This window comes from Lissotriton vulgaris, chromosome 1_1 (genome assembly GCF_964263255.1).
Source record: "Lissotriton vulgaris chromosome 1_1, aLisVul1.2, whole genome shotgun sequence".
Taxonomy (NCBI): domain Eukaryota; kingdom Metazoa; phylum Chordata; class Amphibia; order Caudata; family Salamandridae; genus Lissotriton; species Lissotriton vulgaris.
In genome coordinates this window covers 1,458,657,005-1,458,801,183 of record NC_141685.1, presented here as the reverse complement: position 1 = coordinate 1,458,801,183, position 144,179 = coordinate 1,458,657,005, and the positions used below count along the sequence as shown (strand labels likewise).

The window sequence follows — 144,179 nt, the reverse complement described above, 5'->3', positions numbered from 1 at the left end:
CCTAGAAATGTAGAAGAAGTTATTGCAGAAGAGGTACGAGAAAGAGGTACAAGGAAGAGGTTGTCAGGGTACTGTAAAGAAATTGAATTGTAATAGTGTTTCTAGTATTAGACAGGAACCCATTGATATTTTCAGAAAGTTCCTACCGATCTTTCTAAGGCAAAGTTTAAAACGCAAAATAAATTATGCCAATCAACAATACAAACTTTAGGTAGGAGACTTTATTATGTGAAAACTTCTGCAGAGTATGTTTTATATGAGTTGATGCACTTTCTAGAAGATAGATTTAAACAAAGACGGTTGACATATTTAAAAAGTAAAAAAGAAAACTATGATAGCTGGCAAAAGTTAGCTTTGTAATTTATTTGTATAGGGATGATCTGACTTGTCTATTCAGCAAGATATATATATAAGCAGTGTTACAATAAAGTGGAAGATAATAAAATGAACACAGCATATATATAAGAAACCCAGAAAATGAAATGCTGCTAAAAAAGAAAAACTATGAAGGTTAAAAACAGAAAAAAACATTTATTATTATTTCCAGCATTGCGAAGGCCGAATATGGACTGCTCTCCAGCACAAAATACAACTCCACAATCCATGCAATATGAAACCATTGGGAAAACTGTGGAGGCACATCTTGAAGTTGAGATTGGACTTTTAAATGGACTCTGCTTTGGTGTAGTTGTGCTGCAATTGAACTTGAGGTTCTTTAGGTTTGTATGATTTTTGGCAGCATTGTGAATAGCTGAAGCACACTGCTCACCAGCTGTTATAACAACACTAAAGTCCATGCAATACGTGGCCATTCTTGAAAAATGTCGAGCCATATCTGTAGTAGTAGTCTTTACCTCTAAAGGAAATTTCTTGCCGAATATTGTTGCTATTGCCACTGATGTAGATGTTGCTTCAGCTTCCCTCTTGTAGATCGCCAGTTCAAGACGTTTTCTATGATATATTTTAAGATAATATGAGAAGGATTTCATCCCACATGAATATTTTTTGTTTGTCCCTTAGAGAGGGACTTGTCAGACATTGTGCATTGCACTAGTTTTGCAGCAGTTTTTGATTCCCCATAAGTTTAGATAAAAATGGATGGGTTGACGTTTGTTTGGAAGTAATATTGTGTTTCTTTGTTTAGATGTTGAAAGTTTTTTTAAACAGTTGTTTTTTACAAATATGTTGTTAAAATAAAGTTAAACCAATATGTTACTAAACAGCTAGACTCAACCTTTGTGTAAAATATGTCTATATAACAGTTTTACACTTTATTGTTTGCATTTGTATCCGCCTCCTGGTTGTTCCCCCTTTTAAACTCTGCAGAACCGGAGGCCGGAGATTCGCACATTTGGCCCCTAAATTCTGGAACTCTCTTCCTCCCTTGCTTAAATCCTCCAATTCGCTTATCCAATTCCGCAAATCTTTAAAAACATGGCTCTTCCCACAATCTGGCTAATCTCCCCTGCCTCCCTCAGCATCAGATCAGCGCCAGGAAACCCACGGTGACAGAGCGCTTTATAAGCTCACCTTAACATAACATTTGTGACTACTAATGTCATTGCACCTCCGGTGTTGATGTGAAGAAGGAAAACGCATTTTTGATGCAGTTAATTTGTCAAATAAATACAGGGAACAGTTGTATTAGGATCTTACTAAATAGCTACACTGAAACTTTATGTCAAATATGTCAATATATGTGTTTTACACTTTGTCAAAAACACCCGGTATTCGCAGTCTGAACTTTTCAATGACACTCATAGAATCATACAGGCACTACCTGTGTAATGTAATGTAATGTAAATGCAAATTACATAGAGCAACTCATGCCCGGGGGCGTCTTGACGCTGTGGAGGTCCAGCTAGTGACAGTGTCTGTGGCAGGTTGGACGAGTGCACAGGTTGCCTTCTAATCCTGTGTGAAGAACCACGTTTGTAGGGCTCTTCTAAAACTAAGTAGCCAGGGGGCTGTTTTTAGTATCAGTGGCAGGCTGCTCCAGAGTATTGCGGTAGCCCTGAAAAAACTCTTCCCCCCCCCCCCCCCCCCTCCCCACATGGCCTTCCTGAATGGGGGACCGTAATGTTCCTGGCATAGCCCGAATTCAGTGCTCTGACTGGCACATACCATTTAAGTTTTCTCTTGAAATGGTCGGGCCCTAATCCATGCAGGGATTTATATGCCAGGTAGAGGACTTTAAACTTACGTTTTCTAACTGGTAACCAATGCAGTTTCCTAATGGCATTTTGGCCGATTCATAGGTAGATAGGTAGATATATAGATAGAACATTTACCTGTGAAATACTTACAATTTCGTTCTAAAAGTATGTGTGGTAGAGGCATATTCATTGTGGAATTTTGCGTAGTTAAGACATGCGTGGCAAAGATGCATGTATTGTAAAGCCTGGTGCAGTACAGACGTCATGCAAAGACTGTTTCCCAAACAAATTGTATGTTAGCTTAACAATGAACTATGCAAAATCTAAACATCAGCTGTAATAAGATATTATTTATCACCATATCCTTTGTTATAAAATAAAGAAAGTTATGTTAAAAGGTCAACATTTCAATTCTAGCAGTACATTTCTTCTGTGATTATTTTTCATTATTCCACTCCAGGAAAAGGTTCTCCAGCAAACATTTCAAAATGTTATTTATTAATCAGAAACATTTTGCAGATTTTTGTGAAGATTTCATTAAAGGTATAGTCATGGAAAGGTCAACTTTTGTAAACATCGTATGCCTGTTTCAGCACACCTAATCAAGCTTTGTGTGAAGCAAAAGTTGCTTTAGGCATTTATGAAGCCTTGCTCAAATAAGTATGACTACTTTACTACAAATTGCACATTATTAAACATCTTTTCGATTCAATGTAAATCACAAGATAATACTGCACGTCATTTTAACTAGATTATGTTCATTTTTAATTAAATTCCCTTTCAGTGTCTTGCTGCTTTGCTTTAAATCTTGCTAAATTGGCCCCAACAGAGTTTACCAACATATCCCGGTCTCTTGAAGAGAACATTCCTTTTCAACTTTGGCGCTCATTCGTTCCCCAGTCCACAAGGCAGAAGTGTGAAGATGGAAAAATATGACTAGTTCATCGGTTGCTCTACAAGGTTGACCGTGGTGCACTTGTGAGGAAGATTGAAGCAGAGACACCGCAAATCAGTCACGTGATCACATTGTTGTTCTGCTGTAGGTAGGGCCTTGAATGTTGGACCCCGGATTACCATGTCCAGCAAAACATGCTGCCAGTCCTGCAATATCGTTCACAGGCAACAAATATTTCACCTGTGTATGTATGCAACTAGGAATGCCGTGCTCGATCATCAGTGACTCCTGGTAAAAATGTATTTGTTCGAAAATGCAAGAAGACATCGACCATGTCAGAAAACAGCAGACAAGCCACAACGAGATATAGGCATTACAAATACAAAAACATTCTTATATTTAAGCTACATAACCGAAATGATGGCCGCGTGGAATGGTGGATTTATACGAAAAATGTCCCATTGTAAAGCAAAAACTTAAAATGTCGAAATGAAAAAAGAAACTGACAAATTGTTCCAATAAAAAAGAATGAATATAAAAAAACAGGATATAACTGACAAAATACCGAATTAAGGATACATTTTGAAGAAAATAGAGGGGCATATTACCTAACGGCAGCGATACTTATCGCTGGCTGCGTGTACCGTGTGGAATCCTAACGCCGTCTATCGCCGAATTCTATCGCCCACTTAGCATACTATCAGCAACGCGTATCGCCTAGGCGATAGAAATCCAGGCAATAGCGGCAATAAGCGGTAACATCGCAGGATTACCTGCGATAAAAAACAGAGGGGCATATTACCAACAACTAGCGATAATTTTTGTCTCTAACTTGTTTAGAGACAAAAAGTATCGCCGCACATCGGCGATTTTTATCGCAGATAAACCTTGCTATAAGCAAGGTTTATCGCAAATGCGATAAAAAACGGCCGCAATGCATGAATATCGCTGAAAAGTCAGCGATATTCATGCATTATCGAGCAAATGCTCTTAGCCATGTTATCCACCTCCCATTGGATAACATGGCTAAGAACTGCTCAAGGTAGGTGTTAGCTTTTGGAGATATTCGCGCTTAGCGCGAATATCTCCAAAAGTTGGTAATAGGAGATAGCGATGTTAGGGACTGTTTCCAGTCGCTAACATCTTGGCACGCCCACTTTGCATGTCATTAGTGATAAATATCACTGACATGCAAAGCGGGGCCCAAGATGGTCGCTATCTCCTATTAGCTGTCACTAACTGGTGTTAGCGACAGCTTGGTAATAGGGAGATAATTTTATCTCCGCTTTCTTGGCTTTTAAAGCCAAAAAACCGGATATAAACCCCCTTGATGCCCCAGAGTTAGATAAAAACATTGCTGATAGGCAGATGTGGACTCAGCGTAATAATCCACCTCCCATGATAAACATTGCCAAGTCAGAAAATTAGTAGCCGTAAGAAACCTGCGACATAGCCGGTTAGCTCTAGTTTTAATATCACTAGGCCAGTTAGCGATTCCCTTGCTGATGTGGAGAACCTCTGTTAGCGATTCATTTTGCTGTATTTCACATGGGAAAGCCTACCTCGCATCTCATTAGCGATGCAAGGAGAGGCGAAAAGATAATGGGAGCTACAGCATGGATTCATGCGTGTCCATGCTGATAGAGCGTTAAAATTATTGCCGCTTTTCGCCCGAAAACGGATGCAAAAGCGGCGATAATTTTAACAACGGCCCTTGATGATATGCCCCAGTGTGAGCCAAAAAGGTGTAAGGAGGTGTAATATTAAAGTGCCTTCGAATGCGTAAAACAACCATAGTTTGAGCCGTCGAAGACTCTGATTCATTTAATGCAGCAGTTACTTTTTGAGGGTGGGGCTCCTCCAGTCAACGGCAATAATATGAGGGAAAGGAAGCTTCCAAGAGTTGGACTGAAGGATGATCTTCACACAATCACCATAGAGTTCTTCTGACAAATACCTACCAGTGCCTAATTTGAGCAGTGGTTTCTGGTGCTTGCCACTGACCCTTAATTGTCAGCACCAGCATTTTCTATAGTCTGCCCCATGGTGGATCTGTTTATCTAATGTAGAGATGAGCACAACCGTTATTTTTGGATTCAATGTACATAAAAATGACATACCTGCCACCAAAGCATTCTTATAACCTTGGAGGCCTGGAATAGTCAGAATTGTCACACCTGTAGGAGTGTGATGTTTAGTATTTTTACTGGTAGTGTCATTGGCAGCCCTGGCAGGGGCAATGGGAGGTCAAATTGCATAGGCCTCCTCACAAGGGCTCTGGCACGTATTCTTTTTTTTTTTTTACAAATTAAGCACTGCCTAAAAAAACCCGAGAAGGACAGACAAAGCAGAGATCATGTGTAAATGAAAAGTCATTCAGATATATACTTTTATGAAGGAAGGGGGAAGAAGAAAATATAATAATAGCAAAAGGATTAATCTGAGAAGCAAAAGTATGGGCGCTGATTCCTAAAGGTTCTCATATGTTAAATTCAGTAATTTTGCACACTATGTTTTATTAAATTCATATTACGATTTAGGCAGTTAGCTTTTCAGTTTCAACACTGCCAATAGAGGGCATATCCAGAAGAGCCATTTTTACGTACAACTAAATTCTGAGCTGAATCAAAATACACGAAATTTAAAAGTCATTCGCTTACACATTATTGCTACACATACATGATTTTGGTTGGGTACCCCTTCCTCTGGACAAGCCTTGTGCTGTAAATGGGCATCGGATTGCTCTCATAGCTTTGAAGAAGAGAGCATGTCTTGCTCCACTTTCATATATCATGAACTAGCAGTAGAGCTGAGGTAAGCATTGCTGCAAAATCATCATGCGAATGAATAAAAGCCTTTCCAGTTTAAGGAACAGAACACTCTGATGGGTGCAGTACACGAGGATAAGTACATCAAATACAATTTATGGGTGTGAATATTTTATGATGACCATTAAGCTTCAAAATAAATGATATCACATTGAATTTAGTAATGCTGTACGTTCTCATGTATCATATGTTTTACTTCAGGGAATGGCTGTCCTCCGGCATTGTTACGAATATACCGGAGTAGTTCATTTGGAATGGCATTCAGAATATTGGGCATTTAAATCATGTTTTCCATGTGGGATACCATGGGATAAAAACTGTGAAAATGAATTATCTCTCCTATTTGAGAGGAATATTTTCTCATATTCCAGTTCGCAAATGGTTTGTTATACATTTAGTGGTTCAGAATTGAATTTAACCGAGAGGGAATAGATCCACGTAAATAAATGTATATATTGCCTCGTAGCAAAATATATGCACCTAATAGGTCCTATCTGATATTTGTATTCTATTTTAAACAGTCATTAATGAATATAATGGTATGAAATGGGAACCATTGTATACATAGTTAAAAATCTTGCCGCACAGTGGAGTTATTTGGCAATGCATTTGAGTTGATATTTACAAAGCACAGCATAAGCCTAAAGGTGTCTTGATGTTGTGTCTAACTCAAATATTAGAGAAAGCAGGAACATTCCGCAAAGCAAATAGCTTTTGAGAGGTTCTATAACAAAAATGGTCCTCAGTGTGCGGTGCTGTGACTTGGTTTTCTGTGTTGACAATGCTTCGCACAGCAGCTGTTTTGAGGAGCCTAGAGGCTGTAATGTGAGGGCCAGTAATGAGGATGTGTTGTGCAGTGGCAGTCCCAAGGAAGAGCTGCTATACATTGCGCTGTGTCGATTCTACTAGGGACGCAGCTGGACTGGCTGAGCACCTTCAGAACAACTTCCAAGTGTCCAGGAGTGGGGTGGCACCGATTGGGGGCAGGGCTCACAGCTGACAGAGTCCAGTTGTAGGCTTCAAGGTGTTTGGAGGCCAATCACCAAGTCCTTGAAGTCACTCTGATATTCCTCGGTTCAAGTTGCAGGTCCAGTCCTTCACACTCGGCAGCAAGGCAGCAGGGCAGCAGTGCTGCAGTGTAGCAGAGTAGCAAGTCATTTTGCCACAAAGCAGCACAGCAGTACTTCTTAGTTTGGTACAGGTCCAGAGGTGTAATGAAGACTTGGATTTGAGGATCCACTATTTATTCTTGAAGCCAGCACTGAAGTAGAAGTTTCTAGAGGGTTTCAGCCCCAGAGATGTTTGGAATTTCCTTGCTCCCTACTCTGGCCCCAGCTTGTCTGGGGGTACAAAGAACTAATGTGAAACCCTTTGTGAGTGTGCCGAGGCAAAGACTTTGTGATTTGGATCACTGACTGTTCGACTTGAACCTTTTTGCAGGGTCATCCCTGAACTTTTTGCCTTCCTCCTAGCCATTTTTCTGACATGGTGTTGGTGGTTTTAGGACTCTGGGCACTTTAGCACTGCTGTCCAGTGTAAAGTGCATGTGCTCTCTGTGGTAAACATGGTCAGATTGGTCTACACCTGCTTGGCATATTTAATTTACCTTTCAGTCCCTTGGAAAGTGGTATCTCAGATATCTAGGGCCATTAAATAAATGTTACTGGTAGGCTTGCAGCGCTGACTGCGCCACCCAGCAATGTAGCCTTTCAAACCTGTCTCCGGCCTCTGCCACTGCAGGGCCTGTGCACGCAGTGTTACTGCCACTGTGACGTGACACCTAAAGTGTGTGCCACGTCTGTGACCCACCGTTTTCTGCATGTCAGTCCCCCCAAGGTAGGCCCTAGCTAGCCCTTTGGCAGGGTGCATTTTAGGTATAAGGTAGGACATGTACCTTAAGTGTGTGATATGTCCTGATAGTGACAAACAGCCATTTTGGTTTCTCACTGCTGCGAGGCTGCCCTCCCATAAGAATGCATTAGGGATTCCCTGATTAGTGTTTCAGTGGTAATTCCTGATATGAGAGGAGCAACATGGTCACATTTTGGATGTTTGGAATAGTAATAATAAATGCTGTGCAAAAGTGTGCACAGATTTATTATCACTATTTTAAAAATGCCACTTTTAGAAGTTGGCATTTCTGTGTGCTATGTGTCTGCCTGCCTGATGTGTATTGCATGTCTGGCTCCGGAGTAACAGGGGCTGGTGAGGTGTGTGTGGATCCAGGGAGCGCAGGGTGAGACAGCGCAAGGCTGAATAAGAGATCTGCATTTGGCGTAGTGGAAGGAGTAGCCCCCTGACCCTGAATAGGCCTTTGACTGCCTACGTGAATGCTGTCTCCGCCCCCTGTGGTGTGTCTGTTGACCAAGCCCCCAAATGACAAAGGGGAAGAGGAGAACGGTAAAAAGAGTGCTCCAATACTCCCCAGAACCAGTTAAGACTGGTTCTCCCAAGCCCTGTGCCTGGGCAGAAGAAATAAGAAATGCTGTGTAAATTTTGGGGGTGTGACCTAATGTAGGTGTGCTTCCTTGTGATTTGGGACTTGCTGCTGCTGGGCCCCAGGTGAAACCACCATGAGGGACTGCCTCCCTGCTGGAGGGCCCTTGGAGCTGGCCTGCCTGGGCCCAGCCTTTGCCCTGAAATTTTGACTGAATACCTCATGAGTGCTATATCTCTCTCCCAGGACAGGGACAGTGCTGGTGCCCTCCATCACGATGCTGCGACTGGGCTGGAGGGAATCCTGGTGTGGGGATTAACCCCATGCTACCAAGGAAAACGGGAGCCTACCCCACTGTGGTGTGCTCTGCAGCGCAGCGCAGCACTGCCTTCAGAGGGAACCCCCATGCACTTGTGAGCTTTGAAGAGGAGCTGGAGCCCACCCCGCATTTGCCCAGAGAAGAGAAGCACCACACCTAGAAGGTGACCTGGAAGCCAGGCGTCTGCTGCCTAACTCTGGGCAGGACCAACAGAAGGAAACAGCTGGCTGGCCAAAGAGCAGGCAACACAACGTGGCCACCAGGCAGACCGTGTCCGCCAGGGGGCGGGCCCCGTGTGCCAGTAAGAACCCTCTCGGGTTGCCAATATAGTCGGAGCCTTGCGGGCTCTACTTCTGCCCCATAGAGGGAGAGGCCATCTCGAGAGGCCCCAGGAGAGGAGCCGGCCGAGGCCTATTGTCGTTGCCTGCCCCACAGCATAGACAGAGACAGAGCCTGCGCATCTAATGCCCCGCAATATTGTTTTTAGAGTCCCGGAGTGGGACTCAGGAGGCACTGTGGTGCTAAGGCTATTTTCCAGCTGCACCCTGAGAGTGTGGGCATCTGCAACATGGGGCCATTTCTTTTAGTGATGAGGAAGGGGTGAGTTGCACCCCCTTGCACCAGTGCGCTATGCACGTTGTTCTTGCTGCCAAGGCAGCCAGATGGCCCATGGAATGTCCTGTAAGAGCCCCGACATTTTGGACAGAAGGCCATTGAGCCCAAGTGGAAGGCCAGTTGGCCTGGGGTCAGTTTGGGTACCTGTGTGTACCGGTAGGGTGCAAGGCCCTAAAGGAAGGCATAATGAAGTTATGCCAAAGGTTATGTATGCACCTGGGGAATGTTACTGCGGTACACTTCAGTAATGTGATTTATGCATAATGTGTTTATGCCTAATGTGATAATGCTGAGTTTATTATCTTATAAATATTTAACAAGGTAGGAGAGTTAAGGGATTTTATCCACTAGGGTGGATGGAAGGATACTCCCAATCCCCTGGTAAGGTAACTATATAACAAAATGAAGGAGTATCACCAAAGATAAGGCTGGACAGCCAATATTGGTGGAATGAGTACACTAGTGTAAAAGAAGAAGTCCTCCTTTGTTTTTAAGGAACCCCTCACTCACCGACCTGGTCGGTGACATGCTTCATCATCGGGGCCACCTTGACAGCCGAGTGCCGCCAAGGTGTGCTGCGACACCTGGAATACAGTGGAGCAGGTATGTGGGTGATGAATGTGAAAAAAGAAAAAAAAAGTCAGTGAGTTAAAAATTGTCCTGGTATGACTTATCCAAACATTATTTATTCTAAGACTACTGGACAATATTAAAAACAGTGTATGATACAATAAAGGCTTTAATAGGACCTAGTGTATCAGTGATATGTGTTGGGTCTACATGTTTCAAACCAAAATGGGAGTTACCGGTTTTTCTTCAGGACCAAAATGATGTAAAAGGAGTTGGGTGGTCAGGGTCCACTAACACCCTGCCATACCTGCAACCCTTTCAGGACCCAAAGATAGCAAAATCGCTATCTGGGTAAAAAGTTGTTTAATGTAACACAGATGTGGTTACAAAAAATGCAAAAACCTGTAAAAGAGAGAGGATCACAAGTCATAAAAAGGCTAATTACGTGCCTGTAACGTAGTGAAGTGACGTAGTCCGCTCTCTCTGTGATTCATTCCACATACAGTAAATGCGAATAATCCATGGTGTGGAGTTTCAGCAGTATTTATAAAGTAGAACTATTTGTTCCTATAAGAGCACACCTATCAATATGGGTGCGAGAGTAAGCACGCACTTGTAATGTTATTATTTAAACCACTTACACACAAGCTTTATTGTGCGTGACTAAACAGAGATTTCTGGTTGATTTGTGTCAAGGAATACCGACGTGAAAAATGCCAACTTGATCCAGATCTACATATAACAAGACAAACAACACACTACACATACAATAGTCAAAAGTAAAGAACACTTACTCCTCAATGGAGAAATGTTTGCTGCACGGGGATTAAAGGGAGGTTCTACAGTTCAAAACGTATTCTGTGGAAAGGAAACACGGGAACATTAGGTGGTAGGTGGAGATTATCCAATACCATGTGTTCCCCATCTCCATTGATGGACAAAAAGTTCGGAAACTGAAGCGTTTCCGTAGGGGCAGATTCCTACTTACAGTTTCCCTGATAGAAAGTCGGCCGATCACCTACTCCGCTCCCTCCGTGTACCCGTGAAGCAGAGAAATGCGGCGCCGTAGTTAAAGGCGTCCGCCATTGTGGGTGTGGAGGGCGTGGCTCGCTCGGCGTCGCGTACTGACGTCACGTGGTTGCTCGGTCGTCAGACGCGCGCCGGGTTGCCACGGGGATGAAAAAGTAAACAAAGCCTCCGTGATCGGAGACGGTTCCGTTCTCAAGGTAGTGATGGGGCTTATAGTAAAAACAGGCACAGTTAACAAATGATTGTGTATTCAGTTAGAGCTCCGCGCTTGGAGTCCGCCATTGTGGGTGCGGAGGGCGTGGCTCGCTCGGCGTCGCGTGCTGACGTCACGTGGTTGCGCGATCGTCAGACGCGCGCCGGGTTGCCACGGGGATGAAAAAGTAAACAAAGCCTCCGTGATCGGAGACGGTTCTGTACTCAAGGTAGTGATGGAGCTCAAAGTAAAAAAACGGGCACAGTTAATGAATGATTGTGCATTCAGTCAAAGCTCCGAGCTTGGAGTCTGAAGATGCCAGTGATAAGGATCGGTCATGGGAGTAGGGGACATCCACTCAATTTATCACGCTTTTTTCTGATAAAGGAGGTGTGATGGGAGTAGGGGGCATCCACTCAATTTATCACGCTTTTTTCTGATAAAGGAGGTGTGATGGGCAGATACTCATTAGGGTTCACAGGCCATCACTCCCTTTACATAAAAGGTGGCTGAAAAGGTACAACATAAAGTGGTTAGGTATCCACTATGTTGTCAGGCATTTGAACATACTTTGAAACTAAACAGGAAGGGGTATCTAAGAGAGGACGGAGGCCCAGGGGATATTGTCATTAAGGCCATTTTTGTTGGAGGACAGTCTATATACCCATCTTTGTTCTTTTTCATATAGGCGTTTTTGTAGGTTCGGTCCTGGAGTTATCTGCTCGATGACAGTCCAGAACATGTCATTCGGAGTGTGGCCTTTTTCGAGAAAATGATCTGTCAGTCTGGTCGCATTTTTCTTGCAGCGTATGGTGCTGCGATGTTCACAGATCCTCTGTTTTACCTTTCTGGTCGTCATACCAATGTATCTTTTTCCGCAAGTACATTCAATGAGATAGACTACATTTTCACTGTTACAATTGGTATGTGCAATCTGTCTCCAGGTCTTTCCAGCTTCTAGATCAAGGGTCTTTGTATTCCTTGTTAAATGACACACACTACAGTCTCCGCAGCGAAAGTGTCCAGTAACGTCAGGTAGGCCCCAGGCTCTGGTGATGGAAGGTGTGGTTGGAGTCAATTTTGCTCTTGGTCTTGTGTTCACAAGAGTATCTTTCAGGCTCTGGGACTTCTTGAAGGAAAATAGCGGTTTTTCCCAGTGTAGGTTACCAGTATTTATGATGTTCCAATGCCTGTTTATGCTCTTAGTTACTTGGTTGGAAATTGAGTTGAATGTGGTCACACAAGTCAGTGGTATTTCCGTATCAGATCTCATTTTTTCTTCTTCAAGGAGTGCTTCCCTGGGCTGTTCCTGGCCTTCTTCTGGCATTTGTTTACTATTTTCTTAGGGTACCCACGATTACCTAGTTTTTCAGATAGGTCACTCGCTTGTTTTTTATAGTCAGATATTTTGCTGCAATTTCTGCGAAGTCTTAGGAATTGCCCATAGGGCAGGTTTTCCCTGAGAGGTCTAGGGTGGAAACTCTCAAACCTGAGAAGGTTGTTTTTTGAAGTCGGTTTGTAATGGGTTTTAGTTTCCAGATGGTCGCCCTCCTTGTTGATTACTACATCTAGAAAAACAATTTCTTCTTTGTTGTAACAGCTCGTGAATCTGAGGTTCCTATCACAAGTATTGATCCAAGCAATGAATTGTTCCAGAAGTTGAGTTGGTCCTTGCCAGATGGCAAGGACATCATCAATATATCGCCTCCAGAAGGTCAGATGTTCACGATATGGGTTTGTGTTGTTCAAAATGAATTTATTCTCAAAATCATACACGTACATACCGGCTATACTGGGGGCAAAAACGCTGCCCATAGACGTTCCCCCGGTTTGTAAGAAAAGTGTTCCTTCAAACTCAAAGTAATTACGTTTGAGGGCCAGGGTGGCGCATTCCAGGATGAAGGCTTTCAGAGTGTGAAAAGGCCAGTCTGCACTCTCTAGGGTGTTCTCCAGGACTCTGATGGTGTCGTCCTGGGGTATACTTGTGTATAGGCTTTCAATATTAAAGCTCAATAACACAGTGTTCTCATCAACTTCCATGTCTTGCAGTAGATGTAATAGACTCTTTGTGTCTTGTAGGTACGTGGTTGATTCCTGTACAATAGTTTTTAGAAAGAAATCACAGAACCTTGAGAGAGGTTCTAGTAAAGAGCCAATACCAGAAACTATTGGGCGTCCTGGCGGTGGCAGTCTACCCTTATGCATCTTTGGTAAGATGTAAAAGTAAGGGATCTTCCCTTCAGTGGTGCATAGGTAGTCAGCTTCCTGTTTTGATATTGCACCGTTGGATTCTGCCATGTCAATCAGTTGACAAATCTCAGCCTTCAGATCGCTTGTTGGGTCAGTGTTCAAAACTTGGTAGTGGTTCCTGTCATTCAGAAGTCGGACACATTCCTCGCGATATGTGGTAGTGTCCATAATTACTAGTCCACCACCTTTATCAGCAGGTTTTATAATTGTCGTTTCACAGGCACGTAGTTCTTTTAGTGCTGTTCTTTCTACGTTGCTTAAGTTCTGGAAATGAGTTGTTGTTTGCATCTTCTCAACATCATTATAGACAGCTTGTTCAAAAGTCACTAGTTCCACCGGTGTTGTGTGCGGAGGTGGCATGAAAGTTGATTTTAACCTTAGTCCACTCTCATTTTCCACTTCACACTCTCGTGGTTGACCCTGCTTCTCAAAAAAAGCTTTCAGCCTTAGCTTCCTGAAAAAACCGGCCAACTCACAGTGTAACTGGAATTTATGCAACCGTGCCGTGGGGACAAACCCAAGGCCTTTGTTAAGAACATTCTCCTCAATAGCTGATAGTGGTCTTGAGGAAAGATTCGTGACTAAGGTTTCGCACTGCTTGTGCCCGCCTTGCTCTTCGTTCTGTTGCTCACTGGGTCGTCTTCCTCCCAGTGTACCTGATTGGGTTGTCTGTTTTTTCCTCTTCCCCTTCTGCCCCTGTGAAAAAAAGGAGGGCGAAACTGATTTTTCTGAAAAGGGGGAGGCTGGAAATGTGGTTGGAAAGGAGGTTGCCAACCATACATCTGAAAATTTGCCGTTTGGTTAAAAGGATCTTGGAACATGGTTTTCAGATGTATGGTTGGCAACCTCCTTTCCAACCACATTTCCAGCCTCCCCCTTTTCAGCAAAATCAGTTTCGCCCTCCTTTTTTTCACAGGGGCAGAAGGGGAAGAGGAAAAAACAGACAACCCAATCAGGTACACTGGGAGGAAGATGACCCAGTGAGCAACAGAACGAAGAGCAAGGCGGGCACAAGCAGTGCGAAACCTTAGTCACGAATCTTTCCTCAAGACCACTATCAGCTATTGAGGAGAATGTTCTTAACAAAGGACTTGGGTTTGTCCCCACGGCACGGTTGGATAAATTCCAGTTACACTGTGAGTTGGCCGTTTTTTTCAGGAAGCTAAGGCTGAAAGCTTTTTTTGAGAAGCAGGGTCAACCACGAGAGTGTGAAGTGGAAAATGAGAGTGAACTAAGGTTAAAATCAACCTTCATGCCACCTCCGCACACAACACCGGTGGAACTAGTGACTTTTGAACAAGCTGTCTATAATGATGTTGAGAAGATGCAAACAACAACTCATTTCCAGAACTTAAGCAACGTAGAAAGAACAGCACTAAAAGAACTACGTGCCTGTGAAACGACAATTATAAAACCTGCTGATAAAGGTGGTGGACTAGTAATTATGGACACTACCACATATCGCGAGGAATGTGTCCGACTTCTGAATGACAGGAACCACTACCAAGTTTTGAACACTGACCCAACAAGCGATCTGAAGGCTGAGATTTGTCAACTGATTGACATGGCAGAATCCAACGGTGCAATATCAAAACAGGAAGCTGACTACCTATGCACCACTGAAGGGAAGATCCCTTACTTTTACATCTTACCAAAGATGCATAAGGGTAGACTGCCACCGCCAGGACGCCCAATAGTTTCTGGTATTGGCTCTTTACTAGAACCTCTCTCAAGGTTCTGTGATTTCTTTCTAAAAACTATTGTACAGGAATCAACCACGTACCTACAAGACACAAAGAGTCTATTACATCTACTGCAAGACATGGAAGTTGATGAGAACACTGTGTTATTGAGCTTTGATATTGAAAGCCTATACACAAGTATACCCCAGGACGACACCATCAGAGTCCTGGAGAACACCTTAGAGAGTGCAGACTGGCCTTTTCACACTCCGAAGGCCTTCATCCTGGAATGCACCACCCTGGCCCTCAAACGTAATTACTTTGAGTTTGAAGGAACACTTTTCTTACAAACCGGGGGAACGTCTATGGGCAGCGTTTTTGCCCCCAGTATAGCCGGTATGTACGTGTATGATTTTGAGAATAAATTCATTTTGAACAACACAAACCCATATCGTGAACATCTGACCTTCTGGAGGCGATATATTGATGATGTCCTTGCCATCTGGCAAGGACCAACTCAACTTCTGGAACAATTCATTGCTTGGATCAATACTTGTGATAGGAACCTCAGATTCACGAGCTGTTACAACAAAGAAGAAATTGTTTTTCTAGATGTAGTAATCAACAAGGAGGGCGACCATCTGGAAACTAAAACCCATTACAAACCGACTTCAAAAAACAACCTTCTCAGGTTTGAGAGTTTCCACCCTAGACCTCTCAGGGAAAACCTGCCCTATGGGCAATTCCTAAGACTTCGCAGAAATTGCAGCAAAATATCTGACTATAAAAAACAAGCGAGTGACCTATCTGAAAAACTAGGTAATCGTGGGTACCCTAAGAAAATAGTAAACAAATGCCAGAAGAGGGCCAGGAACCAGCCCAGGGAAGCACTCCTTGAAGAAGAAAAAATGAGATCTGATACGGAAATACCACTGACTTGTGTGACCACATTCAACTCAATTTCCAACCAAGTAACTAAGAGCATAAACAGGCATTGGAACATCATAAATACTGGTAACCTACACTGGGAAAAACCGCTATTTTCCTTCAAGAAGTCCCAGAGCCTGAAAGATACTCTTGTGAACACAAGACCAAGAGCAAAATTGACTCCAACCACACCTTCCATCACCAGAGCCTGGGGCCTACCTGACGTTACTGGACACTTTCGCTGCGGAGACTGTAGTGTGTGTCATTTAACAAGGAATACAAAGACCCTTGATCTAGAAGCTGGAAAGACCTGGAGACAGATTGCACATACCAATTGTAACAGTGAAAATGTAGTCTATCTCATTGAATGTACTTGCGGAAAAAGATACATTGGTATGACGACCAGAAAGGTAAAACAGAGGATCTGTGAACATCGCAGCACCATACGCTGCAAGAAAAATGCGACCAGACTGACAGATCATTTTCTCGAAAAAGGCCACACTCCGAATGACATGTTCTGGACTGTCATCGAGCAGATAACTCCAGGACCGAACCTACAAAAACGCCTATATGAAAAAGAACAAAGATGGGTATATAGACTGTCCTCCAACAAAAATGGCCTTAATGACAATATCCCCTGGGCCTCCGTCCTCTTTTAGATACCCCTTCCTGTTTAGTTTCAAAGTATGTTCAAATGCCTGACAACATAGTGGATACCTAACCACTTTATGTTGTACCTTTTCAGCCACCTTTTATGTAAAGGGAGTGATGGCCTGTGAACCCTAATGAGTATCTGCCCATCACACCTCCTTTATCAGAAAAAAGCGTGATAAATTGAGTGGATGTCCCCTACTCCCATCACACCTCCTTTATCAGAAAAAAGCGTGATAAATTGAGTGGATGTCCCCTACTTCCATGACCGATCCTTATCACTGGCATCTTCAGACTCCAAGCTCGGAGCTTTGACTGAATGCACAATCATTCATTACCTGTGCCCGTTTTTTTACTTTGAGCTCCATCACTACCTTGAGTACAGAACCGTCTCCGATCACGGAGGCTTTGTTTACTTTTTCATCCCCGTGGCAACCCGGCGCGCGTCTGACGATCGCGCAACCACGTGACGTCAGCACGCGACGCCGAGCGAGCCACGCCCTCCGCACCCACAATGGCGGACTTCAAGCGCGGAGCTCTAACTGAATACACAATCATTCGTTAACTGTGCCTGTTTTTACTATAAGCCCCATCACTACCTTGAGAACGGAACCGTCTCCGATCACGGAGGCTTTGTTTACTTTTTCATCCCCGTGGCAACCCGGCGCGTGTCTGACGACCGAGCAACCACGTGACGTCAGCACGCGAGGCCGAGCGAGCCACGCCCTCCACACCCACAATGGCGGACGCCTTTAACTACGGCGCCGCATTTCTCTGCTTCACGGGTACACGGAGGGAGCGGAGTAGGTGATCGGCCGACTTTCTATCAGGGAAACTGTAAGTAGGAATCTGCCCCTACGGAAAAGCTTCAGTTTCCGAACTTTTTGTCCATCAATGGAGATGGGGAACACATGGTATTGGATAATCTCCACCTACCACCTAATGTTCCCGTGTTTCCTTTCCACAGAATACGTTTTGAACTGTAGAACCTCCCTTTAATCCCCGTGCAGCAAACATTTCTCCATTGAGGAGTAAGTGTTCTTTACTTTTGACTATTGTATGTGTAGTGTGTTGTTTGTCTTGTTATATGTAGATCTGGATCAAGTTGGCATTTTTCACGTCGGTATTCCTTGACACAAATCAACCAGAAATCTCTGTTTAGTCACGCACAATAAAGCTTGTGTGTAAGTGGTTTAAATAATAACATTACAAGTGCGTGCTTACTCTCGCACCCATATTGATAGGTGTGCTCTTATAGGAACAAATAGTTCTACTTTATAAATACTGCTGAAACTTCACACCATGGATTATTCACATTTACTGTATGTGGAATGAATCACAGAGAGAGCGGACTACGTCACTTCACTACGTTACAGGCACGTAATTAGCCTTTTTATGACTTGTGATCCTCTCTCTTTTACAGGTTTTTGCATTTTTTGTAACCACATCTGTGTTACATTAAACAACTTTTTACCCAGATAGCGATTTTGCTATCTTTGGGTCCTGAAAGGGTTGCAGGTATGGCAGGGTGTTAGTGGACCCTGACCACCCAACTCCTTTTACATCATTTTGGTCCTGAAAAAAAACCGGTAACTCCCATTTTGGTTTGAAACATGTAGACCCAACACATATCACTGATACACTAGGTCCTATTAAAGCCTTTATTGTATCATACACTGTTTTTAATATTGTCCAGTAGTCTTAGAATAAATAATGTTTGGAAAAGTCATACCAGGACAATTTTTAACTCACTGACTTTTTTTTTCTTTTTTCACATTCATCACCCACATACCCGCTCCACTGTATTCCAGGTGTCGCAGCACACCTTGGCGGCACTCGGCTGTCAAGGTGGCCCCGATGATGAAGCATGTCACCGACCAGGTCAGTGAGTGAGGGGTTCCTTAAAAACAAAGGAGGACTTCTTCTTTTACACTAGTGTACTCATTCCACCAATATTGGCTGTCCAGCCTTATCTTTGGTGATACTCCTTCAGAGTTTATTATCTTACCAGTTGTTAGTGGTTGTGTTATGTTTATCACTTGTGCTTTATGATGGTTCTGACCGTGGCCCCATTGGCCCGGTCATGTATATAATCTCCTGTGAATATCTACCTGGTGCCAGTTGGCACAGTGTATGTTGTGTGATTATGTTTCTAATGTGTTTTGGATAATACAAAGGCTATTTCATATATCCTTGTGTGGAGTTTCTTTTGTGGTGTGCCTAGTGTGTTGCTGCTGTGTGTAAGTTTTGCACAAACGCTTTACACATTGCCTCAGGGATAAGCCTGACAAGGGGGTGAGCAGGGGTTATTTTCGGTGTGTAACTCCCTTGCCCTGACTAGAGTGGTGGTTTCTGCCTGGCTTAGGCGCAAGCCCTAGCCAACGAGAAATCCCATTTCTAACACTGACACAATATTGAGGTAGACAATATCGTTTGACAAAAATATTGTGTCGAAAATATTGTTTACCAAAATATTGTGTCCCTATACCTATAATGAAAAGTAGAAAAATATCAGAGTTTTTTTTTTCATTCAAAAACGTTATTGCGTTTTTTTCATACCATAAAAGTACAGTCAATTACTTTGGTTACATTACGAGGGTAGGTTTTAGGAAGGTATGTGTCACAGTCAGAAGCAATTTGGGCAAAATCCAAACAAGATAACAGACATCATTAAAAAGTTAAAATACATAAATATTAAAACTTTTTTCTTAAAAATGAGATATATTTACAATTCTAAAATCCTAAGTGCAAAAAAGATTTAATCACCAGATCACATACGGCAGTAGGAAGGGAAAATACTATCCTTTCTCTAGTCATGGAATCATTTAGGGGTTGGTACACTATAGTCCTAAAAGGTAGCAGAACCATCTCAGCTGAAGACATTCACCATTATAGTAGATTTCTACGAATCAGCCACATTGCAAATAAGAACTTTGTTATTGCAACCACATATAAGGGAATATAATAAGTTCTTAGGATCCTGAGGAAGTCTAAGTGATTCCTGATTCCTAAGTTCCTGCACAGTTGTTTTAACCATTTCCGCCTTGGCAGATTGTAAGCCCCGCAGAAAAGGACTACGTGCGCAACTGTTTCCTCCTTTTCAAAGCATCGGGGCAAAATCATTTTGGTACTCCAGCCCACTTATTGGTAAAAGAGAAAAAAGGTAGCGTACCATGTCTGAATTGGAGGAAAAGCTTTTTAGCTAATAGTGTTTGAATAGAATCTAATACCTTTTCGAATTTGTAATGGCACTTGAAGTCGAGGAATTCAGATGTGAGACTTGATGCTGTGGATGACCTTAGGGCTTCTGTTATTCTGTACTCCCTAACCGCAGCTTTCAATGAGGATTTTGATGTCGTTAAGCATGCATCCTCCGGGTTGGACCAGAGGTTTTCCATGCCTATCGCACAAAAAGAGTTGTTAATAAAGGATAGCCAAGGAATGCTGCCAGTCCCCAACAATTTCATTACCCCTTTCAATTCCTCCCTATAGCACCCCAGCTCAGGAGTGCTGCACAACCTCCGCCAGTATAACAGCGGTCTAATTGCTGCCACATCGGATATAGGTAAAATATTAAGGTCCATCCTGAGTGGAACTAAGGGTGTTGATTTTGGGAGGTTCAAAATTTGTTGGATTAAATTATTGTCGGTTAGAGTAAAGGAATTACAGGACCTGTGTCCCCATAGTTCTGCCCTGTATAACAATGCGGCCCTTGCCTGGACCTTGTAGATTTCCAGAGGAGGGGCTATCGTTTTTACGGCGCAGTTATTTTGCACTCTAAGAATGCCTCCCATAGCCTGCGTGAATCTCAAATTGGCCTTATCCATCTGTGGACCCCAGCCCATCTTATCATTTAATGTGAGACCCAGATAATTGAACACAGACACCCATTCCAGGGGTCGATCCTCCATTAATGGATGGGGACAATTTCTGGTGTTCGCATTAAAAACCATGTACTTGGTTTTATTGATGTTAATCACGAGGTTCTTTTTCTGCAGAATTGACTAAACGCGTTTAGGACACACTGCATACCCATAGATGACTTTGAGAGCAGCAGCGTGTCACCCGCAAACATAAGGGCGGGACAGCTTCACGTCCCCAACTTAGGACAGTCTATGTCCTTTATGGCTAACAGATCGTCAATCAACCCATTTAAGAAAAGGGAGAAAAGGGTCAGTGCTAAGACGCAACCTTGCCTAACCCCCTTTTCTACGGGAAAGGGTGCAATCAGTTGCCCATGCTTGCCTTACCTTACTCTTGCAAAGGATCCCTCGTGGAGAAGCCTAAACTGGTGGCACAGATATGGTGGAACGCCCAAGCCCAAGAGAATACTCCAGAGCTGGTTACGGTCCCCCATATCGAATGCCGACTTCAGGTCCACGAAGGTTAGATATAGAGTACCACCACCTAGCGTAACATGCTTCCAGTGTAATAACTGGAGCCTGAACAGCTGGTCAATAGTGGAGGTTTTTGCCCTGAATCCTGCTTGTAAAGGAGTAATAATGTCTTGTTCACTCATCCATTCTTGTAGGCGATTTAGTAGAACCCTTGCATAGATTTTTTGGGATACATCTATAAGGCTTATTGGCCTGTAATTCTCTGGTTCCATAGGTGATCCCTTTTTATAAATGGGGATGATCTCTGCCCCCAGCCATGTGGCGGGAGCAGATGAACCCCCCAAGATGGCATTAAATAGTGCTTGTAAATATGGGGCCCACATTTATTGTTTCTCCCTATACAAGTCTCCAGGGATCCTATCCAGGCCAGGCGCTTTATTTCCTTGCAACTTAAGAAGGGCCAATTGGACCTCATCCAAGGTGCAAGGTGTAATATCCCATGAAGGGTCAAGATTTAAAAAGCATGTTGGGAGCTTGCTCGCTTCGACTGTAGAGTTGGAATAAAGTTCTTTAAAGTGTATGCGCCAATCTTCTTCACAAATTGATGGATCGAAATTAGTCTTTCTCTCTGGCTTCCCGGTGTGAACCAGGTTCCAGAAGGTCTTCGCGTCTTTTACTTCCAGTGCGAGTTTAATAGATTCCCATCTTTCCTCTTCCCATTCTTTTTTTGCATTTAAGATGATTTTTTTTAAAGCAGCCCTAGCTTCCCTAATGTGTGACTGTTCTCCCCCCCTAAGAGTGGATAGGAGGGTACATTTTGCTACCCTACATCATTTATTGAACCACAGATTCCTATCCCCATTAATTTTAGGCTTCATCATTTTAGGATTGAAGAAGAAGCCCACCAGAGCTGCAGCCATTTCCTGACGGAGTTCTCCAAAATCCTCTCCATGTACATTGTTTGTAAGGTTATCCGAGATTGTGGATGCCCTCTCCAGCAAAGGAATAATACTTTTGTAAATTCTGGCCACCGCTTCTGGGGATTGAGATCGTTTGGCCCAGCGGATGCGCCTCCCTCCATCTCTAACTCTGTAATCTCCATTTGAAGATTTAATGGGACCGTAGTCTGCATCATTACAACTGATATCTACCAGAACGACCAAGGGATGATGGTCACTTTCTGTACATTGAATGATGCTAAAATCTAAAATCTTATGCCAATTCGCAATGCTGATTAATAAGTAATCAATTACCGAGCTCTGGCCTACGCGTTCAAACGTTGGGTGAGCTGGATTATCTTTTGGGAACCTCCTGTTGCAGGCCCTTAGGGAAAAGATCAAGGTAAGGGAGGTAATTTGAAGGACTAATGGTGACCACCCTTTGGCGGGGTATGTGTTGGACAGGGGCACTGATAAGGTTTCATCCTCATCGGCAGTAAGTGGTTGAACTATGCCGTTCAATGGCTCATAATGGCAATTAAAATCCCCTCCGTTTATAGTTAACGTGTCACTCGGGAGGGAGTTTAAGAGACAAACCAATTTTTCTAGAGTTCCAGAGGTCCTACCATACTGTACTGGGTGTGAGTAGATGTTTATAAGTACAGTTTTTTCCGCTTTTTTAGATGTCAATAAGATGCAGGTTATGTCTGGACAACAGGTGTCGAGTCTTTTTGCCGTAAACCCAAGGTCGGTGCCCAACCATATACACAATCCCCCAGAAGGTCTGCCTTTGGGCCCTTGAATGCTGGCTCATGATATGTTACAAAGCCCGCTCTATGGACTGGGGTTAGGGACCAAGTCTCTTGGAGGAGACAAAATCCAGGTGCATCAACAAACTCCCCCCAATCTGGCGTATCAAATTTAGGTACATGATATGTTCCAGGACAATAATTTTAGACCTCTAGTGGTGGTTCCCAATGAGTTAGCGACAGTGGTCTCTGGGCATAGACTCACCTTAGTACAAGGATCATCAGAACTTAGGGTATGGTTTACAAAAACATCGAGAGGGCGAATAGGCATACACAAAGAAATAGTTAATACCTTAGTATGATCGGGTGTACAACCCCCCACTCTATGGTCATTGATAGTTAGTTCTGCAATATTACAGTTTCCTACTGTCTCAAACTCTTAGGTGTTCAGACTCTGTCCTCCCCATTAACCCTGCTTTGGATACAGTCGACTGGCCAACTAAGGGGGCACCCTGAGCTGCACCACCTAAAGTCAGTCAATCCACTGAGTCCAGTCGTGCAAATCTATTATACAGAGGAATAGAAAAGTGGTTACTCCCATTAGGACAGATTGACTTCCTACCAGGATTGTTCATTCTGCCTGCCACCACCCTCTCAAATTTCCCTGAAAAAGGCATTGAATCTGGGATAAGGTCGAAGTAGCTTAAGTCTTTAACCTGGATATCGGAATTTGGTTTTCCCAAGTCTTCTCAGACAACATGTTCGGCTGTCCTTATTTCCTTAAAGTTGATGATGATGCAATCCCCTAAAATATTTTTATTTTTGGGTCCCACCCAATTCACTCGTCTAACAAACAAGATCTTAGATTGAATGTCAATGGGGAGTGGTCTGTTGACATTTAACTAGTGCATCGTCTTATTCCTCAATTGGTCGTACGTTTCTAACTGGTCTTGCATAAGTGTCGGGACACCGGTCAAGACAGCCACATAGGGTGCACACTCTGGGGGGAGGTCTAAATGATTGTGTGTACCTTCAGACCTCTTTCCATTCTTGTATCCCATAGGGGCGGTGTCCTTTGACTGGGGCTGGGGCTGACCCTCACAAATATTTATAACAGTGCTTTGGTGCTTTGGCCACCATGGTGTATTGGAAATTGCTGAGTTGGAGGAGGAATTCTACCAGACTTCCCATCAGCTTGCTCAATTGAACCACTTTTGGACCTTGCCTTTGCTGCTTGATCTGCTGGTACGACAGGCACTACGGACACCCCACCCTCCCTCGACCTTACAATTGCTCTGTTGTTCCCACCAGTTGCTGCTCTAATCTTTGTAGCATTTACGACAAGGGACACTGATGTCTCAAGTTCCACAAGCTTATTTTCAATTGAGGTAAGTCTTGATAGGATGGGATCCAGTAGAGTTTTCATCAGGGTACTCAAATTATTGGGATAATCACTCTCCATTGCTGATGTAGCAGAATCACTTCCATCCAAAGTCACAAAATTTGACCCTTGTACTGGTAGTGGATTAACTTCAGTGATTGCCGGACATGTCAATGAGTTTTTGTCTGGTTTGTTTAATTTACAGACTTTGGCCTTCCTCCCTTTTTGTTGCACTCCCCCCCTCTTTCTTTCTGAAATCGCCCCTTGAGCAGGGTCCATCGTAGTGCTGTGCTGATTGTGAACCAATGCTTCACATATTACAGTGTTCTTAGGGATAGAATGTAAAGCTTTGTTACCCAGTGCCACCTTTTCCTCGGCTTGGCTGGCCTTTGTTTGGGGAGCAGTGCTCAGTATTTGTGGCAGTGCTGGGGTGGGGGATTTGTGGCCTCTTGGAGGTGTGGAGCTATTCATGATCTGACCCATCGATGACCTTTTTAAAAATACTGGGTCCATGGAAAGTCTTCGCTCAGTAATTTCAATCTCGTGGGCCAGAACAGAAGAGGCCTGTGTAATAAATTGATTGAGTGTTCCTATATCGGAGCCACCTCCAGCCGCTCTCCTACCTCGCCCCTCCCTGGTGGTCATATTGTATCCAGACAGTATAGCCTTGTTACTATAACACACAGTTGGTAGATTAGGTCCACTTACTAGGCAAGATTGTAATGTTGTTGGACGATTTCCTCGTGGGGCCAAGAGATGTGGCCCAGTCCAGCCTCTTGCAGTTTTGAACAGGCTCAAATGGGCCTGCCCTCCGCGCCGCGGTAGTATGTGGGCAGATTTAAAGCCCCGGGGGCGGGATAGATGCCTCACGCCTCTCGGGGGGCTGCGCTGCCCTCCTGGGAGTTGTAGTCCTGGGCAGCGCGCAGTACGCGAGACAGAAGGTTGGAGGAGGCGAGCTGCATGCAACAGGGACCCACAGCCAAGTCACAGGGAGCAGAGTCTCCAAAAGTTCGCCACAGGTATGAGTCCAGAAAGCGCGTCCCGCGCAGCTATAGTATGTTGGCAGATTTAAAGCCCCGGGGGCGGGATGGATGCCTCACGCTTCTCGTGGGACCGCGCTGCCCTCCTGGGAGTTGTAGTCCTGGGCAGCGCGCGGACCGCGAGACAGAAGGTCGGAGGAGGCGAGCTGCGTGCAACAGGGACCCACAGCCAGGTCACAGGGAGAAGAGTCTCCAAAAGAACGCCACAGGTATGAGTCCAGAAAGCGCGACCCGCGCTGTGGTAGTATGTGGACAGATTTAAAGCCCCAGGGGGTGGGATGGATGCCTCACGCTTCTCGCTGGACGGCGCTGCCCTCCCAGGAGTTGCAGTCGGAGGAGGCGAGCTGCGCGCAGCAGGGACCCACAGCTTTATATATATATAAATATGCATATGTATCTATATATATATGTATATATATATTCACTGAAAAAACCATAGGTTTCACACCAGTTATAGTTAGGAATTAGCATTTAAAAAACCTAGTAAATTCTCTGAAAAAAACATAGGTTTCACACCAGTTATACTTAGCTGGAAATTTTACTGACATAAAACCATTGAAATTCCACGTTATAGTTAGTTGGACTCACTATAACTTGCGCGCCTGCAATGCACTGCTGATGATGTCACAGATTACATCACTCATGAAATGGTCAGTGACATCACTCATGACATCACTGATGACACAATCCTTGTGACAGAGTGACAGACCTCCTTTCACTGTAAAGTAACCCTTGAAACACATATTCAAAAATAGAAATTAACATTTTCAAAAAAGTGGAGAAACTCATACCAGTTACAACAACCAATTCAGTAATTCCACCTTCTATATACACATCCTCTCATTCAGCAACAGTTCTACATAGTCACTCATACATATTCTCACTTCTCATATTTAGTGATACACCTGTGGGGGAGAGAGAGAGTGTAAAGTAGTAAGTTGTATATATTTTAGCATATACATAAATTCCAATATTACTTAACGCTACTTATACATATATACCTTTTTAAACACACACATGCATATAGTGTATGAGTGCTAATATACATGTACATATCTATATCTATATGTCATTTGAGATGTTATCAGTGATGTCACTGACCATGTAAGGAGTGATCTAATATGTGGGGTCATACGGAGTACATTGCGGGGCACAAGTTATAGTTAACTCAGGTAACTTTAACCGCTTAATTTCTCTGATTTTGTATGATTAAAATCTGACCCTAGCTATAAGGTCCCTGCTTATTTTTTTTGGGTGAATTTCTAAGCATTTTTATCTTGCAGTCACCTTTGCAGAGTGGTGTAGAGAGGGGGCTGGGCGTCCGATCAGTTCTCAGGAATTACATTTAGTAGGACTTACAGGAGTTACCAGCTTCTTGGCCCCCAAGGTCCCTCTGGAGCCAAAGGGACTTCATCCCCGAAAGGGAGGCACATTTGCATTGTGGTGGAGAAAGGGGACATGGACTCTGACAACTTCTCAGCAATACTGCTGTGTGGGACTTACTTGAGTTAACATGAGGCGTAGTTGGCCCCTAAGGACATCCTTGGGGGCTAACTACACCTCATATTACCTCTAGTAAGTCCCAGCAATGTCCCGGCGTGCCCACACATATGACATTGTAGTTTGCTATGGGATAGCAAACAAGTGCTCATTCTTCAATACACCTTGGCATAGATATATATGAAAAATATTTAAACTTTACAGAAACACACATTCACTGGATGATGTCATCAGTGATGTTATTTGAGATGTCATCAGTCATGCCACTGACCATGTCATGAATGATGTAATATGTGACATCATCAGCAGTGCATTGCGGGCCCGCGAGTTATAGTTAGCTCAACTAACTATAACTGGCGAGTTTCTCTGGTTTTATATGAGTCAAATATCCAACTAACTATAACGTCCCTGAAACCTATGTTTTTTCAGGGAATTTGTAAGGTTTTTTAAATTCTAATTCCTAACTATAACGTCTGTAAAACCTATGTTTTTTTCAGTGACTTTCAAAGGTTTTTTAAATGTTAATTTCATATTTTAATAGTTATAAAACCTATATTTTTTTCTAATTATTTTTAATATTTTGTAACACTATTATCCTTTTGTTTAACTTTAAAAATTATGTAATGTTTTATATCTTCCCCCAAAAATATGTATATCATTTTTTTTTTAAAAACGACAGTCCCGTAGTCTACCAAGCTTGATTAGCACGTGAATCCTATCCACCACATTTAAATGATGCATATTTCATATCCGACGAATTTGTGGCACCGCGTCCCGCGTAACAACATATACATATGAGGTCATGCCAGCTGCTACTTTGGTATGCGATGGGTACAGAATACCAAGCCGCACATTACGTCATATACGCATGGGGTCGCGCCAGCTGCGCGTTGCGTATGCGATGAGTGCACGCTGCCACGCCCTATGTTACATCATAGGTGTACGGTGTTGTGCCGCCTACACCATTCCCTCAATTTTGTCTCAAAACTATATCTAAAAAACTTTAAAATGTATATGAGAGCAACCGATGATGAAAAATATTTTAAACAATTATATATTTCTAAATTTAATAAACTTTTATTATAGTAAATATATTTTCTGAAAATCACGTCGGGTGCGGTCTCCTTGCATTACACATCCAGTGACGTCTGTGCCTGATGTGTGTGGGGTAAGTTTAAAGCAGCCCTGAGGGAATGGTTGCTGCTAGAATCAACTACAACAGTAATCATTGGATCACACACAGAGATTCAATATTAAAAGAATCAATAATTTCTGCTGAAGTAAGGTAGGGACAGTAGATGTGAAATAATACAGAAAAAATTATATCGTAAAACAACAACAACTTAGGGTATACTGAGACACAATCAAGATCTAAATAATACACAAAAAGATTACATCATAAACACTCCATCAGTTCTAGTGCACTCGCATAGCCACATCAAAAGCATTCAGCATATGCACAGCCAGCGGTGATGCGTGCTGCGGGCGGGCCATACTAGGAAGAACATCTGTTGCCATCAACACTGCATCATCTGCAATAGGGATTCGATCTGAATTGTGAACACCGCTGTCTGCAGTGTAAGCCAGACAGAGCGGTCACCGAAGGCCGGCATCCATGTGGCATTGACTTGAGCTCGACAGTTTGCAGTACGCGAAGCAACAAAAAAGCATGTGCGGACCCAGCCATTATGCGTATGAGTGGTGTAGACAAAGCGCACGGCTGCAATGTCTTTTCCTACAGGACTGCATCATCTACAATACCGACTAAATCTCAAATGTGAACACTGCTGTCTGCAGTGTAGGCCAGAGAGAGCATTCAGCAAGGGCTCACAGCCCTTGCTGAATGGGTTTTGACTTGAACTGCCCAGTTTGTCAAATGCGAAGTAAAATAAAAGCGTGTGCGGAACCTGTAATTATGTGTATGAATGGTGCAGACAGAGTGCACTTTTCCTACAGGACTGCTTCATCTACAATAGCGACTGGATCTGAATTGTGAACCTACAGCTACGTAAGGTGGACTTGAGCTACAGTTTGTCATAGAAGAAGCAACAAAAAGCATGTGCGGAACCTGCGATAATGCGTATGCGTGGTGTTGACAGAGCACACAGCAGCAATGTCTTTTCTTACAGGACTACATCATCTACAATACCAACTCAATCTGAATTGTGAACACTGCTGTCTGCAGTGTAAATTGAAGGCATTACTCACACAGACATCCATGAATACTTTTTCTCACTTCCTCTTCACAAAATAAAACAACATTAATTACAGAAAACTCTGCAATAAATAAATCAAAACAATTCAAATTCCAATTTCTGCTGTCCACAATGTAGACTATTCAGTGTTCCTTTGCACTTGCAAGATAAATGTAGTCATTGTACTAAACCTATAAGTCATCTAAAAAAATGTCTTCAAGCAAGTATACTAAAAGGATAATGTGTATATTTCAATAGACTTTGTAGTTACTTGACTACTGGATTCTGTAATTAAACAATCACCACTCGATCTGAATTGTGAAATTTTCTGTCGGCAGTGTAGGCCAGAGAGCGGTCAGCCAGGGCCCACAGCTACGTAACATGGACTTGACTTCCCCAGTTTGTCATAAGCAAAGCAACAAAAAGCATGTGCGGAGCCTGTAATGATATGTATGCTTGGTGCAGAGCGCACTGGAGCAATGTCTTTTCCTACAATTGCGACTCAATCTGAATTGTGAACACTGCTGTCTGCAGTGTTAATTGAAGGCAGTACTCACACAGACAACCATGAATACTTTTTCTCACTTCCTCTTCACAAAATACAACAACATAAATTACAGACAACTCTGCAATAAATAAATCAAAACAATTTGAATAGCGATTTCTGATATCCACAGTGTAGACTAGTCAGTGTTCCTTTGGACTTGCAAGATTAATTTGGTCATTGTAGTAAACCTATAAGTCATTTAAAACAAAAAAAATTGTTCAAGCAAGTATACTAAAAGGATATTTTGTATATTTCAATATCTGTTCTACTTACTTGACTACTGGATTCTGTAATTAAACAATCACCACTCGATCTAAATTGTGAACCCTGCTGACTGCAGTGTAGGCCAGAGGCACTATTTATTAATGCCTCACAGCCATGTACTATTGAATTCGAAAGCATGGAGTCGGTTGCAGCAGATCAGAGGGAGTACACAGAAATAATCACAGACTTGAACTTTTAACATCCTCAATCATGGAATCAAGTCCCCGTTTCACTGGTCGGACCTGCTGTACCACAGTGTACTCCACCGACTGGTGTCAACCAAGCACGATAATCATGTGCAACAGTTAGCTACGCAAGCACAGAGTCTGATGCACCTCAACGGAGGGAGTTCTATGAAAACCAAGCAACAAGTAATATCGGACCACTTCCCTTGCGGGATCAAGACACCGTTCCACTGTTGGGACATAGAGTTGGTGCACTTGGTTGAAAGGAGTACCTTCATCTCCACTCACAGATGCTGTTCTAACATCATCCATTGTGGGATCAAGACACCGTTCCACTGTTGGGACCTAGAGTAGGTTGCACCTGGTCAAAGGGAGTATCATCATCTCCACTCTCAGATGCAGTTCTAACATCGTCCATTGTGCGATCAAAACACCATTCCACTGTTGGTACTTGTTGGACTACTGTGTTAGTAGTATACAGAGCACTCCACGGTGCTGGGCCTCAGGCTGGGCGCTGTGTGCCTGTGTTGCAGTAGCCGTTGCAGTAGCCAGCGTTGATCTCAGGAACCTTCCGACCTTGCAGACTTCGGCCCAGGAGCTTCCCCTTGGCACGTGGTGGACCCTCTTTCACATAATGCAGTAACAAAAGGTGAACTGTGGGGCATATGTTTGTCGCAGCAGCCATGACGGTTTATGGATACCAGCAGTCTGAGAGCATCATTCACGCAGCCACCTTCGCTCACGGGGTCAACCTCATGACGGTGTACGCTGCACAGACCTGGCAGATACCTTCGCCATTCCTGAGCAAAACCACACAAATGTGCCTTTTATTCATATCCCTACACTAGCCTTGCTTACGCCGAGCAGCCAACTACGCTAAAGATTGGGGGGAGGAGGGGGCACATACACACTATGTTTTCATAATCTTCCCTACTGACTGTATTATCATGGTTGCGTCCACTGTCTACTTCACTCAATAGACCATAAGTGTATGTTGACATGTACATGTCTGTGCTCTGCATACTCAAGACTGTCTGGCAAATCCCCTCAACACTTTGCATTGTATACTTTTATAATAGAGAATAACTTCCCACCTTTGCACATACTTTGCTTCCATCTCTCCCCGCATTTTGCATTGTGTGGCAGAGGTGCCATGTCGTGTTTGGTTTGTATACATGGTTAGCCACGGTTCCCACAGTACATAGTGTCGGTGTATCTGCTAGGTGTACATGTTGTTTGTCATGGTGCCTGTGATTATATAAGGTAGCACATTTGTTCACGAGCAGTGGTTTCTCCCATTTACATATCGCTGTCTTAAAGAGGATACAGAACTTTTTATCAGAGGTGAAAAGTGCGACCACAATGGCACTCATTCATTACTATCCAAGAATGTCCAACTGCACAACCCTTCTAAGCCTTCAGCCCCCAATCTTGTGTGCTTTCTTAAAACCATGCCAACTCCCACAATCAGCCCAACATTCATACAGCTTTCTAACAACACTTATCTGCTTCTCAATAACATGCACTCCTACGGAATATGAGCTGGCAAACTGTCTGTCCTTACTGTTTCAAACTGAGTAACTTCCTGTGGCAATGTCTATTCCCACCCACACAAAACAACTCCCAAACTTCAACTTAACCTTCAAAACCTACTTTGAAAACAGATTCCATTAAATTAACCACAGTGAAACAGCTTTTGTTCAGAGGAGAAGTGTCCCTCACTTCTGAAAAATAAATATATCGATCAGCTCTCAACTTAAGTTGCAATCGGTGGAGCTGGCCTCCCTTGGTCCGGTCACTAAGGAGGAAGTTTTGGCGGTTCTGAGGTCTATGAAGAGCGGCTCCCCGAAAGACCCAGCACCTATTAAATATCTCAAACAGGTGGCATCTACAATTGGCGGCCCTGTGACGGACCTGATAAACCTGTCTCTCGCCCATGGGGTAGTCCCCCCCAGTTGGAAAGGGGCGGTGGTTAAGGCCCTTTTGAAAAAACCTAACCTCAATCCAGCCGATCTCGCCAACTTTCGGCCTATCTCCTTGCTACCGGGTATCAGTAAGGTGGCCGAGAAGCTGGTGAACAGCCGCCTCTCGGACTTCTTGGAAGCCAATTCCCTCCTGGGCGACTCCCAAACGGGTTTTCGCCCCGGTCAGGGGACTGACACCACCCTGCTGGCGGTCGTGGAGAATGCTAGGAGCATGCTGGATTCGGGGGGATCAGTGGCAGTGATCCTCCTGGACCTCAGCGCTGCTTTTGACACCGTGGACCATCAGGTGCTTCTCCAACGGCTGTCGGGGGTGGGGGTCACGGGTCTGGCCCTCAAATGGTTCGCTTCCTTCCTTGAAGGTCGTACATTGGAGGTGTGGGAAGGCCAGGAAAAATCATCCTCAACCCTTCTCCAGTGTGGTGTGCCACAGGGCTCTTCATTGAGCCCTACCTTATTCAACGTTTACATGGCCCCCCTGGAGAGTGTGGTACTGCCGCTGGGTATTAAAATCATCAGTTATGCTGATGATACTCAGCTGGTGGTAGGCCTCTCCCAGTCGGCGCACCATCCCGACCGGCTGCACACGTGTCTTGAGAAGATCTACACGTGGATGTGCAGCTCAGCCCTAAAGTTAAATGGCTCCAAGACGGAATTGATGCTGCTGGGGAACTCTTCTCCATCTCTGTCCCCCAGCAGCTGGCCAGACTGTCTGGGACCGGTACCCCCCCCCAAGCAGGAGATCAAGAGCCTGGGGGTTTGGCTGGAGCAGGATCTATCGTTTAAAACCCATGCCAAAAAGACTGCTGGCGTGTGCTTTGGCCTGCTCCGTTCAGCCCAGAAGATTCTGCCTCTACTCCCAGTGGCCACTCGAAGGCTTCTCATCCAGGGACTTATCATCTCGCGGCTGGATTTCAGCAATGCACTTTTCCTGGGCGCACCCGAATCCACCCTGAACAAACTGCAGCAAGTGCAGAACGCGGCTGCCAGGCTTTTGACGGGTCTCCCCAGGCGTCAATCTGCCCGCCCGGCGTTGAGGGCACTGCACTGGCTCCCTGTGAGCAACAGGGTGAAATTCAAGTCACTTTACATCGCCCACAAAGTTCTGCACGGGGTAGGTCCACCTATTCTGGAGGAGATGGTCCAGCCTTACAAGGCCCCTCGTTCTCTTCGCTCTGACCATCAACATCTCCTTCAGGTTGGCAGGGTGAAAAAGGCAAGAACCGGTGGCAGAAGGTTTTCAATAAATGTGGCCTCCTTGTGGAACTCATTGCCCCTACAACTGCGCTCGGAAGCTAGTCTTCTTCGGTTCCGTAAACTTTTAAAAACTTTTCTGTTCTCCGTTTAATCCCTGCATTCTTTGAGTAGTGTTATGCTCTGGTAAGCGCTGGGATGCCTATTTGGTAACCAGGCGCTATATAAAACTCAGAATAATAATAATAACACGAACTACAAAGTAAAATACAGTCCCTTTTAAATACCAACCTCCCATTACACTGAATTGTTACACAATTTTCAACACATTTCACACTCAAGGTCTGGCACACTCTTTTAACAGGGTCTCCTCCGGCCTTCTCACACTCTTTCAAACTGTTTTTGGTATAATACCATACTTCATTTATTCGATCATCTATGGTATAACAGGAACAGTGCCCATAATTCTCACTCTCTTTGCGGCCATCCTACTACTACTTTTGCTTGTAAAAAATGGCTGCACTCCCTGTGCTAACAACCATGTCCTACAGAATATGCCTCTACGGGAAGCTGCATCAATACTGTCAAAAAATTGAACTACTTTTCGGCTTCCTGCCTCTATCTATTATCGGAGCCAGCTACAACATTACATTTATTTACACATATGTAATTTGCGTACAACCATCTTATTATTGCAAAACTTGCCCATTCGACTGGCAAATGGATCTTTGCCTTGCCAACATCCCAACAATCGCTCCTGATATCCAGCAGGTAATGAAGTATCTTCTAAACCATGATCTTGATTGTTCAGGCAGTGGAGAAATGGTGGATGCAACGCAAAAAGGTATCATGGCGGAATGGGATTCTGAGCAGCCCCGAAAGATTTCCTGCAACGTGCGACCTTTGACAACATCCCAGATTGCCTGCCAATTCAAACTGCCGCTCCAACATTCGAGGAACATTATTGTCCCTTCGAGGATATGAATTTGATCGCTTCGCTTCTCTCACACGATGGCAACAATGACCTCTTGGAACATTACGCATCTCAAGCCGCTGAAAGCTTACGGACTGCAATCTCCAAGACTTTTAGGAAATTCACGTTATTCTTGGATTGATTTATTGTAATTTTTTTTACTTTTTCCTTACATTTTTTTTAATACACTTAAATGAAATTATTTTCATGTAATAACTTTCTAAGTTTGCTCACTCATTTGAACTCTGTTTTCATTATTGCCCCTTACGTCTCCACTCTAACCAGGGATCGGTGATGTATGGCCTATGCAAATACATTTAGAAACCATGTCTATTCTTTGTGCATACGTCTCTCTCTGCCTGCCTGTTATCCACTAAGCCCTTTCACACAAATTTACTCTTCCTCAGCCTGTGCTCACAAGCTGGCGATCAAGATAAAAAAACACGACATTGTGTAGGAACTGGTTGGCACAGTGTGGTAATCGTATCCTACCTTTATTTTCATTATACAATTTAGTCATTTATGTTTAATAGCTATTCTTCATGTCACATGTAACTGTAACATGTAATGTGGAATTCACTGATGCAGGAGCTTCGGTTTGAACACAGCAGAAGCGGTTGGAGTTTGCCTCAACTCGATGCCTTAGCTCAATGCACAAGATTATTTTTTTGAAAGAGCTGAAGACAATAATGTATGGTTTGACCGGAAGGGTACCGAAGGTGCTTCTCAGAGGCGCAATGTTTGCATGCCTCCTCAATGTTCCAATGTGGGTAGAACTATTACCAATTCTGACACGCACCAGATAGAATCTACTGTACAGCAGATTCCTGACTGTTCTACTGTTGATAATTTTGTGTTACAAAAAAGCAGTACCAGGGTACCTAAAAAATGTGATGATTACATTTTGCAAAATCTTTCTTTTTCTTTCTTTTCTTAAAGGACACATGTGGTAATCATATCCAACCTTTTTTTCCCTTATAGCATTTAGAGTCAATCAACTTAAAAAGGTATTGTTGATGTCACATGGAACTGTAACATGTCATGTGGAATTCACTGATACAGGAGCTTACATTTGAATCCAGCAGAACAGCTTTGCCTCACCTGCATGCCTTAGCTATTTCACCAGTGGGTCCATTTATGGCACTTAAATAAAGACACTTTTTATATCACTTTCAAACTCCATTGCTTTATTACACACAGCCACTTTCTTACACACACTTGATTTCACCATTTGTCTTCTGTGGTATTGCATCATTCTGCATTATATTTGTCATGATCATTTCTTTATTCCTGCTTGCTAAAACACTGCATTTGAGTTTTCAGACCAGTGGGGTGAGTAGATCGCTTCCCACTCCCTGTATAGTATAAACGCATACTAACACTACTTACACAGGTATGGTACTGCAGCCAGTATCCTACACCGCCCACAGTACATCACTTTACAGCAATCAGCTCTTGACTTAGACTCACAGTTTAATCTCCGAATCTTCAGAGCTGTACCAGTGAGTAGTTTGCTTCCCACTCCCGCTATAGTCTAAAAGCATACTATCACCACCTGCACAGCAATGCTCCAACGGCAAGTATGCTACAGCGCCCAGAGCACATCAGTTTACAGCACTCATCTCACAGTTTAGGGGAACGGTTTCATCCCAGAGTTTACCGGTACCTCACATCAGCACCATCTCGCTCTAGGCAAAATAGCACTTTCACACTGGTAAGGGTAAATATTAAGCTTTGGCAAGTATGCTACAGCGCCCACAGCACATCAGTTTACAGCACTCAGCTAACTGTTTAGTTGCACGCTTTCATCCAAGAGTTTACCGGCACCTGACCTCATCACCATCTCACTCTGGACAAAACACCACTTTCACACCCGTAAGGGTAAATACTTCACTTCACACTCCCTCTAAAGCACACCCTAACTACCCTACAGAGTTCAAAGCGCTGCTACCCTCCTCTTTCCTACTTTATTTGCCCTTTTTCCCCTTACTCACTTCAACGGAATCACAAAATGGTGGTCAACACTTCCTAGTTGCATTCTGCTTGCACCGCTCACAGCCAATAAGCAGCACGCTTGTGCTCGTAACGCCTCAGCCAATCAGATGGCAAAATTCCCAAATATCGATATCTGTAAATTTCAATACTTCCCCAAAACTACTGAATGAATATACACCAAATAAACAAAAGTGTGCTTTCTAGACTAAGACCCTTCTCTCTGGCAAATTTAGGGTAATTCTGTTCACCCATTCGCCCTGTAGCCTTGTCTAAAGATTCCAATGGAAATTAACATGGAGAAGACACATTTTGGAACCCCCCTTTTTTCTCAGCCCCCCCTTGACGAATCACCCCCAAACTTTCAACATAGGAGCTGATATGAACAAAGAATAGTTTTGAAACTTTCATTAAGATTCATCAAACAACGCCAAAGTTATGAGCAAGACAAAAAATGCTCTTCCTATGGAAACTTGGTCCTAACTCTCACTATCCACTGGCGACCCCCAGTAGGTAATATATTAGGTCGCCAGTAGGTAGTTATAGTTAGGACCTATTATCCATAGGAAAACTGCAACATTCTATTGGCAATAACTTTGGCGTCGATTGATGAATCTTCTTGAAATTTTCCAGACCTTTGGCCAGCTCAGTTCCGCTCCTTTCCTGAAAATTTGGGGGTGATTGGTCAAGCGGGGGCTGAAGAAAGAGGGGGGTCTCAAAACATGTTTTCCCCATGCAATTTCCCGTGGGACCTTTACCCACGGCTACAGCCCGAACGGCTGAACGCAATTACACCAAATTTGGCAGAGATGTAGTCTTCAGTTCCAACTTGTGCCTTTGGCTTATCTGGTGTCAATCTGTACAGTAGTTTCTGAGAAAAAAATTAGGGTAAAGTCATTTATATATCTATGGGCGTGACGGATCAGCGAATTTTACGAGTATTGTCGTCGTACCGTCCCGATCATGCGCTCAATTATAATTGGCTGTCAATCGGTTATAAACATTCAAAACCAGGAACTGTTGGCAGCCATTTTGTGCCTCGGTAGAAGCGAGGGTGAAGAAGTCTGTGAAATATCTGCTGAAAACGTGAACAGGGGTAGAATAGACACACCCTGACCCCCTAGGCCTGCCCAGGGGGTCTCATAAGGACCCATAGGGCAAAAAAAGTACACATTTTTTACAAAACTTTCGCCGCTGGAAAAAACGAAGCATGTATATTTGTGATATATATCAAGCTTATGCGTATAGATATTGGGTGGCTCTAAAAAGAGTCCTTGTGTTTATTGGGAGATTTTAGTACCGATGCAGAGTCTAAAGTTCATGAAGAAAACTCTGTTACCCTCATCTGTAAAATGTACACCATCTATTCTATAGATGCCATGCATATTGAAACGCAGATTGTTCTGGTATATGGACACCATTGTCTCGTAGAAAAGTAGAAACCGATTTATTCACATGTTTCCTAGCTTTCTCATTTTGTGGACAAAACTGATTGGACTAGTTGCATTTCTGCCTTTGGCATATGTTAGAATAGTTAAAGGGAGTTTGGGGGAAAAGTGAAATTAAAACAGATGATTAGTTGTTTGACAACATTCTACACAGAATACTACGGTGCATGTTTCTGTTTTTTAAAAACATGGGGCCCGATGTAGGTAATTAGTATTTGCCGATTCGTAAATACCGAATGTTACTGATTCGGTATTTACAAATCGGTAAATGCTATGTAGGTTTTTTTTTACCGAATCAATTACCTAATCGGGAATATTCGGTAATTACCGAATTGGTATTTACCGATTAGGTAATTGCCATTGATTCCTATGTGCCTTGAGGCCCATAGGAACCTATGGCAATTACCGAATCGGTAAATACTGATTCGGTAAAATTACCGAATTGACAAGGGGGACAGGGTGTCACTTTGACACCCTGTTGCACCCCTGATTCAGGCTTGTATGCCATGTGACACACATACATGCCCTTAGGGCATGTCTTTGTGCCACATGGCACAGGTGTCCATGCACAGATGTGCATGTACACAGGAATTCGTTATTTACCATGCAATAGTATCACATGGTAAATAACGAATTCGTAGGGGCCTGTGGCACTGTTTGCAGTAGTGCCACCACCTACATATAGATTTACCGATTCAGTAAATTTACCGATTCTGTATTTTACAGAATCGGTAAATTTACTGAATTGGTAAATTTACTGATTCTGTAAACTGTAGGCCCCCTACATCTCAATCACCAAATACCGGTCGGTAACGGCCGAAATGGGCCGTTACCGACCGGTATTTGGTGACCTACATCTGGCCTACATTCTTATTAGTAATCATAACGTGATTGAAAATAACATCACGTAGGATAAGGTCTTATATTGAGAAGTCGAGCACACTTGCTGTTTTATTTAGCAGCATTGTGTGATGAACTTTTGCGTTCTTTGGGAGCCGGCATTGCTTTTTTTGCATGAGGAGATACTAATTTGTATGTGGAAATGCAATCTGCTTTGGATTTTGAAAGTGAGAACATATTTCACTGCTCTGTCTTTCAAAATGCAAACTAAGTTTGCTAGGGGAGGGCGGGAGTCGTGAGAGTTTCGCACTGTGAAAGCAAACAGCAGTATACCGGGGTAGGTACCTCAGGACACTGCAGGAGCCGGTCGTGGTAGTTCCCAGGGCCTTTGAGGGCTCTAGGCGGAGGGTTACGCAGTCTGCCTCCCGTAATACACAAATTCCCAGGGGTGGTGTTTCCCGGAGCTTGAGGGGGGTCGTTGAGGCCCACATACTTGTAATTTTGAAGGGAGGGGTTAGACGTGAAAGTGGTGCAATGGGGTTGTAAATCTGGTACACAGTGTTTTCTTTTACTTTGCTTTCCTTTCTGTAATGTGAGGATCCTGGGCAAATATAACGGTTTTTGTACTGCCAGTAACTTTTGACCCTACCCTTAAACAGCTTTCTGCCTGTTACCATAGTAACAGTTAATGGAACACTTACATGAGCAGAGAGGTTAGACGTTCACCACACTGTGTTGCTAATGCCATTGTAGTTTAACCCCTTCGATACTCATGACGAGCTCAGCTCGTCATGAGGCACAATGGAGCTGTGCTCATGACGAGCTGAGCTCGTCATGAACAATTGGAGTTCTTCACTAACAGCACAGGAGGAGAATACCATCAGCTGTGATGGTGTTAACAAATTTTGAATTGGAACCATTAGTTGTAGGTTTAGACTCTGGTAAAGATCTGGTAAAGAGTTAGCCTTAGAATTATACTTCGAAATATAAATATCATTTCTATTGAGGACTGCTACCCCCACAAAAAAAGATGTATGTACTTTTTTAATTAACTTTTATTAAAACAATAAATAACTGGAAATATAACTAAATGATAACAATACAATAAATAACTAGAACAATAACTTTAACAAAAGAATATAATAAACAACATATAGTATGGATTCCAATAGAAGTACTGCAGTTAATCTGAAAAACAAAAAAGAAAATGAGTGTTTAAAATTAGATTGATGTGACTAAATGAGGTCAAAGATTACAAGTCAAAGTAACACTTGACGATATTTACTGTTTTTTTAATGTGTGCAGTGTGCCTGATAGATTTCACTTATTTTATAGGCTTGCATTTAAACGGTGTCTGTATAGAAGTGCCTACTGCATCATATTTATATTACAGATCTTGCAAATGATTCTGAGATGAGACAGAATTAGGTGAGAGATCAAGTCATTATGCAGGACAATATTTTGTAGGGCTTATTTGCAAAACTCTTGTGCTAATTTGTTTACTTTTCTCATGTTGAAAGTGACGCAAAAGTGGCGCAAGGTGTTTGTAAATAAGCTCTTTTATTTCTAATGCATTTAATCGGAGGCATTGTATATCTAGGCTGCTATGCTTACTTTGTGGAAACACTGTAAACAGTAGAGATCACAACTCTAACTCAGCTTTGGTCCTACACGTCAGAGTGGACAGCAGTGTCCATAACTTTAAAAAAGAAAGAGAAACGATGTGTGAGAGAGGAAGAGAGAGAAAACAACATTAAAACTGTGAGAGAGAGAAAGTTATAGATGGAGCAGATTTACAAACTCACCCTCCACCACCCATGGACCTTCCTCCCCGTTGTTGTCACCTCCTTTGCTATGCCTTATCAATCAAATCTCTTCACTTGACCTTGGATGTACTTGTTCTCAAAACACTTCCACTGGCCATTGTACATGCAGACTTTGGTCCACCCTTTTTATCCTTTTATGCACTTTTAGATATAACGTCCTACCTCTGTTCTTGATCTCCTACTTTCTCCTTGGAAAGATCTCATCAAGCCTTCAAGAGAAAAAGTAAGAAGGCTGGGAAGCCATTTTATATGTGAGTTCTGTATGCCATCCTAATACCCAATCATGTAATTTCATTTGTACTATCTTTGTGTAATGCCCTTCAGTTGCAATGTTCATTCTTATCTGTGCTGTGTGTGTTACGACAATTAAAGGTACCATTTTTCTGCATATTTGTAATAAAGCATTTGACACAATGCATAGTGCCAGCGTATTTAATGAATGTTTAGAAATTATTTTCCACAAGTCTTAAAAAAGGTGAATGCAAGAAAAGTTACTTGCGGCATATGCAAGACTGCTTTCAAGAGGAGACTCCAATAAAGAGTACTGGTGTGGAACTGCAAGTATGCGGAAGCACTTGCAGACTAAGAATCCGGTCAACTTTGCTAGGGAAGAGTTAAGGAGAGTGAGAGAGGCTTCTCCTGCTTCATGAGAAGGCCAAAGTACTAGTGGAGCAACACCGTTAACCTCTACTGCACAGCCTAATATTTGTCATCAATTTGGAACCCTTTAAGAGAAACAGTAAGAAGTTTGGGAGCTCTGTATGTCATTCTAATACTTAATTATCCATTAGTTATACAGAGATCAACCCTGTATCAGACCCATTCGTTCAAGTGTGAATTGGAGATTATCTGCCACCAAAAACCCCTGAAGTACTTATATCTGTTACTTTTTAACTTTGTCGACTAGTTATATTGAGAGTATTTACCTTAACGTTATCCGTAAAAAATGTGTGAATCTTTCTGGTTTCATACATCTAGTTCATGCCATATTTGAGACATTGGTGTTATTAACTGGAGCAGGAGGATATACCCTCTTCAATGTCAGTAACTTGCTGCTGACTTATGTAACATTCTGCTAAAAGAACAAAGAATGTGCAAATAAAATGAAATACACTAGGGGTACATAGCCAGACGGTGAGACGTATTGTGCGCATGTGTAACAAAAACATGCATGCGAAAAGTGAAGGCAACTCCTAAGGGGTACATACATAGATGGAGTTCAGATGTCGATAGAAGCCGGCGGGACAGTGGGGGATTTGGAGACCCTCCTACGGTCCCAAAAGGGTGAAGGCCAAAATACATTCTTAAAAAGGCAGCCCCCCGGGAATGGGCTCCCCAGGGCCGTGAAGTGGCTTCAGGAGGGGGGCTTTGCAGCCCTCCTCCATAAAATAATAATATATATTTAGCCATGCCCCGGGGGCTGGGGACCCTGGTGCCCGGATTTGGCCACGGGAGGGGGGCCACGCGGCCCACTTCCCCCAAAAAGAATTTGAATACGGATACTCGGCTTATTGTCATCATACCATAAGCGCACCCTTATGATCACGCGCTGAAGGCTAATTGTCTGTCAAGTGGTTGTCAACATTCGAAACTATGGTATAGTGGTTTTTTCAGTGAATTTCTAAGGTTTGTTAAATGATAATTCCTAACTATAACCTACCTGAAACCTATGATTTTTTCATTGAATTTGAAAGGTTTTTTAAATGCTAATTTCTAACTACAATATCACTATAACCTATAGTGTTTGTTAACTAAAATTTTAAAACACGTGTATACTTATTATAGTAAAAACAAACTTAACAGTAGTGTTTTATAACTTATAATTATACCTCCTGGTTTTATGGTATTTTCATCTGTAGATATCCATATTTGTTTAAAAGTAATTCTATGTGTATGTATCCATATATATTTCGGGTTTTTTTAAAAAATGATTCTGAAATTAGTATATTTCCACATATGTTTTACTGATAAATATGCACTCATGACTTAAAGACTGACCGTTTTCACTCATGTAAACACTCTTAGATGATAAACTATACACAGCCATCATAATAAAATGTGCAAGTTTCTTATACGAGGATATAAATTGCTCTTTAAGACTCTTTACTAAAAGTCTTTTATTATTTTGACCCTTTTACTTTTAGAATGACAGACCTATTGGCCTACTATTCATTATTGACAGCATTTACAAACGCTCAAAAAATAACCCAATTTCCGTATTAATCCACACTTTAAAATAAAATACAGAGAGGAAAATAAATAATTTTCTGTCTGTATTTATCTGTAAAAATCAGTAAAAACATAAATCAAGGAGCCCTACTTATAATTTAAGAATATTTTCAACTTAATTAGCAGTAATTAACATATAAGTGTGGTAAAAGTATTACGCAGCACTTATAATACCTGACTTTCAAGAACAGCCTCCACAGTTCGATTCCAAAGTCCATCAGCATTTTAGCCCACCACTATCTCACTGTGGGTAACACCTTGCTAAATCTTCCCAACGCCCCAAACGCCGGCACACTTTTCAGGGGGTAGCTTTACGCTTTACAAATGCTGGCATTACTTTAATTAAAAAGCATAGTGATAACAAATATCAATACTTTTTTTGTTCTTCTATTGTAAAAGCTATTTTTTTTTATATCTTCTATTTGGATTTCTTTAATCATGAGAATGCAAAGGACACAGTTTACCGGGTAACACTTTTTAAACTCTCCAACGTATGTAGATAATAAGGACCTTATACGTATTACTATGGAAATTAAAACCTTTACAGCTTCACTTTTCCCAACATGTGCACAAGTAAAACAGTTAAAACGTGAGCACGTGTAAACTGTAAAACGTGACAACTACATAGGCAGAGCCGAATCTTCCTTACATAGACTACTAAACAAACAAAAACTATATAAACCACACCTATTGTGCGATTGGTTTCGTTTTTGCGAGTTATTTCTGCGTCGCCAATCTGTGATGCATGTTCCCTTTTCTTGCATCGGATTCTTGTTTTGCGTCAACAAACATATTCCGGAGTTGTAAGTTGTTTCATTATGGCATAGTAGATAGTTATCATTTGTGGCTATTTGTCAATATTTAAACATTTATATCTATAAAAAAGTGTTACTGCATGTATTACCCTGTTTCACTGTAACTTCAGCAGCTTGTTTTCAGAAACAGATAGATTACAACAAAGATTGCTCCTTTTCTGGATCCTTTCAGCTTATATATTGTCACTTTTTATATTATAATATTGAAACTGTACTTTGCTTCAGAGGTGTTGGTGACCCGTCGGCGCAAACCCTAAATATTTACAATCAATGTCACCACCTTCCAGTTGTTATTGTGTTTTCCCCTAGGAATTATATACTGTGAATATAATTTTCATTTGAATTCTTTATTCAATGATTAAAAATCACCATAAAAGTACAAACAATCATTATACATTAAGTTCATCCCTTATAAATCAATCAATCAAGATGGCATGTCAACCAATGTAAATAGAGCAACAAAATCCCAGTAAAATAAGTAAACATTATGATCCATTAAAACCAATCACTGAATTCTCATCATCCCCCCCCTCTCTAGTTGCTCTTAATCGTACAGCTACTTTAATAAAATTAATAATGCAGCACAATGTTAGTTGGTCCGAAGCTTGTTGTAAAAAGATCAAGGCCTCTTTTGCACATTTGATATTTGATCTTTTTAAAATATCTACCAAAAATCTACGTCTGGGTTCTGAATAAAACGGACATATTAATACAAAATGAAGGGAATCCTGCAGAGACCTATTGTCGCAGCCGCAGGTTCCCCTCTGCTCAATAGTGGGTAAGTACCCTAGTGGTGATCCCAATAAATAAGGTAAAAAATTGAGCCTAAAACGGGTCATAAAAAACCTTTCCTGTGCGTTATGTAGCAAATATAAATAGGGTTCCATTCCTTCTGTGATCTTTACAAGGTTGTATGCACCCACCGTAATTTTAGCCATTTCTTGTTCTGCTCTTTGTTCGGCTCTGAGCGTAAAGAACGCTTTTTTAACAGTTGTCTTATGCTGAGGGATGATCGCAGTCGGGTCATTAAAGAGATTCCCTAGGCCCAGAGTTACCAATACGGATTTTACATAGCTGAACCACGGGATTTGCGACCATTTTTCTCTGCCCAAACAATCCTTCAGTATTTCCCTGCTTAGGCTCGCATCTTGGTTTGTCCAGAGCTTTAGCCAGGCTAGAATTGGCTTAACCTTTATCGAATCTTCAAGGTGAAGGATCCCTAACTCCCTGTGTGGTATTGAGGCAGTTACACTATGTGGGACTTTCAGGACGGATCGTAGATGTTTATTCTACTCCCGCTGTAGATGACAGAAATTAGCAAAGCCCCACACCTCTGCCCCATAGGTGACTTTAGAGCAACATATTGAGTTATATAGGATCATTACCTGTTTGGGGCACCATCTCCCCAACCTTCGACCATAACCGGCTATTGCTCCATTGGCCGCAATCAATTTGCGACATCGATCCTCTATCAGGGCGTTAAAATTTAGTAACCCATCAAACAGAACACCTAGATATGAGAATGACTTAACCTTCTCAACCTTATGACTCCCTATTGTAAAAATACATTTGTTAGAGGGTTTTTTGCCCACAGTTAAAACGTAAGATTTACTCAAATTAACAGAAAGGTCTAATGAACCCATAAAGGAAAGAAAACCATCAATTAAAATCTGTAAACTCTTTGGTGTGCGCCCGAGTAGGACCGCGTCATCTGCGTAAAGTAGCACAGAAACAAGGCGCGACCCTACTCATGGACAGTCGGCTCCCAACTGTAAAAGGTGCTGTTCAAGGTTGTTAATATAAAGAGAAAATAAAAAAGGCGCCAATGTACAACCCTGACGGACCCCACTATTACATTGGAAGGAGTCTGTGCATTCCCCTTGCATATTATACCTAACTTGTGCAGATGTGTTGCTATGCAATTCCCTTCATATGTTAATGAGGCCAGCCTCTATCCCCATGGGGGTCATCATGTTCCAGAGCTTGCCTCTGTTAACATGATCAAAGGCAGCTGCCAGATCCATGAACCCCAAATAGATGGATTCTTCACTAGCCATGGTGTATTTAGCTGCTAACATATAAAGGTTCAAGCATTGGTCGCTTGTAGAGCGACCCCTCCTGAAACCGTACTGTACGTCTGAGATGATATTATTTGTTTCTGTCCACTCAGAAAGCCAGTTTAGTATCCCCCTTCCCAGGATTTCAGCGGAAACATCGATTAGTGAAATGGGGCGATAACATTGTGGGTCGTCCCTGTTACCATTGGGGACGATGGTGGCAGTGGACCATGAGGACGGTAAGCCACAACGGATTGCAATGTTAATGACTCTCGTCAATATAGAGGCCCATAATTCTACTGAGCTGAGAAACAGGTCAGGCGGAATTCCATCTGGGCCAGGTGCTTTGTTTTTTGATAGCCCCTCAATCCCAACCTTAATTTCCTTTAAGGAAAAAACTACAAGCTGACCTTGAGATGTATTCCCTGTTTTGTACTGGGTGTCTGTCTCATGGTTATATAGACCCCTATAGTTAGTAATCCACATGTCGGCCGTGATGTTCGTACCTATTTTGAGGGCACAGTCATCCTAGAATGTAGGTCTATTTATAATTTTCCAGAATTCAGTCATGTCCCTCTTTTCCACAGCTTCTCTAAGGTCCGCCCAACCTTCTGCTTGTAAAACCTTTTTCCTCCTGCTTAACTCGCTTTTATATTTTTTCCTGCAGGACGTAACCCGAGTAGCATCCCTGGGCTTTGCTTTAATACTATCTTTGAGATCCCTCAGGGCTTTGGAGCAGCCTCCGTCGAACCATCGCGGCTGACTATCAGACTTTTTTGCTGGGGTTCTAGACCTTAGCAACCCATCCACCAGGTGTACTATTTGTTCAAATGCTGTGAGTAGTTGCCTCCCTTCTATTCTCTCATCTAAGCACGCCTCAATGAGTGTTTTTCCCGTCTCATTGAGTGATTCATAAAACTTTTCCCCATTGATCTTAGAAATCCATAGGCATCTACCCTGGTCAGTAACCTTCTCAGAAACTGCTACAAGCTTTTCCCTATTTGGGGCGGGCTGGTATAGTATGTCCAACATCAGGGGGTTATGGTCACTAAACGGGTTCCATTCTATGCCTACCCTAGAGACTCTATTTATAATAGTCCTTGAGATGATGATATAGTCGATATACGAAGAGCATCCTCTCCCCTTGAAGGTAGGTGGCAGGGACTCGTCCTTTAACATAAGCACCATATCTAAGGTGTGGACCAGATCCTGGCTTAATAAAAATTTTGTTAAAGCCTCACCTTCTACGGTGTGCTCAAAGTGAGCCCCGTTGTCCTTTGGGCATCGCGACTATATTGAGTCTATTGGAAAAAGAGCTGGGCAAAGATGACAATTGAAATCCCCCACAATTATACTATTTAGGGTATGAGTTTTAGTTTTACGGGTGGGGGCTTGGCAAAATCTATACTCCAATTCTCGTATCAGAGCATTACATCCCCCTCCCGCCACATTGTTATACACATTCAGTATGGTCAGATTAAGTCCTTTACCCATGAGTCGCACCTCTTGTATATCATGAGAATGGCAATTAATAGTTGACCATGTACCAGGGAGATTCAAATCCACATATACAGCTAGCCCACCCATTGCCCTGCCTGATCTAGATTTCCTTGCTGGAACAAAAAAGGATTTATATCCCTGTAAATGTAAAGAGTGGTTGTCAACAGCCCAGGTTTCCTGTAGACAGATTATGGGGAATTGGTGTATATACTGGCACCATTCTTCTTTACTAATTTTTGCGGCCAAGCCAGCAATGTTCCAAGACACCATTCTATCTGCCTCGTTGGCCATCTTGGCCCTTGTGTCACCCCTACTTGAAGCTTGTATGTTGACTAGTTGCCCCTTATCTAGGCTCATACTAACGTGCACTGGTTTTTGGGGATATTTAAGCTTTGGTGGGGAAACACAGGCCTTGCGGGTAATGGGTGACTCGACAATTGTACAGGGGCCCTTTCCAGCAACAAGATTATCTGCTGTATCTGCTATCTCCCCTGAACTGAGTCAGTCAACACCCTCCATGTCCGCTAATGCTGCAAAGTGATTAAAGGTAGGCCAAGAATAATCACCTTGCTGGAACACGGGTCGTCTTAAGTGGTCATCCTGCCTCTGGGTGGTTGGCCCAAAACCTAGATTTCCGGGGCAATATGATGGGATTGTTTGGGTGTCCTGAGGATGGTAATAAGTGGGCCTAAAATAGTCATCCTGTCTCTGAGCGAAATACCCATGTTATAATATTAACAGTTATGCTAATCTCAGTGGAGTTCATGACCCGTCATCACAAAGAGTAAAGATATATAAGCAACGTCACCAGCTTCTGGTTTTTAGTCTATTCACCCCGTTTGATCATATCCTCTGAATATATATATTATGATTTTCACAGGCATGATGTCAGAGGAGTTTATGAGCCGCCGCCTCGAAGATCAAACTTTTTGACCTTCCATAAAAAAGAAGCTCAGAAAATAATTACCGCTCGAAAGTATTTCGTTACGGATGTTCTGTTAAATAGATAACTTTATTTTCCTTTTCTTTTTGCTGTAACAATGGTATCAATAGTTATATTGTAATAGATTGTCCTATTGTTACAGAAGAGGAATAGGAGATTATTCGGCGACATCTGTAATACAGCTCACAAACATTAGAACGTACTTGTCCAGATATATTTTTCAGGGAGCATATTTTACAAACTTGCAGAATAAAAAATATAGCTTTCATACATACTTTGTTACTTTAAATATTTGATAAACCCTACATTTCTGAATGTTATTTTCTAATTTCTATTCTTCTCATTTGCGGTTCCTACTCACCTTCTCCCAAAAGAATATATAGGACCAGTTCTGTATATTATAATAGTACTATCCTATATATTCTTATGTGAGTATGTGATTTGTTAGTGGAACAGTGTGCGACCTCTAAGCACTACGACAGAACGTTCCTGAATTCTAAAGAATACAAATTTGAAAAATAATAATGCATACATTTCTATGCAATATGAAGTCACTTGTATTTAACTGTTTTTTATTTGTTCTCCCGACCTCAGATAATGTAGTGCTTTGTTGTAGCACTTCTATTCTACTTTATCTAAAAGTAACTGTTGCCCTCTTACATTATCAAGAATATGAGGCAACACTTTTACAAACTACAGCAGAAAAAAGGAGGGTATGGCCTCGCTTATTTTATGAAATTGCATTTTTAATTGTCACCCCTATCATATATAAAGCGTCAGTTTCTGAAGAAAGTTTATTTGTATTTGCTAAATAAAAACAGTTTCAAACCTAGACTGAAATTTTTGCTGCGCTACCACACCTCCCCATCAGAAAAGTAAACACCACATTATAAGTAAATAGTGCTCCTGGGAAGTATCCCACCCGCAAACTTGATAAAAACAACACTGCAAGACACTGTCATTTGTCCGCTGTGATTTGTACACCACACGGCAATTATATAAATTGCCCTTAAAACATATAAAAACAATTTTTACCTTCATAATCCCTGTCCACCACCTTGTGACCAATGTACAGAGTTGATAGTGTTCCTAACCTCCCCTCTACTACTTTCTTTTCCCATGCTCCTTTGGAAGTGTGTCACAAAGTCACTGACAACAGTGACCAGTTCCCACCCAATAAGGGGCAAACTTGTGCTCGAAACACGTTAGCCAATAAAATGTCCATGTTGTTCCGCACAGGAGGAAGGAATGACCGCCAAAACTTCTACTTTTAATGCTTCATAGTCAATGAACATTAAGCTTCGTAAGGTCCCGCTTGAAAGTTCGTTACCCATTGAAATGTCCCTAATACTCTGCGAAGAGGGAAGTAATCACTGACAACACTTCTACTTTCAACAGTTTACAGCCAATCAACATTAAGCTTGGGAAAGTACTCCTTGGAGCACGTCAGCAAATCAGATGTCCCACCTACTCCGCAGAGCGGAAGTGAATGGCTGGCAACACTTCTACTTTCAATAGTTCGCAACCAACCAACATAAAGCTCAGGAAAGTCCTCCTTACAACATGTAAGCCAATTAGACGTCCTTGCTACCCTCCGGAGCAAAAGTGAATTGCAGAAAACACTTCTACTTTCAATAGTTTGCACCCAATGAACATTAAGCTTGTTGTTGGAACACTTTAGCCAATTAAATATTACATTTGTTCCACGCACACATACAGAACATGCCGTCATACATATAAATACATTTCCTGTAACAAAGAGACTCTATCCGTACCAAAAGTGAACACTGCCTAATAAATAAACATTATTCCACATTATATTAAAGAAAAGCCACAATAAGCAGCATTGTTGTTTTCCCGATATAATTCACAGAGTTTACTGCAGCCCGTACCAACATGAGTTAAGCCCCGGGACTGTGGAGGCCCCAGCTAACCCCCGCTAATATTTTTATTATATTTTCTACTGACTTCTTCTACAGCTAACGGTTCCTATGGAAAACTTTAAAAACTCCAGCACAGTAACTGTTTCGATTAGCAACATAGTGTGGTGAACTTCTAACCTCTGTGCTCACTTAAGTGTTCTATGAACTGTGACAATGGTAACAGGCAGTAAGCAGTTTGGGGTAGTGATGAAAGGTACTGGCTGTACAGAAACCGTTATATTTACCCAGGATCCTCTACATGACACAAAGGAAAGCAAAGTAAGACAGAACACTGTGTAGCAGATTTACTAGCCCCTTGAGCCACTTTTGCGTCACTTTTCCCATCTTAAAAATTATGCAACAGTAACGCAATAAACGTGTAAATCTGCCCCTATGCACATTATGAGCAAAAGAAGTGCACAACTCTTTCAATTCTTTATCGATCACAATTAGACAGTGTTCCTTCATGATTAACAATGCACTTCAATAAATACTTCTTGCCTATTTAAATGGGAAATGACATTGTTGACATTAAAAAACTTAGTGGCATATTTACAAAGATGAAACTAAAATTGTTGCCGCTTTAACAGCTGCAACCTACAACAAAAACGCTGAAAATGGGCTTCAAAATCCTTTGTTATCTTACCGGAAGATTTTCTGAACATTGCTGTTTGCTATGCAACATTGAGAGCCACCGCCCAGAGCTATAAAATAAAGGGTTGGAGTGGGCTCCAAGGCCCCCCCCCGCAAAATTAAACGTAGAAGGGCCTCAACGATCCCCCTCAAGCCCCAGGAACCAACACCCCCGGGGCTTTGTGTATTTTGGGAGGGAGGCTGCTTGGCCCTCCGACTGGAGCTTTGAGGGCCCTGAGGACCTCCACCTCCCAGGGCTGGCTCCTGCAGTGTCCCTGGGTGCCTACCCCTGGGACACTGCTGTTTGCTATGAGAGGGTAGAAGTCTTGCGGCTCCCGCCCTCCCATAGCAAACTTGGTTTGCATTTTGAAAGAGGGAGCAGTGAAATCTGTTGTCACTTTCAAAATCCAAACCAGATAACTTTTCCACATGCAAGTTAGCATCTCCCAATGTGGAAAAGCAATGCCGGCTCCCGAAGGATGCGGGGACCCGGCTGGGACTGTGGGGGCATTTTGGCTCCCCCACGGTCCCCAGCATTTTACGTAAGCCCTGGGAGATTACTTATAGGGGCTATTGTTTTACAGTAAATTTAGAAGTCGCGCACCAAGCGCGGCGCTCAGTGCGGCCCCCTGGTGTGCACGCGCTGGATACACGACTCATAATCTGTAGGGTGCGTTACTCCAGTGCCTTTTGGTCCCCAACTTCTACGAGTTTGGGAGCCGGCATTGCTTTTCCACATGGGGAGCTACTAACATGCAGCTCCCCATCTGAAAAAGAAATCTGATTTAGATTGTGAAAGAGAAACAGATTTCCTTGGGAGGGTGGGATGGACACCCCGTGACACTGCAGGAGTCGGCCCTCCCACAATACATAAAGCCACGGGGAGTGGTGGTCCTCGGGGCTTTGGAGACCTTGCAGCCCCCCCAACTATTTTATTTGTAGCCCCGGGGGGTGATGGGGCCCTTGAGTGCTCCAGGAGAGGGGCCACGCAGTCCCCCTCCCACAATACATAAAGCCCCGGGGGTGGTGCTCCCTGCAGCTTTGGGACCTTGGACCCCTCCCCCCACCATTTTATTTTAGCCCCGGGGGTGGGGATCCCCAAGGCTGGGGGCCTCCTGTGGGACCCCATAAAATGTAATAATTTTGCCCCCGGTATTTACCCCCCCCCGGGGCTAATTATAAAAAAAGCTCTGTTTTATTTTATTATTTTTTACGGCGGAGTCCGCGCACAATACACGCACCTGCTGGGTCTTTTAAAAAAAATGGGGGGCCTGGGAGTCCTTCTGGGACCCTTAAGCAGGTCTAGAGTTTAAAAGTATTTCTACCCTGCCCCCTTTCTACGTTTTGCACACATATTCTACTGACTTCTTCAGCCTGGCTTCTACTAAGGCACAACATGGCTGCCAACAGTTCCTGGTTTCAAATGTTGACAACCACTTGACAGCCAATTAGCATTCAGCGTGTGATCGGAAGAGTGCGCTTACTATACACTCACGGTCCGCTGATAGTCGGAGGATCGTCCGCGCCCATAGATCTATAAATGCTTTTAACTGTCATTTTCTCAGGAACTACTGAACAGATTGACACCATTTAAGCAAAAGGCACAAGTCTGAACCGAAGACTACATCTTTGCCAAATTTGGCGCAATTCCGTTCAGCAGTTTGGGTTGCAGCTGTGGCTAAAGGTGCTATGGGAAATTGCATGAGGAAATGTGTTTTGGGACCCCCCTTTTTTCTCTGCCCGCACTTGACGAATCACCGTGAAACTTTCAGGATAGGAGCAGACCGGAGCTGACCGTAAGTATTGAACATTTCCGAAGATTCGTCAACCGGCTCCAAAGTTATTCCAAATAGAATGTTGCGGATTTCCTATGGAAAATAGGTCCTAACTATAACTACCTACCGGCGACCGCCAGTAGGTAATATATATATATATCCACTGAAAAAACCATAGGTTTCAGGGATGTTATAGTTAGCTGGACAATTCACCCATACAAAACCATTGAAAGTCCTCTGTTATAGTTAGTTCTACTAACTATAGCTTGTGCACCCGCAATCCACTGCTGATGATGTTACATATTACATCATTCATGACATGGTCAGTGACATCACTGATGGCATCACTGATGACATCATCCAGTGAATGTGGTTTGGTTCGATATTTAAATATGTATTATATATATAGCAATCTGCATTGAAGAATGAGTGGATGTATAAATGTCTGGATGGAGGATTTAGTAGCAGTGGGATTGACTGTCTAAGTTACTAATAGAAAGTGTCTCACTAAATATATGGGATGGTGATTAAACTGTGTGAATATCTGTATAACGTTGTCTCTTGTTGTGTAAACTACTGCATAAGTTTGTTACTAGCTATGTGAAAGTCTATAGTAGTTATTGATTAGTTAACTGAGTATTTTTATGGGAGAGTGAATGTGTGTGTGGTTGGATAGGGGGGGTGTGACTATCCAAAGATGTGTAAATAGTTGATTTAGTAGGCACATGAGGTTAAGACTGCATGTGGAAACAGTTGTTTGGGTGAGTGAATGTCTTTATGGGTGTGGTGAATATACCTCTCAATGATACATGTCCAACAAAGTAGAAAAATAAAAGGCAGTGTATTTGACAGTTGTATAAAAATAAGTATACATAAGAGTTAGTGATTGTATGAGTGACTGTATGGATAACTGTATACTTGTAATAATGATTTTATAAGACACTAAGTATGAGTTATTATCCAGATGAACAATTGAAGTGGTGTTTGTATAAGTGTGTAGCTGAGTAAATGTAAGTATGATCAATTGTTAGCATAAGTGAGTAGGATGACTGCATAAGTGAAGAGGATGTGTGCTGGTGTGTAATGTTGATATAGGTGTATAGGTATATTTGCTAGTGTTCTATTGATCTTTGTCAGCATGTATGAGTGAATCTATAGGTAGGTGTTTAGATGTGTGTGTAGATCTAGGAATAACTGAGTGGGTTTTTAGAAACTTTTTGTATTTTTAATACTCATTTTCTCTAGTTTTTTAACTGTTTATTTTTACATATTTAATTTTTTTAATTACATTATATATTTTTAATATAAATGGAAAAAAATGTTTTCTAAAATATTGAAACTCAAATATTGTTTTTTTCAATATTTTTATTTTAATATATTTATATTATTTTCTTTATTGCTTTTTTTCAAATTTTTGGGGAGAATCGCACCCCAAAGCGTACCTTTCTCGATCAGGGCGCGGAACCTAGCCGCCTTTTAGGAATGTAGTGTAGGATCCGCGTAGAGTGTGCGATGGGTGCATATTTTCGTGCCCGATTACTATGCGACCGGTACTCGACTCCAGACGCATATGCGACACATGCGCATTACTTTACATGACGCTCGTGCGCCCGTGTGAGGTCATATACGTATGCAATGCGGTGGGTGCGCGACTCCCGCAACATTTTTAAATGTCTAAAATGATATATATACATGTATTTAATATACATGTTTGGGCAAGACATTATCTAAGCTAATCATAAAAATAATATACTTTTACTTTTAATAAACTTATATTACTTTTAAATGCAATTTCGCGAAGTCGCCTTGGGTGCCTGCTGCCTGTGCGCAGGGTGCACGGACCCCATGTGACCTGGAAAAAAAAAGATTTTATTGGTTCATTACATTTCCTATTGTAACTATTGAAGGACCCCACCCATTTCATTTCAGTCATTCTTCTTAGATCTTCTTTGGAGGAACATCTCTCACCTGAGAAGAACATTTTTTGGTGATTTCCTCTCTGCTATTCACTAAATTCTGCACACAATGGTTTCTGGACAGCAGCCAGCACCGGATTCTGAGTATTCTTCAGATGAAGAATTTGTTCCTGAACCTGCACACCCTGAAAGAGCTACTTTAGTGGTTTGGAAAAATGTTTTCCATTCCAGAAGGCCTAAAAAAGGTATATGCCACAAAAGTGACCTTCAGAATTTGCGAAAGGGTTATTTTGAGAAGTGATCCGACCAGGAAATATTCCTGTGGTACAGCATTTATGAACAAGCACCTCAAGACTCTGCACCCCGTCAACCTGGCTCTGGAGGAGTGCAGAAGACCTTGAGATAACCCTCCACCTGCAGTGGCTAGTACTTCTGCTGCATCTTCATCGCCAGCACATCCGGACATACGTCCAGAATTTGGTCAACTAAAGATCCACTGTATCAAGTGCAACAAACTACTCTGCTAAGGAGAGCAGTCTGTGGATCTAATATAATCTGCACATCACAGAAAAATCATCGCTGTTAGACTTTGTTTTTTTGTTCCTGAAGTTGACTGTTTTGTTTGTCCTTTTCGCTTTTTTTCTTTTGAAAAAAATCAAAAAAATCACACAATTGTTCAAAAAAGTACAAAAAAAATATTAAAAAAAAAAAGTTTTTTTCAGAACTAACTTCTCTGGTTAAAGGAAGAGCTATATTTGTATGATAGTGTGTGAAAGTTTGGTTGAATGTATGCGTAGTGCATCAATGACTGAAAGAATGCATTAGTAGTGTATGGTGAATGCATAAGTGCAGAACTATAAGGAAGTGCTGAAGCATGACACTGTAAGCTCTTTAGCTGCATTGTGCTATGGTACTTCTGAAGCACTGGGATGCAACATATGTACATAAATATGTTCAAGTCTATGCTTCCCTCTGCACTGCTGCTTAAACTGCAGCCATGCGGTGACAGAGGCACCCTTGCACCATGGTGCAAGGATATCTGTGTCGTGCAGAGTTTGTTTTTTTGCAGGAAGACACACCTTCCTGCACAAAAACAATCAGTGAAGGCATTTTTCTCCTTCAATGTATGCTGTGCAATGCAGCATATATTGAAAGAGAAAAAATGAGGAGAAATGAAAATAATTCTCCTTGTTGTGCCTTGCTACACCAATTGGAGGATGCTGCCGCATTCACACACATGTCCAGATTTATGATTTATGATAAATCTTGAGATGTGTCTTGTTCTACGAGTGTTCTGTGCAAACACACACAGCAACACCTATAAAACGCCCCTTCAATGCAAAGTGGTGTGTATGATGAAGTCGTATTTACATGGATAAGAAAAGCTACACAGAGTGCCTTCTCCTCTTCTTGTAAATCTGAAAGAGTGTCTTGCGCTATCACTATGTTACAAAAAGTGACATATTGTTGGCACAGAATGCTTCTAAATTTGCCCCATAAGCGCTTAGGTATTGGCAGACTGTTATAATAAGAACAAATTGCTAGTTCATTGATAGAAAAATTGCTTGAGAATAACAGGAGGTACACACTGAGTTATCTCTCTAAAGATGCTCAAAGAAGAATGATTGAAATGATTGTAGTCCTTCAATAGGTACAATTGGAAATGTTATGAACCAATCAAATCTTTTTTTTTCAGATCACATGGTATCCTATGACAGAGATATTCCAAAACTACATAGGTATAAACTGGGTATTTTGAAGACTGTAATAATACTTTATAGCTTCTTGCAGAACGGCATGCATAGTATATAAATACATTGACTTGTACTAGGGTTAGTGCTATGCCAATCCTTAACTGTATGACTAATAGGTAGAGTAATTTCAGTACTGCAAAGAGAGAACAAGATGAATGTATAAGTATTTAGGTTTTGGCAAAGTGATAGGACATGTTTATAGAGTGGTGAAGGGAATGGATGGGGCCTGATGTGACATGTGCAATCACACTCTGTGATGTGTTTTAAGTTGAGGAATTTAGTCTCTTTTAATCATGAAAGTCCCTGGGTCCTACTAGCCTACCATGTCTCTCTATTGAACACCATACAGCTGCGTTGCAGAGAGGTTGTCCAAAGCCATGTTCCATTTTACACCTCTCTGCAATGCAACTCTCTGGTACTTTCTGCACATTATCTGGTGGGTTTGTTGGCCCCAAGGGACACTCAAGGCAACTTTATCCCGTAACTTAAAACGCCCACAGAGCATCTTTCCACACATATCTAGTCCGTCCATCCGCCCTATCTTCACCAGTGTGCAAACACAGCCCAATGTGCATATTAATACTTAGTTAATCTTACCTTCACAGTAATAGGAATAAAATCGCAAAACATTTTTTTCAGTTGTTTTTATAATTTAAATTCCTGAAAATGTCATGTTTTAGAATTAGGATCTGTGAAAGAGAAGAAAAATATAGTTATAACATATAATATTATGTTTTACAACACAACATCATTTTAACATGATATAAATTATTTTCTTTGCCTTTTTTGCTGTTCTCAGAATATATTGAATTTCACTACAAACAGTGATTTAAATGTTACTCATCACATAAAAGCGGGCAAAAAAATCAATCAATAAGATTGTTTAAAAAATAACAAAAGTGCTTTCAAAATATTAATAATATACTCAACTATTTCTGAACATTTCATAAAACCTACATCCTCAATAACATACCATTTAATACAAATCACACATATATCAAATGCTTCCTTCTAAGAGAATGTTCTTACTTGAATATGCGAGAACTCAAATAATAATTCAATAAAGAATTATTTTTGAATTTCTGTACACTGTAAATGATGTTCTTTAAAAATATATGCAATGAGCATGTGCAACAAAAAGTCCATAATTCAAATGTATACCTTTCCTCTAGGCCAAATGGTATTGCTGAAATACATTTTAACATTTTCCTAATATACTGAATTATGTTCCTAAAACTTTGGCTTTAAAAATATTAGGTAGGAATTTGGTAATTTGTAAGGCAAACATTGTTTACAAACCAATTGAGCATCATTACAATATGTCCATCCTTTATCGCATTTTAAATAGGCAGTGTAATGTCCAGATGTTGTAGAAGGACCATCATGGAAAATTATTTCTACGGCTACAAACGTTCTTCCAGATATTGATAGTTGACTTGCTACAAAATGTTTTATTAAAGTTTCCAATTTTATTCCATCAGCTGTACAACTTTGTATCATTAAAATTATATATTGTCTATATCTTCGTATAAATAATGTTGATAACATTTCTGATTTGCATTGGCTACACTCCATGTTTTAATTTGCTGCTTTAACTAGTCTGTTGAAAGACCCTGATTTACAGTCGGGTAATGTCAAATATATAAATCTTTCAGTGTCTATGTTAGTGCTAGATGTAAACATACAATTTTCACATTGATGTTTCCCATTTATAACAAAGGCCAAAAAGATTTTCAATTTCTATTTCTTCATTTTCCAATACTACAAGCATATACATTAAAAGTTCCTGAGCATCTTGTTGGATATTCTGTGTAAATTGTGTAGAACCAGAACATATATCCAAAAGATTACGAATATCAGAAACGCTTTGCATTTTACTTTTATCAGTTCTTAATTTTTCATGAATACAATTCAACAAGGAACAAAGGGGCATATTACCAACAACTAGCGATAATTTTTGTCTCTAACTTGTTTAGAGACAAAAATTATCTCCGCACATCGGCGATTTTTATCGCAGATAAACCTTGCTATTAACAAGGTTTATCGCAAATGCGATAAAAAACGGCCGAAATGCATGAATATCGCTGAAAAGTCAGCGATATTCATGCATTATCGAGCAAATGCTCTTAGCCATGTTATCCACCTCCCATTGGATAACATGGCTAAGAACTGCTCAGGGCAGGTGTTAGCTTTTGGAGATATTCCCGCTTAGCGTGAATATCTCCAAAAGTTGGTAATAGGAGATAGCGATGTTAGCAACTGTTTTCAGTCTCTAACATCTTGGCACGCCCACTTTGCATCTCATTAGTGATAAATATCACTGACATGCAAAGTGGGGCCCAAGATGGTCGCTATCTCCTACTAGCTGTCGCTAACTGGTGTTAGCGACAGCTTGGTAATAGGGAGATAATTTTATCTCCGCTTTCTTGGCTTTTAAAGCCAAAAAAGCGGAGATAAACCCCCTTGATAATATGCCCCAAAATCTTTTTTCCTGATTCTCCATAATTTGATGTTGCAAACTTTCTATAAAAAACAACATTGACCACTACATTAGCATAGCAGTTGATACCTGAACTATTTTCAAACTGATCTCTTCAAAAGTGTCCTTTTTCTTTTTGCTTGCAATTGCAACATTATCTTGATTTTTTTCCTTCTCTATAACTTCACTACAGATATTCTCATATCTTCTTTTTTGACCTACCACACACTTTTCAATTACTGGATATTGACATAAATTAGGAGCAAACACTCTTCTTAATCTATTATACTCTTTTACACAGTTTGCATCTGCAGTAATCTTTGTCTCATGAAAATCAATCAAAAACAAACCAGATAAAGTTCTGACCCGGGACAAAGCAAACTATGCCATACCCTCTTTAAAGACGATACTTCCAATGTTCACCAAAGCACTGTCCACACTTAATCCTTGAGATTTATGAATAGTCACTGCATATGCCAGAGAAAGTGGAAGCTCTTTTCTGCGGACATATAAATCTTTAACAAGCAAAAAAACGAACTGAAAAACTACCGATTTGTTTTACTTCTTCAATTTGATTTTTCTAAATTCAATTCCATCTCTATTTTGATAATGAAAAAAATCCACAACTTTACCCATTGCTCCATTTACTAAACCTTTTTCTACATCCAAATTACACCTTAAAAATACTCAACAGTTTACACATACATATAGATTCTTTTCTAAACCAGCAGTTTTAGATATCGATTTTTCTAAAGAATCCAATTTTGTTTTCAATTTTTCCGTCGAAATAATAGTGATTCCTTCATGCTCTATTTAACAATGGCTTCCATTTTTATTATTTATTCATTTTCTAGATTCAAAAGTTGTTCATTGAATATAGAACACTCGCGCAGTGTTGCCATTAAGCAGATTATAGATTTTTTTAATGCAATTTTCATGTATATTTTCTCAGGAACTATATTTTCATTTGGAAACAAATTTGAAAGTAGTCGACTTTGCAAAGCTTGTTTGCCATGTTCTGTCATTACTCCAATTCTTATATCTTGAAGAATAGTTCCATAATCAACATCATTTGCCTGTCGCATATTTGTAATGAGTTCTTTATATTCAAAATATGATCAAATATTACCATTTCCAAAACTTTCCAAACACTTTCTGGTGTCTTCATGCACAAGTGTTTTAAATACTGGTTGGCCTTTTACGGGAGTAAGTTGCAGTAGATTTCTAAAAACTATGACATGTTTTCCTTCAAATAAGACATTGTACTCTGTTTTAAGAATTTGCTGCATTCTCAAATGCACAAAAGCAAGCATTACGTTTGAGACCATGCTTACCTCATCAATAATCAGAAGTTTTATTTTGTTTAGCACTCTTGAAACTTCATAACAAGCTTCTCCAGATAGCTTGTGATATTCCAATATGTTTTCATGCTCTACAGGTAGCATAAGAAAACAATACAATGTAATTCCTTTAATTTTGTGTGCTGCCAACCCAGTTGGAGCAGTTACAACAGAAGACACATGTAAATCAGTTATTTTCTGTAGATAACTGGTCACTACTTTTATTAAGAAACTTTTTCCTGGTACAGCTTGACCACTGACATACATATGGATATGTTGAAATGATGTGCACGTGCATTCTTCCTTTTCATGAAAAAAACCATGGTCAATCTGTTGTCTCACTTGGTGATATATTTGTTACTGTTCAACATTTAGTTGTTCTTCCAAATTTCCTAAGTCCATAATATCTTCTTGAGCTTGATGCATTGCTTTTTCCACTTCATTCATGGCGATTGCTGCTTCATTTTCAAGAATTGGTTGTCCTAGTGGATCTTGACTCAGTGGAGCAGAACTTTGACTGTCTTGAGAACTTTCTCTAGCAATCTCAGCTGCAATACTAGCATATTGATCAATTTCATCGTTCAAGATTTTCAGATACTTTGCAAAAACAGTACATACTATGGTATCTTTACAAGCATTGAAGGAATCTTCATAGCTTTGAAAATCTCCAAGTAATTCCAATTCTGTACGCCACAGTTTGAACAGTTGCAAAAATGCCAAATAGTAAAATTCCCTTTTATCAGTAGTATCACAACTCAGTTTTCTGTGATTAATCACATTTCTTTTCCTTTGTTTTACCAAACATCCTTCTGAACCAATCAAAGCACATTTTCCTTCATTGATGTTTTCTGTAGTATTCCTTTTAAAAGTTTAATATTGCAGCACTTCATAGAGACATGTGTTCTGAAGATGATGACTTCTATTTGGATAATATGTATCCAACGTGTCTGTTCTGACAATACCTGTACTTTCCAGATCTTTTTCTGCTAAATATTCAATTTCTTGTACATATTTAGGTACTCGATTTTGCGTAGCAGCAAAACCAGGACTCACCCAAATGATTCTTCTAGATTTTGAATATAAACTTGCAGATGATAACCGATCTGAGCATTCATTTACTATATAGTTGTGAGAAATTGCATAAAATATCAATAGATTATTGTCGTACACTACAAATACTACTGCAATCTCAAGTGTACACTGGGGATTTAGGACATCTTCCTAGAACTTCATCAGCTAACACTTCTGCATTTCTGGAAACCATTTTATCTTTCTCAGTTGGACAACCATTTCTAACCTCATAAGCTCGACCACTGGTATCAAGTACTTGCAATACATATTGGTCTAAAAGTAACTCTCTTCATTAAAGAAAGGCTCTGACTTCTGTCCTTATTTCTTTCTTGTTTTTTTAGGCATAATTTGTTTATTTTAATGATGATAAACAATATCTGTAAAAAATACATGTATTAATACATTTATAAATTATACTTTTCTATTACTATACAAACATATTAAATATAAAAAATATTTAACGACTTTCTTTTATAATCATTCATTGAAATTGTAATTGAAGTTGTAAAGATAACTGTGTAGGTGATTAGAGGTCTGCATGTGTAATGGACAAGGGTTTGTACCAGTGTTTGTGTTAAGCCCTGGGACATTATATGACTACTTAGGCACTGACTGCATGATAAGAGTGGTGCAACGAGAATGCCTGGATGAAAGGATATGTGTTTGGGTTTTGGTGCAGTGTTGGATTAGTACATAATGCTGGGTGGCTGACTGGAGCAGTGCATAGGGAGTGATAGGGTGTTTGCTGGAGTTTATAGGTACTGTCTGAGTAATTAAAGATGTGAAAGACAAGTGTGTAGGTGGTTAGATAACTACATGCATAGTGCACAGGAGTTTGTACAAGTGCATGTGTTAAGGCCTAGCTAACTGTATGAGTACTTGGGTACCAAAACAATGATTAGAGTACTACAAGGAGAGTGCCTGGGTGAATTTATAAGTGGTTCAGTTTTGGTGCAGTGAATGGATTAGTAGATGGTACTGAATAGGTCACTACAGGATTGCAAGAGCGGTGACAGGGTGTTTCCTGGAGTGTATGGATACTGCCTGGGGAAGTGAGTGTGTGTATGATAAGTGTATAGGTGATTAAAGGACTGCATGCACATTGGAGAGAGGTTTGTAGCACTCCATGTTGTAAGCCCTGGATTACTGCTTGAGTACTTGGGTACTGACTGAATGATTAGAATGCTGCAAGGAGATTGCCTGGGTGAATATATACGTGATTGGGTTTTGGCGCAGTGAATGGATTAGTACATTGTGCTGAATGGGTCATTAGAGGAGTGCAATGGTAGTACCAGTGTGTTTGCAGGAGTGTATGAATACTGACTGGGAAATCTTAGCCCTACAAAGTGTGTAGGTGGTTAGAGGACAACATGCATAGTGCATAGGAGTTTGAAGCAGTCCATGTGCTGAGACCCTGGATAGCTGCATGAGTACTTGGGTATTGACTGAATTATTAGAGTACTAAAAGGAGAGAGACTGGGTGAATTTATAATTGGTTGTGATTTACGGCAGTGAATGGATTAGTACATGGTTCTGAATGGGTCACTAGAGAAATGCAAGGGGTGAAATAGATTTTTAAACAGTTATGTATCACCAAAGACATAAAGTAACCAAATGCTTCTCTCACAATGGTTGCTCCAATGCACACAGACATACAGTGTGATAATAGACATGCAACCATATTTGTTGGACTTTAGCAAAACAGACTCACTAGTCAGGAAGGGGTACAGTGACTGCACACATTCTACATATTTCACTACTGCACTCTAGTGTGAATACCTGACTCATTCTGCGAATGCATACGCAATGACTGGCTTCTAATACTACTAAAACTTGAGAACAGGATAGGTTTTTAAGCAGTTATGAGTCAGCAAATACATGAAGTAACCAAATGCTTCTCCCACAATGGTTACCCAAATGTACACAGGCTCACAGTGTGATTTAGACAAGCAACACTATTCCTTGGACTGTAGCAAAACAGAATCACTATTCTGGAAGGGGTAAGGGGACTGCACACATTCTACATATTTCACTACTACACTCTAGTGTGAATACCTAACTCATTCTGCGAATGTATAAGCAATGAGTGGCTTCTAATACTTCTAAAACTTGACCACAGGATAGGTTTTTAAGCAGTTATGTGTCAGCAAATACATGAAGTAACCAAATACTTCTCTCACAATGGTTGCCCAAATGCACACAGACTCAGAGTGTGATTCTAGACAAGCAACACTATTCCTTGGTCTGTATCAAAACAGACTCACTAGTCTGGAAGGGGTAAGGTGATTGCACACATTCTACATATTTCAGTACTGCACTCAAGTGTGAATGCCTGACTCATTCTGCAAATGCATAAGCAATGACTGACTTCTCATTCTACTAAAACCTGAGAACAGGATAGGTTTTAAAGCAGTTATGCGTCAGCAAAGACATGAAGTTACCAAATGCTTCTCCTACAATGGTTGCCCAAACGCAGACAGACTCACAGTGTGATTCTAGACAAGTAACACTATTCCTTGGACTGTAGAAAAACAGACTCACTAGTCTGGAATGGGAAAAGATGACTGAACACATTCCACATATTTCACTATTGCACTCTAGTGTGAATACCTAACTCATTCTGCGAATGCATAAGCAATGACTGGCTTCCCGCTGGGAACAGAGACATAAGAAGTTTCTTGAATCCAAAAACATCCTCTACCCCCACTTGATCCAGCTCTTCGGACAGCTTGATCGCTATCAAAGTAACAGAGGAAGAAGAGTTGAACTTAACACTTGCAAGCCCTCGGGCAAACAGGATACCTCTCTCACCAACAATACTTACCCTCCAGAGTGGCACGCGACCCAAACCTTTGACACTGGATATGGAGGCACTTGGGCACACCCAACCAAACATCACAGCCCAGACTCTTCCCTCCTCAGCGGACTGCCAGCGGAGCAGCCCTTCCGCAGCTACAGCGAGCATATATGTCACTTCAGACAGCTCCCACGCCGACAAGAGGGGAGGCACAACCCCCCCCACCATACCAACACACACAGAATTGTTCTATGACTCGCCGGCTATGGAGGAAGGTGTAACCCGACAATTATTCGACAGGACCCCAAAACACTTACTGAACTTACCTACATCGGGCCTCCAAGAAGATGATAAAACGGCCCCATCCCCGCCCTCGGATAGCGGCCCTCCAAATACTAATCATCTATCATTAATCAGTGAAGCCCTTGTCTCAATGACCGGCGCAGCGATAATGCACGCGAACAAGCTTGATGTGCAGATCAACATTCTACAAATAGTGGCAAATCTGATATCGGGGATAGACTCAAAACTGGACAACTTGAACGCCCTGATACGCAGAGCGCAGGATAGCAAACAATTCAAACAAGAGTCATGCAGTTGTAGTCCGATTCTGCACAGTCTAGAAAAACTTCCAAATATTATGACCACTCTAATAGAGGACCTCAAGGGTGAAGCAGATAAAAAAAACGGTTTGAAGAGTATGCCTTCAATTACACAGCCGCCATGGCACATCCCACGGATAACAGCCCGGCCATCCCCTGCCCAAGCAGCTCGGAAAAGCCAGCACCCTTGGCCTTGCCCTCTGCTGGCGGCACAAGACTAACCCTGACAAAGGCTGAAAGTCAGGAACACCAACCAACCCTCAAGCCGTCCAGCCCAGAGTCACAAAACCTGTCAAGAAAAAACAAAAAAAACTAAGAAAACTCAACAAGGAGAAGAAAAATAACGCATACGCCACCAGCGTTATTCACAATTGGTTACGACCCAATAAGCAGCCTACCCTGGCAGCCCCGTTCCATAAAGCAGAAGCCACAGGATCATCGACCGAAAACTTACACATCTTCACTTTAGCCCAGGACCCAAGCTTGCTTGCTCCCCCCCTGGCTTCTCAACCCACGACAGCGCCAATAACACAAAAACATGCGCATGATTCGCAGGCAACCAACCTTGATGAAGCCACGCAACACCCGCAGGAGCCTCGCCAAACTAGATCTGAGAACCCAGCACAAACCAAGCTCACAATGAGCGAAGCAAAAGCCCCCGATAATCCAAAAACTATCAATGTCACCATCAGAGACTCTCAGAGCGTCCCCAATGGGCCGACTCCCTTTAAACCGGAGCAAGCCGTCGATAGGCAACGGAATAAGCACTGCTCCTCCAGCACAGCGCCCATGGAGGCACCTCAAGCGACAATAGGACCAAACCAGCAGACAAACCTTCACCTGCCCGGCTCGAAGATGACACCTCCAATCAAAATCCAGGGCAAAACTTGGCTTAAAGAGGCCATTCCAAGCCAAGCAAATGAAGAGGATTGGAAAATACTGTTATATCCAGAATACACCTCTCAAGGAAAATGGGACATCCTGAACCGAAGTAATCTCTTAACACTCTGCGCAAACCTGCCGGGACTGGAAGGTATAAAAACCAAAGACATCGAGACCATCTCTTTCCTGCCCCCAGACGCAGAAGAAAAAAATGAAACAACGGAATTAACCTTCATCAGACCAGACCTGGCGGAGGCACTGAGGAGCCAACAACTATTACTAGAAAGCTGGGGCATAAAGATAAAGGCAAAGCCGACCCAAAAATATCCCTTAATCTTAAAAGCATCGATCCTACACCCTAAGCCGGACAATCAGGCACAGGGCATGGTTGACTCTACATCCACAAACGCTCCTACCACCCATCGGCGAAAAATTGAGTCCGTCCTCCAGGGGTGCAAAGGTAGCACAAACAACAGCCCAACCGACGGCACCCCAATTAAGATCACAACAAACCTCACTCAAGGAAAACGATTGTGCACAACCAGGGGTCACCCATGCAACGACTGGTCCTGGCTGTCATCTGCACTAAATCCCAGCTCCTAATACAGCCCGCCCCGCAAATTCAGTTCGAACATCTCAACATGCTGCTAGCGAGCGAGAAAAAAATCTAAAGAAAAAAGAGAAATTCACCGAGAGTCTAAAAATACTAATGTGGAATGTCTCAGGACTCAAAAAGCTGCTATTAAGCCCAGCTGCGGTGAAATTCTTGGAGGAAGCAGACATTATTTGCACACAGGAAACCTGTCTGACCCATCCACTCTCACTAAGAGGATATGCAGAATATAGTAAAGCGGCTAAAAAGACCAACATATTCGGAAGACCATCAGGGGGAAAGTGCGTCTATATAAAACATGCCTTGAACATAGAATTCTTGGAACTACATAATCTACCAGACACCCTACAGGCGGGTATTCTGAAATTCTCCAACTCGACCAACGGAATCCCACCAATACTACTAATCAACATCTATCACAACTTGCAGGAGAATACATTTAACTCGCTCATACTCGCAAATCAATTAGAAAGTTTACTGCTAGGCTACCCATCATTAGACTGCATTATCCTCGGTGACTTTAACATTCATAACATAGGGGTTTCAACCAAGCAAAAACAACACCGCGGGGGGACCGAAGCACTGAATGAATTCCTAAACTCTCACAAACTGGCGACGGCCCACACATTGCTCTTAAATAACACCCCGGGAGCCTTGATCGGTCACACGTATAACAATCAAACGACGACCGATTATATCATCTTAAGCGATAACCTGCAAGACAAAATGATAAACTTCATGGTTCACCAACATAATGATAGCGATCACGCAGCCCTAACAATAACCATGAACTTATCGGTGCAATCACGATATCAGCCGATATGCGTGGGGGCATCGGACGGCCAAGAATTAACAAAACTGCCCAGAAGAATAAAATGGGGGCAGGTAGCCACAGCAACCTTTAACAACTGGGCAAACATGTGGGCAGGCTGGCCTCCGCGTAAACACAACCAGGAGATGATAGCCATATGGGAAGGAATCACCTTGACCCTAGCGGCAGAACTTAGGGGAGGTGGAGACAAACCCAGGGCAATCCGCTGGCACCCTCCAACCACACACGGATTTAATGCAGAAATTAAAACCAGTGCCAAGGACTTAAACAAAAAACGTAAAGCCTACAGGAAAAAACGCACTACTAAAAACAAAATCCAACTGCAAGAGGTCGCAAAGAGCCACTCCATAAAAGTGTGGGCCGCAAAGCGTAATCATTGCGAGGCTCAGTGGCTGAAAATTTTAGATCTATTGAGCCCTGGAAAATCACAAGAGTTTTGGAGTTACATCAGTCATCTTGGTCGAGGCTCAAATCATAGAGAAAACTCCCTTGAGGCATCTGTCTGGGTCCGCCATGTAAAAGCGCTTTACCAGGAAGAAGGACTTACCATCAAGCCTCACAACACGACCCCACAAATATTGGACCCGGCTTTCACTACTAACACAACATCCCCTCCTGGAAAAGCTCTAGTGTCCAAAATATTAAAAAAAATTCGAGCAAACGGCGCACCGGGCCCCAACGGTCTAACAGGTAACCTATTCAGATCAAACATCGAATTCTGGTCTGAAAACCTGACCCACCTATTTTCTGATTGTTGGCTGTCGGGGGCCGTGCCTGACTCATGGCGAGGCTCGCTTCTGCACCCAATTCGTAAAAAAGGGACCAAATCAGACCCAACAAACTACCGTATGATCGCCCTGTTAGACATTGAGGGTAAAGCTTTCGCAAGTGCCATCCTGAAAGACCCCACAGACTGGGCAAGTGAAGAAAAACTCCTGCCATTCTGTCAAACTGGTTTCAGACCAGGGTCCTCGACCGTGGATAACATCACAGCACTCTCTTACCTAATCAATCGAGCACGGCTGCGTAAAAGCCTCCCTTTATTTGCCTGCTTCATCGACTATTCTGCTACATTCGATGGGGTAGACCGTACCATCCTATGGAGAAAGCTGGTCCACTGGAACATCGATCCTTCCCTGTTAAGAGCGATACAATCCCTGTATCAAAACATCTGGGTAAGAATCAAACTTTCAAACGACTCCGCAACTGATAAGATAGACACGAACCGTGGTTTAAAACAAGGGTGCGTGTTGGCGCCCCTACTGTTCAACTTATATACAGCAGACATGGAGACAGCCCTGCTGGGGGCCACCTTAGTAACACCAAAGATCGGGGCAACCAAAATACATTTCATGCAGTACGCGGATGATCTCGTAATTCTGGATCACACAAAAACAGGACTCCAAAAGGCACTCACCGCCCTGGCAATATACAACAACAAAAACAGGCTGGTAGCAAACCCGACTAAATCAAAAATAGTCATTTTTGGGCACTACCCCAAAAAAAAAGAGCAAAATGGAGCCTCGGCCATTTAACCTTGGACAGTACCCAGAAATACTTATACTTAGGGGCCTCCTTTCATGAATCAGGGTCGTGCGGTACCCACTTAAAGAAAATACAGGGTAAAGGTAAGTCCATCACCTTTGCCCTATGCAAACTACAAGCCCTTATACACAGTCCATCAGCAACGGCCATTCAAAGAGTCCTCAAGGCCAAGTTAATGCCGGCCCTTAACTACGCACAACAGGCGTATCCAGGCAAATTAAATAAGGAGTTGGAAAAAATCCATTTCGGGGCATACAAGAGACTGTATCACCTGCCGAAATGCATAAGAAACACTCTAATCCGCCTGGAATTCGCCCTTAACCAACATACCTTGGAAGAGATGGCGGCCCTAAGTAAATATTATTACCTTGCAACAGCGGCACGCGATAACACACTAAAGGCCGTCCTGAAACACATCTTTACTGAACCAGGGAACCCCTGGTCAGCTACCATTGAAGCTGCCATGACGCAATTGAACCTGGCGATCGAGTCGTGGAACCCAGATCTTGTCAACTACACGACCATCAAACACGTGATAAAGAGACAAGTGCGTGCACGCTCCTGGGAGCTGGACTTGGAGTCCCTCAGGAAAAGAGCCTTCCATGAGTCCTTATGCTTGCCACACATCGCGCACAATCCTCGAAACCATCTCACGCAGGCCTGGGCCTCCCAGCTCTCCACAAGATCCTCGCCTACAGATTGCATCCCCTGCCACTCAATGAACTATATCACCCGGAAAATGCAGGCACAGGAGTTCGGGCTTGCAGACTCTGCAACTATAAACGAGAGTCACTGGCCCACTTACTGTTTTGCTGCCCCACTCTATGTGCACCCCGCACACTCTACCTTAGGCCCATTCTCAGGGACGCTGGGACACGTACAGTCAAGGAAGCAATCCATCATCTATACACCATGAGCGTAGTAAAACAGATGGCCTCATTCGGAAAATTTATACAACAGACTCGGCTCGAGTTGACAGCAGCAAAGGCCATGCAGGAATAGAGACCTTGCTGTAGGACCCCCGGTGGCCCTCACAGGCCCCGACCGCGTGTGCCCGTATGAACTTTGGGAACTTCTTATAAACGCTTGTCACCAGAAATTCTGTGGTTTTTTGCCCTTACGAACTTTGGGAACTTTTTAACATACGCCTGACTACTGAAATTTTGTGGTTCTTTTAACTTTTGTAATTTTATACCTTGATCTTAATGTAATGGTTTTAAGTAACCACACAATAAAAGTTATTCATTCATTCATTCAATGACTGGCTTCTAATACTACTGAAACTTACGTTAAATCAATGGGGAACAGTCCTTTCAAGAGAGGCTGAAAGTAAGGACTGGAGGTCAGACTGGATGAACCCATGAGGGACTTAGCCCTTGAGGGTCTTGGGCATGCCGAGACACCTTTGGCCCACTGGAACTTGGCTGGGGGGGGGGGGCTTGTGTGCAAAGGTGCTCTCTCCGGATGGGTCACACTGCGAGAGACTCTTGTGCTTTTTGGTTGCCTGTAAAAACAGGATGCAGGTGTTGACTGGGGGACTAGTCTGGTCAAACCCAAAAGTAGGTTCAGCTGTGGAGGGTCTCGGGACCCTGTGGGCTCCATTGAGCCACTTCCCCTCAGGCTGTGGGCATCAGGGTACAGTGGTGTATTCAGGCATTGGGTCGCACCAGTCCGAAGACTCTTGAAGTTCCTGCATGCCTTCAGAAAGAGACTTCAGGTGTGAGCTTGGGGGCCAGCTTGGCGGAGTCTGAGGGGGGCTCAACTCTTGGGGGTCTCTGTGCCTTAGGGTCACCATTGGTTAACCGAAACCTGGGCTGCGGGGCTTGTGTACAGTGGCGCTTTGTCCAGCGGGGTCGTGCTGGTAGAGACTCTCATTGCTGGTCCTTTTGGTTCTTGCAGACATGAGGGAAACAGCGCCACTGCTCAAAGGGAGATGGTTTTGACCAGTTGAAGTTGTGGATCAGACCTTCACAGCTTTGTGATGTGACACCACTTTCTGGGTGGCCGACTTTGTGCAATTTTCTGGGACAGCAGGCAGAGTTGTTGCTATGTCAGTTGCTGCTGCTCAGTTCTCGAGTGGTGGACTTTTTTTGTCCTTCTTTCAACTCCAGACAGACAAATCTAATTTCCTGGTGATAGGGGGGACACCTAAATATTCAATTTAGGGCTTTGAAAGGAGTGAAGGGAAGTAGCCAATTGACTACTTCCCCTTGGGGTCACTACATCCATTAGATGACCACTTCCTGTGGGGAGTGAGCATCACCCTGTCCCAGAGTTCCTAATTTCACCACAACAAAGATAGTGAAACCCTAATTTTCGTGTACACTTCAGGTAGCCCACCCTAGGGGTGTGACTGCCCTGGAGGTGCAACACACCTCCTTACATAGCTAGTTTCCTGCCAGTCCTGGTGCCAAATGGTACTCAGAGCAGTGGGTGACCCTCTCCAGGTCTGGGGGAAGCCAGGCCTGCATATCAAAGGTGTTGTGCTCCTTGAAGCTCCTTGCAGTGACATGGTAATTCACTAGCCTTCCTGCTGGAGGAGGTATAAACACCTCCTGCCAGAGCAGGCATTGTTTCTGACCTCTGAGAGTGGCGCTCTCACCCCACATGGGGTCAGTAACTCATATGTGATGGCAGGCTGGATAGGACCAGTCAACAAGCACACTAGATAGCTAGTAGGGTTCAAGGGGTACCTCTAAGTTACCATCTGGGTGCATGTATTAATATATTCATCTCTGTAATCAATGTGGATATATTAATATGACGTTTGTGGTACCCAACACACTTTTTTTCAGTGAAGCCATTATGTAGCTGGATACCTCCTTTTTAACTAGTGCCCAGTACATTCCTTAAGATGGCTTACCTGTTTGCTTGTAATATCTAGTTATAGAACTAGACACCAAAGGGGGTTATCTGCTCATGCATATATGTTCTCGCATAAAATATAATGCAGCCTGCCTTAGGGCTCAAAGGTATGTTATAGGGGTGACTTACCTGTATTAAATGTAGTGGCTTTGACATGGCACACAGAAATGTGGCATGTCATGTTATCACTTCATGGTTTACATTTTGTCATGCAGCCTGCAAAGGCAGGCTGTGTGGAATTTGTGTATGGTTCCCTTAGGGTGGCATAAAATAAGCTGTAGATCTTAGGGACGCTCTTTGGTACCCATGCATTAGGTAGCAGAGGTGACATTTACTGGGGACTTACAGGGGTTCTAAAGTCCATTGCCAAATCAGTTAGTTAGACATCACCTTGTTTTAAGGAAAGAGCACTGGCACTGAGATCTGGTTAGCAGCTGAAAAAGTGTATCCAGTAGTTAAAAAGGGGGAAAATAATAAGGGGACAACAACTATAAAAGGCCAGTTTTCTACAAAGCCAACACACAGTAATACAGCGAAAACACCACAAAAAAGACTCAACACAGAGTTCGAACAATTGTGTTTCCTTTACTCTTTTAAACAACACCAAAATGACAAAAATCCCATTTAGGAATCTTAAGATATGCACTTTAAAAAAGTATTACGAGAATCACAGTGTGTAAATCAAACATAATTAGTACGTTTCACTGGTACAGATCCTTAGAGTGGATTGATAGATATGTCTCCTTAAAGTTCCAGCATGAAACGGGGACCAACAGGCACCAGAACTAAGGAGCTTGGCAGATCTCCCAGGACCAGTGCAATTAAGGGGTTTGCAAACTCCTGCGATAGCACACAGGTTGGCTATAGGAACCTCACAGGCCCCGGGTGCACACAGTACCTTTTGGTGGTGAGATTGCCAGTTTTAGGTTCAGGGACCCATGTTTATTTGTTTCCGCTTAGCCTCATCATTGCCCTGGCAATGTGTGGGGCAACGGTGTGACACGCTGCTCTTGATACGGACTCCTCTGGCATAGTCCCAGTAACGCTTAGGGAAAGGAATGCTGTAATCATGAGCAGCACACTGATTCTTTGTCCAGGCTCCGGCACCACTTGTAATGAAGTGTAGCTTCTGGGATCGACTGAGCACAGAGCTCAACTGCAGATTGGGGCAAGCAATGTTCTGAGTCTGGACAACCTCAAAAGTTTAGGATTCTCACCTCTGATCTACAGTAACCATTGGAGGGGCCTATGGTGTCTATGGACTTGGAAGTGAGTCCCAAACAAGTAGGGTATTAGCTTCTTCAGTGCCCAGACCAGACCAAAAGCTTCTCTTTCTATTACACTCCTCCACTGTTCCTACTATTGAAGGCTATTGAAGGACCTCTTCATTTATCTGTGAAAGCATGGCCCCCATTAGGCATGGGCGGAAAATCCGTTTCGCTCGCGGATTTTGCGGATTTTCGGGAAATTCGCAATCCGCGAGATTCGCGAATCTCCCGCAAAATCCGCAAATCCGTGAGCAGCGGATTTTGCTCGCACTGCTCGCACTGTTCGCGTGAGTTCGCGGCTTCCCAGTACAACTTCGCGCCCCGCGAATAAGTGCTAAATTGCAGAAATACGATCTTAGCAAAACTGAAACTACTTACCAGGTTCAAAAGTTCAGGCTCATCATTAGTAGCCATTTCCTGTAGTGCTTCCTGAGGGGCCCCTCCAGAGTTCAGTTGCCAGTTGCAACTATTATGTGACCCTGCTCTGAACCTCAGAAAAGTTACACATATGCCACAAAGGTCCTGAATTACAGCTAAGGGAGACAAGCAGGAGCCAGGCTGGAAGTTAAAATCCATGAATCAGCCCCTAATTCATTATTGTCAGTTGGGGCAGGGCAGGTGTTGTAACTAATTTTGCAACAATGAAAGCACTTAGCAAGTGCAAAAGATCACTAATCAAGAAGCACTAAGGAAGCAGGTGCCAGCTAAAAAAATATTCTGTGACACATTAATCAGCCCCAAATTAATTCAGGTCACTTGAGGCAGGGAAGGTGTGCTTTGCTTTGCCGAAAATAATGTACACTGGACAACCAGAGGGTGTGGTGATGAAACAGAGGGTGGCATGGGTGGGCCAGAGGGTGGCATGAGTAGTCAGAGAGTGGCAGTGGTGACAGAGAGTGGCAGTGATGAAGAAGAGTGTCCCAAACAGGCTGGACACGTAGAAACAACAAGTTCGCAAAACTTGCGACCCGACAGGTAAGTTCGCAAATTGCGAAATTGTAAAAACCCTCGCGAACTGGCAGAAACACGGGCGAACACACAAAAAAAAAAATCCGCAAATTCGCGGGAATTCGCGGATTTTGCGGATTGCGAGTTCGCAAATCCGCAAAATTCGCGAACGCGAGATTCGCAAAATTCGCCCATGCTTAGCCCCCATGCCTTGCTGTGAGGCATCAGTCTGCACACAAATTCTTGGGAGAAGTCATGGGTCTTGAGCATGGGTGCAGTGCACATGGCCTTCTTTAAGTTTTCAAAAGTGGTCTGGCATGCCTCCGTCCTGTTCACCTGATGTGGCTGCATCTTGGAAGTAAGCTCTGTCAAAGGGGCAACATTGCCATACCCCTTGATACAGCTCTGCACTTACTGGCCATGATAGTTAGGCCTGCACTCTGCAGGACTCACAGCACTTCTACAAGGTGGTGGAAAAGGTCATCCCAGTTGGAGCTGAAGACTGTGATATCGTCAAGGTAGGCAGCACTAAAGTTCTACAGCTTAGCCAGGAATCTGGTTGACCAACCTCTAGAAGGTGGCTGGGGCATTCTTCAACCCAAAAGGCATGACCAGCCTGACCTCGTCAGTGCCGGTCGCTCAACCCGCCGCGTGGCTCCTCCCGAGGTCACCCGGCCCCCCTTCTGCCACCGCCTGCTCGTTGCCCTTGAGCGTTCGTATCTCTGCCTCGTAAATTGTATTCTGTTTTTTTCTGTCATTTTCGCCTCTGTTATTTTGCTTTGCCCCTGATTTTGTATTACTGTATTTCCTGCTGTTTTTGCCCTGTTATTGTGCTGTGCTCCCTGATTGTTCGCTGCCATCCCCCTGCCTTTGTTTGTTTAGCTCCTAGACCCCCTAGCGCTTCAGCCTCCGTTCCCCGCTCCCAGCCGCTGCTCCCCCGTGGCCCCGCCCCCTCTCCTCCTGGTCCCTCTCCCATTCGCCACCCCGCTACCACCTCCCAGCTGCTCCTCCCTCCCACTGGACACTTAAGGACTCGGCCGTGCGACGGGGAGCTGTGACCAGCCTGACCTCATCAGTGCCGGTCGCTCAACCCGCCGCGTGGCTCCTCCCGAGGTCACCCGGTCCCCCTGCTGCCACTGCCTGCTCGTTGCCCTTGAGCGTTCGTATCTCTGCCTTGTAATTTGTATTCAGTTTTTTTCTGCCGTTTTCACCTCTGTTATTGTGCTGTGCCCCTGATTTTGTATTACTGTATTTCCTGCCGTTTTTGCCCTGTTATTGTGCTGTGCCCCCTGATTGTCCGCTGCCATCCCCCTGCCTTTGTTTGTTTAATTCCTAGACCCCCTAGCACTTCAGCCACCGTTCCCCGCTCCCTGCCGCTGCTTCCCCGCGGCCCTGCCCCCTCTCCTCCTGGTCCCTCTCCCATTCGCAACCCTGCTCCCACCTCCCAGCTGCTCCTCCCTCCCACTGGGCGCTTAAGGACTTGGCCGTGCGACGGGGAGCTGTGACCAGCCTGACCTCGTCAGTGACGGTCGCTCAACCCGCCGCGTGGCTCCTCCCGAGGTCACCCGGTCCCCTTGCTGCCACCGCCTGCTCGTTGCCCTTGAGCGTTCGTATCTCTGCCTCGTAATTTGTATTTTGTTTTTTTCTCCGGTTTTCGCCTCTGTTATTGTGCTGTGCCCCTGATTTTGTATTACTGTATTTCCTGCCGTTTTTGCCCTGTTATTGTGCTGTGCCCCCTGATTGTCCGCTGCCATCCCCCTGCCTTTGTTTGTTTAGCTCTTAGACCCCCTAGCGCTTCAGCCGCCGTTTCCCGCTCCCTGCCGCTGCTCCCCCGCGGCCCCGCCCCCTCTCCTCCTGGTCCCTCTCCCATTCGCCACCCCGCTCCCACCTCCCAGCTGCTCATCCCTCGCTCCGCCCCCCGACTCGCCATTTATGGCAGAGTCCGCACGTATGCACAGCGTTCACGCGCAGCGGGCGCGCCAATTGTGCGCCGAAGGCGCGCCAAAGGCAAGCCCGTTTGCGCCCGTCCGCGCTGGCCCATGCCCAGCGCCAGGACCCCTGGCCCCAACTGATGCAAGACTATTCGTCAGACCTATGATGCCGCTGCCCTCAACGCACTCAATGCCGGCCGGAACCCCACCTGCTGCCAGGCCGCCCCGAAACACATACATGGACCATTCACCTGTAGAACCTGCAAGTTCACCTGCCTCCGAACCTGCACCGCGCCCGCCAAGCCAAACACCAGCAACAACCTCACGTGCATCCTGCTCCACCCGCTCCGTCCACAGACATGCCGTGGAACTCTGGAACCTCCTCGACACAACATCACCAGGCATCGCCTTCCTCACGGAAACCTGGATGAACGCCTCCTCAGCCCCCGACATCGCCATCGCCATCCCGGACGGGTACAAGATCATCAGGAGGGACCGCGTCAACCAGACCGGAGGAGGCATCGCCATCGTCCACAAGAACACCATCCACATCACGACCGACTCCAAAGACACATTCAACGCCGCCGAGCGCCTCCACTTCCAGATCCACACCGACCCCAAGACCACCCTCAGAGGCACCCTCATCTACAGACCCCCGGGACCACGCACACATTTCAGCGAAGACATCACGGACTTCATCAGCCCACACGCCTTCCCCTCCACCGACTACATCCTCCTTGGGGACCTCAACTTCCACCTGGAGAACAACAAGGACCACAACACCACCGCCCTGCTGGACAACCTCGCCAACCACGGACTCAAGCAACTGGTCAACACCCCCACCTAGTACGCCGGCCACACGCTTGATCCCGTCTTCTCTTCCAGCAAGCACATCACCTTCAGCCACTCCACCGGACTCCACTGGACCGACCACAACTGCATCCACTTCAGCTTCAGAAAAAACACAGCCCACCACCACCCGCAACAGGTTCCTCAAAGAAGCTGGAGCAAGATCACCGCCGACCAGCTCACCACTTCCCTCAGCCAGAACCCACCTGCCAGCACAACGGACCCCAACGAAGCAGCCCCCAACTTCACGCAGTGGCTGACCGCCTGCGCCGATGACCTCGCACCTCGGAAGAACCCTCCTAACAGACCCAGAAGCAAGAAGGCCCCCTGGTTCACCGACAAACTCAAGGACTCCAAGAAGACCTGCCGCACCCTCGAGAAAGCCTGGCTCCTCGACCAGACCGCTGACAACATGACCGCCCTCAAACTCGCCACCCGCAAGCACCACCAGCTCATCCGCACCGCCAAGAAGAAATCACTGAAGGAACGACTGGACAACAACGCCCACGACAGCAAGGAACTCTTCAACATCGTCAAGGAGTTCTCCAACCGCAGCACCGGCAACAACAACATCTCTCCTTCACAGGATCTCTGCGACTCCCTCGCCTCGTACTTCCACCGCAAGATTGCCGACATCCACAACAGCTTCGGCACACCATCCACGCACCCAACCGTCGAACCAACGCACCCCACCGCCACCCTCCGCACCTGGACCACGGTGATCACCGAAGACACAGCCCGCACTATGAACACATCCACTCCGGATCTCCAACCGACCCATGCCCCCACCATGTCTTCAACAAGGCTGACTCCACCATCGCACCCCAACTCCGAGACGTCATCAACACCTCCTTCAACACCGCCACCTTCCCGGAGAGCTGAAAGCATGCCGAGCTCAGCGCACTACTGAAGAAACCTACTGCGGACCCCACCCACCTCAAAAACTTCTGCCTCATCTCACTCCTTCCTTTTCCTGTCAAAGTCATCGAGAAGATCGTCAACAGACAGCTTGCCGCCTTCCTCGAGACGAACGGATCCCTCGACCCCTCGCAGTCCAGTTCCAGAGCCAACCACAGCACTGAGACCCCCCTCATCGCAGCCACCGATGACATCCGAGCCCTGCTCGACAACGGAGAAACAGCGGGCACTCATCCTCCTGGACCTCTCTGCAGCATTCAACACTGTCTGCCACCACACCCTAGTCCAATGCCTCAGCAACACCAGCATCCAAGAGAAGGCACTGGAGTGGATCATCTCATTCCTCGTCGGAAGAACACAGAGAGTCCGCCTCCCCCCGTTTCGTTCCGAGGCCGCCGAAGTCATCTGCGGCGTCCCTCAAGGATCGTCACTCAGGCCCACCCTCTTCAACGTCTACATGAGACCCCTTGCTGCCATCGCACGCCAACACAACCTCAACGATTCAGAAAAGGGGGTGGTGATGAACAGAGTGTCTGAATTAAGCAGACCACTCTTACCCAGTCCAAAGATCAGGGCTTGATCCATCAATGTTTTTTAACTCACTGCACCATTCCAGCTCAGAACTTGGCTATATGCAAATTAGTCTGACCCTGGCCCAGTGCATCATGGGAACAGGGCAGACCAAACTACCAAGCCAATTCTTATACCGGGAAGGAAACAAGCTTCCGGGGACCGGTTTCTGGCATTTCAGCCGTCTTCGGCCCGGCTTGCCTGAATCCTGATGGTGCAATGAGCAAGGGACTCACATCTGAGTATATCCTTCCACGCTTATGGTGGACAAAAATGATTCAGAAAAGGGGGTGGTGATGAACAGAGTGTCTGAATTAAGCAGACCACTCTTACCCAGTCCAAAGATCAGGGCTTGATCCATCACCGTTTTTTAACTCACTGCACCATTCCAGCTCAGAACTTGGCTATGTGCAAATTAGTCTGACCCTGGCCCAGTGCATCATGGGAACAGGGCAGACCAAACTACCAAGCCAATTCTTATACCGGGAAGGAAACAAGCTTCCGGGGACCGGTTTCTGGCATTTCAGCCGTCTTCGGCCCGGCTTTCCTGAATCCTGATGGTGCAATGAGCAAGGGACTCACATCTGAGTATACCCTTCCACGCTTATGGTGGACAAAAATGATTCAAAAAAGGGGGTGGTGATGAACAGAGTGTCTGAATTAAGCAGACCACTCTTACCCAGTCCAAAGATCAGGGCTTGATCCATCACCGTTTTTTAACTCACTGCACCATTCCAGCTCAGAACTTGGCTATATGCAAATTAGTCTGACCCTGGCCCAGTGCATCATGGGAACAGGGCAGACCAAACTACCCAGCCAATTCTTATACCGGGAAGGAAACAAGCTTCCGGGGACCGGTTTCTGGCATTTCAGCCGTCTTCGGCCCGGCTTGCCTGAATCCTGATGGTGCAATGAGCAAGGGACTCACATCTGAGTATGCCCTTCCACGCTTATGGTGGACAAAAATGATTCAAAAAAGGGGGTGGTGATGAACAGAGTGTCTGAATTAAGCAGACCACTCTTACCCAGTCCAAAGATCAGGGCTTGATCCATCACCGTTTTTTAACTCATTGCACCATTCCAGCTCAGAACTTGGCTATATGCAAATTAGTCTGAAACTGGCCCAGTGCATCATGGGAACAGGGCAGACCAAACTACCAAGCCAATTCTTATACCGGGAAGGAAACAAGCTTCCGGGGACCGGTTTCTGGCATTTCAGCCGTCTTCGGCCCGGCTTGCCTGAATCCTGATGGTGCAATGAGCAAGGGACTCACATCTGAGTATACCCTTCCACGCTTATGGTGGACAAAAATGATTCAGAAAAGGGGGTGGTGATTAAGCATGGGCGGAAAATCCGTTACGCTCGCGGATTTTGCGGATTTTCGGGAAATCCGCAATCCGCGAGATTTGCGGATTTCCCGCAAAATTTGCAAATTCGCACGCAGCGGATTTTTTTGGCGGCGCGCGGCGTTGGTGATACAATTTTTGCGGCGCGCGGCGTTTATCATCGTTTGCCGAGTTGTTTTTTTCGATAGTTTGCGAGTGCTGCGCCATTTTGGATCTTGCTGTGTGATCCCGCGGGAATTGGCGAGCGCGATTACGTCATCGCGGCTTGCCAGCGATAGTTTGTCAACGCGAGTACGGCGAGATCACGTCTCGCGGTACTTCGCAATTGCGAGATTTGAGATGCGGCGAGCGAAAATATAAATTTGCAATTCTGCACAAGAAATCCACCAGCAAGCAGCATAAACCTTCTAGAAATGATGATTTTTATGTGAATAACTCCTTAGTTTGACATTTGCCTGCACTTTTTTAGCGAGGAGTCCATTTTGGGGAGGGGGGCAGGGGGGTGGGAGGAAGGAAGTGCCCCATAGTCTTCAACTTCCTGTTCCTGTTCAGCAGGCTCCTCCCAGTGCTTTGTCCATCTCCTGGTCACTTTTCATTTGGATGTGGAGCTGGAAGGATTACTTTTTGTGGATGCTGCTGGATCTTTGGATTTGAGGCCTTTTTGACTTTCTTTGGATCACTGTTGGATTAGAAATTTTACAAGTAAGTTTGTTTGGGGCATTACAGTTGCTGCAACTAAAATTTTGGAATTTTCGATTTTTGGGCTGTTTTGGGGCCTTTTGCCCAGGGGTACTCAGTGGTGGGTGGACTGATTCTTTCTGTGGGTTGTCTTGAACTTAAACATCATGGAGGCCATAGATGAATTGGGATTGTGCTGATTTTTCTGTGTTTTTCGATTTTTTTTTTTTGTAAAATGTTGTGTTTTTCGATTTTTGACCTGTTGTTGGGGCCTTGACCAGGGGTAGTGAGTGGTGCATGGGCCTAGTCTTTCTGTGGGCTGTCTTGAATTTAAACATCATGGAGGGCATGGATGGAATGGGATTGTGCAGATTTTTCAGTGATTTTCGTTTTTTGGGCCTGTACTTGTGGCCTTTTCACCAGGGGTATTTGAGTCTAGCATGGGCCTAGTCTTTCTGTGGGCTGTCTTGAATTTAAACATCATGGAGGGCATGGATGGAATGGGATTGTGCTGATTTTGCAGTGTTTTTCGATTTTTGGGGGTGTTCATGGGGAGGGACATGCCATGTGGCTGGTGGCCATTTTGAGTGCAGCTACAGGCACTGGCCATGTGCTGGCAGGCAAGTGGCCATTTTGAATGCAGGCTTTGTTGTTAGGCCTCCAACCATTTTGCCTACTTTTCAACCTTTATTTATGCCCAGGGGTAGTGAGTCTTGCATGGGCCTAGTCTTTCTGTGGGTTGTCTTGAATTTAAACATCATGGAGGCCATGGATGGAATGGGATTGTGCAGATTTTGCAGTGATTTTCGTTTTTTGGGCCTGTACTTGTGGCCTTTTCACCAGGGGTATTTGAGTCTAGCATGGGCCTAGTCTTTCTGTGGGCTGTCTTGAATTTAAACATCATGGAGGCCATGGATGGAATGGGATTGTGCTGATTTTGCAGTGTTTTTCGATTTTTGGGGGTGTTCATGGGGAGGGACATGCCATGTGGCTGGTGGCCATTTTGAGTGCAGCTACAGGCACTGGCCATGTGCTGGCAGGCAAGTGGCCATTTTGAATGCAGGCTTTGTTGTTAGGCCTCCAACCATTTTGCTTACTTTTCGACCTTTATTTATGCCCAGGGGTAGTGAGTCTTGCATGGGCCTAGTCTTTCTGTGGGTTGTCTTGAATTTAAACATCATGGAGGCCATGGATTGAATGGGATTGTGCTGATTTTGCAGTGTTTTTCGATTTTTGGGGGTGTTCATGGGGAGGGACATGCCATGTGGCTGGTGGCCATTTTGAGTGCAGCTACAGGCACTGGCCATGTGCTGGCAGGCAAGTGGCCATTTTGAATGCAGGCTTTGTTGTTAGGCCTCCAACCATTTTGCCTACTTTTCAACCTTTATTTATGCCCAGGGGTAGTGAGTCTTGCATGGGCCTAGTATTTCTGTGGGTTGTCTTGAATTTAAACATCATGGAGGCCATGGATTGAATGGGATTGTGCTGATTTTGCAGTGTTTTTCGATTTTTGGGGGTGTTCATGGGGAGGGACATGCCATGTGGCTGGTGGCCATTTTGAGTGCAGCTACAGGCACTGGCCATGTGCTGGCAGGCAAGTGGCCATTTTAAATTCAGGCTTTGTTGTTAGGCCTCCAACCATTTTGCCTACTTTTCAACCTTTATTTATGCCCAGGGGTAGTGAGTCTTGCATGGGCCTAGTCTTTCTGTGGGTTGTCTTGAATTTAAACATTATGGAGGGCATGGATGGATTGGGATTGTGCTGATTTTGCAGTGTTTTTCGATTTTTTGGTGCTCTATAACTGAACTGATGTTCCTCTGTCTTCCATTTTTTTAGGTGCACAAGACTCAAGAGAACCACCAGTGCCTGGAAGAAGTCCTGCAGCGGTGTGTGTGTGCAGCATAACGTCACGCGTCGTCACGTCTGGCCTCAGACAACTCTACAATTCGTGCAACTGCGGCCTGCTGTCTGACCTGCTCTGAAGAAGATGGCCCCGCCCCCAAAGAAAGTTCTCCGTAGCTCCTCTAGAAGCAAGTTACCAAGGAGGCTGGTGTGCCTTTTTTTTTGGGAGCAAAAAAAAAAGTACGCCTGCAGCAGCAGGATCTGCTGGGGACCAAGCTGGGAGCAGCACCCCTGCTCCATTGGGTTCAGTGCCTCCACCACCACGCCAACTGAAGTCAAAGCCCTTGAGTGCTTCAGAGGCAGTCAGTGTACTTCTCCAATCACCATCGACCAGTGATGTTGGCTCATCGCAAGAAAGTAGCAGCAATGTCCCTGAATCAACACAGGTTGTTGTAACTCATCTGACAAGTGTTGAACAACCACAGCCGCAACAACAACACCATGTGCAAGTACACGCCCAAGTACATGTGGAAGGGGGAGAGGCAGCAAAAGGAGATGCGCAAGCAAAGGTGCATGGAGGTTCACAAGTGCCCACAATAGTTGTTCCTCCCGAAGTAGGGGCACATTTGGAAATCGACAATGAAGCCGAGGTATCATTGGAAGCCACTCCTCCTGATGATCATTCATTGTCTTCCACATCCCTAGCAAGGAAAAGATCAAGGGGGGTGTCTACATCTTCTTCAAGCCCACCTCCTTTTGATGATACAGATCCAGCTTGGGAACCACAACTGCGGTCTGACAGTGAGGCACACCATGATCTGACACCGGTACCTAAGCGTAAAAGGAAGGTTGTCCAAAAACTCAAACCTATGGAGTGTGATGAGGCTCAACAAGAAGTGACAGATACTGCTGGTGATAAAGCCTCTCACGATGACGACGAGCCAGTCATCACAAAGGTCACTGCAGCCCCACCGGGCATGCAGCAAAGAGACATTTTGACCCTATCCCGAGAAGCTGCTGAGCGTGATGATGATGTCGGCGAGGAGGCAATGGAAATGGAATCATTAGATTTGGAGTTAAGTAGTACACCAAAACCTACCGCTTCCATATTTCTTCGCAAGAAGGTACCCACCTCGTCCTCGACCTCAATTTGTGGTGGTGAAAGTGCAAAACGTACTGAAGTTCGGCAATCCACATCCTCCACTTCATCTGGCATTAGCAGCAGGACCACCACCACCAGTATCGCCGCCTCCTCCGGCCCCCGAAGACATTTCAAGTCTCCAGTTTGGGACTTCTTTAGTGTTTGCCCAAAAAAAAAAAAAACGTAGCCATTTGTAGCCTTTGTAAGCTTCGATTTAGTCGTGGTAAGCTTGGTTCTAACTATGGTACCGGAGGCCAGAGAGGTCATCTTGAGAGAGCGCACCCTGTCCAATGGTTTCCGCACCTAGAGGCGGTCAAGAAAGCCGGAATTGCACGTAATGAAAACGTTGATTTTTCAACTGCTGATGACGAGGAGGTAGAAGACGATTCAAACACTTCACTTACACCCAGTTCCCATGTCAGCAGCACACCCCATGGGAGCCACACTAAGAGTGTGGGAGAGAGTGAGACATCAATGCGGAAAAGTTCATCAGCGAGCGTAACTGGGTCGAAGAGATCATCATCATCCCGTAAATCCTTGGTCTAGGGCAACATTAAAAAGATGTTGTTTACAGAAGCGCAATATGAACGCAACCACCCAATGACCCGTCTGTATAACACTAAGCTGGCTAAAATGCTAGCTCTGGACCTTCTCCCTTTTTCTTTTGTAGAAGGGGTTGGTTTTCTAGAATTAGTGACAGCGCTCTGCCCTAAATGGAAGGTTCCTAGCCGGTTCTATTTTGCCCGAGTTGCGGTTCCAGCACTACATGAAGATGTTCTGAAGGTGATTGGGGCAGCTTTGCAGAAGAGTGCTGTTCACACTATACATCTGACAACAGACATGTGGACCAGTGGCGCAGGCGCTGATTACATGTGCATCACTGCACACTGGGTCTCTTTTTCAGGGGCTAAAGCAAAGCTAAACTCAGGTGTTGACACTAACATTGTTTTTAAAGGTGCTCGGAAACATGCAACACTAGCCATGTTTGGTTTGGAGAAACGTCACACAGCAGAAAACATTTTGGATGTCTTTAACACAAAGGTCCTTAACTGTCTGTCCCCACTAAAACGCAAGGTTGGTTATGTTTCCACGGACAATGGCGCCAATATAGTTAAGGCCATGAGGGACGGTTACTATTTCAGAGTGCCGTGTTTGGCGCACTGTATAAACCTGGTTGTCCAAAAATTCTTGGGTAATAAACGCAGTGCAGCGTACAGTGTATTGGAGACCTGCCGAAAAATTTGCAAGCATTTCAGTCATTCTTTTAAGGCCCGGAAGCAGCTGAGGAGCCTGCTATATCAATGTCAAATGCCAGTGAAAGCACTCATCCAGGAGGTGGTAACACGTTGGAACTCAACCTTCTACATGCTTGAGCGTCTGTACGAGCAGTATACGGAACTCGATCAATATTTCTTGAAAGAGGGTATAGAGGAGCTGAGGATGGGTGGGCCGCAATGGAACATAGTTGAAAGCCTGACACGCATGCTTCGTCCTTTTGAGGTCTTCACGCGTGCAGTCAGCAAGGAGGACTCTAATTTGGGAAAAGCTATCCCATTGTTGTACATGCTGGAGGACCAACTGAAGGAGGTGTGTTCTGTGTTTGGAAAAGATGACAAAAAGCAAGACTCTTTGCTTCTGGCTGAGCAATTATTAGAGCTCCTACAAGGTGATGAACGTCTTAAAAAGATCCACTCAGAACAGCATTACATTTGTGCTACTATTCTGGATCCACGCTACAAAAAGGCGCTGGCAAGCCAAGCATTCTTTCCTTTTGATGATGAACATGTTCCAAAGTACAAACGTTGGCTAGCCTTGTCAGCCAAGAAGTTTGAAACAGAACGGCTGGAAATTGAAGGAAATGGCAGTACATCAGCAGGCCATCCCCAGTCAAAACAATCCACTTCTGCACCTGTGGCTGTGGCACAAGTGACCTCTCAGCCGTTAAAGACACCGGCAACCGGATCATCTGCACGAAAGACAACAGAAACATTGGAGGCTGAAGAGGATTGGCTAGCTCTGCGTGGGTTTGGTTCTCAAAAGGTCAGAGGCACAGCAAGAGCTAAGCAAAGTGGAGGAACCTTGGATGAGGGCCTTGAGTCGATGGTGAAGGACTATCTGAATGACTCAACAGAGGTCTATGTTAATTCTGACCCATTGGCGTATTGGCATGGGAAAAAAGAATTGTGGCCACAGCTCACCAACCTGGCTTTAAACTACTTGTCTTGCCCACTCGCAAGTGTGTCTTCTGAACGGGTTTTCAGTGCGGCTGGTGGGATTGTAACTCCCAAACGGAGCCGCCTCTCGCCCAAAAATGTGGAGAGGTTAACAATGATCAAGATGAATCAGCACCTCATACCACCAGATTTCAGAGTACGAGAGAGCGTGCCGGATGAAGAGGAGGTGGCCAGCAACATAGATGAGGGAATTTCTACTCTGTCAGGTGACACTGACCTCACCCTGCCTGAATTCGCACAGTATGATGACGAAGCCTTATTCTTATTCCTGGACCGTGATAGCGACTTCGAGCCCTGAAAATGAGACAACGAATCAATAACTGTCTTTTTCATCCTTATTCACTTTTATTCCTGTGTGTCTGTCTTTCTTTGTTGTGCACAGTTAATATAATTCAAACTTTAATCAGACAATCACAAAAACAAGCCCATCAGCAGAACTGTCTTCACTTGTTTGCTAATTTATTTGAAGGTGCCGCAGTCTGCATTCCTCAGGTTCACAAGTTCAGAAGAACATGCTCCTCTATCCTCCTCCTCCAGACTCCTATTTCCATCAAAGCAGAGGGCTGGTTTACGCCCAATGAAGAAAGACTCAGCACTTGTGGGGGTGTTGTTCTACCTCTTTGCAGGTGAGTTGACGGGTCTGGGGCCATTGCTGGGAAGCACTAAAAGTGGTTTGGACCAAATCCGAGGCGGAATTTTTTTTGTGTTTTTGATGACTTGCTTGCCTTTGAGGTGCTCTTAGGGGGGGTTCCGTCTGTTTGTGGGTGAGTTTAGTGGTCTGGGAGCATTGCTGGGACACTCTAATCTTGATTGCATTTGCTTTTCAGGAAATCCGTCGTGCCAACCCCGACTTATGGCCTAGCTACGCAGCGCGTTTGGACCGAAGGCCCAGAAATATTGCAAGTATGAGATTTTGCTTTTGGCCTGTTTGGGGGTGTTATGCTTCTTGGCGGGTGGGTTGCCGGGTCTTGGGGCATTCCTGGGAAGGTCTAATACCGGGTAGAAGTGGTTGAGACAAAATCCAGGCCGATTTTTTTTGTTGGCTATTTCTGACATTTTGCTCTATGTAGCGTTTTCGGGGGCCTGTTTGGGGGGCTTCCTGGTAATTGTGGGTGAGTTCCGTGGTCTGGGAGCACTGCTGGCTATATATACTTTACTTTGCAAGAGGTTTGAAGCAAATCCATGGTGGCAGAGGGGACTTAGGGCCTAGCTGCAGAGCGCGCGCGGAGTGATTTGGGAAATTTGTGAAAAATTGACTAAGTCCCCATTTTTGTACTTTTGCTCTTTGGCTGTTTGGGGGTCTTCTACTCGTTTTCTCCTGGGTTGACGGCTCTGGGGCCATTGCTGGGAAGCTCTAATACCGGATAAAAGTGTTTTGGACCAAATCCCAGGCGGAATTTTTTTTGTGTTTTTGATGACTTGCTTGCCTTTGAGGTGCTCTTAGGGGGGGTTCCGTCTGTTTGTGGGTGAGTTTCGTGGTCTGGCAGCATTGCTGGGACACTCTAATCTTGATTGCATTTGCTTTTCAGGAAATCCGTCGTGCCAACCCCGACTTATGGCCTAGCTACGCAGCGCGTTTGGACCGAAGGCCCAGAAATATTGCAAGTATGAGATTTTGCTTTTGGCCTGTTTGGGGGTGTTATGCTTCTTGGCGGGTGGGTTGCCGGGTCTTGGGGCATTCCTGGGAAGGTCTACTACCGGGTAGAAGTGGTTGGGACAAAATCCGCGCGGAAAAGCCTTTAGTTTTGGCACTTTTTGTAACTTAGGGTTCGTTAGGGTTAGCCCTAGCAGCAGGATTGCATGTGTTTCGGGGTGTTCTAGATTTTTCCAACTGAGTTCTGGGGTCTTAGAGCACTCGTGAGAATGTGTAATTTTGGTTGCAAGTCATTTGAAGAAAATCCATGGTGGGAAAGGGGGGATTTGGCATAGTTAAAGAAAGCCTTTGCCACTATTCTTAACTTAGGGTTTGTTAGGGTTAGCAGTATTTCTATTGCATGTGTTTGAGTGGGGGGGATTTCGAGTCTTGGAGCGATGCTGGCTATGGCTACTTTTGCTTGGTTGCTTGCAAGTGGTTTGAATGCAATCCACGGTGGGTAATGGGTAATTAGGAAGGGGGTACTTCGGCCTACTTTTACTTTCAAAGTAAGTTTTGTCACCAGTTTTCTGCTAGGCCTCGTTTTTTGAGATTTGATTGGGGGTCTTCTACATTTTTGCGACTGGCTTTAGTAAGGGTCTGGGTGGGAGCACTGCTAGGAAGATCTAATTTTGTTCTAAAACACAGTTTACAGTACACCTAGCTTGAGGGGCAAGATCCGCTACATTAATTTGCCCATACTTATTTATCCTTCAAAAGGTGACTCAGAGTACGCACTTTCAAAAATATTGTACTGTCTACTAGGAAAATCAAATTGTGACTTTTTGCACTCCACAGCCTACATACCTTATATTTATTTATCAGTGGTGTTGTAATATTATATCACTTCCTGTTTTTCGTTGAATAATTACAGGCCGGGTTTCAGTCTCTGCAATGGGGAAAAAAGGATGGAGTCAGGCTTCACAGTAGCGAGCCACAATTCAGCATCAGGCAGGCAGTGGACAGGGTGTCTTCTGGTGACCAACATCGATGGACGAGGCGTCGGCTGCAATGGAGGAGTGCCGCTAATAGGAGGATTTTTTTTCTGCAGGCAACTTACTTACCACTTCCAACAGGACCACTACAACCACATAGATACAGTATCCCTTGCCTTTTTCTCTGACTGTGACTGCATTTCTTGGCTCTCTCTCGGCTTCTACATTGATCCCTTAACACATCACTTAGTCCACTCCACTATCACATCTGCACCACACATAGTCATTTGTAAGTGCTCCTACGTAATTCGCAAGTCGCAGCACGCCCCAGGCCGTAGAGGACTGGGATGGCCCCAATGATGAAGCATGTCACCAAGGGGCAACCCTGGTGAGTGAGGGGACACCTAGAAAAAAAGCAATTTCTCCTTTTCTATCTACTATACCTTCCAGACAAACCCCACTGAGTGTTGTTGTGAATGGATTTATAGTGACCAGCAAGGCTCTCGGGTATCTGGCTACAGAGACCTTATGTTGAATATCGTTATCAATAATTTACACATAGGCCCTTTACTGTTGCATTCTTTCTTCCACAGTTGTCGAATGTACTACTTACTTTTCACTGACATGCATGCAGTAGTGCATGCACTTTCAAAGATTGATGGATAGGTTTGTACCCAAAGAATTGTTTATGTTCAATTGTTTGTCTATGCTGTGCTTTTTTTTACAGGGTGTCTTCTGGTGACCAACATCGATGGACGAAGCGTCGGCTGCAATGGAGGAGTGCCGCTAATAGGAGGATTTTTTTCTGCAGGCAACTTACTTACCACTTCCAACAGGACCACTACAACCACATAGATACAGTATCCCTTGCCTTTTTCTCTGACTGTGACTGCATTTCTTGGCTCTCTCTAGGCTTCTAAATTGATCCCTTAACACATCACTTAGTCCACTCCACTATCACATCTGCACCACACATAGTCATTTGTAAGTGCTCCTACGTAATTCGCAAGTCGCAGCACGCCCCAGGCCGTAGAGGACTGGGATGGCCCCAATGATGAAGCATGTCACCAAGGGGCAACCCTGGTGAGTGAGGGGACACCTAGAAAAAAAGCAATTTCTCCTTTTCTATCTACTATACCTTCTGTCAGGTTACGCAGCCCCTAAGCGCCTACCGTACTATGAAACTACATTTCCCATGAGTAGGCGGGAGACTTGCAGGAAGTTTATCTGGGGAACAGACGCGCTTCCTGTTGCGCGTTATTCTGGTTTCTGTTCTGCACCAGCATGAGAGCGGACGCTCTGCATGCTTTTCTATCGTGTCTCCTGTGGACTATCACCTTCCCCCCCCCCTGAGGCTCAGTGGGGAGCGCTTCCGTGTTCTGTCCTTGGCGGTAGACGGACTTCACGCGTCTTCAGGTAAAGCCGCTCTAAACTCTTCGGCCGCCCGTGCGGTCAGCTGATTACTGCCTGAACGGATTGTTAAGGGAGGTTCTGTGACTGTTTTCTAACAGAATTCTAGCTTTGATGAATTCCTGTTTGGTTGAATTGTGTGTGGCGGAGCACAGTGGCGGTCTATACCACGTGTTAGCGTTCACATCGGGGATCGTTTTTGTACTATTAAAACGGAGCGCGGTAGTAAGGACAACTACGCGTCTCCGTTGTATAACTGTGTATTTCAAAGGACCTCCATAACTGGGCATGTAGTGAGGTAACTACAGGCTACCCCAGTTCTCTTTGTGTAGTGCACCGTGGGGTGTGTTGTTGGCAGAATTCAGTGGTGGTCGCAACAGCAACTACGTTTTTCTGTTTGACCTTCACCAAAGATTCTCTACTGGGTCATTACTTAGAGAGCGCAGTGTTGTAGTTCTTGCTTCCTACACACTACCGTTTCCCTCTTCCTTTTTGTTGGACCATACATCTTTGCTTTGACTATTTGGAACCCCCTTTGTACATTGAGTCATCTACCATGTTTGTGGTATGTTGTGAGTAGTGGGTTTGATGTCTTAGTATAACGCGAGTGTGTTTGGTGCGACAGGAGTGTGTTCGTTAACTATATGTTTATGTGTTTCTTAGGCCTTCCTCACAGATTGTGGCAGAAGGGCTATAGTATTTCCTATCCAAGGTCATGTTTTCTTGGTGCTCAGGTACTTGTCTACTTCCTTGGTTATTTAGTGAGACTATATGAGAGTACCCTTGTATGTTAGGACAGCACTTCACTGATGCCTGTCTTGTCTTCTGTTACAGGTATCCTTTCCCTGCTGACCCTACCTTTACCCATCCCACATTTTTTATTTTAGTTTGTTATTTTTCTCCCCCGCCTAATGGCTCTAACACCCTGTGTTTACACTTCTGGGTGTTGGTGACATTTGGAGGTGGAACCATATTTGCATCGACTGGATCACGGGGAGTAAACCTGACACCTTCCAGACCAACCCCATTGAGTGTTGTTGTGAATGGATTTATAGTGACCAGCAAGGCTCTCGGGTATCTGGCTACAGAGACCTTATGTTGAATATCGTTATCAATAATTCCACACAGGCCCTGTACTGTCGCATTCTTTCTTTCCACAGTTGTCGAATGTACTACTTACTTTTCACTGACATGCATGCAGTAGTGCATGCACTTTCAAAGATTGATGGATAGGTTTGTACCCAAAGATTTGTTTATGCTCACAATAGTTTGTCTATGCTGTGCTATTTTTTCTTGTCTCCCAAAACCTTTCCCAAAAACCCCCGTACCCATCCATTTTTCAAACCCTAACCCTCTTCCCCCGGGCTGTGTGGTTTTGATTGATGTGTGACTAAATTATTATTACAGCAATAAATCCACACACTTGCTGGGTGGGGAGGATAAGGTGATAGCAACAGGCTGGTGAAGAAATCCGAGGATATATTCTTACTCTGCTTGACAAAGAACCATTGCTAATGTGAAAGAACTTCAACCGAATTAGTAGTTATACTTTACCATTTGTTAGGCTACAATGTGGCACTGCTCTACTGTACTTCTGTCACTTGCTATATTCTCAGTTGTACCGTTGAATTGCTCAGGAGGACAAACCAGATTTCATTTTCTTTTTTTTCATAGGCATGCAACTGCCACTGTGTCACACCACTAGTACCACCGCTATGAGGAAATTTTATCCGACCAAGATTGCCAACGTTATTCGGTGTTTCCCGTGGAGCCAGCCCTGGGTCTAGCCCTACTTTCAAACACAAATTACAGGTAAGATAAGCGTTTGGTGGTTTGGGGGTATAATGGAGTATTAGTACGAGAGACGAGAGACTGAAGGTAGTACTACTAAAGTCCTAGGACTCTTGGATTCACTTCACTTAGTCTGTGAGAGGCACTTAGTGTTGAAAACATTTGGGCATTTACACTTAAAGGAATAAAATGGAACTAAACTTTCAGGAAAACAGTCAACGTTAAACCCCCACCCACCAGGCAAGCAGTAAAAAACAGGTATGCTCAGATAAAGTTTGAAAAAGTATATTTATATCCCTAACAAAATAATCTCCCGCAAGACCCTCCCTAACCCCAACGATTGTCCTTCAAAAGTCCCCAAAAACCCAACTCCCAATTCCCACCCCCCAAAAGTCTCTAAAAAAGGGGCAAGGGACACTATGGGTGGATGCTGTTAACTTTTTGGGCCAGGGCATCATGCTCCTCGCGGAGCAAGGCAAGCTCCTGCTGAAGGCGGGACACCATCAGGGTAGTGCGGCGCAGGCGTGCCTTCACTGCCTTGCAGGTGCAATGCCTGTGAGAGGCAGCTGTTGGCCTTGCTGCTCGGCGGTGGCGTTTGCCTTTGGCAGCCCGGCTCAGTCTGGGTGGACCACTGTGCTGGGTGGCAGCCCGTGGGGCCACGGAGGCCGATGCAGACGACGTTGTTGTAGTTGTCGACTGCACACTTTCCACGTCCTCCAGGGCCACCAGCCGCCGATATTCCGCAACAGTGGCCTCGATCCTCCGTTGCCGGGCCGCTCTAGCCAGCTCCTTCCTCCTTGTTCGTTTGGAAGGAGAACCTATATGAAGAAAGAAAGACATAGTCTGTAACCAATGCTCTTTAAGATTAACTCAATCATTCAGCAGAAATTTGTGTTGCAGTACAACTAGCAACTTGCAAGCGCATTACATAACTATTGAGGCCAGTATCTATCTAACCTCACACTTCTTCATCCTTGCTCTAACATTAGTGGGAGTTTAAGGAACAAATTCTACGAGCACTGTGGACTTCCATTGGAGTCGACTATGAAAGTACACCAGTCTTATTCTTCTTCTTATCTCTTGTTTTGGAAAATTGATACGTTATTTTCTGCAAGCCGGCATAATGCCAGCGCAGTAAACTTGCACCCGAGAAAAAGAGACGCACGCCATGAGGAGTGACCTAGACTTGCGTTGCCGTTGCGTTACTGTACCCGTCCAGTACATGCAGGTGGTGAAGCTCTTACTTTTCTATTACGGGTGGCACTGAGAATACTCTGTTACAACTCAAGGGCTACTGCTTAATTAATTTAACTTTCATCCTACAGTGGAAATGAGTACTAGAAATGGAAAATTGAAGAAGATAAATAATCTGATTATCTATCACTTCACATGGGATGTTTTTGCTTATATATGGGATGACTTTAGGTGCTTTGCTTTTTATTGAGTGACCAGTGATACATCCACACATGAATGACTGAGTACTACTAAACTTATTAAGAGAGGTAGGGAGTGGCCACCATAATAACCGGATCTATGCAGTGCTTGCAATACAAACTACTGCTACTATTTATGGTAGTATTTGGACAAAATTAAAAGTTCTTTTCCTTGCCTTTCCTACACTGGAACGGACGTGCGGGTGCAGTGTTACATGCTCTTCAAAGTTACACTTAGTTCATCCACTGACCGTCTACTCTCTCTAGATCATGGGTACTCACAAACTTTCTCTCAGGGGCTACATTTACAGTGTAGTTTGGGGCCGAGGGCCGCACTGGTGGGGGCGGAGTCAGAGGGGGCGGGGCTAAAGCAAAACGATAACTTGTGACCATGAGGTTGCACACAGGTCCCTGCAGCAGATGCCCTCATCCACTGAGCCACCAGACCCAGCATTTACATACATCTCTCTCCCTCCTGCTCTCCCTCCTGCCCTCCCTCCATCTCTCTCTCCCTCCTGCCCTCCCTCTCCCTCCCCCTCTGTCATCTCACTATGTGTGTGTCTATCTGTGTCAGCCTTCAGCCCGGGTTGAGACCGCTTCCTCAACGCGCACACACAGACAACAACACCAAAGTACTTAACAGGTCTTTAAAAGACCATTAACATATTATTGAGGCTTTGTTTGTTTTAGCGCCCCTGCTTCTCCACCCTGACAATGACTGCTTGCCCGGCCCCACAGAGCAGAGGCTTTGTTCTATTTCACCTCTTTGTGGCCTTGCATCTCCACTCTGCTCTGTGGGGGCCGGGGGAGCAGTGATTGTCAGAGTGGAGATGCAGGGGCGCTAACAGGTGAAATACAAAAAAGCCTCTGCTCTGTGGGGGCCGGGGGAGCAGTGATTGTCTGCAAGGTCTGCGCACTGCCAAGGAAGGCTTGCCGGGCCACCACCGGCCCGCGGGCCGTACTAGGAGTACCCCTGCTCTAGATACACATATGCTATCTAAGAGTCAGATAGTAGCATGATCCAGGTATATGGACACATACAGTTTCTGTGTCACCCACCCAGGCTGTTGTCCTTCCACCCATCATTGCTTCATCATTCACCCAGCCATGCATCTCATATTCTTGCCTTCCCAGCTAGTCTTCAATCTCAATAAGTAAGGAATATATAAGAGCTTACCTCTGGCCGCCACCACCACCGTCTCAACTCTCACAGCCGCCGCCTCCTCCCCTGAAGAATCGCCCTCCGCCTCCGTGTCGAGCACCACCACCTCCACACTGGCCCCGCCACCAGATGTTCCACCTACAAAGTACATTTAAGAATGTTAGAATAAAGCACTCACTAGTCACTAGTATTTGGTCTAGGAATGAAGACATGTGTAATTTGTGACTGTCTACGTTAAAGTTAAAAAAAATGTCCCTTTTTCCAGGGAAGGATGTCTTGCTGCACTTTTTGGCACAACTGATGAAGGCTGTTTTTTTAACACGCACCATTTTTCTCCACACAGACAGAAGATGGACTTCTAACAACAAGATCAAGTTGAAACCAGGTGAGAGCTCGGCTCGACCACAAGAAATGTCTTCAATTAATCGTCAGCACTAACCACTTTTCCATTATCAGTTAAACGTTTAGTTTTATTATGACTTGATTTTAATAAATGTGTTTACTTTTAATAAAGCTTTTAAACTTAAATACAATCTGTGTTTTTTGGTCCAGACTAGAGTGACTGAGCGAAAGGTTTTGCAATTTTTGCAAGCATGAGTCCAGATAGAACACTTCAAAAGACATTATGGACAATCCCAGAGGACTGCACTAAGTTGATAGAGCTATTGCTGACTAGAATCATGGGAGTTTCGCCAACCGTGCAATCTTAGTTAGCTACACAGACAGACTAATAAGAATAATCTAGTAATACCACAGGGAGTCATAGTAGAGGCAGGATAAGAATTTAGATACAGTCTACAAGAAGAGCAAAGACAATTTTGAAAAAAGTCAAATGAGGAACGCTAGGAAAAATAGGTACTAGTCTAAAATGAAAACTTACTGGGGCCAGCAGAGGAGCCCTCGCCTGCCCGATCCTGGCCCTGTTGAACAGCATCCGCCGCCTGCTGCTCCTGTGTCCTCCTCTCGCCCCTGGGGGGAGCTGACGTACAACATGAAAGAAAGAACAGAAAACATGGATGATTGTTGCTTGTCAATGTCAACCAAATCAAACATTTCAAAAGAACAATAACAAAATATTTCCGCGAAATTATATTGATTATGGTTACTTTTCATTTATTTGCGGACCTGTGACTTCGAAAGTCACGTAACTCACTAAACAAAGTACTGAAACGTTCACCTAGGACTGGCAGGCAGCAGTCCGCAGGCAAGACGCAAAGTGACAGACAAACTCCATTGTGATTTCAGTCAGATCAGTGACAACACTAACAGTTGCCTGCTACATTACCAGTCATTTAAATAGTCAAACTATCAATCCACCGCCACTATTTTTCTTATTGTCAGGGTTACAAAGGAAGGGGCAGATTTAAGCCCTTGCGGCTCTTTTGCGCCGTTCTTGCGTGACTTTTGTGACGCAGCAGCTAAACAAAAAAGGGCGCCATGGTGCGGCGTATAATATTATAACAACGTGACGCATTTGGGAGATGCATCCCGTTATAAAGCCCTGCGCCATCAGGGGGCGTTCCGGCGCAAGGGAGGGCATTCCTGCGCTGGAACACATCCTAATAGTGGCTGAGGGAAATCTACAAAATATCAATCAGTCACCTTTAGGACAATGATGCGTCACACAAACCCTGCACCTGCTTGAAGCAGACGTACGGCTTGACCCAGCATTGGGGAGATAGGGTACCCCAGAGCATTGATGGAGCTGCGCCATCGTTGCGACGCAACTCCAGCAGTAAAGCTTTGGTGACGTTTTGGGCCCATGGTGCGCCGCATTGCAAATACGGCGCACCATGTTTGGTGGTGGTAGCGGGCCGCACAATTAATGGCGCATCCCTGCTACTTTGCAGGGATGCGACGGTAATTGCAATTCTGCCCCTTAGGGGCATACTTACTTACGCGTTCTGGCGCATCTCCAGAGATGCGCCAGATCAAATGCGTCACGCAAAACTACCCTTGCGACACGGCAGATGTGCCTCATTTACAATGCGGCGCGCCCTGGCGCAAGGGTAGGCACTTGCGTGACGCATCTCGTCACGTAAGAGCGGCGCATCGCTGGAGTCACGTCGCCAACGCAATGCAACTCCAGTAATGCTCAGGGCCACCCAATACTTCACATGCTGTGTCAGTCCTTTCGCCTGCTTCGAGCAGACATAAGGAATTGAATTGACGTAGCAGCGTCGCAGAAGTGCCTGCGTTAAATCTTGTACATTTCACGCAGGCAATTTTGCGAGGCGCACAGCCGCTGGACCGCCCACCCTGCGTACTAGGAACGCACCCATTGTGGTGCAGGCCCATGGCTTTATAACGTGACGCATCTCCCTAGATGCGTCATGCTGTAAATGACTCGCAGGGATGCGGCACGTTTACGCCGCTGTTGCGTCACGCAAGGCAACGTAAACATGGCGCAAGGGGCTTGTAAATGTAATCTGCCCCCTAGTGTCTAGCATTACGCAGTTCTGTAAAGTACACTCATACATAATAGTTACTCAGGCCAATGAGACCACGAAATAGAAAACAAATAAGCATAGTAGCAACGCCACTGAGAAGGAAAGCAGTGCACCTGAAATGCACAGAAGATTTTGAAATATAATTTAACTACAATGTAATCGTCATCAGCGGCATTATTGGCTTGCTCCATGTAAAAAACAAATATTTGCAATACAACAACACAGAGCGGGAGAAAACATCATAGTAGTGAGTGATTAAATGGCTACTACTACTCACCAAGCCCGGGGATCTCCAAGCCGAGCTGGTCCAGCAGGTCGCGCTCGCGGTCCAGGAGGTCCGTCCAGCGATGGGTGACCTGGCTGTAGGTGCGCTGGACCCCGTAGAGGTGGGATATGGCCCAGCACACCTTCTCCCACCGCTTCCGGCGCTCCCGCATGTTGTAGCCGCCGGCCGCGATCCTGCCGCCTCCCGCGATGGTCCTGGGCAGGCGGCGCTGGACGAAGTAGACCAGCGCGCCCACTTCCTCCGGGCTGAATATCTCCCGTCGCGTCACCTGCTCCCCCCTCAATCTCCCGCATGCTGTCCTGCCACTGGGTCCAGCACTACTCCCCACCGCCGCTGCGGCCCTCAAGTGCCTGGGCAGCTTCACGGCGCCTGGCTTGACCATGGTCTGGGCAGGTAAGGTAGGAAGAAGTAGAAAATTAAGAAAGAATAGGATAGGGAAGAAGAAAAGAAAAGAGTTTAAAAAAGTAGTTTAAAAGTAAAGAAAAATAGCAGAAAAGACAAAAATATACAGCTAGGAAAAGAGAGGGATAGATAAGAAGCAAAATCGTAAAAAAAAAACTGAAAACAAGCAAAGGATGGCAAAGATACCAAGAGGATTAAACACCATGCCCAGACACAGGAAATGAATGAAAAACAAGATGGCCGGCGCCCGTTCACGAGCGCGAAAGAAAGTTCGCGCCAGATTTTCCTCGCGATCTCGTGCGAACCTGTAGATTTCCCGCGCGATCTCGTGCGAACCTCTACTCGCAATGCGCTTACTGCGCGAGATTATACATAGCGGGCGGAAACGGAAATACATCACGGAAACAAAATGGCCGCGCCCGTACTCGACCTTGGGGTAAATTCGCGTGTTGCGCTGCAAGCGGCTCGCGAATACTGCAAAAAAACTCGCGAAACAACAAGCCGCAAAAAAATAAAATGCTCATTCGCACGAATTGGCGGCTTCCGCGGTCGGTTTCGCACGACGCCGCGCCCCGCGAATAGCGCGAAAAAAAACGAAAAACGATTTCAGCAAAAGCAAAAGCAATGAGCAGGTGCAAAAGGTCAACCTCATGATTTGTAACGATTCTTTGTAGTGCTTCCTGAGGGGGCCCTCCAGAATTCGGTTGCCTGCTTGCAACTATTTTGTGTGACCCTGCTCTGACCTTAACTGTATGCCACAAAGGTCCTGATTTACAGCTAAAGGAGCAGACAAGCAGGTGCCAGGCTGGAACTTTAAATTCTTTCAGTGACACATTAATTAGCCCCTAATTCATTATTGTCAGTTGGGGCAGGGCAGGTGTTGTTAATAAACTAACCCCAAATTAATTCATGTCAGTTCAAGCAGGGCAGGTGGGCTTGCTTTTCCCCCCCATCTTCTACAGTGATGATGAACCAGAGGGTGGCATTGATGTAACAGAGGGTGGCATGGGTCAAAGAGAGGGTGCCAGTGGTAAAACAGAGGGTGCTGGGAGGCTGTGATGATGAACCAGACGTAGAAACAACATAATCGCGACCGTTGCAGGCCGACAAGTAAGTTCGCAATTGCGAACTAGTACCAAATCCTCGCGAACTGGCAGAAACAATTGCGAACACACAAAAAAAAAAAAATCCGCAAATTCGCGGGAAATCGCGGATTTTGCGGATTGCGAGTTCGCAAATCCGCAAAATTCGCGAACGCGAGATCCGCAAAATTCGCCCATGCTTAGTGGTGATGAACAGAGTGTCTGAATTAAGCAGACCACTCTTACCCAGTCCAAAGATCAGGGCTTGATCCATCACCGTTTTTTTAACTCACTGCACCCTTCCAGCTCAGAACTTGGCTATATGCAAATTAGTCTGACCCTGGCCCAGTGCATCATGGGAACAGGGCAAACCAAACTACCAAGCCAATTCTTATACCGGGAAGGAAACAAGCTTCCGGGGACCCGTTTTCTGGCATAATGCCAGAAACCGGTCCCCAGTAGCTTGTCTCCTTTCTGGTGAAGAATTGGCTTGGTAGTTTGGTCTGCCCTGTTCCTATGATGCACTGGGCCAGGGACAGACTAATTTGCATATAGCCAGGTTCTGAGCTGGGATGGTGCAGTGAGCTAAATAACGGTGATGGATTAAGCCCTGATCTTTGGACTGGGTAAGAGTGGTCTGCTTAAATCAGACACTCTGTTCATCACCACCCCCTTTTCTGAATCGTTTTTGGCCACTATAGGTATGGCAGGGTATACTCAGACATGAGTCCCTTGCTCACTGCACCATCAGGATTCTAGCAAGCCGGGCCGACGACGGCTGAAATGCCAGAAACCGGTCCCCGGTAGCTTGTCTCCTTTCTGGTGAAGAATTGGCTTGGTAGTTTGGTCTGCCCTGTTCCCATGATGCACTGGGCCAGGGACAGACTAATTTGCATATAGCCAGGTTCTGAGCTGGGATGGTGCAGTGAGCTAAATAACGGTGATGGATTAAGCCCTGATCTTTGGACTGGGTAAGAGTGGTCTGCTTAATTCAGACACTCTGTTCATCACCACCCCCTTTTCTGGAACACAACCTCAACATCATCTCCTATGCCGACGACACCCAGCTGATCCTCTCCCTCACCAGAGACCCCGACACCGCCAGAACCAGCCTACACAAAGGGATGAAAGACGTCGCCGAATGGATGAAGAACAGCCACCTGAAACTGAACTCAGACAAGAAGGAAGTCCTCATTCTGGGACCATCGCCTTTCGCATGGGACGACTTCTGGTGGCCCCCAGCCCTGGGCACCGCTCCCAAGCCAACAGACCACGCACGCCACCTGGGCTTCATCCTGGACTCCTCCCTCTCGATGACCAGTCAAGTCAACGCCGTCTCCTCATCTTGCTTTCACACCCTTTGCATGCTTCGCAGATCTTCCGATGGATCCCGACCGAAACCAGGAAGACGGTCACCCAGTCCCTCGTCACCAGCCGTCTGGACTACGGAAACACCCTCTACGCCGGGACCACAGCCAAGCTACAGAAAAGACTCCAACGAATCCAGAACGCCTCCGCCCGACTCATCCTGGACATCCCCCGACGCAGCCACATCTCCAGCCACCTGAGGGACCTGCACTGGCTCCCCGTCAACAAGAGGATCACGTTCAGGCTCCTCACCCACGCACACAAGTCTATCCACGACCTGGGCCCCAAGTACCTCAACGACCGCCTGACCTTCTACACGCCCACCCGCCAGCTACGATCTACTAGCCTCACCCTTGCCACCATACCACGCATCCGAAGAGCCACCGCCGGAGGCCGGTCCTTCTCCTACCTGGCGGCCAAGACATGGAACTCCCTGCCCATCCACCTTCGGCTGACCCAGGACCACCTCGCCTTCAGGAGACAACTCAAGACCTGGCTGTTCGAGTAGTAGCGGACCCCCTCCCCCAAAGCGCCTTGAGACCCTTCCGGGTGAGTAGTGTGCTATACAAGTATTATGATTGATTGATTGATTGATGACATCGAACTGATAGTGCCCTTCTGGTGTTGGAGGGCTCAATAATCTGTAACACCAGCTGTTGGCCCTCACTCTGTCAGACAACAGGTACGTTTTCTGCTTAACAGGCAGACTCTCTCTAGTATCCACAACTTGAGTGCACCAAGAACTTGGTGGATCATATTAGGGACTACCTGATCTGAAAACACCAGATTACATCAGTTGGCCATCCTACTGGGTCTCTCAGAGCCTCCACCCTTTTCCCATTAATGGTAACCCAATGTCTATACTTTCAGTATTGTCAGGCATGCAGTTGGTTTGTACCATTTCTCTGCCAACCCGGGACACTAGGGTAACCTCAGCTGTATCCACACCCCTAGTTGGGATCAACTCCTCCCTAAGCACTACACTAGCCAAACCTAGTGGCTTACCACCGGTGGGGGGCTGTGTCTGCTTAGGACACTTGGCATCTCCCTTGAAGTGCCCTTTCTGAATATACTGAAAACATTCAGGTGTGCCTTTCCTGCAGTCCTACCTATAGGGAACCATTTCTTCTTTTCAGCAGTGGGTTGGGAAACTCTACCCTTGGAACTAGTTGGGGGCCCATTAGAGAACACCTTACTCTTAATTTTTGCTCTCTACCTTCTTATGGGGACCCTTCCTAGCCTTGATGCAATATACCCCAGATACCAGGCACGCCGTCCTCCATTACCTTACTTAATGTCCACAGATCAAATGCGCAGCGGACGTGCGGTGCCGGAGTGCCGAAGGCAAGCCCGTCTGCGCCCGTCCGCGCCAGACCGGATCTAGGGGCTAGAAGTTCTGCCCAAACCAGCAAAGCCTTCATCAAATATTCAAGTAAGAAATTATTAGCATTGTGTATATTCTAACCATCTGAATGTATGACATTCCATCCTGAATCTACAGGTTTTTGTTGCATTGACTGTCAGTTTGTTTTAAATAGGGATAATGATAATACTATGGTCGTTTCCCCTACCTTGCCTGTACCTAAGAGTCTAACTAATTCCTCTGGCATGGTCAATAATGTAGGTATTTATTTAAGATGTTTTTATTTAAGAAGTTTTCTATAGCGCTGTCCAGACCCAGGGGTTTCAGAGCGCTTTCAGTAGGTGCATAACATGTAATCATCAGATACAAGATAGAGGAGCGACATATCAACACACGAGCGTAAAAAATAAAGAGCAACACATTGTGGTGCAGGACATTTTTTGGCTTTGAAGTTCTTTGGAGTCTTAGGGTTGGAGCAGAACTCGATGTTTGCTGTCTGTCCCAAGCCATCCACTTCCTAGGGAGCGGTTGAGGAACAGGGTTTTCAGTTGGCTTTTGAATTCTACAAAGGAGGGAATAGTTCTGATGTGCGGGGGAATGGAATTCCACATTTTGGGAGCGCTTCCAGTGAAAGATCGGTCTGCAGTTCTTTTCCTTCTGGTTTTAGGTGGGATGAGTAGGAGAGAGTTTGAGCTTTTCAGGTTTTTGGATTGGCTTGCTTTTGTGAGTTTTTTCGCCAGGTACTCGGGTTTGCCGGTTTGAAGGGCTTTATGGGTTATGCAGGCTGTTCTGAAGCTAATTCGCATTTCGACTGGAAGCCATTTGAGGTCCTTGAGTGCAAGGGAGATATGATCAAATTTCTTGATGCCGGTGATCATTCTGGCGGCCGCATGTAACGTTGTTTTGATGGAAGCCAAATGCGATTTAGGAATTCCTGCTAGGACTGCTTTCCCATAGTCCTATCTTGACAGTACCAGAGATTGGGTGGCCTGTTTAAGATCATTGGTTGGAATGTAGTTTTTTTTTGTTTAGTAATTTGAGGTTAAGGAACGTACTTTTGGCCGAATTCTTAATGTGTCTCATCATGAACAGGTTTGGGTCTAGGGTGATGCCTAGAGATTTGAAAGAGTCTGCTAGAGTGAGATTTCCGTTGAGAGCATCGATAGCCTTTAACCTTTCGGTGATTTGGGGGGTTATCTTGGGAAACATCCTTTACAACAAAACTTTTACCACGCAGTGCCTTTACAACACAGGTTTTTCAACGCAAGTCATTACAACGAATTGCGATGGGGGGCGCTCTAGGATTGGTAATAGTTTAATATACTATCCAACACCTTCCCTACTATCCACGGGGACTGGAGTTGGAATAGTAAATTAAACTATTCACTATCCAGCACCCCCAAAAGCAAGTTGTTGTAATGACTTGCGTTGAAAAACCTGCGTTGTAAAAGCATGCGTGGTAAAAGCATGCATTATAACAACGTACATCAGGTTATCTTCCTTGTTGGAGATGAGGAGTGTCTCAGTCTTGTCAGGATTTAAATTCAAGTGGTTGCTCCTCAACCAGTGTTGGACATCTTTCAAGGCATCATTTAGTCTTTGAATGTCTTTGAGAGAGGTAGTTGCCAGATAGATCTGAGTATTATCAGTATAGAGGTGGAAGCAACAGTTGGCTTTTCTGAGTAGTTTGGAGAGAGGTTCCATGTAGATGTTAAAGAGTTGTGGTGAGAGCAGAGCCTTGAGGGATGCTCTTGTTGACTTGCTGGAGTTCGGAAGCAAAGTTTCTGATTTTTATTTTTTGCGTGCGATTGTGAATGAAGGAGGAGAACCAAGACCAGCTCTTTCTTGGAGAGCCCTTATGAGGAGTGTGTGATCAACCGTATCAAATGCTGCAGAGAGGTCAAGGAGAATGAGGAGGCAGCATTGGTCAGAGTCTAGTGATCCATGTATATCGTCCATGATGTTGAAAATCGCGGTTTCTGTGCTGCAGCCTTTTCTGAAGCCAGACTGGTGGGGGTCCAGGAGGTTGATGTTGTCCAGGTGCTGTGTTAGTTGATGTAGTATGCATCTTTCTAGTGTTTTTGAGAGCAGGGTGAGGTTTGACACAGGTCTAAAATTATTCAGATCTGTCAATCTAGGCCGGGTTTTTACAACAGGGCGGTGACTTGACCCAATTTAAGGCAGTCAGGAACCACTCTGTTTTTCAGGGAGCTATTTATGATTGTGATCCAGAGCGGTGCAAAGGCGTGCTTCATTTTTTTGGTCAGTAGGGGAGGAATGGGGTCTAGGACATGAGCTGAGGGTTTGGAGGTGGAGATCAGTGTGATTATCTCAGTTTCTTGAATGGGACGGAAGCTGAGCCAGGAATTTGGAGAGGAGCCAGGAGAAATATCATTCGGCCCAGCCGTGATGCTCTTCATGAGGTGCGAGTTGTTGATGTCCAGTGATAGTTCGATTTTTGAGATCTTGTTGTTGAAGAAATGGGCGAAGTTGTCACAAAGTTCTTTGGATGCCTGAACAGATGAGGACACAGGCTTGGAAGTTTGTTGTCTAATGATGCTATAGAGCTCCTTAGGTCTGTTTTTGACACTATCCAGCGCTGAGCGGAAAGAGCTGGATTTCTTGTTTTTGATGTGGTTGTTGTACTTCCTATGGGCTGATTTGAGTAGATCACGGAGGATGGAGGTAGGGTTGTTTCTCCACTTTCTTTCTTTGGCTCTTAGATTCCTCCTTTCGGAGTTGAGGTCAGAGTTGAACCATGATCTGGATGGGATGGCTCTGCTCTTTTTGAGCTTTAATGGAGCTATTTTGTCAAGCAAGGACACTAGCTTAGCATTGTAAAAATTGGTGAGGTCGTTAGTGGAGAGGTGGTCATTTGTGTTGGGTAGAAGTGAGCTTACCGTTCTTCGAGGATTCCCAAGGAAACCTGGGAGAAGTTTCTCAGCCATTTTAGGGGGTCTTGTGGAGGTGATTGGGAGAGAGTGGGTTGGTTGATATGAAATAGGATCATGTGGTGGTCTGACCAGTCACAGGGAGTATATGGTTGATAGTGATTGGGTTTCTTTGAGCAGTGATGGCATCCAATGTGGCTCCTTTGTAGTGCGTCTTCTCTGTGCAGTACTGGATTAAATTGTTATCCAGAGGCGACTGGATAGCGATTGGAATAGAGGGTTGTTGGTCTCATTCCACCGTAGATTCAGGTCGCCAAGAATTAGATTATTAGTATCACCGAGTACACCCTGAGCTATCAGGTCGGATAGTTGTTCTCTGAATCCGGCGTTTTTACCACAGGGGTGATAGAGAAGGTGACAAAGTACAGACCCACTATCTTTTTTGTCTTGATGATGGATGAGAGACATTCAAATGTATTGTAGTCATAAGAGTTAGTTTCTGTGATGACCATGTTGTCCTTATGGATAATGCGGTACAAAAGGGGGTGGTAATGGACGGAGCATCTGAACCAATCAAACACTCACACCCAGTCAAAAGATCTGGGTTTAATCTATCACCGTTCTTTAGCCCACTCTGTCACCCCAGTTCAGACATGGCTATATGCAAATCAGTCTGACCCTGTGCCTCATGGGAACAGTCCAGCCCGAACTGCCTAGCCATGCCTTCCCTGGACCGGAAACAAGCTTCCGAGGACCGGTTTCTGGCATTCCAGCCGTCTTCAGCCCGGCTTGCTTGATTCCAGTGGCAAAGTGAGCAAGGGACTCACGTCTGAGCATTCCCTGCCACACTTATGGCGGCCAAAAGCGGTACAAAAGGGGGTGGTAATGGACGGAGCATCTGAACCAATCAAACACTCACACCCAGTCAAAAGATCTGGGTTTACTCTATCACCGTTCTTTAGCCCACTCTGCCACCCCAGTTCAGACATGGCTATATGCAAATCAGTCTGACCCTGTGCCTCATGGGAACAGTCCAGCCCGAACTGCCTAGCCATGCCTTCCCTGGACCGGAAACAAGCTTCCGAGGACCGGTATCTGGCATTCCAGCCGTCTTCAGCCCGGCTTGCTTGATTCCAGTGGCAAAGTGAGCAAGGGACTCACGTCTGAGCATACCCTGCCACACTTATGGCGGCCAAAAGCGGTACAAAAGGGGGTGGTAATGGACGGAGCATCTGAACCAATCAAACACTCACACCCAGTCAAAAGATCTGGGTTTAATCTATCACCGTTCTTTAGCCCACTCTGCCACCCCAGTTCAGACATGGCTATATGCAAATCAGTCTGACCCTGTGCCTCTTGGGAACAGTCCAGCCCGAACTGCCTAGCCATGCCTTCCCTGGACCGGAAACAAGCTTCCGAGGACCGGTTTCTGGCATTCCAGCCGTCTTCAGCCCGGCTTGCTTGATTCCAGTGGCAAAGTGAGCAAGAGACTCACGTCTGAGCATACCCTGCCACACTTATGGCAGCCAAAAGCGGTACAAAAGGGGGTGGAAATGGACGGAGCATCTGAACCAATCAAACACTCACACCCTGTCCTTATGGATAATAGCAACCCCTCCCCCTCGCTGGTCTTTCCTGTCTTTGTTAATGAGGGAGATGCCCGGGGGTACAAGCATGTCTAAGCATGGTGGGGATATCTCTTTGAGCCAGGTCTCAGTGAGGAACGCAATGTCAATGTCATGCAAGAGGATGGCCTATGCTAGTTCAGTTGCATGTAGGGAGGCCAACCTGCAGTTGATAAGTAAGCAGTTGGTGAAAAGCTCTTTGTTGCTGGCGGTCTTTTCTTTGGTCGTCCTAGGTATGGTGTTAAGGAAGGGCGATCTCGGGGGTTTTGTGCAGGGAAGGGCTTTTCGGAGACCTGTGATCGCTTTGATTTTTGATTTAGGGGAGTCAAAGGGGGGTGTGTTGTAGGAAGAGGCTAGAATGGCTGCTTCGTTGTCGGACATGGCTGTTTCTGTTCTAGTGGGTTTTGAGTTCAGGAGTTTTGTATTGGAAATTGCGCGATTCTGAGCCCTAAGACTGCGGTTCTTGAGGCTTTTTGTGGCCAGGGTTCCATGACCCTTTTAGGGGGGTCTCTGAGGCTGAGTTTCAAGGGTTCCTGAGGGCCAGGCGGGGTTTTTGGTGTTGACAGTGGGGGGAGCCCAGGGAGGAGATTGGTGGGGTCTGCATGCTTTATCTAGATTGGTGAGGATTTCGGTTAGGCCCCGGGAGATCGCGTTTATCTTATTTTCCAGTGACGCGAGTCACTGCGCCATAGAGTCGTGGGAGGGGTTGAGGGCACACAAGGATTCGTCTTGTGTGGTGAAGATCTTATTGAGGGAGAGTTGTCTCTTATTGATTGTGTAGGACAGGTTGCCCTTTTTTGAAGTTGATGGAGGGGGTGGATAGGGACATGAGATGAATTTGAGTGTCTGAGAGCTGTGAGGGAACTAGTGAAGATAGGGGTCACTGTCAGCGGGTCTCGTCCGTGAGGTTGCAGAGGGTGGATCCAGTATGGAGGGAGGTTGTGTTTTCCATAGGGAGCTGTGGGATATGCTTGGTAGGGGTACTGAAATGAGTGGTGACCCGGGGGTGTGTGGTGGGGTCATGTGGTGCTGTGGATTGAGTTCCCTGTTGGGGCCAGTTGGCTGTAGGCAGGAGTTGGGTTGAGGCGGGGTGAAGCGGGTGGGGGGAGCGGATCTGGTCAGAGCGGATCAGAGTCAGTGGAAGAGGGAGATGAAAGCTTCAAAGTTAGCTGTAGTTGTAAGCAGGCTTTGGGTTGAGGCGGGGCGAGGCAGGTGCGGGAGAGCAGATCAGGGTGAGAGAAATAGGGAGTCAAAAGCTTCAAGGTTCCCATTGTTTGCCTAAATGAGGGCAGTGCCATTAGTGCAGATGGTCATGGATGTGATCCCTCTTCTAGACGAGTGATTGGGGAGCAGGAAAGTTAGTGTGCAGATGTGAGGCATGGATGTAGTTTTGGTGATATAAAGTTTGCGTTCTGAGCATGGAGATGCAGTCTTCAGGTCTCTCCGTGTGGAAAATTAGGTCCATCTTAATCGGACCATTGGAAGAGGAGTTGTAGTTGTCTGTAAATAGGGTTTCTTCGTGTTGTTGGATTAGTTTCTGTTTGAAGATTCGTCTCATTTTAGCAGAGAGGAGGGGGGAAGATAATGGTGTATGAGTTCGGGCTATGGTGTTTCAGATGTGTAGGTAGGGATTGTGTGGGAGGGGTTGGCGAGTCAGGAGCCATTGTGGAGGTACTGTGTGCAGGGGGGGGATCAAGTCACAGAAGGGGAGTGTGTGTGAGGTGGGGAGGGGGTAAATCAGACCAGTCGAGAGTGAGATGGATGTTGTGTTAACAGTTACCGTTGGTGACTGGTCTGGGCCTGTTAGTTATAGTCAGGACTCTGAAAGTCAGGCAACGGCCGGGCAGGGTCCTATGAGGGGTCGTAGTTCCTAGTAGGTCTAGTGTTCTAATTCCCGGGATCCTCTTTGAGCAAGGCGCAGGATCTGATAGGTTAATAGGGCTTGTCAGCTGGTAGGCTGTGGCTCTTAGAGCTCTAGGGGGTAGCCATCCTAGGGCCAGGCACCCTTGGCAGGGGGCAAGAGCTTCCTGCCGGGCTGGGGGCTCTAGAGAAAAGGTTCCATCTTTATTTGGGGCAGAGGGAAACTTGTGCCATAGAGATGATAGGCACCAGATCTATGGGATTGGGCAGCACAGTGGGGGGGTATCGATTCACCGTTTAGAAGTCAGGCGGTGTCTAGGGGGGGTGTAGTGCTTTTTCTGGGGTTTGGGCGCACTGCAGAGCTATTCTGGGTCAGTTCTGGGTTGTTCCTAGGGGTATGGTATCTCAGATGGTGGGGAGGGGACCTTGGGACTTGTTGGGCTCTATTTATTAGAAGTCGTGGATGCATATGGCAGTCATTTTGAGGTCGGTCGATATAAGCAATTGGGGGTGCGGGTGCTGACCTTACTTGCGGTTTCCTTAGGGGATAGGGGGATCATTTGTGCGCAGAAAGGGCAGGTGGCCTCTAACTTCGGTGTATTAGGATTGATGTAGACAGATAGTTCAGTAAGGGCCAGACATGTAATTTCACCATTGCCACTCAACTTCTATTCGAGATCAGTAAGTTATGCCATCCATCTAACTTAGACATCTAACTTTGTCCTTTAAATGTATTGTAGTACCTTAGACGTTGATCCGGGGCAGAATCTGACGTGAATCCCTCAATAAATAAGATCAACAGTCCTTGCTCAGGCACGAGCGTTCAACCGGACTGGGGTCTCACTTGGTGGTTTCTCGTGGGGCTCCTGGAGAGTTTGCTGGATGCTTCATGGAGTCCTGGTCGGGCTGCTGTTTACTCTGGTGGAGCGGCGCAGGACTGATCCATTCACTTCAATGCACTGCAGACTCAGATGTTTACCTTTTAAAACATGAATTGTCGCTCGCTTGCTAAGCACAAAGCCTACAATTTCGATTTATTGTTGTATGAGCAACTGGATGCCATATTCCTTACGGAAACCTGGCTATGTGATAGCTCTGGCCCTAACGTAGCAACCGACTTGACCGCCAACTATATAATAATGAGGAAGGATAGGAAAGAGAAATCAGGTGGTGGCATTGCGATTATTTATACAAATCTATACTCCTTCAAATTTGAAGATTTAATCTGCATTGATTTGCAAAGCTGCCTTATTTAGATTGACCCTAAATCCCCAGTTCACCTTTTCAGGGTCCCTGATTTATCGTCCCCCTTGGCCTGCTGGCCCATGGGCTCCTGTCTTTCCCGATCTGATCGCTGCTCAACTCTTGCACACTGCCAATTTTACCATCTTGGGCAATTTAAATCTGCATTTTGATGACCCTACCTGTAGGATTGGTACTGCTTTGATTTCAGACTTAGCAGCCATGCATATTTACTACATAATTCTGGTGCCACCCACCTGGCTGGGCATTTACTTGATCCTATTTTTTCCAATCTTTTAGAGATTGATTGTCCCCCAGCTCTTCCTGTGACGTGGTCAGACCACTACTTGACCAGCTTTAGTTTTAAGCAAGTTTCGCCTAATCCATCTATGCATGCCATAGGTGGTAAAGCTAAATGTAGAAATTGGGGAAGTTTAATTTTGAAGTTTTAAGCCAGTCCTTAGCTCAAAATGCGCCTGATACTAATCAAATCTCTTTAGCTGACCTAGAAAATGTCCACTGTTGGCTTAAAAAATCTATTGATATATGTCTTCCTCTCTCTACGAAGAAACTGAATAATCATCGCCCTCCTGCCCCCTGGTATTCGGAGAAACTAAAGCAGGAAAAAAGTAAATGTAAAGAATTTGAAAGACGCTGGAGGAAGGATTATTCAATTAAATCTAAACTTGCTTATAAAATGGCAATAAGAGCCTATCACTCGTCTTGTAATACCGCAAAAGCTGAATACGGGAATTTTACCATTTACAATGTACAGAACAATCCTAAGACCTTGTTCAAAGTTGTTAACCTACCCAGCCCCCCTACACTTACCGAAATACAATGTGAGGATTTGGCAGAATTCTTTCTCAGGAAAGTGGAAAAAATGTACTCAGCTCTGAATGTTTATCAGGTCAATACTTCACTGTCAACAATTCAAACTTCTTTAACACCTAAAATAGCTGAACAGCTGGATGATACACCTGTAGAATCTGGTTCTTCACTTGAAAACTGGGCACTTTTAGATGCTACCTCTTTTAAGCAAATCTTAGGCAGCCTTAAATCGGGCTCACCAGGAGACCAGCTTCCTGTTAAGGTAATGCAGAAACTGGATTCATCTGCCCTGAAAGTTATTATGGAGCTACTTCATGCCTCCATCCGTGAATCCACGTATTCCGGCGGATTGGAAGCACGCTGTGGTTCTCTTAAAAAAAGCGAATGCTGGTCCGACACGATTGGCCAACTTCTGTCCAATTTCTTTGCTTTCAGTATATTAAAAAATTCTGCAATAACACATTAATATTCAGTTTAGTGAATTTGCTTCCGCTCAAAATTTCCTGCATTCATCACAGGCAAGCTTCCGGGAAGGCTTTTAGACTGAAACAGCACTCTTAGGGGGTACCAAGAAGCAACCCCTTCTGGACCCTGGAAACACGGTGGCGCTTATAGTATTAGATTTAGGCGCCGCCTTTGTCACAGTGTCTCATTTAGTGTTACTGAAAGCCCTGTGTTCGCTGGGCGTCATTGGTCCAGCACTTAATTGGCTTGCCGACTTTTTGACTAACCGCACATTCCAGGTTTTTTCTTCTGAAGCAGCATCTAAAACCCATTTGTCACCTTATGGAGTTCCTCAAGGCTCCATTATGAGTCCTTTATTGTTTAATTTTTATGTTAAGCCTTTGGCAACTATAGCTGAGGAAGCAGAGTTGTCCATTTTTTCCTATGCCGATGATACTCAAATATTTTTCTCTTTATAAGCGAATAGGACTTCTAAGAAATCATCTCTTCAGACAGGTTTAAGGAAAATTGTTAGATGGATGGCAGCCAATTCAATAAAGCTTAATGATGATAAAACTGAGGTATTCATTTTGGAAAAGAATAAGGACCTTTGGGGCCCTCAGCACTGGCCACCTGAAATGAAAATTTTACCTCATATCACTGCTCAAGTTCGCAATCTGGGTATTATCATTGATTCAACTATCAATGAAGCAGCAAGCAGTAAGGTGGCATCTAACTGATTCACTATCCTGAAATGGTTTAGAAAGATCCTCTGGATGTTGCCTAGTTTCACTCAATGAAAGGTAGTCCAAGCTCTTATTACATCTAGCCTGGACTACGGCAACATCCTGTACTTAGGAGCCAATAAGGATGTGATACCCAGATTGCAAGTGGTCCAGAATGAGGCGGCCAGGCTGCTTTGCCAGATCCCAAGAATGACCTCTGTTTCAAGCTCTCTCTGTGAGCTTCATTGGCTCAGGGTTTGGAATTGTGTGAAGTTCAAAACCCTGAGCTATATGTTTAAAGTAAAATCTGGCAGTGCCCCTCAATATCTAAGGGCCATTGTCCATCCTTATACACCTGCACGCTCTCTCCGCTCTTCTACCCAGACTAAGTTTTCAGTTCCTAAGATTAGACTGTCTCGTATGGGAGGTAGGTCTTTCGCTTACCTGGGTCCTCATTTGTAGAACTCCCTCCCCCCATTTCTCAGTAATGAAACGAGTCTCAGCAGTTTGTTTTCGTAAACATCTAAAAACCTGGTTGTTTAACCGATAATGCAGACACTCTGTGTCGTTTTCTTTTCCCTGTCTAGTGGGGCCGGGAAACCATTGGTAGCTTATGAAAAAATTTACCCTGGTGCTTGACCAGTGATCCCCCTCCTTAGCAAGCTCAATGGGGTCAGAGAGTTTACTCCCAATCAAGTGCAGGTGAAGCTCTGTAAAACGAATACTAAAGATGTAGGGCCCGATTTACAAAAGTAATCTGAGACAAAATCCTAACTTTACGACTTTCGGTATTCACAAAAGGCATTTAGGAGTAGTAACGTTAGGATTCCTAACTTTACTACTCCTAAACTGAAACAAAATCCTAACTTTATGACTTCTGGTATTCACAAAAGGCATTTAGGAGTAGTAAAGTTAGGAACAGGCATGCTCCCTCCCCTCCTGTGAGCCAATCACAATGCTGCAATCGCAGCTGTGAGATTGGGGTGGAGTCCCGGACAGCGCCCAGCCAGGCACTGGAGGGGAGGCCATTTTCTCTATGTAGGCTGCATGCAACCCACATAGCAATAATGTAGATTGTGCATGACTACTTTGGTTGGCCCCAGAAGGCTGACGAAACAGTCAGGGTACTCAGAGTTGAGCAAGCAACTGCTCCCCGACCTACCGCCCCCAATCAGGCATATCCTCCCACCCGCCCCCAACCAGGCAAACCCCTGCCTTCTGCTTTCTCTCAGCGCGAGAAGCAGAAAATAAAATGGTATTTAAAATACCATTTTATTTTCTGTTTGTTGCACTGCGAGAAGCAGTGGGGCAGCGCTCCACTGCCCTAATGGAGGATCCGCCCCTGATACTGCTCCTAAATGCCTTTTGTGAATACCAAAAGTCATAAAGTTAGGATTTTGTCTCAGAGTACTTTTGTGAATCTGTCTCGTATTCTTTTGCGAACAAATTGTACCGCCCTTGATAATCTTTCACATCAATGCCCTTCACCCAACCATCCATTGCCATGCACAAATCATCCACATAATCCACCCAGGTCTGTGAGGACAGTTTAACATTGTCCCTAATCTTCTGCCTATATTACTCTTGGGTCAAACCATATTTCCTGGAAACGGCCTCATTTATGGTGAGATACCTCTTCCTGTTGCTGCCCTCTAAGGCCATTAAGGAACCCCTCCCTTCAATTGGGATATGCTTCCACAAGCTTGCTCCAAGGTCTGGACATAACTATCCCACTTGGGGCAAACAATGCTGCACAAACAAATGATGGACAGAATGCTAAACAAATTAAAATTCACCCACAGTCAACAGACCTAGGTTAAATCCATTACTCGTTTGCTCATCATGCCACCTCAGTATGGAGTCTTGGACACAACCATATGCAAATCAGTCTTGACCCTGCTCCTCATGAGACCTGTCCAGCCCGAAGTGCCAAGTCATGTCCTCCCTGGACCAGAAGCATCCTAAGACCAGTTCCAGGGTATCACCCCTCATCAACCAGGCTATCTGGACTCCAGTGGCACAGCAAGCAAGGGACCCATGTCAGTGCATACCCTTCCCACTTAGGGTGCAGGTTGCTTGTATATGTCTAGGGAGGATCTGACCATGCAGTTTGGGATGAAGTGTTCCCAGGGGGTCTAGGGTCAAGACTGATTTTCATATGTCTGGGTCCTAACTGGGGTGGCGTGGTGAGCAAACAAACTATGGATTAAACCCAGAACTGTGAATGTGGGTGAATGTTTGCCGTGTTCAGCATTCCATACATTATTTTTTCTTTTTGCTTTAAAGGAAACACTGCTGCCTGCTCTGGAGGGAGCTCTCTCTCCATTCAGGATGGCCCCAAAGGCAGTCTTGTATTTTACAGCAAATCCAGATCCTTCTCCTTATGATCCACAACATAATTCCCCTCCTCTGGGTGCAAAGCTGTATCCTTAGCTGCTAGCCAGGCCCTCTGTTCCTTTTGCAGCTACTCCCCTTTAGTAAGACCTTTAAAAGAACACTTACAATCCTTGCAGAAACCTTTGAGCTGGGTTACTGTGTAGATTTGTAATTTTTCCTGCTCAAACTCCACTACTGCTGGTGCCGCTGGCTCTCCAGATAGAGACATTTCCGCTTCAAAAACTCAAAAAGTTGTCAAAGAGAAATAAATATATATACATATTGGTCTTACATATGGAAGTAGTGTACACTAATCCCTATATGCAACACACAAAGATCAAGTCCTAATTCTCACCACTGATCTCCAATGTTAGAAATTGAGTTCCTCGTTAGCTGAGGTATACACCCAGATCAAGCAGGAAGCACCCACACAAGTTAGGGCCAGTGAAGAACACACTAAAGACTTACCTGTGCTCACCCTCGTTTAACTTGGCACAGAAATGTCAGGCCATACTAAAGAGGCAATGTGTGAAGTATTTGTGCAACACATTTCACCATAATACAGTAACAGAGTGTGAAAATAATATTTTCTTTACTCTTTAAAAGATTACCAAAACGACAAAAATCCTATTCGGGAATCTCAAGATATGCACTTTACAAAAGTAGAACAATAATCACAGTGTAAACCAAACGTAATTAGTAGGTTTCACTAGCACAGACCTCAGGAGGGGATTGGTAGATATGTCACCTCAAAGTTCCCATGTGCCACCGAATCCAGTAGGCACCAGAACTGATGAACTCATCAGGTATCTCAGAACTGCTGAAATTAAGGGATTTCACCATTCGCAATAGCACTCAGGTCGGCTATAGGAACATCATCGGTCTCTGGTGCACACAGTATCTTTTGCTGACAAGATCACCAGTCTCAGGTTCAGGGACCTGTGTTGATTTTCACTCAGCATCAATATTTGCCCTGGCAACGTGTGGGGAAAGGAAGCTGGGTCTTGGGTGTGATGCGCTGCACTTGATCCGGACTCCACTGGCATAGGTGTTGCCTCTGCAACACTTAGGGAAAGGAATGTGGGTAGCGTGAGCAGCTCCCTTGTTCTTCATTTGAGCTCCGCCACTACTCGGAATGAAGTGTGGCTTCTGGGATTCACAGTGCCCCGAGAACAGAATTCAACTGTAGATTGGGGCAAGTGCTGGTCTTGATACTCGGAGCACCATGCTCCGCTGATAGGCCGGGTAGGAGTCACTACCTTTGGGAGTGTCAAGTGCCAATCTCTGCTGTGCTCAGCTGTCGGATTCACAGATGGCAGAGTCTGATAGCCGTGTAGATGATAATGACGTCTTTGATGGCTCTGAGTCTGCATGAATGGGGGCAAGCCAATAAGCCCATTGATGTTACTTAAGCTTCTTCTAGAGGTTGTAGAGATAAGATTCAGTCCTGCTGAATTCCCAGGCAAGAGGCAGCAGGCAGCAGCCCAACACAGTAAAGCAAGTAGCTAAGTGACAGTCCCTCCTACAGCACAGCAATCAGCAGCCAGTAGGCCAACAAAAAAAGCAGTTAGCACAGTTGCAGTTCCTCCTGTAGCACAGCTCCACTTCCAGGCAGGGTCTCCTCAGGTCCCAAAAATGTGCTGAGTACATGGTGTCAGTGGTCCAGTCCCATTTTAGCCTTTGAAGTAGGAAGACTTCAAAGAAAGGCCTTTGTAGTGCAGCAGACCTTGCCCTTGTCTGCACTGGCTCCAGAATCACAACAGGGGGACATGCAGCCCTTTATGTGAGGACAGGACCTAACCCTTTCAGGTAGAATCTTTAGCCCCTCCCACACATCTTCCTCAGGCAGACCCATCAACATACAGATGACTACTCAGGCATACCTGTCCTTCCTTTGTTTGTGCCTGCCTGGAGCTAATGCAGGAAGCCAGCTGTCACCCAGCCCAGACTTGTACTCTAGAGACCGGGAGAAGGGTTTAAGTAAGAAAATGTCATCTTTCCAAAAGTGGCATTTTCAGACCAGCAATTTAAAAACTGAACTTCACTAAAAGATGCGTTTTGTACATTGTGAGTCCAGAGACACCAAAACTTACTTTTCCAATTTTTTTCCCAGTTTAAAGTTACACTTCTGAAAAGTTATAATGCAACTTCAATGTTACACTGTGGGAGAGATAGGCCTTGCAGCAGTGAAATACAAATTTAACAGTATTTCACTGCAAGGATATGTAAAAATCTAAAGTACATGTCCTACCTTTTAAGTACACTGGACCCTGCCCCGGGGTGACTTATATGTAACTAGCAGCCCACCCCAGCGTTGCACGGGGCAGAAGGGGGCTGGGGACAGCATGTCAGGCTTGTGTGCACTCCCGCCCCGACATTGTCTGTCCCGGACAATGTCGTGGCGGGCGAGGGCCGGGGCGGGAGTGCACGCAAGCCTGAAATGCTGCCCCCAGACCCTGAGCTTACCGCAGTTGTTCCGGGCCAACCTCCCGCTCCGGCTCCCTCCTGTCCCGTGTCCCAGAACCTTACCTGAGCCGCCGCTCCTCCCCGAGCTCCTCACTTCACCGCCGCTCCTCATCGTCAACACGTACGTTGTGGCCAGCGCTACGTCGTGGCTGTCAGCGTCTGGGAAAATTAGATATACTATTCCCACTCCAGTTTAAGCAAAAATAGAGAAACTGTTGGACTTCGTAGGGGTTACATGTAGTATTCCCTCTTCAAACAGAGAAACAGTAGTGAAAGTGTTAGACTTAGGACAGGATAGATTTACTATTCCCACTCCACACAGCACAACAGTAGGGAAAGTGCTGGACTTCAGAGGAGTTAGTTTTATTAGTTCTACTCCAATCAGCACAATAGTAGGGAATGTGTTGGACTTAAAAAGGGGTCAAATATATTATTTCCACTCAAGTCTATGTACCAGCAGGGAACGTGTTCAGAGGGGTTAAATTTACTATACCCACTACAGTCTAAGCAAAAGTAGGGAAAGTGTTCGATTTTGGTGGAGTCACTTTTGCTATTTCCACTTCAAACAGCAAAACAGTAGGGAAAGTGATTGATTCCAAAGGAGTCAAATTACCGATTTAGACTCCAAACAGAGCAATAGTAGGGAAGTGTTGGACTTCGGAGGGTTAAAATGTATTATTCTCACTCCAATCTGTGCAACAATAGGGAAAGTTTTGGACTTCGAAGGGATTTGGGGGCATATTATCAAGGACCGTTGTTAAAATTATCGCTGCTTTATCGGCAGGAAACTGCTGATAAAACGGCGATAATAGTCTTGATAAATCCCCCTTGTTAATTCCCATAGAAGCCCATGTTCTGGTGTTAACATGCGCTTCTATGGGAATTAACAAGGGCGTATTATCAAGCCCATTATCGCCTTTTTATCGGCAGTTTCCTGCCGATAAAACGGCGATAATTTTAACACCGGTCCTTGATAATACGCCCCTTAATTTATTATTTCTACTCCAAACAGCAGAATAGTAGGGAAAGTTTTGGACTTCGGTGTGATAACTTTTAGTATTCCCACTCCTGTCTGTGCAACAGTAGGAAACGGATTGGCTGTCACAGTGGTTACATTTACTATTCCCAGCGCAGTCTAAGTAACAGTAGGGAAAGTACCTCAGTTCACACATTTTACTTCTTTAAACAATTTTACACATTTTGAAAAAATATTTGTCTATATAAACATTATTAGCATTAAAAAAAGTATATATATTAAAAGGAAAACAACTATTAAACAAATTACATAATCAATAATCAATTAAATAAACATTATTAACTATTTTAATAATAATACATTACTATTTTAAAATGCTTTTAATCATTACTTACTATTTAGTAAAAATATATATTAATAATTATTTAATTAACTTCCTACTCTGTACCCCTAAACACTTAGTAGTCTACACCCAAAATAAAACAAAAATAAATAAGTATATCGCAGTTTGCATACTTCATAAACAGATACATAATTAATAATGAATTCATATTTAATTGTTTATTATTTTGAACTTAACTTCCCACCCTAAACTACTACAAACCCAGGTGGCTGCATCTAAAGGATAACTAAAATATATAAATATTACACAATTTACATAATTATTCATCAATTAAATTAATATTTAACATTTAGTTGTTAACTAGGTATTACTTAATAACCCACCCACCCTAAGTCCGTAAAAACCTAAGAACTGGCACCTAATATGTAACTGAGTTATGTACATATTTCACAATTTACATGATTAGTAGTCAATTAAAGAATTAGAGATAAATGAAATTTGTAATTAATTATTACTCAAATTACTTCCTACCCTGTACACCAACAAACCTTGCAACAGTACCTAAAATATAAATAAAATAAATCAGCAATATATAACTTACATAATTAATACCAAACACATAATAATTGTAAATGATTAATCAATCTATACTTTTGACTTAATTCACTTTTCACCCTCTCCCCCTACAAACCGAACAAACAGCTACAATGCTATATATTACTAATAACAATTATATAAGAAATGAAAAATCACAATTACAAACCATATTAAAACAAGCATTTGCAATGCAATAGGTCTCGCATTTACGTGAGTTTTAGCTATTGGAATTGTAAATGAAAGGCATTGTCATTACAAAGCCAATAACTTAAACATGCATAAATGTGAGACCTATTGCATTGCAAATTCTTGTTTTTAATTGATAAGGGCCTTGCACCTTCTTGAAAAAAAAAGCTTTACATAATGAATGAAAATAAAAAACAATAATTGCCAAAAGGCTGGCCACCAATTCCAGACCTATTGGCTCTGCCAGTGCCTGTTCCTGCTTGTATTAGGGACAATGTCACTGGACAAGGTGGGTTCCCAATTGATCAATCTGCAGTGTGTCATACAGTAGCAGACAGACAACACCATCAAGACTGCATTGACACACGTGCAACTATCTGTTGGCTACAATGTCAGAAAATTGGAGGCTCAGTGAAAATAACATTGATGTATGTGCTAATTAGATAAGACTCTGATTTAAATGTGGGCCGAAAAACTCACAGAAGCAAGAGATTTATTTTGCAGTCTTGCTTATGGGGTGTAGCCTAGCAGTATGTGCGCTACCAGTACTTTAAGAGATGATGTAAGGGCGGAAAGTTGCACAAATACTGATTGTTGACATAATCTTGACACTGTGGGGTCGATTCCGATTCGGTAAAAAAAACGTCCGTCCGATTTTCATCCGGAGCCATCGCCGTATGATTCGTACCCGTCCGTCTGATTCGCGTAGTACGATCCGTATTCCGTCAATCTGCCAGAATCATCGCGATCCGTACGTATTGCAAGGCTGAAACAGTGAACCGTACGATTCGTACACATGCTGTATGACCCGACGAGTACGATCCGTACCGGGGTATGAGGACGCGATTTGTACCGTCCACGTCAGGTAAGGGTGATTAGTACGGAAAAGCACACAATCACTTATACATGATACGGTGCTTACACCCCATGATAGTAGGGGTACGGTGCGTACCCCTGCGGTCATGGGGTGTATGCACTCTACCCCGCGATTGCATGGTGTAGGCACCGTACACCCAGCGAACATGGGGTAAGGTGCGTGTACCCCGAGATTGCGGAGTACAGTACGTACACCCCGTAATCGCAGGGGTACGCACCGTACCCCTGCGATCATGGAGTGTACGCACCGTACCCGGGGGGGGCACTCCGTACCTGTTTTGGGGTGAACTCTGCTTTTACGGCTGTTTTCGGCTCCCGTAGAAAAAGGGTCATACGGTGCGTACCCGACACGAATCGTACTTGCCGTGTCGGAAAAAGTAGCCGCTAACCGTACAGATGTCAGTACAGCGGTTCCGATGGAGATCCGTGTGCAGATTCGAGTCGTACGGTCTTCGTACGATTCGTAGAGTCCTGCTCCTGGTACGAATCGTACGTACGGGGGACGTTGCAGGGTATGATTCGTACGGGAAAAACGCTCCTAACGGCTATTCGGAGCGTGTTTTCCCAAATCAGAATCGACCCCTAAGCCAGCACCTTTTGCATACTCGAGTGTTCTAGTGGATTCAGCTTGAAGAGATAATGCATGCGTCTGCTGAATGAAAATAATTTATAGTAGAGACGTTAGTGACTCCTTGGCAGAGATAGTTATCGCTTTTGTTGCATAGTTAGTCTCCGATGTTATGAGCGATTCATACCTGTGCGGGTACCATATGTTCTTAAGCGCTGTCCGTGTTTATGAATGCCATCTCAATTCCGAACGAGGAAGTAAAAATAAATCATTCAAGCGTGTATCGCTAACACGAGTCCGCCACCTAGTGGAAGCTAATTAGATTTCACTTTGGTGCGTTGGTGAATAAAAAGTTTTTTATGATCAAAGCTGACACGAATATAAAGAACATTAGAATGGGAACGTCTAAAAATGTGTTTTTAACATTGTTTTTGTTGTATATTTCGTGGAATTGGAAGTTTACTTAAGAAAATACCGGGCCTATAATATGCAATCCACCTCTCGGGACTGAGGGCTCATAAACCATGCTTTCTCATTTGAAACTGTGATACATCCAGAGATCCGGTCTTCACTATAATATTACCAAGTAGGTGAAAGCAAGCAGTCATCCCCTTGCTGAAAAGCTGCTCAGCTGACGTATAGAATATCCAAGAACATTCATGTACCAAGACAGTGGAGTACCTGGAAATAAACACATTTAACGACTTCTCTCTGAATTTGTAAAGCGGGCTACTCACCTGTAAGGGTCTCAAGGCGCTGGTGGGTGGGGGGGGGTCCACTATTGCTCTTGAGCTGTCTCAGGACTTGAGCTGTTTCCTGAAAGAGAGATGGTCCTGGGTTAGTCGTAGGTGGGTGGGGAGGGAGTTCCATGTCTTGGCCGCCAGGTAGGAGAAGGATCTTCCTCTGGCGGTGGTTCTGCAGATGCGTGGGATGGTGGCGAGGGCGAGGCTGGTGGATCGGAGCTGGCGGGTGGGTGTGTAGAATGTGAGGCGGTTGTTGAGGTATTTGGGTCCCATGTCATGGAGAGCCTTGTGTGCGTGGGTGAGGAGTCTGAACTTGATCCTCTTGTTGACGGGGAGCCAGTGCAGGTCTCTCAGCTGGGGAGAGATGTGGCTGTGGCAGGGGATGTCCAGGATGAGTCGTGCAGAGGTGTTCTGTATGCACTGGAGTCTTTTCTGTAGTTTGGCAGTGGTGCCAGCGTAGAGGGTGTTTCCATAGTCCAGTCGGCTGGTGACGAGGGCCTAGGTGACTGTCTTCCTGGTGTCGGTGGGGATCCACCGGAAAATCTTTCAGAGCATGCGCAGGGTGTTGAAACAGGATGTCGAGACGGCGTTGACTTGTTTGGTCATCGTGAGGGAGAAGCCCAGGATGAAGCCCAGGTTGCGTGCATGGTTCGTTGGCTTGGGGGCGGTGCTCAGGGCAGGGGGCCACCAGGAGTCGTCCCAGGCGGAGGGGGATGTTCCCAGGATGAGGACTTCCGTCTTGTATGGGTTCAGTTTCAGCCGGCTGAGCCTCATCCATTCCGCGACGTCTTTCATTCCTTCCTGGAGGCTGGCTCTGGCGGTGGTCCTTGGTGAGGGAGAGGATCAGCTGGGTGTCGTCTACGTAGGAGATGATGTTTAGGTTGTGTTATCGTGTGATGGCTGCGAGGGGGCTCATGTACATGTTGAAGAGGTTGGGGCTGAGCGAGGATCCTTGCGGGACGCCGCAGATGACTTTGGTGGCCGTGGACCGGAACGGGGGGATGCGGACTCTCTGGGTTCTGCCTGCGCACGTATGGGTACAATTATTCATTGCCAGGTCCGTGGCGAAGATGTACACCCAGGGCACGAGTCCTAAACAAGTGGGAGGGGTGGGGGGAGTGCGGCCAAGAGCACACACAGCATTTTCCTTGCAGGAGCGAGCCATTGAAAGCAATGCAACACGTGCACGTTTTTGGCGCAAAAAAACAAATCGATTTCTAAAGGTCTCCTCCTGTGCAGCGCATGCGCGCTCCGTGGGCGAGACATAAAAATAATAGCAAATATACAAATGATAGTAACATAAAAGTAATGTATGAACGAAAATTACTGAGAACGATAAAAAAACAATAATACTCCTAGTAAGCTATACTTACTCATTTGATCCAGGATACAGGCTGCGAGCACCAAATGTTTGGGGCCTGCAAATGCCAACTTTCTCAAAAGTAAACATCATCATGTTTACTTACCATGCCTGGGTATGCCCAGACGTGGGTCTCTTGCTCACTTTACCACTGGATTCAAGCTAGCCTGGCTGGTGAGGGCTTGTAGCCCAAAACCGGTACCAGGATGCTTGTTTCCTGTCCAGGGAAGACATGGCTTGGCAGTTCAGGCTGGACAGTTCCCATGAGGCACAGGATCAAGATTGATTTGCATATAGCTGTGTCTGAACTAGGGTGGTGAAGTGAGCTAAAGAACGATGATGGATTCAACCCTGATCTGTGACTGGGGTGTGAGTGTCTTAAAAGTTTCAGCGTTCGGTCCATAATCTCGTTGTGTCAACTTTCTCAAAGTGGCATTTTCAGAATTGTGACTTTAAATCCAACTTAGCATTAAAGAGGGTTTTAAATTACAATTCTTTAGAGACCAAACTTAACATTCTTGCCTGTTCCCAACTGAAGGTTATCACTTATTTTTTTTTTTTTAACTATATTGTGCAGAAACAACATCATTCAAATACGGGCCTACAACCACAGGGGCCGGCCGCTAGAGTATGTAGATCAATTACTTGGCGTCAAGAAGCAGCGACTGATCCCCAGAGGTCCAGCAGAAGTACAGGATACATTTTCGGCACCTCGGGAGGTAGGCAGGATATAAATATTTTACATTTTTTAGAAAAAGAACAAAGAGAAAAACAATAGAACAAAACTCAAGGCGAGAAACATTTTAGAAGATGTCGATCTCCGGTGGGGGAGACCTGCAATACCGGATAGAGAATCAGGAGGACAATAGAGATGACCAGGGGGGGAGGCAGTGGGGAAGTCAGGACAATCAGCAAAGGAGTACAATATTCTAGGAATCTCAGGGTCAGGGGGACAGAGAAATGTCCGGAGTGTCTTCAAAGGGGGGCGTACAGATGTTCCCTCGGTAGGTGTTCCACTGGCCCCAAATCCTACTCCACGCCCTAGGCTTGCCCCTAGCCAAGTATACCGTCTTCTCTCTAAACAAGCACCAGTCCATGTTCTCCTTCCATACTGACATGGTGGGAGGCCGTTGGTAACCCCAAAGCTGCGCAATATCCCTTTTGGCAATCATGTTCCCGAGTGCCGCCCACCGGGCCTGGGCAACGTTTCAGTCATTCGGCTCACGGCATTCCCAAAGGATATGAAGGAAGGTGGCACTCATTCCACATCCACGCCTACACAACCCATCCGAGGAACAACCCATAGCAACCAAACGAGGACCCGTTACATACTCACGGTGAAGAATTTCGAGCTGGACGAGATGGAGACGGGCAGGAATGGCGAACTCTTTTGGGGAGGATAGTGCGGACTGCCAGTCCTCGTCATCCAATTCCAACCCGTCTCCGGTCCAGGCCTCCCTAAGACGCACAAGGAGATCCGCCCGATTGTTTATTAATTTCTTATAAATCAAGGAAATCGTACTATCGGACAGATGACCATCAAGTATACGGTCCTCGAGCGGGGAAGATTCAGGGACAGTGGTACCGGCCGTAAAGACCGACAACAAAGCGTGACGAACCTGTGCGTATCTGAAAAACTCCCTCCCTCTCACTCAACTCATACTCACTCTGAAGCACCGCGAAGGATTTGACCACACCTTTCACCCAGAGATCACCCACTCTGCTAATACCAATCGTATCCCAGTTCTCAAAACCTTTTGTTGTTCAGAGGCATCCCAATCTTTCCGAAGCAAACAAAGGGGTCGCTTGCGTCAGTCGATCATTCCATCCCATGGCCACATGGGCATCCTTCCACACATGCACTGCAATCTTAGTGGGTCCCGTTAGGTTCCTCCTCGCCGTCCGAGAGTAAAGTGCTCTGTTGAAGTCACCACCAGGCAACAGATATTTATCCATCTCAAAAGCCGGATTTGGACCGGGTACATACGTGGCATGGTTGATGGCGGACAACTGGGAGGCCCAATAATACCTCCTGATGTCCGGGAGCGCGATGGCCCCGTCATACCAGGGGAGAGTTAGTTTTGCGGGAGCGATGCGTGCGCGACCGTCCCAAACAAGCCTCCTCTGTAAATCCTCCACCTCCCGAAAGTAGGTCGACGGAATAATATCAAAAGAGTTCTGAAGTGCGTAGAGGAATCGGGGCAGGGACATAATTTTAAATAGTGCCGCTTGACCAAGTGGCGACAATGGCAGTCTACGCCACCGAGCCACGTCCAACTTCAATCGACGGAGAGGAGGAAGGAGATTATGTTCGTAGCGGACAGCCGGGTCCAACGATACGTAGGCCCCCAAGTACTTGAAACCGGCTTGTGAAATTTGAATGGGAAACCTATTCGGCAAGGGGGGAAGGCCGCCGGAGATGACATACACACACAATTTAGACCAATTAATGATCAAACCGGAGTTTTTGCTGAAAGAAGTGAGGACGTCAAATAGGACTTTAAGGGATTTGCGAGGGGAAGTGAGGTACAAGAGAAACCCGGTCTTCGAAATCGGGGGCCCACTGAATGCCCTTTATCGATGGTTCCCATCGGAGCCAGGCCGCAAGCGGTTCTAGGGCAAGAGCAAAGAGCAGGGGGGACAGCGGACACCCCTGCCTAGTACCCCTCCCAAGAGCAAAGAACTGGGACACCCTACCATTGACAACAACCTGAGCCAGCGGATCCGTATATAAAAGTCTCACCCAACTGATAAATCCCGCACCGAAACCGAACTTCTCCAGAGTGGCCCAAAGATATGGCCATTCTATCGTGTCAAAGGCCATTGTGGCGTCCAAGGAAGCCAAGATGGCCGGCTCGGACAGAAACTCCGCCCTAGCAAGAACGCCATGTAAGCGCCGCAAATTAAGAGCAGTGTTCCGGTGCAGGATGAAACCAGATTGATCCGGATGGATCAGGTCACAAATGACAGTGAGTAGACGATTAGCAAGGACCTTGGCGAGAATCTTCGGCTCAGCATTCAGTATGGAGATAGGCCTGTATGAGGCACAACGGTCACGAGGCTTGCCCTCCTTGGAAATTACAACTATAGTAGCCAGACGCTGGTCACAAGGGAGGGAGCCAAGATCACACAACTCCATAAACATATCACGAAGATAAGGTGCGACTTTATCCAGGCGCAACTTGTACAATTCAATAGGCAAGCCATTTGGGCCCATTGCTTTTCCAGAACGGAGGGAACGGATCGCATCGCAGTCGCAATCTCGTTGACCGACAACGACGCCTCCATACACTCCCGATCCTCTTCAGAGAGGCTGGGCAGCGCGATGTCCCTCGGCAATAAACGAGAGTCATCCTCATCTCTGTCGGACAACGGGGAGTAGACCGCACGAAAATAGTCAGCAAAACATTCCACAATCTCGCCAGGGTCAGTCACATTCACACCGTCAGAATTCTGAATCACAGGGACCACACGATTTGATCTCTCCTTCTTATCGAGCCAGGCAATCAATTTACCCACCTTATAACCAACATCATACAGTCTACCTTGCTGTTCCCTGTACATTGTCTTGGCAGCATCCGTAACAAGGGCTTTATAATCAAACTGTTTCAAGCTAAAGGTGTGGAGTCTATCCTGGGTGACACCTAAGTCTAGATCAGCCTCCAACTCTAGTATTTTGGCCTCCAGACTCACGACCTCCCCATTCCTAGCTTTCTTGGTCTCAGCTATTAAAGATAGGGCCTGTCCGCGAATAACAGTTTTGAAGTCTTCCCACAGGGACACTGAGGACAAAACAGACCCCTCATTCTCCAGGAAGTAGTGGTCGAGCGACTTTATGAGGCTGGTACAGGTCTTGGGGTTGCGCAGATGCCAAGGATTGATAGGGGTGACCCGCCCCGTGGCGTGCAGCCCCGTATCGAAAATAAGCCACACAGGAGAGTGATCCGAAATGCCCCGGGCCAAGTGGCTTACCTCCCCAACGTAGGAGGACTGGACAGTGGGAGTAATCTAGCCTGAAGAGACTCCCATGAGCCCCGGAGTGATAGGTGTATTGACGTTGCATCGGATGCATTAACCTCCAGCAATCCACCAGACCAAAGGTGTCCAAGAACCCACCGAGCCATAATTGGGAAGCGGGAAGGTCCCTAGGGGGGTGGTGGTCAAAATCGCCGGACAGTACAGAATTAAAGTCCCCACCCATAAGGAGAAGACTATCAGGGAGCTCGAGCATCATCCGACCAACATCCGAGAAAGTAGAGGTCTGGAGGCCTGGGGGAACATATATCGTGACTAAAGAAAGAGTCTTACCCTCCCACCTACTGGTGAGGGCGGCGTAACGCCCTCTTTCGTCAAGGATGACATTATCAATCTCCAGAGGGAGGGAAGACCGGACCAGAATACCAACCCCTCTAGAACCAGTGGTGAACCCGGAGTGTGCAACCAATCGGTAACCTCACCTATTCATAGCATGACACACATTGCCAACCAAATGCCTTCTCTTGCAGGAGTACCACATCAGGGGACAAACGGCGCAAATATTGCAGTACAACACCCCGTTTTATACGATCCCCCAATCCATTGACGTTCCAAGATTTGAACCTCAACCCACTACCCCATCCTCAAAAGTGTTGCATGAGTCTCCCCACGAAGAGCAGTACACCTGAAGCGAAAGAACCAATATGCTGCCTTGAGAAAGGAAAACACAAACACAAACACCCCCTCCCACCCCCCAACCAAAACCCGTTACAACTCCCCCCTCCCTGCCCCCCTGCAATAGACTAAAAAGCCACCCCAAAATGCAGTGTGCCTGTCGCCCTAACAAACCCATTCTACAAAAAGACCCCGGAGGAGGAAAGAGGCCCGTCCCCACCCGCCACCCAGAAGTGGACTACCATAATGCAAAATATACAAAAGAAATAGCACCCAGCTGAGCGATGTCCAATGTTCGGAGGTCAGGGACCGAAAAGTCACTTCTGTGTAGCCTCACCACCCTCGGCACCGCCAAGGTGCTTCGTCCGATCGCCTCGGCCAGGCAGGTATTCCAACCAGTCACTCACATTGTCCGGTCGATCGAAAAAGAAGGTCCGTTCCTCATATTCCACTCAAAGCCTGGTAGGGAAAAGCATTGCGTACTTCAATCCCAAGTCCCGAAGATGGCGCTTAACCCCCTGAAAGCCCATCCTTTGTCTCTGGACAAGTTGAGTGAAGTCCGGGAAAAAATTGACAGAGAAGTTTTCAAATTTCACCGGGCCATGCACTCTCGATGCCTGCAAGATCGCATCACGGTCTCTGAAATGAAAAAGTTTAGCGGTGATAGGCCTCGGAGGAGCGCCCGGCTTGGGCTAACGGCCCGGGACACGATGTGAACGCTCCACAGTGAAGAACTTGCTCAGTACGGAAGAGGCAAGATGGGTGAGGATTAAATCTTCAACCAGGAGGTCAACCGAGTGAGTCTCGGGATTTTCTGGAACACCTATGACTCGAATGTTGTTGCGTCTTGCCCTGTTCTCAAAATCCTCCAGCCGATGGGACGTCAGGTCATTGGCCGATTTCAAATTGCCAAGTTCGGTCTGGAGTTCCAACACATCGGCCGTGAGGCTGGAAGTCTTCAAATCCAGTGACTTCACTTTCTCGTTAGTTTTGGACAGGTCGGCCCTGATCAGAGTGACGTCAATGGCGACCGTGTCGATTTTACGAGCCAGAGCCTCATATTGCTGGCCGATGGTCTCCCTCATGCCGGTGATGAGGCCCATAATGTCCTGCAGGGACAAGTCAACAGGAGCAGAAGGGTCTTCTCTTGCGTCCTCCGGGGTACGGCTGGAAAGCCCGGGGGATCCTTTGGCTTGAGTGTACCGGTCCATAACGTTTGTCTGGACCGGTCCCCCATGAAGAGGAGTCTTGGTCTTCCGCTTCTCGGCATCACCCCTGCCCGCCATGCTGGAAGATGCGCCCCGGAGGGGCCCGCACGACATGGTGAAAATGGCCGCCGGCAGGCCGGGCACCACACAGACCACAAGAGCTGGCTCGTACGGCTAAGAGAAAGTCACAATTTGACCCAAAAGAGCTAAAATGAGGAAGCTGGATTGGTCCCCAGCCGGGCAAAACGGTCTCTCAGTCAGACCCTACCATGATCCGGAAACTAAACTGAAAGTGGAGGTACGGCCACCGAGGAGGCCCCACTGCCGTTGTTGTTCAACTTCGTCCCGGATCCACAAGTCGCCAAGTCCCCGGCACAGCCTCCAGGTGGGCCTCAAAAGTTCAAAGTGCTGTAATTTCGGTTACCCAAGTCCGATTTCAATTCTGGAAAGAGTTATGGACTCAGTCGAGGTTCATCTTCGAAAGTCAGTCCAAGAAATCAGGATATCAACAGGATAAATTGCGAGGAGTGGCGAGGGTCCGAGGTGCCCTGTGCTCACGCGACCATCTTGGATGCACGCAAAGCTCCTCCTCCAGGTTATCACTTATTAAATGTAAAAAAAATAACTTAATCTTATCCTTTAGGAAAGGCAGGTCTTGCAGTAGCGAAAAATTAATTTAGGAGCTTTTCACTACCAGGACATGTAAAAGTTGAAGTTCATATCCACATTTTATATAGATTGCACCCTGACCTGTGAGCTGCTTAAGGCCTGCTATAGGGGTGCCAGGCAGAAATAGCAGTCTAAAATTTCCTCAGACAGGCTGTAATGGCATATCTGAGTCACATTTAAATTGCTACTTACATGTGTGGTACAAGCAGTGCTGCAGACCCACTAGTAGCATTTAATGAACAGGCTATTGGCACATGGAGTGACACTTTACTGGGTACTAACGAGTAAGCAAAAATGAAGTCACCAAAACAGGCGGACTGAGGAAAATATTAGGGGTGAAACCACACCAAGGATGCCAGGTCTGACACCGACCATTTTGCATCAACATGCAACATGGTAGTTAGTTTGGAAATATAGGAAGTAACATTAAAAAATGGGATGTTGCATTAGTTTGCTTTGCCAATGCGGGTGCAATTCTGCATGCATTGGCAAAGCCAATACCAGTATGCGATGAGTGATGGGGGATGTTAGAATGAAAGAGGAGGGGTAGGGGAGCAAGAAAGACGTTGAGCAGCAGCAGTGCTCAGTGTCAGAGAGGGCAGCATGGAATCAGTTACAAAGTGGCGAGCCAAAGAATAATTTGTGTGGTGGAAATGAGGAGTTGGTGAGAGAGAGTCAGGAGGGAAACAAGGGAGATACCAAGACAGCAGTGCTTGGGGTCAGTGGGACCAATAAACATTCATGGGAGGTTAGGCAGGGGGCTGCAAATGACTGATGGGGGGCAATAGAGAGAGGGAAGGTGAGAAAGCAACAGATAGAAAATTAGAAAGAGAGAGAAAGAGAGGGTTGAAGGACTCAATTGGGTGCTATATCGCAACGAGCACCGAAAAACAGAGGAAGGAAATATAGTTGCCTGATAGCAGCAGTGAAAAGATACATTGAAATAATGAAAAAACAACATGGAAAACTCTGAGGGGGGTGAAAAACTCACATCTACTCATTATTGTGACATATGTATAAGTTAGCATGAACCTCAATAATCGAGATGGTAGCAAAAGCTTGCGAGATTGTAATATATAAACATAGTTTAAAAAAATACATTTTGATGTAAATATTTTCATTTAAAGCTTTCCTAAGGAAGTTGTTAATCATTAGAAAGAAGGTCACTTATTTTAAACATCAAGGTGTCTAGGTTAGGAAGAATGATTGGCAGAATTTACAAGTAAGGCGGGCCACACTAGATTTAAAAGCAACCAACCGATGTAAAAAATAACCAAAAACTATTTTTCTCCCAGGAACAAACTTGTTTGCTCTATTAATAATAGCTGAGTTGTTGTCAGTTCGTTTATGTGCACTATGTTCCGCCTTGATTAACTGAATTCAAGGGGCTCTTATGCTCGCCAACATAAACAAACAAACCAAACATACGAGTCTAATCAAAATGTTCTGCTCTAGGCATTGGGCACTCTTTAGAGATCTTTTTATAGTGCAACTTTATGTGCAATTCTAAGAACAATTTCTTCTGCAGATTCAATCTTCGGAGAAAAATATGTCTCGTGATTCTATTACCAAGTCCAGAAAAAAACAGAGTTTTGCTTAATGTACTTCTGTGTTTGTTTCAGTTTTCCAATAAGATTCAATTTCATTGGTTTCATATAAAATGAACACTCACTTATCTATTAACATCTTTTTAAAAGTATTCATGTCTAGATGAAAGGTAAAAGTAATGTGAAATGCTGCTGTACTCTACTGAATCAAATCTGCATGAATTTGGTGCATTTTAAATATGTACTCTGACCACTGACTCGACATAATGGGCCGAATTTACAATTTTGCTATACAACGCTACCCAGTAACCAAAGCTGCTCTGCTATATTCCATGAAAGAGAGAGAGAGCAGAACAGTGTCATATTTATTAACAGATGCAGCTTTATCTCTGTTCTGCCATGCTGGCAGGCTTTAATGGTGCACATACTGCTGTACCACAGTGCTGGGGTGTGTCATGTGTACTCCCCTTCCAGTACCAAATACTATGCTTAGACATAGTTTCAAATGTTTCCCTTGTTTATGTGTGTGTGAAAAGTGTTGCTAAATCTGCCCAATATTGCTGGGATCTGGACCAAGATGTGCTAACACTGGATTCACCAAAGGGGGTCACAATTTGCGCACTGACTTTCTACAAATCTGTTGCAAAATGGGTTCCGCTCAGATTTATTTTACTTTATTTGATCACCAGGTGAAGTCAGTATGGCTTACAGGTTTGTCTGCAGTGAAACTTTATCATATACATAGAGAGTTCAGTTATACTTCCCTTTGTCCTAGAAAGTTCAGCAACATATCAAAGTTGGGTGAAATGTGTGCACCAAGATTGATTTTACAGGTCTCTATATCTCTATCTCAGCTCAGGATCAGACTTTAGGCATATTGTATCACTCTACTGGGTCAGGTTGATTACTCTGCTACCCGGCAGAGGGAACAAAGGCCTTACCACACAAAAGACGTCATTAACAGGGCTTCCGTCAGCTGCTGAGGTGGAAAAGGTGGGGAATTAAATGTGCATTTGTTATTTAGCTGTGCATTTGTTATTTAGCTGTCACACTGTACTAGGGCTGGGCCAACCTAGGCCCACTGAAAAAAAGGAGGAAGCTCAGACATCAGGAGTCAACACAGGAGGGGTGTTAGAACCCCTTTTGGAGTGATACAGGGCACACAGGTGTTCTGAACCCAAGCGAGCAGTCAAAGGCTCTCTTGAGGGGGAGGGAATGTAGATACAAGTTAGAGAACACAACTCAAAGTGTACTCAGCAATGTCAATAAATCAATGTCTAGCCAAATACAATTATTTCTAACTCTACACACTCAAAGACTTATTATAACCTTCATAAGCTATAACATAATCCCCTTGAGGTTGGGTCTCTAATGTGTAACTGGCAAGTCACTATCCCACCCTCTTCCTTGTAATGATGTCAGGGCTGTTCCCCATCGACTGGAGACCACATCCAGGGAATGGAAGATGGACATCTTGAAACCTTGCAATTCAACCTGATTGATGCTCTGCAATTTCAATTAATACTGGGTTTATCATGGCTCATAGAGCATAATCCCACAATTTATTGGGGAGCTCGATCAATAGCCATGAATTCAAAGTACTGTGGCGACGATGCGCGGCTCTGCATCGATCTTCTCCTCTCGCGGCCTCTCAATGCGATGGCTCTGCGACGACTCTCACAGCGACGTGATGTGGTCCGCAAGCAGTGCGACAATCTCACCCAGTGACAAAAGGCTCTGCGACGATACTGGCAGTGGTGGTAATCTTCCCGCACTGGACTGGTGCGTCCCGCAAACAGCCTTCGTAGCGGCAGGAATTTCCTCGTACTGACGGGGATGTGCTCCACAAGCCTCCCACCAGGCCTTCAAGATTCTCTGCAGTTCATCCTTCCTGAAGCTGCTTTTAATGGGGCACTCAAACTTGTGACAGAATTGCTGAAGCTCTGCCACTTTGTAGGAATACAAATCCTCAATGACAAACTCCAATTCTGCTACTTCCACACTGGGTGCCTTTCCATTCAGAGACATGGGGCCCGATGTAGGTCACCAAATACCGGTCGGTAACGGCCGAATTCGGCCGTTACCGACCGGTATTTGGTGATTGAGATGTAGGGGGCTATATTTTACAGAATCGGTAAATTTACCGAGTAGGTAAATTTACCGATTCTGTAAAATACCGAAACGGTAATTTTTACTGATTCGAAATATTCCTGATGTAGGTAGCACTGTTTCCAGTGCTACAGGCCTTTCAGATTCGGTATTTTACCACCCAATCCAATTGGGTGGTAAAATACCGAATCCAGGTGTGCATGCACATGTGTGCATGCACACCTATGCCATGTGACAGACAGACATGCCCTTAGGGCATGTCTGTGTGCCACATGGCACACATGCCTGTATTTTGGGTGCTAGAGGGTGTCAAAGTGACACCCCCTGCACCCTTGCTGGAATCGGTATTTCCCGAATCGGTAAATACCGATTCGGTAATGCCCATTGATTCCTATGGGCTGCAATGCCCGTTGGAATCAATGGGCATTACCGAATCGGTATTTACAGAATCGGTAAATACCGAATCTTAACGATTCGGTATTTACCGATTCTGTATTACCTACATCCCCCCCTCTATTTTACCACTTCTTAAATACCGATTCGGTATCATTCGGTATTTAAGAAGTGGTAAAATTAAATTACCTACATCGGGCCCATGATGCTTTGAAGCGTTACTCAAAAATAGAACCAAAAAAAGCTCATCCGTAGTATGCGGTGGCGTAGTGGTCTGCACTCACTAGTGAAGTGCACCAGTCACTGTGGGTCTAGTTCAAATACAAGTTCAAGATCCCACTGCTGAACGACAATGTTAGAAGTGGGGGTCTCTAGCTGGCATGGGTAGGTACCACTGTCCAAATAGGGACCCTTGCTTCTAGTCAGGGTAAGGAGGAAACACTCTTCAGATAGCCCCTGCTCACACCCTTGGTAGCTTGGCACGAGCGGTCAGGCTTATTAAAGGCAATGTGCAAAGTATTTGTACCAACACTCACAGTGACACAGTGAAATCACCACAAACTGACTCCACAACAGTTTAGAAAAATAAAGGTATTTAATCTAAACTACACAAGACCAAAATGACAAACATCCACCATACACAGTTCAAGAATATGGTTTCAAAAGAGTTCTTAAGGTTGCGTTAAAATAATCCACAGTTGCGTCACGTTTTAGCCAACTGTACGTTTAAATGCGCCAACAGTTCCAAGTGAAAGCTGTAGTGTTGAAAAGCAAGCAATGCATGACTCCTGAGACCCCAGGGAGGCGATGCGACAACCCCGCTGGACATAGCGGGCGTGTTGATGTTACTCCAGTCTGTATGGGGAAAGATGCAATACCTTGCGTGGATTCCGGTGCACAGGTTTCGGTGGAAGCGACTCGCAAAAGGTACATTGGGACGATCTTCGGTGCTGCGACGATCTCCGGTGCGGTGAAGATGCGCGGCTCGGTGTCAATCTTCTACTCTCATGGCACCTCGATGCGATGGCTCTGTGACGACTCTCGCAGCGACGTGATGTGGTCCAAAAGCAAGCGGTGCGACGATCTCACCCAGTGATGACAGGCTCTACGACGATACTCGCAGCGATGGTAATCTTCCCACACCGGACTGGTGCGTCCCGCAAACTAAGGATGCGAAGACTCTGGCAGTGGCAGCAGGCGCTGCGACGATCTCAGCCTTCGTAGCGGCGGGAATTTCCTCACACTGACGGGGATGCGCTCCGCAAGCGAGCGATGCGACAAACTTTGCAGAAAGTTCTTTAAATCTTGGTTTCCAGCTTCCCAACACAGGTACAACGTCCAGAGGCACCACAACTGGCCCAAGCACTCTAGGAAGGACAGGTCTCTTCTTTCCTTTCAGAGAGCGGGGAAGGGTCGTCAGCCGCCCAGCAGGAGGTGGAGCCTGCATTGTGGAAGGCAGGCACAGCCCTATTCAGGCCCAGGTGCTACCCTCTCCCACCACTCTAAATGCAGCTGGAGCTATTCAGCCTGGGATAGCCCACTCAGCCTCTGGGAGCCTCCCAGCTCCTGTCATTCACAAACCAGACAGCCAATTCACAAACAGGGCAAGGCACACAGAAAGGTCAGACAAGAGAACAGCCACTTTCTAAAAGTGCTGTTCTCAAACACAGGATTTAAAAAACACCTTTCCTAAAAGATGTGTTATTAAATTCTGAGTTAGATATGCTGGTAGCAACTGTAGCCAGCATTACCCATGATAGCCTATGGGCAAGGTAGCCTTACAATAGTGAAAAACAAAAATGTCTGTCATTCACTACCAGAGCATGTCACCTGCCCTAGTGCACGCTCTACCTTTCACATACACTGCACCCTGCCCAAGGGGGTACCCTGGGCCTTCCATAGGGATGACCAATGTGTATAGAAAGGGAAGGGTTGGGCATGGCCAGTGGGGACACTGATCAGGAGGACATGGAGGTTCACAGACTGCACACAAGCACTGCGGTGGCAGGCCTTTGACCCCATTTTAGGGCTACTCATGTGGGTGGCACAATCAGTGCTGCAGGCCCACTAATAGCATTTGTAGCCCCAGCCCTGGCACACTCAGTGCACTCTACTAGGGACTTCTTGGTGACACAAATATGCCAATCATGGATGACCAATTACAATAACAATTTACACAGGTAGCACTTGCACCTTGACACTGATAAGCAGTGGCAAAGACCCCAAAGCATCTAAGCCAGCAAAAACAAAATCCAGCACAGCGTCAAAAATACAGGAGGTAGAGGCAAAAAGACAGGGGAAACCACACCAAAGATGCCAGATCTAACAGATGACATTCTAATGTACTCCAATACTGTAGAAGAACATGAAGATCATGTTAAGAAGGTGCTGCAGAAACTGTGAGAAAACAGTCCATTTGTTAAATTAGAGAAATGTGCATTTAATGTCTCTACAGTGAAGTTTCTGGGGTTTGTGCCTTCACCAAGCGGAATAACCATGGATGAATATAAGATCAAGGCAGTGGCTGAATGGAAGTCGCCTAAATCGGTGAAACAAGTCCAGAGTTTTATTGGATTCACTAATTTCTATAGGAGATTTATTCAAGATTTCTCTAAAAAATGGATTCCTCTGATTAAACTATTGAAGAAGGGTGTTCGATTTGATTGGACGAGAGAAGCAGACGAGGTGTTCACGCAGCTTCACTTCTGCGCCAATTTTACTTCATCCAGATCCATCTGCGTTATCAGCAACTACACCCAGTGGGTTTTCCTTCTAGAAAATTGACAGCGGCGGAAGTCAACTAAACAATAACAGAGAAGGAGTTATTGGCCATCAAAGATGCCTTTAAAGAATGAAGACAATATTTGATGGGAGCCAGACATGTGGTCACAATTTAAACAGATCATCGGAATTTGACATTTTTGAAGTCAGCCAGAACGTTAACACCTAGGCAATTACGTTGGTCATTGTATTTTGCTGACTATGACTTTGTCATTACTTATCGACCAGGCTCTCAAAATGGTAAGGCAGATGCCTTATCCAGATTAGATACCGAAGGAGTTTTGGAAGATGTCAAAGATCAGTTGAATATTCCAGCAGAGAAGGGGATTTGAGCAGTCTTGCAAGAGTCACTGGAAGAGAAGACTCAGAGTTTAATGACCTTGGAGGAAATGAAAAATTGGGTAGAAGAAGATTTGAGAAGAGAGATTCTAGAAGGTTTACTGTATCACAATGGAGCACTCTATTTGCCCACACCAGAAATGCAGGAACAAGCCTTGAAAGAAAGTCACAATCGCATTCTGGCAGGTCACAAAGGCATTTCCAAAACTGAGGTTTTGGTGAGACAACGTTTTTGGTAGCCAAACGTGATTAAAGATGTACGTCTGTACGTAGCCACATGTGAGATCTGCACGAAGGGAAAACCGGAGCGGCAATACCAATGGCATACAGTCACACTAGATCTAATAGTCGATCTGCCCTCAAGCCAAGGTTATGATACCATTTTGGTCTGTGTAGATGCTTTTACAAAGAGGGCCCATTTTGTACCTTTAAAAGGGGTGCTAAAACTAAACCTTTGGCATTCACTTTTAGTTAAAGTATTGTTCAAGCACATGGGATTCTAAAGGTTTTAATATCTGACAGGGGTTCTCAATTCTTGTCCCATTTTTGGAAGGCTTTCACTAAAAGATTGAATATTGAAATTAGGTAAACCACTAGCTATCGTCCTGAATCTGATGGTCAAACAGAAGGAACAAACCAAGAATTGGAACAATATCTTAGATTGTGTTTGTTAGATCAAGAGGGTGATTGGCCAAATTACTTGTGGGCGGCTGAGTTTGCACATAATAATGCAAAAAGCGTTTCCACTGGTCATTCGCCTTTTTATTTGAACACAGGAAGACACCCCCGTCAATCATTTGGTTTTCAGGAAGTGGATGTTCCAGCAGTTTCAGATCTAGTGGAACACATGACACGAGTACAAAGATTAGTCACAGAAAACTTAAACAAAGCTAAAGAAATTTACACATATTATGCAGATAAAAAGAAAAGAAAAGAACCAGAATTACAAGTAGGAGATAAGGTTTGGTTGAGCACTACGAATCTTAGACTTAAGGGAGTCAGGAAATTTCAGCCAAGATTTGTGGGTCCTTACTTGATTGAGAAAAGATTAAGTGCATTAAACTATCATTTGAGTTTACCAAAGGGGTTACGTGTTCATCCAGTATTTCATATCTCCTTATTAAAAAAGATGCCAAATGATATATGAAAACCACCAAAACCAATTCAAACTGAGAAAGATGAAGAGTTTGAGGTGAAACAGGTTTTGGATGCTAGAATACGGAAGGGACGACTGTACTATTTATTGGCCTGGAAAAGCTATGGTCCAGAAGATAGATCTTGGGAATTGTCTTCAGAAGTTCATGCTCCTAGATTAATTAGGGACTTTCATAGAAGATTCCAAAACAAACCTAAGGAGAGAGAAAGTACTTTGAGGGAGGGTACTGTCAGGATTGTCAAGCCTAGAGACAGATAGAGACTTTCAGTGAGCACGGTCACGTTGAAAAGATGTGGAAAGAAAGCAAAAAGGCAGAACAAATCGCCAACAAAGAGAAACCCTAAAATGGCCACCAGAAGTAGATTGCCAGAGTTGCAAGTCAGAGCTCTAGCTTTTGATCGCAATCACCATGATCCAGGTGAAGCGCCGGTTCTGTGGCGCACTTCACCTGAACCTTGAGGAAGGAAGGACGTCTATCTGAAAAGCGCTGCGAAGTAGTAGGGAAAACTTTGTTGTGTTTTTTTTAAAAAACATACCTTGGTCGAGTTCGAGTCTGGAGGAATTTGCTGAAGCCCGCAGTAAGAATGCTTCCGAATTCATTTATCGGTAATATGAGCATGCACCTGTTCATAGAGGAAATGCTGTGGTAGTAGGCATGCACATATTAGTCTAAGTCTCTGAGGTACTGAGCATGCGTTTAGTGGACTGTAACTCTCTGTAGTACAAGAATTCAAGAGCCAGCACAAGTCAGTAGAGAAAGGTCTGTCTTGTTGCGCACACTGTTTAGAGCGCTACTGTTTACAAGAGAAAAGAAATGATTAGCAGTAATAAAACAAGCAGAGAAGATAGTGGGGCTGGTAGCTCAATGAAAAAGTTATACCTTTAGTTGAATAATACAGCTTCTTTAGTTTTCGTGTTTAGAGTGAATATAGAACTCTAGTTGGGCTTTCTTGTTTTAAGAAGACAGATTTAAGAAGCATAAGTAAATCCAAGTTAAGGTGAAGCAAGATACTAAAGTTAAACAGATGCTTACCATATACAGAATCCCATATAACACAGTAACAAGATAGGTGAGGAACCTGCAGAAAGACAAAAGAAAAGAGGTTAGCAATAGACATTGAGTAGAGAATTAACTATCTTCATAAAATATCAGTTACAGCTTATTAGAAGATAAGAATAAACAAAATACAAAAGAAGAGGGCATTGGTCACTTCTAGACGGGGTAGGTGAACAAGAGTGTAGTATATTCAGCCTTAACATAAGCAAGAAGGGCGTTAGAGAATTAATGAGTGTTTTCCTTAACAGTAAAATTCTTACTCGTTCTAATCAGAAGAAGACAAGAGGAAGAAGAAGTCTGAAGCTGAATAAAGAATCAGACACAGTGAGACTGTCTCTTCTCTGTCCCATCCCCTTTCCCCCCTGGGGTTTTGGTTGGCATACATGCTTATACTTGCGTGTTGCTGAGAAACCTTAGCGTGGCATTGGGAACTTGCGACATTCTGCTGCTGTGCATTTGGGAAGAGCACTACCTGACATCCACTCTTCTTTTGCCCTAGAATGTCTACATTCTTCTCCATCAACAACTAACGACCTGTAATATACCAAACATATGAAGCTAGAATAGCCACATGAGCAGCCCTCTCAGAATCAACTATAAGACCCTTTCCTAGTAGTGTGATGAGGGCACACACCTAATGGGTTTGATGGCCACCTGATATCACAAGGCTTCATCATTTCTATGCATGATGTCATGAAAAGAGTTTAGAGACTCTTGCAAGATCTGTGCTCAGTATTAAAATATTATATAAGAACAAATCAAGTCCTATGGATAATTTAATATGGCTACGTTTATGCCTGCCTGCAGAGCCTGAAAATCCCTTAGGCAGGTTTTGGCTCGTCAATAAAAAAAAGAATTCTCTCCAAACTTTTGCCCCCAGCTTTAATACTGTCATGGTTGGAGAAAAGCTATTGTGTTCCCAAGCTATTAAACACTGATTTTACATATCTAAACCATTGAACAGCTATAATAATTTCAAAAGAGAGACAATCTAATACATTTTCCCTGGAAACCTTGTTTCTGGGGTGCCTCAAACCTTTAACCACAATAACAGAGGGCTAAGTTTGATTTTGTCTTCCAGAAAATCCAATTGTGTTTCAAACTGTTTCATAAAGGTTGTAGAGGATTGAGGGACCCCTTAACAATCTGCACCCTTTATAGAAGCTCATCTCCAATAAACCTCTAGACCTCAGCACCATAACTCCCCAATGCCGCTCATTTGCTATTATAGATGTTAATGGCCTCCCTCACCGGTTTGTGGCCCAATTTTCTAGTGGAATTAAAAACAGGCTCAAGGGATCAAAGGGGTTGCTGTTCCCCAAATCATATGAGAATCAAGGGGTATGCTTAGGTACGTGAAATGTTGCACTTTAGCTATCTCTCAATCCCTTCTAATTAAAATGTCATATTTTGTTTGTCTTTTGGCCCCTATTTCATAATAGAGGCTTTAGTGAGATTAGTTTGAAGACCCAAATCATTCATTGTAGTTTTAAAAACATCTTAGAGTATTTGGAGGAATGTATGACGTTACAACGCATACATTCACAATGCATACCATTACAACAAAGCTTTTACAATGCAAGATTCATTACAACGCCAGCTATTAAAATGCATGCCGTTACAACGCAGATGCTATTACAACGCATGCCATTACAATGTAAGTATGGGTAAGTATTTTTTTATTTTACTTAATGGGAATGTAATAGTGTCAGTTACATTTTTCACTAAATGCTTGTCAAACGCTAATTTTAACTGTAGTTTTGTGTTTTTCTCTTTCAAAAAAGAACCGCGGGGCATATTATCAAGGGGGTTTATCTCCGCTTTTTTGGCTTTAAAAGCCAAGAAAGAGGAGATAAAATTATCTCCCTATTACCAAGCTGTCGCTAACACCAGTTAGGAGATAGCGACCATCTTGGGCCCCACTTTGCATGTCAGTGATATTTATCACTAATGAGATGCAAAGTGGGCGTGCCAAGATGTTAGAGACTGAAAACAGTCGCTAACATCGCTATCTCCTATTATCAACTTTTGGAGATATTCGCGCTAAGCGGGAATATCTCCAAAAGCTAACACCTGCCCTGAGCAGTTCTTAGCCATGTTATCCAATGGGAGGTGGATAACATGGCTAAGAGCATTTGCTCGATAATGCATGAATATCGCTGACTTTTCAGCGATATTCATGCATTTCGGCCGTTTTTTATCGCATTTGCGATAAACCTTGTTAATAGCAAGGTTTATCTGCGATAAAAATCGCCGATGTGCGGCGATAATTTTTGTCTCTAAACAAGTTAGAGACAAAAATTATCGCTAGTTGTTGGTAATATGCCCCCGCATTTTTGCATACTTGCACACTAAGGGCCAGATGTAGGTAGCCCTTTACCGGTCGGTAATCGGTAAAATCGGCCGTTACCGATCGGTATCCATGAAATGAGATGTAGGAGCTTATTTGTTACCGAATCGGAACACATGAGTCGGTAAAAATCCGACTCGGGAATTATGAGTCAGTATAATTCCGACTCGGTAAACATGAGTCGGTTTTTACCGAAGCGGAATCTACCGAATACATATTTACCGAATTCTTAATTACCGATTCGGTAAATAAGAAACGGTAAATAAATGGCCATGGAGATGTAGGAAACCCGAAAAATACCGAATTCACGGAAATTCAGTATTTATGAGTCGGTATTTACCATGGAATGAATGCAGGTGGTAAACAGGTGAAGGCAATAAAAAGAGTCCCAAAATGCAGCAGTGGGTTCATAATGGCAGCTTTCTACGTCATTGCAAGGCGGTTGAGACTACAGGCAGCAGAAGAGAGGGAATGGCAAAGGGAGGAACAAGTGTACAGGCAGAGGATAACACTGTTCCAACTGACAGATCCTGAAATACTCCAGAGGTACAGGCTACATCCCCAAACCATCATGGACTTGATCGGAGACCTACACCCACTACTGGAGCACCCAACACCCAGGGGCCACGCCATCCCACCCCATGTACAGGTGCTGTGTAGCTTACACCTGCTTGCCTCTGGGAGCTACCAGAGTGTGATGGCAGCAGTGGGTGGTGTGTCCCAGAGCTGCCTGTCCCGCTTCTTCAGGAGGTTCCTTGACGCCATGATGCAGAGGATGGAGCATTATATATCATTCCCTGACACACCTGCAGAGCTTGCAAAAACCAAGAATGATTTCTATCAACTGGCATACTTCCCTCACCTGATAGGCTGCATAGATGGAACCCACGTACCACTCTGTCCACCTGCAGCCACAGAACACATATACAGGAACCGCAAGTCAACGCACTCCATCAATGTCCAGGTCACATGCAACGCAGGCAACATCATCACAGACATCGTTGCTAAATTCCCTGGGAGTACCCATGATTCATACATATTCCAGAACAGTGGAATATACACATGCCTAGTTGCTGGAGAATTTGGAAACCAATACCTGCTAGGTAAATAACATTAAGTCAATTAATCAAAAAGAGACTAGCTAGGAATGGGGTTAGCATGACATTAATATTATAACCATCATGGTGACTCAGTATTGTTTTGTCAATTGGTGGTGGTACCTGCTGGGTGTCTTTAGAAAGCCCTCACCCACCAACCTAGTTGGTGGCATGCTTCATCATCGGGCCCACCCAGTGACACCTAGCGTGTCCCGGGTGTGCTACGACGCCTGATTACAGCGGAGCAGGTATGTCACTGTGTGTGCGGTGAAGGGTGATAAGTTCGTGAGTTTAAAACGGCTTGGCGGGGGTCCCAGAGGATGAGGACACTTTAATAAATGGGCCTCCGTCAGCGGTTAAAAATAAGGCAGTGGGACGTTAGAGGCGGGTTACGACCTCCTACGTCCTTAATGTGTCAACATGTTTCAGCCAGTGCCTTATCAATATTCTGGCTTTCTTCAGGACAATTAAAATGTGTGTGTAGTTAAAATTAGGGGGTGTGTAGTGTAGGCTATGTGTCTACATGCCCTAAAGTGTATCTAACTGTGAGAGGGGGATTCCCTTCTCAAGATCACGCTAGTTTTAGGTTGGTTAAGCTTCAAGGTTATTGAAGTGGCAAGGGGTTGGCCAGGATTTCTGGCCAGCACCGGCGTTGGACCTGTTGTGCCTCCTTCGCAGAATAACATTGACACACCCTGACACCCACAGCAGATCATTGTATCATGTACAAGCAAAAAATGTCAATCTTTCTCCTCCCTAGGCGATAGTGCATATGCCCTGCGGTCCTTTGTGCTCACCCCCTACCTCAACCCATCCACCAGGAGTGAAAGGCAGTACAACGTGGCACACAGATCCACACGCAACATTGTAGAGCGCACATTTAGACTGCTCAAGAGCAGGTTTCGCTGCCTCCACAAGAGCGGAGGGGCACAACAGAACACTCTAATCCTGTGCTGCAAAATCATAGCGACCTGTGCAATGTTACACAATCTCGCAACCAAGGAAGGCACAGAGGTGGAGATCACACATCATGAGGACATTGATGATGACACAGAACTGGCACAGGCCCATGGTACAGTAGCGGCACCTGCTACAGATGGGAGACTGAGACGTGCGGAGGTCACACAGCAATATTTCTGAGTAAGTAATGAGACACAGACAGGCAAAGATTAGGACGTACGTAGTTTAATTTGCACTACGCAAGTGCAATGATACCACACTATGGTTAGAGGATATATAAATGTCCATGACTGTGTAGTCACGGTTAACACCACCGTGACTTGTACCTTGGGTGGAGGGCATTGTCAATGTTTACGTCCACGGATTACAGGGTGAGACTGATGTGGCTGTGTGTCATGGGTATTGGTGCGGCCTGTCTCTGCCGAATGACGCCTGCCGCTCCTGCGTATCTCAGGGACAGGAGTGCTTGCGCCACTCCTGCTGGTGGACTCCTCACTTTCACCCACACATGTGTCGCCTCGAGTGGCAGTCTGTTGTGCGAGCAAGAGCTCCATGGCAGAGGTCACTCTGGCCATTCCCACGGATAAATTTGTGCAGCACTGAACCACAGCATCCTGCATCGCCACTGACCGTCTGCACATCAGGGAGGTTGCAGTTGCGAATCTGTTAAGGGTTTTTGTCTGCTGCCGCACATCAACACGGGCCTTGCGCCTCTCCAAATGGTCCCTGTTCAACTTGTCGCACAGGACAGTAATGCACTGTGTCATGTCTGTAATGCCAGATGCCATTGACTGCATGCTCTCAGATAATTCTCCTATGCCCTTGCCTATGTCATCCAGCTTGTTGTTGGTGGTGCGTGCCTGCCTCTGAACACCCATCATTGCTTTTGCCTGCAGGCGCTGGACTTTGACCATGGTGGCCTCCAGACCGCAGAAGACCCCCTGACCGTGATGCTCTTCAGCTGCCTCCCGTGACCTTCGTCCTCGGACACTGTCCCGCACAGCTCTAGGAGTGGTACAAAAGGGGGTGGTAATGGACGGAGCATCTGAACCAATCAAATACTCACACCCAGTCAAAAGATCTGGGTTTAATCCATCACCGTTCTTTAGCTCACTCTGCCACCCCAGTTCAGACAAAGAACGGTGATGGATTAAACCCAGATGTTTTGACTGGGTGTGAGTGTTTGTTTGTTTCAGATGCTCCGTCCATCACCACCCCCTTTTGTACCGCTTTTGGCCGCCATAAGTGTGGCAGGGTATGCTCTGACGTGAGTCCCTTGCTCACTTTGCCACTGGATTCAAGCAAGCCGGGCTGAAGATGGCTGGAATGCCAGAAACCGGTCCTCGGAAGCTTGTTTCCGGTCCAGGGAAGACATGGCTTGGCAGTTCGGGCTGGACTGTTCCCATGAGGCACAGGGTCAGACTGATTTGCATATAGCCATGTCTGAACTGGGGTGGCAGAGTGGGCTAAAGAACGGTGATGGATTAAACCCAGATCTTTTGACTGGGTGTGATGTTTGATTGTTTCAGATGCTCCGTCCATCACCACCCCCTTTTGTACCGCTTTTGGCTGCCATAAGTGTGGCAGGGTATGCTCAGACGTGAGTTCCTTGCTCACTTTGCCACTGGATTCAAGCAAGCCGGGCTGAAGACGGCTGGAATGCCAGAAACCGGTCCTAGGAAACTTGTTTCCGGTCCAGGGAAGACATGGCTTTGCAGTTCGGGCTGGACTGTTCCCATGAGCACAGGGTCAGACTGATTTGCATATAGCCATGTCTGAACTGGGGTGGCAGAGTGGGCTAAAGAACGGTGATGGATTAAACCCAGATCTTTTGACTGGGTGTGAGTGTTTGATTGTTTCAGATGCTCCATCCATCACCACCCACTTTTGTACCGCTTTTGGCCGCCATAAGTGTGGCAGGGTATGCTCAGACATGAGTCCCTTGCTCACTTTGCCACTGGATTCAAGCAAGCCGGGCTGAAGACGGCTGGAATGCCAGAAACCGGTCCTCGGAAGCTTGTTTCCGGTCCAGGGAAGACATGGCTTGGCAGTTCGGGCTGGACTGTTCCCATGAGGCACAGGGTCAGACTGATTTGCATATAGCCATGTCTGAACTGGGGTGACAGAGTGGGCTAAAGAACGGTGATGGTTAAAACCCAGATCTTTTGACTGGGTGTGAGTGTTTGATTGTTTCAGATGCTCCGTCCATCACCACCCTCTTTTGTACCGCTTTTGGCCGCCATAAGTGTGGCAGGGTATGCTCAGACTTGAGTCGCTTGCTCACTTTGCCACTGGATTCAAGCAAGCTGGGCTGAAGATGGCTGGAATGCCAGAAACCGGTCCTCGGAAGCTTGTTTCCGGTCCAGGGAAGACATGGCTTGGCAGTTCGGGCTGGACTGTTCCCATGAGGCACAGGGTCAGACTGATTTGCATATAGCCATGTCTGAACTGGGGTGGGAGAGTGGGCTAAAGAACGGTGATGGATTAAACCCAGATCTTTTGACTGGGTGTGAGTGTTTGATTGTTTCAGATGCTCCGTCCATCACCACCCCCTTTTGTACTGCTTTTGGCCGCCATAAGTGTGGCAGGGTATGCTCAGACATGAGTCCCTTGTTCACTTTGCCACTGGATTCAAGCAAGCCAGGCTGAAGACGGCTGGAATGCCAGAAACCGGTCCTCAGAAGCTTGTTTCCGGTCCAGGGAAGACATGGCTTGGCAGTTCGGGCAGGACTGTTCCCATGAGGCACAGGGTCAGACTGATTTGCATATAGCCATGTCTGAATTGGGGTGGCAGAGTGGGCTAAAGAACGGTGATGGATTAAACCCAGATCTTTTGACTGGGTGTGAGTGTTTGATTGTTTCAGATGCTCCGTCCATCACCACCCCCTTTTGTACAGCTCTAGTAATGGGCAGTTGCTCAGCGTTGGCTGACTCTAGTTGGTTGCTGGGCACGTCACCCTCATCCTCTTCCTCCTCTGATGTTTCTAGTATGCAGGGAGGGGGCACATCAAGCCGCCTTGACCTTTCCAGCACTGGGGACGGAGTTGTCGGGGTGGGGGACTGTGCAGCAGCTCCTGACTCCTGACTCTCAAACATAAGAGGAGACTGTGGTGGTTTAATATCCTCAGGTGACTTTGCTGCCTGCTCTTTGTCCTACCCTCCGTGTACTGTGCTGGGACCAGCATCTTCCCTCCTCTTCTCCCTGTCCTTCGCTGTGCTGCTCGATGACTCTCCTGTGGACAGACATGGACATTGTGTCAGTGGAGTTGTTCACCTGTGTTGCTTGATTAAACACACTACTATCGCACATTTGCCTGTCCCTCATTAGCTTATGCTAGTAGTGTGTTGCATCCCTTACTGTATGGTATGCTGACTGCATAGAGGTATCTACCTATGACTATATCTCCCATGATGCATTGCTGGGCATTGATAAAACCTGTTCAGAAGTGTGATGTAGGCACACAGAGTGTGGAAGGGGATTTGGGAAATGGAATGATGACAATGTACATGCATCTTACCTTGTTTCTTTGCAGCTCTTGTAGAGCTGTCAGCGTCCCCAATGCCATGGATGGATTCAGGCTCAAGGGTGGATTCCACCTGCTCCTCAATGTCGGTGAGTCGTGGAGCACGGTTCCTTCCTCCCCCTGTTGCTGCAGCTTCTTTTCGGTGGGCAGCTAGTTTCTTTTTTGCTGTGATGAGAAGATCATACCACCGTTTTTTCAAATCGTCTATTTCACGGTGGGTGACACCAATGGCATTTACCTTTCCTTGTATGTCAATCCAAGTAGTGCGCTTGATGGACCCAGCAACATGCAGTGATTGTTTCCCAAAGATCTTGCTGTAATGTCTGACAACCTCTGCAACAAGCACCTCAAGTTCCTCAGGGCTGAATTTAGATTTTCTTCTGCGCTCAGCAGCATCCCTCTGTCCATCCTGATTCTCCATGGTGTACTACAGGTAAGCTCAGGGAAGCCTGCTCCTCAGTCTGTCCTCTTGCTCTCCTGACTGTTGGTTTCTGCACCTGCATGGGCGTGGCCACTCCCAGGTACTGGGGAGGTGTGCTTGATTCTGATTGGTTGATTCCACTGAACCTTTGGGTTTGGGTGTGGTTGGTGTTCCTGATTGGTTCACTGGCTCACATGTTTGTAAGTTTCAAATTTCCGAATCAGTATTTTCCGATTCGGTATTTCCCGACTCGG

The 144,179-nt window shown here is 44.9% G+C and overlaps 1 protein-coding gene across 1 annotated transcript; it reads right to left on the bottom strand.

Annotated features, from left to right (window-relative positions):
* Nucleotides 1-65,973: 65,973 nt before the first annotated feature.
* Nucleotides 65,974-143,925, bottom strand: LOC147750671 (uncharacterized). Its single transcript, XM_086930178.1, has 10 exons — nucleotides 143,544-143,925; nucleotides 143,138-143,213; nucleotides 135,550-135,595; nucleotides 125,292-125,423; nucleotides 95,332-95,548; nucleotides 93,485-93,583; nucleotides 92,639-92,742; nucleotides 91,015-91,051; nucleotides 90,544-90,827; nucleotides 65,974-65,985 (listed from the first exon to the last, which is right to left on the bottom strand). Exons 1-10 carry the CDS (start codon nucleotides 143,923-143,925, stop codon nucleotides 65,974-65,976), a joined length of 1,389 nt encoding a protein of 462 aa, XP_086786304.1.
* Between the last annotated feature and the right edge of the window lie 254 nt (nucleotides 143,926-144,179).

Bases quoted from the DNA above. Each gene is read 5' to 3' on its own strand.
- LOC147750671 (XM_086930178.1), bottom strand. From the start codon at position 143,925: ATGGAGAATCAGGATGGACAGAGGGATGCTGCTGAGCGCAGAAGAAAA. The intron at 95,549-125,291 runs GTGAAGTCACTG...TACTTCGTCCAG, and splicing joins TGTCCAAAACTAACGAGAAA to CGCCGCCTGCCCAGGACCAT. The intron at 92,743-93,484 runs GTAAGTTTTCAT...TGTACTTTGTAG, and splicing joins GGGCTCCTCTGCTGGCCCCA to GTGGAACATCTGGTGGCGGG.